The following is a 144179-nucleotide window of genomic DNA, read 5'->3' as shown; positions in this document are numbered from 1 at the left end:
CTGAAGATGCTGCCTTCTATTTTTCCCTCAAATAGTGAGCTGTTAGCATTCTTTCTGCTGCTAACATATTGAATTCTGCTGCCATTCTCTCTTCTGTTGTCTCAGTGTTAAATCACAAAATACATTCTTGGTTGGCTGAGATGGGGTAGATGCAACAGTCCAAACAAAGAAGAGAAAAATATTAACTGAAACATGAAAAGATTCCCTTTTGCAGCATTGCTGCCCCCCAACAAATGCTCTCTCTACTAAAGGAGAGGTTGCTGGAAATATCTTCAGCAACTAAGGAGCAAAAAAGGATAGTTAGTGGAAAACACATATAACAGGCTTAGGAAGGGATGTTTGGTTCTATATTTTGTTACTGTCAAAGCTAATTGGAAATTGAAACCTGTTTTCCAAAAGGACATACAGATGAACTTCAGTGATCCTTGGGGGTCACTTCCAAAGCAGGATTTTCTGTAATTCTATGATCTCTCTCCCAGATACCACAGAAGGAGCATGCATAACATTGTATTTTTACCATTGAAATGATGTTCTTGAGGTGTTCAAGGAGGAACATCTTAGCTGTGTGTCAGAACCCACTATCAGACAAGCAATGATGCAGATCACCTTGGCCCCAATTACACTATCACTCTGCTAGAAAAGCTTAATAAACAGAATTCACCAGCAAAGCAAGACTGAAAAACAAATGCTGAAACTGTGCTCTCAACTTCGCTGGCCCAAATGAAATGTTTGTGTGCCTGTCTTGAAAATTTCCTTCATAGATGACAGCTATATTTTGAATTAAGTATTATTATCTATAGGAATGAAGGTGGAGCCACCACTGACACCAAAGATTTTAAACACCTGCTGCCCTTTATTGCTCTTCAGTGCAACCTTTTATCCCCTCCTGCTGATGCACTGCACCTGTGTGCCTGCTCAGCACACCTGGGCACTCCAGGGCTGTTACCTTTAATTTTATTCACCTGTCCTGCACAGCTGAACACAGCCCCCTCCCAATCACCACAAACTGTGTGCCTACAACAATTCTCCTTTTTTTTTTCCTTTAAATAAATGCCATGTCTACCATCCCCTACAGGGCCCTTGCAGAAGAAACAGCAAATACAGTATAAGTATCCCTTGTGTAGGCTCCACTAACTCTGCAATGTGTACTGACCTTGAGCCACTCCCCAGACTTACACTTCATACCATCAAAATCCTTATAGCTACACTTCCAGAGTATTGACAATATCAACAGCTGTATAAGGCAACACACAAGAATAACAGTTATAGAACTTCACCAACAGCCACACAAGTTCATAAAGTAACACACAAAAATGACAGTTATAGAACTCCACCAACAGCCACACAAGTTCATAAAGTAACACACAAAAATAACAGTTCTAGAACTCCATGGACAGCCACACAAGTTCATAAAGTAACACACAAAAATGACAGTTATAGAATTCCATGGACAGCCACACAAGTTCATAAAGTGACACACAAGAATAAGATAGAATCTACATGTTCCCATCCTAACAGCTTGCAATTCACAAGCACAATACACATATTTTACCAGCAAGTGAGCACATGGCACTCAACAGAGCCACTCTGTCTCTAGCTCCTACTGCTGCTTTAACAACTTCTCTTGTTCCTTTTACAGTTTTTGTTGCATTAGGTGGGCCTAAGTTATTTCCCATTGTGTTCCCAGCAGCTCACCTGTACCCCAGGTGTCAATTCCAGTCTGGTCCATCAGGCAGAGTCCCCCCACTGCTCTCAAGGCTATGCTGGGCTCCATCTCCACCTCGTCCTAGAGCAAAATCCCAAATCACATTTGGGTCACCATGACAAGGGAACAACACTGGACCCACCACCGACACCAGAGAAAGCTTTGAGCAGCTGCTTACCACCTTTTATCCCCTCCTGCTGATGCACTGCACCTGCGTGCCTCTGCTGCCTGTGTGGTTGTTCAGCACACCTGGGCACTCCATGGCTCACTGCTGTCAGTGCTGCTCACCTGCTGCTCACAGCTGCACCCCCTGGGGATGAGGCTGGGGCAGCCCCACTCCCAATCACCACACAGAGTGCCTACAACAATTATCTGTGTTAGTTTTCATTTTTGCTGAGCAGTGATTACACAGAGTCAAGGCATTTCCTGCCTCCCATGCCATCAGCAAGGGGTGCACAAGAAGTTGGGAGGGGACAGAGCCAGGACAGCTGACCCTAGCTTACCTTGATGCCTTGTGCAGGCTGGCCTGGAGCAGAGGCTGGGCAGAGCTAAAGAACAAAGCAGGGGTTGATTCAAAGGATCTCCTGCATGGATCCACCTTGGGCAGCACCAGAGCCCAGCCAGGGCTGCAGCCAAGAGGAACCAAAATGGTCCCAAAATGCACGAGCGCTCCCGGGGGCTCTCACTGGGATCAGCTCTGCTCCATTTGCACCTTGCAGTTCATTGTCCCATTCCAGCTTTAGCCCAGGCACTCCCATCCTGCTTGTTTTTCTCTCTCCAGCCCACGCTGTTTGTGCTCCTGGGCCTGAGCTTTGGATCATTTGTCCTTGGTGCCCAGCTGGAGCAGGAATTGTTTTGTCTCCCTGCTCTGTGCACAGAGCTCCCCATCCCCTCATGTGAAGCTCAGAAGTGCACACTGAAGCAGCCCAGAATGTGAAAATGTAAAAGCTACAAACCTGAGGCATCAACCTGAGGAATATTCCAGACCTTACCTGCCTCATGCTCAGCAGAGAGGGCTGGGGAAAAAGGAGGAAAGGGGAGGCATTCAGTGATGCCATTTGTCTTCTCAAGTCACAGGTTATGGAGCTCTTTCCTGGGGATGGCTGAGCTCCTACTTGCCCATGGGAAATGAGGGATGAATTCCTTAGGTGTTTTTTGCTTACACATGCAGCTTTTGCTTTACCTATTAAAGTGTCTCAGCCTACAAGTTTTCTCATTTTCCCCATTCTGCCTCTCTCCCTCACCCCACTGTTGCAGGGAGCAGCTGTGCTGGGCCTGGTTGCCATCCGAGGTTAAACCACAACAGTTTGTTTCCAAAAGTCTGTGAATTTGACACACTAACTTTATCACACTAAGCTGTTCAGAACCATGCTGTATTGCTTTCACTAGGATTTGCCATACTGATCTTTACAAAGCAGAGAAATATTTGCTAGGAGAAATATCCCTGCTTGTAGAATATGCCAGGCAATGATTACATGGGGGAAAAAAAAGGCAGCTTCTCTGTTTTGTAGAGCTTTGGCAAAACTGTACAGTGATACTGCAATCAGTGCTGGGAATTTTGAATGATAAAGCTAAAGAAAGATACAGTGAACTCAGAGCAGAGTGAGGAGCTGGCAGAGAAAAGGGAAAAAAATTTAAAACTCAACGAGCTGTTTGGTGAACAACGGAGGGAGTTCTAAAGACATGGGTTATGTGCTAAGCTTCTTCTGATGTTTGAGTGGTATAGCTAACAGGCAGGACAATTTAACATTGAACATTACATAATTCAAAGTAATTTAATGAACTTTATGAATCCCAAGAGAGGCAAGAGATTAGAGAAGAAAATAATCTCCTAATGAAAACCTTGAGGGGTATCTTACTCTAATGCAAAAACCTATTTCTAGGTAACGCACAAGGCTAGAATGCAGCAGATGTGAAGTCACTTACCAGGTCTGTTATATATGTTATCAGCAAGCCAAGGAGAAGCTCACCTCTCTTTGCTTCAGTTGTGCTTGGCTAAAATGGGGATATTGGGGGATAGATGGGCACTTTCTCAATCTTTGTTTTATCTATTCAGACTGCAAACCCCTCAGGGGAACAATTACTTCACTCAGTGTGTTCAGAGAATACCTTGCACAGTGAGATTCTAATTTCAGTTGATCTCTCCAATTGCTGCCCTAATACAAATAATAAATGATAACATATTAAGACCACCAAAGAACAGCCCTCCAGTTTAATAAATGTAAATCCTCACCAGAGATAGTTAAATCTGCTCTGGACTTAGAAATAGAAAATATATTTCAGGGAATAATCCTGAACCAGTAGGGGCACAGCTGACCTATTTTTATCTCTAGCTCCATGAATCACGGAAGTTAAAATGGACATATTACAGTATCAAATCTCTATTTTGAATGATATAATAGAAGTGGAAATCTTTTGAAGCTCCTTTTCTTTCAGGCACAGCACTCTACATATTAAACCCAATGTAAGGTGCTTATCTTAGAGATATGGAATAAAAGCTGTTGACCTTTTAAACATAAAATCTTGGTGAGCTTTGGTATGGCTTGATCTAATTATACTATAATGGACAGAAGGTAATCTCTTATGTACTCTGTCTAGACACATCATCTCTTATCAGAAACCTCAGGGAGAGAATGGAACCTACAGCAGAGCAGTGATGTAGCAATCTTTGTTGAAAGACCAGGATGCCATGGCTTCACAACAGACAGCAAGAGATGCATGACATTGCTAAGCAACGCTACGAGCTGGTGAGGTTTTCCCTGGCTTCGTATGGTGTGGTAGTCAAGGAAGTAAGAGCAAGGGAAGAAAGACAAAAAACAACCAAATCAACTGAAGTGCGTAAGAGAGAAGGCGTGTGAGCAAATGGGAAAGCAGGAGAAAGAAGTGGGAATTAACAAAGCAGTTGTAGGATGTCTAAACTGCCAGTCCAGGAAAGCAAAAATGTTATCATTTTGTAATTAAAAAGTAATAGAAATCAATGTGTTTATCTGTGTATTTCTCCAGCTAAACTTTCATCATCCTATATTCCTTTAAAATTTGTAATCACATAGGGATTGGAAAGTGCCTCTTAAAGTAAACTGTGCTTTAAAGGAAATCACCATTTGTTAAAGCTCTTCTCTTGCAGTCAGGCTAGAGAATGTTTGAAAAACCACACAAGTGGGTTCAAATGTGATTGACAGAATGTTTAAGCATTTCAAAGGATAGAACAATCTGATAAATGGTAAAAACATTCCCTTTGACAGCTTGACAAGTTATTTACACTCTAGAAAGCAGAGATGTTTATTTGTCTCCATCTTTTCTCTCTACAACATTAGTTCTCAGATGATAAATAGATTTGTCTCCATGAGTAGACGCTCCCATGTTTTCTTCCTTTTTAACAGAGGTTCTCACTACTGCTCATTTAATCTCCACACAGCCACTGTTGTTAAGAGCCTTCCCAGCAAAAGAACCTCAGCAGATAACATTTCAAAGTACAGCTCAGGTTGTCTCTGGATACAGCCAAATCCATGCTCATGTGCCAGCAGACCCAGTCTAGAACAAAGCTATCGCAGCAGCCTGCTTCCAATCTCATCACAAAAGGGCATCAGCTGCACTTTCTAAACAAAGCCTTCCAGTTCCCTCCTTCCACTGACATTGTTCCTCAGCTCTCTGGCTCTCGTGCAGCTTTTGTCTTCTGTCAGAGAAATGCCACTTGGGGAAAGATCCCTGCACAACCCCAATCCATCTCTCACTCAGCAGAGAGGGGGTGTACCTCACCTTGTCTGCACGGAGTGATTCCTTCCAGGGAATACCTCCTGGCCTTGGTTTTTCCTGGAGTGCTTCCCAGATCAACTAAAGCTATCACACAGATGGCAGCAAGACTGCTGTCTCCTAGCTCCTCCAGGAGAGATCCTGGGCAGCTCTTTATCAAGTGATGCAAAGGTTGATGCTCAGTGTTTCTCTGTAATCTGAAATAGTTAAAAGGACCATCCAAAACAAAGCACTGAAGATGTCGTTCCAGCAGCCTTTAGGTGTGCATAATCACTGCAGCAGTCAGAACAGAATCTGCCTTGCCACTCGTCCCCATCTGACAGAGAGTTTTCTAAAAATAAACAACTTAGTTATTGAAAAATTAAGATCACAGATAAGAAAACAATGTAACTAATTGAGACAGGAGTCTGTATCTTTGTAGGTAATTTGGAATCAAGTAAGTGTATTGTTTTGGAAACTTACAGCAAGGACCATATGAAATTAACACCCTTGAAAAAGAGCATTAATTACACACAAAAGAAGCCACAATTTCAGTGCCTTTAAGCTGTTTCCTATCTGATTCATCAGCAAGAACACAAGTAATCTTGATAAAAAACCAAAACCACTGTACTACACAAGGAGGAGTTATAAGCAGACTCTTGGGGTGAAATAAACCAGTAAAATAGTACTGCTGATGGAGCTGTCGCTTCCTGAATTATTTTTTTTGTGAGAAGATTCTTTTTCCACACGGTTTTCTAAGAATTTTTCAGTCTTTAAGTGCCTGTAATGAGTGTCTTACCTTGCAATGTCTGTCATTGCAGAAGCTGTAAAATTATTCTTCACATCTTATTGAGAACATGCTTCTTACTTCTGATAGCTAAAAAATATGTTCTATTAGACTAAAAACTCTCTACTTGCATATCTGGTTTTATTATTCAGCACTTTAAACATGATGTATTTAGAGAGGCTTTTACTTTCTTGTTAGAATGCCCCTAGCCCTATCTTTTTTTTTTTTTTTTTATGTTACTGTGCCATGCTTTTAAATGCCTCAATAATAGTGTTACATCACAGATTTATCCTTTAATGAAGTCCACGAATTCCCAAGAAACTTGAAATATTTTCACTGCTTTGTTCAGGGTCCTCTTGGTTCAGCTGGGGAAAGGAGAAGGTTTTTTGGATCACAAGAGGGAGCTCATATTTTTCTGCTATGTGCGATGTGCAGAGGCAGAGTGGAGAACTCACTATAAATCCACCTGGTATAGAAATGAGAAAAAACAGATCTGTCTTAATAACCAAGTTGGATACAGATGCAAGTTTGAATTCAAATCAGTCTCAGCTAAAGACTTTTTCACTGAAACCAGGATTGTCCCAGATTTTGTTCATGAACAGATAACGTCACATTTCAAATTGTGTTTTGATAGTAAAACCACGTAACGTGTATGCTGATCCTCTTCTGTGAATAACTTCCATGGTTTCAGTGGAACCATTTATGGGATGGCAGATGTCTGCCATGAAGAATGATGGCTGCAAAATCCACCCTCCCTCTCTACACAACAGTAACATAGAAAAACTAATGCTCCTAAATAAATCTGGCATTCCCCATCAAGCCCCACCATGCACAGATTGCAGTAGTAGCAAGAGAGTTCTCTGGAGTTTTGGAATGCTCCTGAGCCATTTACAGCCCAAAAGCAAGAGTTACCAAAAGAGCAATGGGAAGGAAGAGAATGAGCTTGCTCTGCAGACTTTGGTCCCTGAGCCTGCACCAAACAAAGCCCAGAGAAGAATGCTCCAGAGAGCTGTGCAGGGTGCTGGAAACACAGCAAGTCAATTCCATGATCAAAATCTCTCCTCCTTCTCCTCCTCCTCCACAGCTGAACTATTTCCTGAAAACCATTTTCTAATCTTTAGTCCTGTTGAAGCCTAAATGTCTGGAACGAAGAGTTTTTCAGGTTTTTATCAGTTCCCATGTTCTCCAAATTTCACACTTAAATAACTTTCAGATGTTTTCTGGCACTGAGCCAACTCTTTTCATCTCATTCCTCACAGGTCTGCACATCTTCCCAAGTCATCCTGCTCCCTTTGTATTGTTTTCACCTCTCTGAAAGAGCCAGGTCTTCCTCATTTATCCACAGACAAATACATCCCTGTGCCTGAAGGGCCCTGGAGGTGTGCATGACACAAGATGAAGAGCATAACTGTGAAACACCAAGAAACTGTTTCAATCTCAAAATTAAGTAGAGTTTTTTTTTAAATTTTTTTGGGGGAAATAATTTCATGCATAGTTTGAGAAGAAAGCTTAAAAAGTTCTTCTGTAATCTCAAGCATCGTTTAAGCTTTCCTGTCAATATTTCACCACACAGTTTCATCAACTGCATGTATGTCCAGAAAAAAAGAGCACAGGTGTGCCTCCTCTAGATCAGTGTATTTTGGATATTTGCCTGTAAGTGCCCCTTTTCATGGGCCTTTCAGTCATTGTTAAAGATTTCAATGGGGATTATTTCTGGAGAACAAAAAAAATCTGAAAGGTATTGTTTTCTGTGCAGATCTGTTTCAATGTTATTTAAACATTGATATGTTGGTGGATGCTCTGCTTTTAAAAACAGGAAAAGTACAAGACTGTGGTCTGCTGTGCTGACTGGCTTAGCCACAAGCTGTTCCAACATCTGACTAAAACATAACAAAACTGTAATACCCAAAACAGGTATGTAGGTCATTAGCAGTTTAAACTAAGTGACATTTATTAATTTTAAAAGGTTGCTCCTTTCTGCATCTAACATTTGGCAGGTCCACCCATAATCCATTCTATCCCAAATAACTTCCCTGAAAACAAAGTGGACCACCTCCAAATTCACCCTATTATCATTAATAGATTCAAAAAGAATAAAAATGGAAGGCTTGCAGATCCATGCAGTTGGCCCTGAATGCATCATAGATATGTGTGGAATGTTTTGCTCATTTGCAAATCTATTCATATTATTCAGTTTTATTGTAATATAAATGCCATTAAACGCCTCATCATATTTCTCAGCATTGTGTGATAATTTACATTTCAATTCTGTTCATATGCCCTCAGTAAACTGCATAAAATCAGATTTTCCTTAAATACAATGTAAAATACCATTTGTGGCTTAATAAAAGTCATGCACACATTTGAAGAAAAAATAACAGAACAGAGTAAAAGAGCGTAAAATTTTCTAATCTCTCATTACCGCAAGTTAAAAGAGCAGCTGAGAAAAAAGAAAACAGAAGAATTTTATGAAGGGTTATGCTATATATATTCAGGTAATAAATGTATGTCTGACCTTTTTGCAGTACCCAAAATTGCCAGCTGCTGGAAGGCTTTGTAATACCCAAAACACGTATGTAGATCATGAGCAGTTCAAACTAAGTGACATTTATAAATTCTAAATGTTGTAATGCTGGTAATATTGGTAATATCAATAAAACAATGACACCAGCATTTCTATTACAACACAAACTGCCTACCAAGCTGACAAAAAGCACTGGGCACCTTCCCATAGCTCACACTTGAGTCCAGTTTGTGCCCAGTAAGCACAACCTAAACCACGGAGGATGTTTGACTCGTGCCAGGCTGCACCATCGTTTCCAAAGGGAAAGCCACTTTACCATGGGAAAGCAAAAGAAACAGGTGACCACGAGTCTTGATAAGGAATGTCTTGCTAGTAACAGATCACTTGAGGACAGAGCTTTCTTCTCCATATTTAAGGCAGTTAAGCCACTTCACTGTGTCTGACCCAAACTTTTCCACGTTGGAGGGGAAGTGCCATCTCTAGTTTTGCACTGTCCAGAGGCCTGGAGCCCAGTCTAAACCTGGCAAACACTGGCAAGGCTTGGTGGCACTGTTAATGAGCCCCTAAAGACACCAGCAAACCACAGCATGAGCTGGCAAAAGCAGCAGCCTTTCCTTTCCCCCAAGGAAGGGAAAAACACTACAGCAATCTGTACTAGAGCCTGGACTCTGCAATCTGTGTGTGTTTGTGTGTCATAATGTGATATTCTAAATGCTTTTGTGTTAGCTCTCCAGACCTTTTCCTGTAGCAGCTAAGGAACAGCTCAACTCGTGCTCTGAGGCTGACATGATGTTCTGATACTCCTCATTTCCTCTTGGACACAGCTTTGACCATCACCACCGAGTTTTGTGTCCTCTCAATTCTCAGTTCAAACCTGAGCAGTGTGCTGGCTCCCCAGTCATCAGCACACCTACAATTAAATGGGATGCTGGGATCTTGTGCAAGTGAAAATGCTTGCTGAGTTTTGGTAACTGCTGACTCAGAACTAGGAACTTATAGAATGCAAATTTTCTATATGTGATCCTAAACCCCCCACAAAGCAAAGGGAGTCATGCGAAAATGTTTAAGGTATTGATATTTTACCTCGTGAACTTAACCACTGTTATTGCTACAAACACCAAATTTACCCTAAAATGTTCCCCAAATCTAGCACAATGGCCAAAGATAAAATGCAAATAGCAATAGTACAAACCTACAGGTGGATCAGCACTGCAAAGCACAGGCTCTTGAATGGTTTGCATGGCAATATGCTACCTGGTGTTTCCTAAGGCCAAAATTGCCAACAGCTGTCAATTATATTTAGACAGAAAGAGTAAATCAGTTGGAAAAACCCCAATCCAGAAGCTTTTACCTCCTGCATTCCAGAGACATGCCATTCTGTACCATGTGTATTGTCGAGCCTCCTCTCACACATCTCTTCAGCAAAGCAAGAAAATTGGACTCCTACTCTTGGGTCTCCTCTGCCACCTGCAGGGATGGGCAAAACCAAACAGAACAAAAAAGAATTAGTGACTTTCACTTGTGGCATAATGAGCAAAGTGTGAGAAATCACTACTTTCTGAAACATGCACTTCTTTTTTCCATTTACTAAACGGAATAATTTACAGTTGCTGCTCCTTTTCAGTGGCTAGACACCACTATCAATGCCAGTGTTTAAATAACAGTACCAAGCTTAAAGCTGATTGTAAGAATTAGTCTTCTAAATTTTTAGCAAAGTGGTTGAAATATATAAGGTGCAACTACATTAAACATACAAACACAAAATCAAACCAACACAAGTCTATCTTGAGACCAGTCTGGAAGCCTGAAACCCTTGAAAGACTTCTTTCAGTATAATTCCTAGCCTTTTATTCATAAAACCAGAATGGCATTCATCCAGTTCTTGATACACATTCTTAGATGACACAAAAACAATGAATGCCAAAGCACTGAATTACAAATAAATTAAGGGTAGCTCTTTTCAATGGAAAGTAACAGTATTTTCTAGTCAATTCCACTGGAAAACAATTCCAACATGAATATGTTTGTAAACAAGGGATGGAGTCAAAGCAAAGTAGTGACAACAAACTTAATACAGTATCCAAGAGGTCAGACATGAGGAGATGGCCACGCACCTAAAGAAAGGGAAGAGAACAGCCACAGTTATTTCTTCAGTTAAGCAAATACAGCTATTTTCCAGATTATATTTCTTTACTAGAACGATCCTGTTCCTATAATAAAACTAATATTCTGTCTGGGAAATTCGAATCAGCCTGCATTTTCTGTGAGCTTCAGAAAGGCTGGAACACCAAACTCTTTGAATGCCAGCTCTTGTCCTCTCGGTGGCACGTCTCTGCACACCCTTCTTCTCTTCCAGGCCTCAGGCACAAAAACTCCAAGTGAGCTCATTTCTGGCTCAGTGATTTTAGCCTGGACTTGGGGGACATTTGAGGCTCTTTGCTTTGTCTGGCTGGGGGAGCTTATCCTCTCCAAAGAAAAAGCTGCTGTCAAATAATAACCAGTTTAAGATTTCACAAAAGCAGTTGGGTCAAAGAAAAAAAAAATTCATTTCATGTCGATTATTGTCATCTCCTTCAGCTGACTCTAAGATCTTATAAGACACTCCAGACTCAAATATTTGGCACAGAAGGACAAAGAAAGAATTACATTTGACCTACCAACATTTTCCAGACTCAGTCCTGTCCTTACTTTTGAATAATTGTTCTCATATTCCAGTATTCTCATCTAGTTTCCACAAAACCTGCTGCACTGACTGCACCTGGAAGCTGGTCAGCAAGGAATTTAGAAAGCCACAGAAAAGGAGCCCAGTGCCAACATCTGTGATAGCTTTTAAAAGGGCAGGTTGCTATGTTAGGCAGAAAAGCAGGTAAGTCTCACTGGAGTGCTTGACAAATATTAACCCTGGTGAATTGGACTGCAGACATGTACATTTTAAGATGCTGATGGTTGTTTTACTGGAGATTTGCACTTATAATATGGATACCTGGTAATACATAACAGTTCATTCCTAACCCAACGAAATAATTAGCAATGATACGACCAATAAATAAAAGCATAAACTTGCAGCGACTCCTGGCATGTGAACAAACCATGCAAAAGAAGCTTGCTAGGCTGGCACAGCAGAAACAGCAGCTCTGGCTCCTCAGCACAGCCAGCACCTGTGCTCTGGAGCTTTTTGTTCTCGGTATGGGACAGGCTCTGCCTTTGCATCCCCTCACGCTGCAGTCCTCTGCAATTTCCCTTTGAACTATCTGCCATGTCAGCTGAATTTATACTAATGAGGAGAGCAGCAGCACTTCATGGCTCAGGCTAGCAGGGAAATCAGTTAGCTTGATCATAAATAGTTCCAAGCAAACTGGGAAGCAAATCAGCCTCACCCTGAAATAAATAAAATACAGCCTTCCCTAACACATATTCAATTGACAAACTTCAAAGCAATTTAGATGTCTTTACCTTAAAGTCTACTTTGTAAGTGATCACTATGCTTACATTTTAAATTTTCATCAGATCTCTTTTTTTTTTCCAGTTTAGCAAACCCCAGCTGAACTTGGAATTCAGATTTTGCCCGATTTTGTCTGTCCTTTAAAACAGCTGCTAAGGCATTACACACAGCTGGCACCAACTGTCTGCTCTGTCATTGCTGGGGCTTTCTCAGGTCCATACTAATAAACACTATACTCATTTTTCCTGATCGTCAGGTGTTTTATGTGGACCTACTACAGACCACTGAAAGGCTGACAAAAACATCTTTTTTTCTTTTTTTTTTCCTCATTTCCCTCTGTAAACTAGAGCGCTCAAAATTGGGATTGCAAAGATGTCTGCTCAGTGAATTCAATCCTCTTCCTATGATAACCTGAAGGATTATTTGTAAAGCTTCATTTCATCCCCTTCTGATAGTGATAACTTGCTGCTTAAACTGGGTAAAATACCTCACTTCATAAAGATAGCACTCCTATTGATTTTCTGCCTCTCACTCATTTCACATCTTGTTTTCAAGCTCATGATGTGGGCATATAATTTTTTGTTAGCCTACATTAGAAATAACCCACATCAGTAAAACACAAGGATGCTGTTCTGTCAGTAGCTCCTTCCCCTTATTTCAATTTCTTCCAAGATGGACAATGAAGCAGTTCCTGCTACACTTCAACTGGATTTGGCCTTCTCCATCTTTTTGAATGTGTTTCCAGGCTTACAGCTGCTCAGAATTTTTACAGGCAGGAAAACACACTGTAATCAAGGTGCCAGGGTCAGAAATCAGTATTAAGAATTTGGATTAAGACCGTGATGTGGGTGTTGTTCCCATCACCTGTAGTTTTATCCCTGTCTCTTAGCTGGGTCACTCCAGTCGCTGCTCCCCAGCCACAGCCACAGCCAGCTTACAGCTTTGTCACAACCTTAGTTTCAAAAGGTTATGACTTCAAGAAAAAGAATGCTACTACCTCAGCTCTTTCAAATTTGCATTGTTTAGGTCAACTAAAACAGAAAAGTGTTAATTCCAGGAAAGAGTGTAGACCATACAGACAGCTCTCAAACTAGCACAAATTCATAATGAACAAAACCTCCCCCCCCATCCAGACCTCCTCACAGTAATCTCCAGAGCCAGGCCCAGAAAAAACTTTCAAATGCAAATGTTCTCCAACAGGAAATCCAAAAAAAGAAAAAAATGAATATATCCATTTGCAGAACAGACTTTTACATCACCCATCTAAATACCAAGGAGAAAGGCCTAATGCTGTTTTCAGCTCCTCCTCCAAGCAACCTATTTCTTTTGGTCACTTGAAAGTTTTAGAAATATTTTTGATATCATCAGAACTATTTTTGAAGCGTAGTGTGTTTCAGCAGGCCTTTTTCCAGCTTCAAAAGGTGTCTGCACTTCAATAGTCTGTTATGTAGATGCATCCAAAGTTTGAATTTGGTTGCTGTTGCTTCACAGTCTGTCAGAAGCTCAGCACAGGAAGCATTGTCTCCAGCCAATTAATCCACTTCCCATATCATTTTGTGTAATATCCTGCAGCAGAAATTACAGACACTGGTCCAGCTCCCTCACTGCTCTTTCAGATACCTGTCAGGAGAGATATTTCTTAACCAGTAAAGCATACCCATTCTGAAAAACTATGATGCACTGTCCCGTGGGGATTTTTTGCCAAGAGCTCAATTCTTTCCTCTTTTAATTCGAGCAGTTCTTATCACTAGACATGCAGTGTTGCACCCAAAGGAGTACAAACAGAAGCCAGATATAGGAAGAATGTATAAGAAGCCAGATAAGATTTTTTTGATAAGCACTGGATGTTTAGTTACACCCTTGGTCCTGCGTTACTCTGCTGTGTAACCGTAGACGCAGAGCTGGAGTAACCGCTGTGTAAAACAGAACAACACATCCCTGTCCCAGCACGTGGCACACGCCTGCTCACTTCAAGGAGGGAACTCTTCTGTGCAAAGTCCTCTCCTCAGCGAGTTCGTCTTGAACTCACTCCTAAAGCCAGCATGTCAGCAGCACTCCCCAGGCACACGGCGCCGCACAGCGCCGGAGCGGGACCCAGGCCTCAATGCCGAGTGCACACGTGGCTTTAAGGAGCTTTCCTCAGGGCAGAAATATTGCTCTCGTGTCACGGGAGGAAAACCAAGCTGAAGAAAGGAAATATCATCTCCTTTAGAAGGTCACTCAATGTGTCCCTGGCAAGCTTGGGCAGCAATTGGGCAGCAGTCACTGCTGTGCTGCAGGCAGTACTGATCACGATCGCATGGAGAGCAGCCTTCACCAAGCTCACCAAACTGAAAACTCTCTGCTTCCCCAACACAAAAGTCCAGCAAGGAGCAGCTTACATCACAGGATAGGAGTGACTAATAATGAAAATACTGAAATGACAAAAATAGGCTTTGCAGCAATAGAGGAAGTCCATCTGTATTTTAACATTCGTACATTCTACTTGAGACATTTCTAAAAATAACCATACTGTTGTCACTGCTGCTCTTGACTCACGGGGTGCCAAGATAGAAATACAGATAACTAAAGCTTCAGCTCGGATGGTGCCTTTAGCTAATGATTGAGCATGATTTAATATTGAGTATGACTTCACTATTGATGTACGTTTGTTACTTCCCAAAGCTCATGGCCAGGACAGGACATATCCTGCAGACAAAGTGCAGGAATGCCACTAGTTCATCAGGATCCCTTCAGAGCCACAAGGGTCCAACTCAAAATGCTTAACATTAAGGAATTTACAGTCACAATATTTGTTTGTTTGTGGGTAGTCCTTTTACAGATGAGAATATTCATGATTTCCTCATTCCACCATCAAATGCTTTGCAGAGACCTTGGACTATAACTTTGTGTGGGAGTAAATGGAAGAGTTACTTAAATAGCAGTAGCAAACTTAACAGCTCAGCAACCTGTGAACATTCTTTAATCTTGATCCAATAGTTAACTCATGGCCCAGATAATAGCACCACGGGTATATTTGGTATTCATTTAGGGTTTTACACCAGTACTGGAACTAAGCCACTCACAGTGCTCTATCATCAGCACATTCTTTCTCTCTTGGTCTCAATGTTCACCTCTCCCAGCTCCCTAAATTTCCAGACACAAAGGCAGAACTTTCATTAGATGTCAAGGGTGAGGCCCCAAAGATCTCCATGTGGTCCAGTGTGAAAGCCAAAGCGATGCTGTGGCTGTAAATAGAAATGCTAAAAGAGCTGATCCACAGACCATAATGTGTTGAGAAGGAGAGCAAGGCAAAAACAAAAGGAAAACAAAAAACAAAAACAAACAAACAAACAAAAAACCCAAATAAAAAAAAAAAAAAAAAAAAAAGCCCCTAAGCCTCACCTCCACAAAAAAAGAAATCCAAACCAAACCAAAATAAAAGGTGCTCACTGTCTTAGTCTGCAAACAGCCAGGACAGCTTTTCTTGCTAGTCAAGCTTGCCTCTTTTTTGTGGCTGCTCATGAACTGTCATTTCACAGCAGGACCCCAGGCACACAACCACTGGGCACGTGGTAAATGCTAAACATGGATTTGTTTATCCCAGCCGTGGGGGCACAAAGGGGGACTGGGAGCACTCAGCAGAACACTGACACTGCTTTTCTCAGGAGAAAATGGTGAAAATGCCAGGCCCTAAAAATATTCCAAATGGTTTCACTTTTCTTGCATTCATAAGGCAGCACTATCCTATTACATAACAGTTTCTTTTAATAGCATCCTTTTGTCCAGCCCCATGAGAAAGGAAACACATTCCTTTATAGGACAGTGGAATGCCAGTGGTTAGCTCACATCAACACCAAAAGATGAGCAGTTGGCAAAAAGCACGTGCTTTTGCATTGCACCTATACAAGGACACAGTAAATTCAAGAAAAGGCTCCATTTGTTGCAGAAGCTCTACCCTAGCCCTGTTTAATGAATTAGTGATTCTAAATTCTTAGCTAAACTGCAGTGCTATGTTTTACTGTTTCAGGCCAGATAATCAATATTTCAGAGGATGCACAAGTCAAGATGCAATATTACAATACAAACATCTTGAACATCAAGTAAGAAATATACATTTATGTTTATATTACCTGTTTCCATTTCTTCATATGATTTTTTACACATTATTTGAATAGTATTAGACCTATATTCAAGCTTTTCTTACAAAAAATGTATTCATTAATGGGATCTGATTCTTCCAATGGCAATGAACTTTCATGTGAGAGATGAGGAACGTGTGACCTTAATACAGGTGGATATTCACAGAAAATGTCAATGGTGTTGAGACAGAGAGGATGGTCTAAATCTGCCTAGCTCCTAATCAAGCACTGTCACTGAATTCTGTAAAACAATGGCTTTGTTAAACAGAGAAATAGAAGTTCCTTTTCTCACCTTCATTGTTCATACAGCAGTAAGTTAAAGCACGACACACAAACCCAGAAAGCATTCCCCAGTTCACATAAAGAACATAAAGAAACTTGACATCCCATACACTTTTGTGTACTGTCCTTTTAGCCAGCACTAAAAACCAGCTCTCCCATAAAGGCACGCTACACCAGTGCAAGCCACATCAGGGTTTCAGGTGAAGCTGCATCTGTGCACAGCCCACCAACACCTCCTGGGCCAAGCTGCTAACAGGGAAAATTGGGCTATTCCAGCTCTTTCCGAAGCCCACTCTTCTTTTTTGCTCAGCTTTCTTTATCCAGGGCCTGCCTATGCCAACAGGAGAAGGAGAGTGCAAATCCCAGGCACTGCCAAGCCCACCTTAAGCACAAGGGAACTCCTCCAAAAGAGCAGTACCTACGAACTGAAATAAATATTAGTATATTTCAGCTACAAACTGAAATAAACCTGTGGAAAGCTGCTAAGTCAGGACTCTGAGGAGACAGATGCATAAAATATTGATATATAGTCAATAAATAGAAAGGTGAGTGCTAAACTGATAAACATTTGGAGAAACTCACCTGGAAAAGAGAAGGCTGCAGGGAGCCTTTAGCACCTTTCAGTACCAAAGGGGGTCTGCAGGAAAACTGGAGACTTCTGACAAGGGCATGTGATGGCAGGACAAGGGGTGATGCTTTAAACTGCCAGAGGGGAGGTTTGTATCAGACATCAGGAATAAATCCTTTACTGCGAGGCTGGTGAGGCACTCGGGGCTGCCAGGAGAGCTGTGGATGCCTCACAACTGAAAATGTGCAAGATCAAGTTGGGTGAGGCTGTGGGGGGATCTCTGCATCCCCCTGGATCTCCCCATGGGCTGTGGGTGGATCTCTGCATCCCCTGTGGATCCCCAGGGCTGTGGGTGGATCTCTGCATCCCCCTGGATCCCCAGGGGCTGTGGGTGGATCTCTGCATCCCCCTGGATCCCCAGGGGCTGTGGGTGGATCTCTGCATCCCCCTGGATCCCCAGGGGCTGTGGGTGGATCTCTGCATCCCCGTGAATCCCATGGGCTGTGAGTGGATCTCTGCATCCCCCCATGATCCCCAGGGGCTGTGGGAGGATCTCTGCATCCCTGTGGATCCCCAGGGGCTGCAGGGGCTCAGCTGTCTCACCATGATCATCACCAGGGCCTGCAGAGGAATCTCAGCTCTGGCCCCCAGAGCAGCTCCTGCCCCTCCTTCCCCACTGCCCTTGGTGTTTCCATTGTTGTTTCCCTCACATGTTCTCACCTCCTCCTCCTCTCTGGCTGGAATGAAAACTGCCCCCACCTTTGTCTGGATTTCTCCTTTAAGCTCTTATCCCAGAGGTGTTCCCACCATCCCTACTTGTCCCAGCCTTGGCCAGCAGCAGCTCCATCCTCTGAGCCACCAGGGACTGCCTCTGCTGGACATGGTGGAGGCTTCCAGCAGCTTCTCACAGGAGCCACCTTTGTGCCCCCACTACCAAAAACCAGGGCATGCAAACCAACACGACCAATGAAGAGCATATTTACCTGTAGGACCATGTAATTGTTGAAAAGAAATATTATTTTAACCATTTTCTTTTTTTCAAGGGCTGTATTTTGAGCTGAATGCATGTGTCCTTGTTCTTTGCAATGGAGTGGAAACCAAACAAGCCCTGACAAACAGCCCCAGCCTCAGCTCAGATGGTAACAGTGCCCTGCCACCAGCCCAGGCCCTAGACATTGAACTGTCTTACAAGAAACTGAGAGAATTTCAACTTAATTCCCCAGCACCTTGGTTTAGTAAAGATTAAATTTCCAAAAGCCTGGATTGACCTAACTCAAATCTGACATTGGACAGTATCAACTATTAGGGATTGTGAAGCTGTGCCACAAAGCTGTTGCAAAACATTCATGAAATTTGCCCAAACATACTAATTTTACTTCAAAAGCATTCATTTTCCCTAATGCATGAGGGGGAAAATAACTTACAATCATTCTCTTTACAAACTTATAATCATTCCCTTTAAATAAGCAACCAAACTCTGAAAGGAAACCACCGTTTTCCTCCTTTATTTTCTGTGTAATCCTGGGCACAGCTATCAACACTTTTCATCACACAGAAGATGAAGAGGATAAAAATACGGAGAAATTCAAATTAAGAGTTTTCAAAATTTTTTGTTTTAGAATTTTGCTCCTCTCATGCCTGTAGAAGGTGAAAATAAAAGCTATGTAAAAGAAAGAAGCTGTTTAGCATCCTCCCCCACAATATGGGAAAATGATCTGTTTCTTCTGAGAGCAGTGTTTTAGCACAGTAGGATGTTCTTGTGTTGTGACAAGATAATGTGTGTGTAAAGCACTCCTGTAATTTAGCTGTCACACAGGCACAGCTACTCCAGTGCATGTGTGTCGAGGGAGAATTAGCTTTGATCTGAAAAATGCATCAGATGGTTTCCATTCCTAACACTGAGTCAATTCTGTTTGGTAAGAAATTAATCTGGCCATCTCACACACAGCCCCTGTCAGAGTGTTTAATGATGCTGTGACTGCATGGAGCTGTTTACATGGGAAAAAACTGATGTCAGTACAGATAAAAACCACTTTTTAAGGGTTTTTATCTGAGTACTTCCACTTTGGAGCATCCTAGATATTTAAGGGCCATCAGGGTAACAATCTATCCAGCAAATTTTTCTGTGAAGGAAAAAACTGGACTACTTCATCTTGAATAGACACTAAACCTGGGAACTGAGAAACACATTTTCTGTAGCTTTTGTAACTTCAATATTAGAGATACAGATGTGAAAACAGAATTATTTTCACAATTATGCCTGCCAACATTATGAAGACTGACTGCAACTTGCTGTAGTTTCAACTGTTAAACAGCACAGCTGGTACTAGGTTTTTTCACTAAAATAACTCTCCCAAAAACTATTTAACTTCAGCCTCTGAGTTTTTCAGCACATGCTTCTTCAGACGAAGAGAAAGCAAAAGTAATTCCAATTTCACCTCCTGCACGTGCTCACTTGAGTGCACAAAGCATTTCTAAGAAATTCCAGAGCTCTTTCTACACCGAGAATGCTTCAGTCTCTCAAGTTTGGCTGCTGCTACAATTCACCTGTAACTCTTCCTTTGTCACGTGGGGAAAAAGGGCTAAACACCAGATCAGAAAAAACCCACCAGCTTAAATAAGGCCTCGCTGTCCAGCATTCCCTTCAGCCACATCACAGCTCCCCAGAGCCTCAGCTCCAGGCACAGCCAAGGCTTTCATGGAGAGCTAGGGGCAGAGACTGCCCGCAGCCATTCAGTGCAGCACAAACGGAACAAGTGAAAACTGCACCCATACTTGTGCCTCACCAAGTACAAGCCTGGCTCTTCCACTTTCTGACTGGCTTCTGTTCCCAAAGACTGCTCTGATGCAGTGAAAACATCTATCTTGAGCAACGTAGCCTTTACTGCCAGTACTCCACTTCTATAAATAAGCATCCCTCACTTTCTTTCCGTAGTAAATGAAAATAAACAAGAGAGTATGTGCACACAGATGGGCTATTTCAGGATTCAGTGCAACCCAGGCAGCAGGGCAGACAAAGGGGAAGCTGTGGTATTTTTTTAACTTTGAAGCTGATGGAGTAGGAGTGTAGAAAAGAATGAGGACTGTGGTGAGCAGCCCAAACCAAATAATTTTTGAGAATTTTACATCTCTTCTCAGGGAAGAGAACCATGTCATCTCTCACCATCTCTGACTGTATACATATATTTGTGGTTATTAGCTGTACTACTGAACAAATTACACCTCTGAGCACTGAGATTCCCATATTCACACTGCCTTCTAAGCATTATTCTTGGATGTGAAGAGAAGACACATTAATTGGGCAGTTACACACACATTACCTGTGTTTGTCCTTTTGGCCAGACCAGGGAAGGCAGAGCCATATTTCACAATCCAGCCCATAATGTTATTTTTCCAAGCCACAAGAATTAACAGCTTTGCCACCAGCCCTCCTCTCAGAGAATCAGCTCTTTGCTGGTGTTCTCTAGGCAGATGCCTTTTATTTTCCCCAGTGATACCATTTTCTATTTACTTATCTGCTTTCCCTCAGGTACCTGCCTTCTTTCTTCCTCACTCTGCAGTAAGAACAACCTCTTTCTCTGACAGAAAAAAATATAAAATAAAATAAAATACCACCTCTTTGGCCTCTTTCAAGTACCCCTTTGCCATGAAGTCCCACCTGGAGGTCAGCTCGTGGTGATCAGGCAGCTGGCAAATTGCAGAGGCTGTTGGTTGATTTTTCCTCCTTCCTCAGAGGAAACATCCATTTCACTTCCCTCTCTTCTCTTCCCCTGTAATCTCCATCCCCTTGCCCTGCAAACATGGGGGATGAAATAACAAATAAAATTAAAATAAATATTAATATAATAAAAATACTTATTTAAGAATAAAAATCCGGACCCAGTCTATTTTCCCCCCAATTACAGAGAAATTATTCCTCCCTTGCTGAAATATTTGAGCGGGTTTTTTGGGTTTTGCTCTTGATGATTGTGTATTTATTTTTCAATATCATCATGCTTCAGTGGTCTATCTTCGCTGCCTTCTCAAACGATTCTTTTGAGGAATACTGTGATTTTACTATAATCTCATTTAAAATACAGTAGGTGGGATTTTGTCTTGATCTGTATTCTTGGCTGCAATTGTCGGGCTGCAAAAGGACAAGTAGTAACAGGTGTACATAGAACTATGGGAGAAACAGCTTTTTCTTTCTTCTTTTTTTTTTTCCTTTTTTAATCTCTGAATAGCAGAAGAAAAGGAATTTTTAAAAATCTGTGTATGCAGTTTTGGGCCAGTTAAAAAATGTATCATTCGTGTCTCTAAAAGTTTATTATATATAAGCTGAAAACCAGAAAACGACAAAGTCAGGATCTGAGTAGGCAGAAAAACCTCAACAGGTCTGGCCACGTTAGACACCCAGAAGCTGACTTGCTTGCCTTGTTGTACAAAGAGTTTAATGGCTTCCAGACACACAGCACTGCCCGGTAATCCAAGAGAATTAAAGTGCAATTAGTTACACCCTTTGAAATGAATATATCAGCTGCTCAATGGTACCTTTTCTGTCCCTAGCAGGCTGTGAGCTGGGTAGCTGAAACAGGAATTGTAACCACAGCACAGCTTGGTCTGTGCACAGTGACCATTAGCTGCCTTTAATGGTTTGCTCACCGAGAATTCGCACGACAAAGGAAGGGCTGCAAGTATTCAAATAACACACCACGCCTGCAAACAGGCATTCCCTGCTCCCTGGTGGAAAGGCAACTGCAGGACCAGGAGAAAAACAACTTACAGGACAAGAAAACCTGGGCTAACTCACTGAGTATGCACAACATCCAATAACCAGTGCTTATTTGGTGAATGTTAGAAGTGACCAGCCACAAAAGGAACCAGTCATTATTTGCTCTAGAATGCAAAGTCTGTTCATTTATTTTTTGTTGTTTTAAGTAAAATAACACAAACACACACACACACAAGGATGGCTCTTCTAGAGTCAGTAGCGAGTAAAGGATTGTGCTGAAATTCCCAAATGATAATTCTTATATTAGCAATGTTATTAATGATATTCTAAAGCACCTGTCCAAACAACAATTTCAGAAGCAGCACTGATTCTTCCTTGCAAAGAAAGCTCTACCAGCACTTTTCAGTCTAACACAGCACAGCAAAAATAAGTTATTGCTCAACAGTGAGGGCTCGATGTTCATTTGGGAGAACACTGCATATTTACAGCTCTCTGGAACCACCCTAGGGGATTCTGGGAAGCTCATCACATAGAGCATCTCATTTAAACAAGCACCTAAGGAATTCCCATCTCCTGCCCTAGGCAGCTCATGGCAGTGGTGTCCTGCTGAAAGCATCCACCAGGTAGGAATGGAGCTGGGTTTTTTACAACATGCCGACAAACCTCACCAAAAATCCCCACCTTTCCTGATTGCCTGTCTTTTGACCTTAAAAAGCCTTCCCCTAAAGGGGCTGTGGCTATGATTTTGTTATCCACGTTACAAAGGAGGAAGAATTTTCAGTGCTTTTCCCTCCGCCTTTTCAGAGGCTCCCAAAATGCTTGAGCTGATGCCTCATGTTGAAACCTCACATCCTGAAAAGCTTTGTTTTGTATCTATAAGCTAGGAGAGTCCATTTTTAAATTTCTTCCTTCCTAGCATTTATGTTCCCTTCCCACTTGTTACAATGATATTTCAGTGTGTACAGCAATATATTAATTTAATCTTAGTGCCTTTTCCATGGCATGATCAGTAAAACTTTGCAGCCCTGTACTTTGCAAACACTATTCTAGAACACTTGCATTTCCTAACTGACAGAATTGTCCAATTCCAGGAAGAGCTAAGAGCATACCACTTAAAAGGGGGACTTTTATAAAAGGTTTCCACAACTAAACTAAATATTATCTGGGCTTGTTGTCTCCTCCCCATGGCCACTGAAAAAGTCTTCCTGCTTTTGTACTATTAAACTTTCTTTTTCTGAAACAGTTGGGAGCAATCCCTTAGCTAAGCCAGCTACTTTCTCTCCCAGGAACTACCAGGGGAAACATTGTCTGACCAGGCCAAATAAAAGAGGCCAGGAATACTTCAGCAGGAAATGCCTTAGGCAATTGAGGCAATTGAAATTCCAGTTTTGGGACAGGATTTACATCTTGGCACTGCTTGTAAACCATAAACCCCCATTTTGTGCACAATCACTTTCTGCAAAATTTTTGAGGCCCAGATAAGAATTTTTGTGGAACTGACACATAAAATGCTTCTCCTGTCATTAACACTGCAATAAATTAATATACAGGAAAAATTATTATTGCTTTCTTTTAAATGGACTTTTCTCTTGATCTAGAACTCATGAGATTTCTGAAATAGCTTCAGATGTGCTGTTTGCAGCCTTACATTTATCTCCATTATATAGCAGAGCAGCTTGTTCCAGCTCATTCTTCAATTACAGCTCTTCAAAAGGACCCAAAAATTTGGATGGAACCGTGGGGGACCGAATGGCAACCAGACCCTTCAATATAGTAGCAGTGTGATTTTCTTTGACTAAAGCTATAAAAGACACACATGCACACAGATATATAAAAGATGCAAACACATCATGCAAAGCAATATCTCGGCACCCATGAGAACTTTCTTAACACACTGAGCAGGCATGCACCTGGTTGAGAGGCCCACACCACACGTTCAGCATTTGGGATCTCCATTACACCAGCATATAACCTAATGCCAATTTTGTTTATAAAACCCCTAATAAAAAGCCAGGAGATTTCTCCTCAGAGTCTGCTGTTCCACCTTTTATCCTTTCCTTATTCCTCTCACCGTAATCCAAATAAAGAGCCATGATTTCATACCTGCCTGCCCCTGGTGGGTTACCACCTGTTTTGCAGCTGGTGGGCCTCTTTCTTTACATGAAACAGTTTTCAAACCAGCCCTTCCTTCTGGCACCACGAGACAAATTTTAGTCCCACTAAAACTTAGCGTCCAATTGCCTTCACATAATCACAGCCACGACCCCAAGCACTCCTGTAATTATTCCAAAAAGACAAAAAAACAAAAAAACTGCAGCAGTTTGAAAACCTGCCTTTTTCATCCAAGATTTAAGGGTCTGTTTGCTCCTTCCGGAGACTACATATTGTGACATTTTGCTCAGTCTAACAGATGCTACAAACTACTCTTCTTAAAGCTGTGACCCTTATTCTTGTTTACTGCTTTTGCATAATGTGAAAAGACATATTAACGGTCTCTCCAGTAACTGGGAATTACTGCAATGGATTTATTCTTTAAGTATTGTTCCACATACAGAAATTTCCAATGAAACTCAGCCCTATTGTAATGAAAACTCAAGACTTATGCCCTCGTATTCCTCCTGATTGTTGTATGATTTCACTCTTATTTTTATTACAGTCCTCTAACAGCAGATGTATTTTATTTAAGAACCTGAGAAGGAAGCAAGTGTCTTTTCAGGACAAAGGAATAAGGGCATTTCAGAGCAGATTTTACTGAAGAAACTGTTGTTACCATGATTAAACCTTCATTTAGAATTAACTGGTATGCCAGCAGACAAGTTCAGATATCATGACATACACTGAGATACTCGATTTCACTGTATTAAGAGAATCTATATAATTCAGATTTATTGTCAGTATGTTCAAGTATGGAGGTCATTTAAACATATTTTTATACATGATTTCTGAAGTTTGCTGTTAAGATTATCTTCTTTAAAACAAAACACATGAGCACCTTTTGGATTTCAAAGACATTTTTAAAATTAAGACGACAATTTAATTTTTTTTAGATTAAGATGGCAAACCTTGTTCCTTGCACAAATGCACTAAATGATGATGTGCAACTTGGACTTGTCAAAAGCACTTTGTAACAATTATCACATTCAGCCATGCTCACCATATTTTGCACTTGCTGCAGCTGAGGTGCTTGAACAGGTGTCTGCAGTTTTGTTGTGATGAAGGCACGCTGATAAAGGAGGAGAGATGCTGACACAACCTGCTTAGCTGATCATCCTCTCTGCACTGCACCTGCACTCACCCCAGCTGCACTGCCTTTATGCAACAAGAAACACCAGACTGGACAGAGGCAGGGAAGTGAGAAGAGTTCAATCCACTGAACTCTTGGGAGAGCAGAGCAAACAACAAAACCCAGCACCAGGATGCTCTCTGTACCTATAAATGTGCCCCTTTCCCCTCTTCATCTCTCAGTTTCTTTCCTCTGACAGGGCTATTGCTAAAAAGCATTGTTTTGGAGTGCAATCTGCGTGAAAAGGTGCATTGTGCCCGGAGAATAGATCCCTGACCCACAAAAGCCTTCTGGAGTCACCACTCTGCCTCCTGCACGCACTCAGGGATTCTCCAAAGTTATCCAGGCTGAGGAGGTCTTAGCAAAGTCTTTTGTATTATACCAACTGCAGGAGCTTCATGGGGATTTTTATGCTAATGATTCTCTTTAATCTCCATATAATTCAGGCCAGCTAAAAATAGCTCTTTTACAAACAGTGAATCATCATGACTTTAAGTGGATGCAGTTCTGCCACAATAAAGTTGAAATCTCTGTTCCAGAGCACCATTCTTTACTCTCCGCACGTAACAGCCACCCAACAAGCCACTGACAAAAATCAATAGGGCTGATTTTTCTTCTCCCCTCTTACTTCAGCTGCCAGTACTACGACCAGGGACAAATAAAGAAACAACTCCAAGTACCATACTAATTTGAAGGATAATTCCAGTAACTAAAGAGGACTTAAAAATTTCTTTTAAATTAAGACAATTAGTCACGAGATTGTCAAATCTCACAACAGTAGCCATGGTAATTTCTTTTTTGAAAGAAAAGAAAAAAGCATCTAGCCCCAAAGCAGGCTGTAGGCCCAGTTTTGCTGCTGTTTAACCCTCCTGGAATGTGTGAGAACTCTGAGACACACGCAGCAGCTGAGCTGATTACCTATGATTAATTAGCATCCATCTCACATTAATTAGATCTCACTCACAAGTTTTTTCACAGTGTAAATACACATGTATTCCATGTGCAGAGATATCTCCCAGTGTCTCACTACCAGGAGACAAACAGCTTTGCAAATCTGTCTCCAAAGGTCAAGCAGGCCTTGCAGGAAAGGGTTAGTTTTGTATCTGTTGTCCATAGCCCATTTTAACCTCAAAATACTGTCACCAAAGGAAGCAGAAACAGGCATGTTGAAATCCTAAACAGTAATTCAAATGGAAATTAAAAAAAAAAAAAAAGACAATCTAATTGGTTGCCTTACACAACTCTTTGTAGGCTCTTTGAGTTTTGCCAACACCCTTAAGGAATTCCCTTAAGACAAGTACGTAAGATAAAGGATTGTATGCACTTTTCTTAGAAAGAAGGTGGAATAAATGAACAACTGCAGAGCAAAGGCCAACTATTAATATCAGAGGTTTAAGGCTAAGGGAGATCCAGGCGTTGGCTGATGAAAAGTAAGCATAAAATAAGCTGAAAGATTGTTCCCTGCACTTTTAAAAGCCTTCATGCATGAGCTTCTCTGACATTTGCTTTTGGATCTTATTATGTTTTATTTTGCTCTTTTTCAATGGAAGTTAACAGTGTGATCCCTGGGCTGCCTTATGTACCTTACCAGCAGTGAGACATATCTCTCAACTTACCCAAATCTCAGCCTTCATGGCTCTGCTGTGCTGGGGTCCTGTAAAAGGATGCCAGTGTCAGTTTTGGGCAGCAGGATGGAAACAAATCCCCAGCAGTGTCCTGCAGCCTCTCTTACACAGTCACACAGGGTTCTGACACAGCAGTCTGAGCTGAAAGAACCCACAAGGACCATCAAGTCCAGCTGTTCAGGGAGTGGCCCATTTGGAGACTGAACCCCCAGCTGGGTGGTGTCAGCACCATGCTCTGACCAGCTGAGCTCATCTCAGGGTCAGTGCACAATGAGCAATTACAGACATTTTAAGCCCACTCTGTTTTAATTTTTTTTTTTTTTAATTATTGCAATTAAACCAATGGCTACAGATGAAAATCACCAACCAGGAGACAGATGTCACAGCTGTGATACCTCAAACTAACCTGACAATCCAGGCAAAGAAACAGATCCTGAAGGACACCGGGAACAGTGAACCCCCCAAACAGAGGGCCAAACAGATTATTTTCCATAATCCTCCCTAGTGAAACCAGAGGAGGAGAGATTTACATTAGATGTTAGGAAAACATTCTTCACTGTGGGGTGGTGGGGCTCTGGTGCAGGTTGCCCAGAGAAGTTGTGGATGCCCCAATCTCTGGAACAGCAAGCTGCTGTGGTGGGTGGCACCCCTGCCCAAGGCAGGAGGGTGGAACGGGGTGATCTTAAGGCTGCTTCTAACACAAACCTTTTGATGATGCTGTGATTTCTGGGCAGCAGAAGAGACTTCCTGTCAAAAGGAGCCCTTTCTCTGGTCAGCCATTTTTCCCAGTCCAGAGAGGAGAGGTCAGGGAGAGGTGTTGAGATCCAGTTGTTACAATTGTCTCTGCCCAAATTAAGGTGCAAACAAAAGTGATATGCTGAAGTCAATACTAAAGATTTATATCTAACAGTGAATGTGGGGTGGGGAGGGAGAGATAGAAAAAAAAAAAAGAGGGGGGAAGAGAAAGAAAGTGACAGAGAGATAGTCAGTGGGTCCTGACAGCAACCCACTGTTCTGGTTCTCAGTGTGAGGGTGGAAGGGATGGTCACAGTGATCCACCTGGGCTCAGGGAAGCATGAAAACACAGAGTGCCCTGGGTTTACACTCACACAGGTTCACGTGGGAGCACCCAGCCACTTCCCCTGGAGAGGCAAGCTCTTCACTGATGATTTAATGCTTCGGATCAGGGGACACTTGGGGAGCCTCTGATGGAATATGACACCACATAAAACATTGCAGCTGCCTCTTACAGCATCTTACAGAGGAGGTAAAATAACCCAACTTGCACACAAAATATTCCAAAGCCCTTACCCGCCTTTCCTCTTTATAGCTATTTTGGCTTTCAGCTTTAGTTTCTTCCTCTTTCCACTTCTTCTAGTTTTTCCTTTCTCCTTATAGTTTCTTTCTTTTCTTCTTACTACCAAACACTGTTCCCTCTCCAAGCCAACAATTACCAAACTGTTACATTCACAGAAGAACGGACATTAAAGTTTGACTCCAATTGTTTGAGTTACCCCAGAAATCCAAGGAAGTACAGTCACATAACATACCCTGAAGGCCTGAAGTAATCTGGCCTGGAGGAGACCCACTAAAGAACACTTGTTGCACCTCACTAAGCCTTGGCACAGCCCCTCTGGAAAGGTTGTTCTTACATGAATACACACATATGTACATACATATTAAGATCAAGTTTCAACTGCAGGAAAAGAAGGGTAACAGTGAGTTCCTTCTGCATTTCTGAAGGAGCAAAGACACCAGGGGCTCACTTTGCTCACCAGCAACTGAAACCAGTATTCTGTGAAATGTGAAAGAATTTAAGGGCCATCTAGTGCTTAGATGCACCTCCCCACTTACAATTTTGTTTGCAATTTCTGAGGGTCAAGAAACCCTCGGAAGGGTAGATATTCTGATGATTTCTTGTTGTGTAAGAAATAGGAATAACCATTTACATAGTATGACCATAGGAATGGCTCTCTAGACTCCCTTGGCTCAGATTAAGATTGATATTTTTAAAATGTTCAGTTCTTATTGTCACAATGAGTCAGAAAAAGCCTGTGTGGGGTGGGCTAAGTTACTTTGTGTGTGTTGCACCTCAAGCACATCAGCACAGGAACTTAGCTTAGCAAATTCTGGTGAGCTGCCATATGCCTTTACCTCAGGCTCCTTGATTTCTACATATTGTTATTCCTTTGAGTTTTCTCAGCATTACACATATTATTCCCTTACATCACTTAAACCTGCTTACAAATTTAAACTCATGCCAGCAAAGTCTTTCCTTACACTTTGCCAAAAACTTTCCAGCTTTGTGTACTTACTATATACACACCATGCTGTCCACTTTAATTGCAAAGATGAGTGGTTTGTATTACTTTCTAGAAAAATGAACACTATCCTCATTATAGCCCTTTAGTAAGTGATGTTCCATGGGTTTTTTCAGCAGCATACATATCCCAGAAAAATACTAGAACACCAAAGATGTCAATTTCTTTCTCACCTTGCATTCTACTTTCCTTTCATGCATTTCTACAGTGCTGTAGAAAACAAGCTGCATTTTCAAGATTAAAAACTGTTTTTCAATTGTGTCACCAGTGAATGTTCCACTGTGCAATGTGCCACATACAATCTTACAAGTATCCCGAGAGAGAGAGCATGTGTGGGGAAATTCTACAGTACCTTTGTCTAGATTAGATTATTTGTAATGGTGACATCTGTGTATAAACTACCTTAGGAAATATTAAAAATTGATCTACTTTGGTAAATTACTAATAGTGCTTTCATCTACATTTAATTAAAGAAAACTCTCATACATTGCTTGCCTGATCAACATCCTGACTTTGTTGTCATCTCCATTTTTCAGTTGCTGCAGCCACTCCATTCTAAACGAATAAAATGCAAAAGAAAAAGGATTAGCCTGCCCTGCAGTGCTTTGATTCATCTCTGCTTTGCCCTGTTGTTCTCTATTGCTACCTAAACTGGATAAAGCTCCTTAAATTGAAGGAAGAGCAGGTTCCTTTCCCTCCCTCTCCAGAGGGACAGCACAGTAACTGTGATGAGGAAAGGACCATCTCATGTGTGTCATCATCATCACACAGGTCTCTTGTAACTTCCTCTGAACCAGCTGAAGTGCCTGTGGAAGTTCCTTTGTATTTTTAAGCAACTGGCCCTGGTACTTAACACTTTGGAAATTATTCGCCAATAAATGTTTCCATTTATACATTTCTCAGAACAGGAATGCTAACAAACTGAAAACAGCTCTTCCCATAGAAATTTTTGCTAGACATTGCCATGGATTCCTTGTTTTGTAGCAAACTGTGGTACCAAAATAAATCATATTAAATCTGCTATTAAGGCACTTTCACTAGGAGTGCTGTGAATCTGCCAGTACACGGGCTGTAAAGAATAAACTCTAACAAAGATTTCCTAGAGCTGACCAGCAAAAAGGGATGTAATCACTCTGTGACAGCACAAGTTGTATCCATCAGCATAAGAGCACCAACATATTAAAGATGCCTGAAATACCACTGGTTTGCATCCATGGAGACAATAGCTATGTGAAGTTATCAAGTTTTTCCTTTTTCCCTCAAAAGTATATTCCCAATTTTTTGTTACATAGGAATAACATTTTTAAGCAATCAGATAGCAATACTTAAAATTGCAGGCTTCAGAAATCTGTATTACAAAACCAACTCACATAATGTGAACGGAGTTTTTAAGCACCTAATGAAAATTTCATAACTTGATTCTCTTTTGGAGGTGTTCTCACTATGTGCACAAATGAATATTGACAGTTTGATTAAAAATCAGAATAACCTTTTTCAAAGCATTCTGATCTTAGCAACGGTGCATATATTCCTGGAGAAGATGGTCTAAAAGCCACCTTCTTCCTTCTTTTCCACCCAAAATAAATCCAGCTTGTCCATTCGGAGTTTATTTTAATAATACACTCAGAAGCACACTGGTGTGGGGAGCAGAGGCACGGTTACCAGTGTTATTTCATACCAAGGTACTACTGGTGGCTGTTTCAGATGGCCCCGTTGAGAGCTCCATACACCAGAGCATCTTTATCTGGTTGGCCTGCTAGAACAATGCTATTTTTGGGGGGGAAGGTGGGGGGAGGAAGAAATCTATTTTTCAAGTAACAGATGGATAAACAGATGGGTGGAAAAGTCCACTGAACAGTGTGTTGGCTGCCTGTCACTGCCTGTAGGACAGCCAATAAATATCATATGGATTAAACCTGTAAACTAACATGTCCCTGTTTAATGAGTTCTTGCAGAACAGTAGGTGTTCTCTTGCCAATGCCCATAGAAATGAAATGCCACTTTGGATAAGGTACATTTTTGCAAGGAGACCAAACACCTAAGCACAGTTTGTTCTAAGATTAATAACCAAAAGCAAACAGGGAAGGAAGCCACGTGGTGAAGTGAGTACATTTTTACAGACTGGCTGCGAGGTGGTCCTTTTGCACATCTGGAACAGATTCCTGCAAATAACTTCACTTTCAGGACAGAGTTTACACTTAGGATAATGTTTTCATACTCCTCACACCTCTTCTTGGGAGGATTTTACACTTTTTCCCTCAGGCCTGCATAAAGTGCTTAAATCAGTAGCCAGCCATGGAGACACCACCGCAGGCCAACAGCAGAACACATACTTCATCCTCTTCTGGGAGACTCTCTCTATTTTGGGCTAACACAAAATTAGTGGGAAAAAATGCTGACACGACATGAAATTCCGTGTTTCCTGGCACTTGGGCTCCCCAGTGGCACCTGCATCTTGCATTGCAGATGATGACAATTTGCCTGTGTGCCAAAGGTGCCGTGCCTGTGAGGAATGGGTGGCTCCAGCTCACCTTAGAAGGCTCATCAGCACACGCACCATTATGCATGAGAGCAGTGCCTTTGCTTTCCTTCCAGCCCGCTGTCTAATCACTGAGCAATTTCTAGGTCTTCTGAGACAGAGTCGATAATTTTTTCCTCATTCCATGAACCATCACTGATTTTCCTAAGAGAGGCAAGGCTCTTCCAGGCTCAGCTCCACAGGCTGCAAAATGAGACCGAGAGAAAAACGCTGCGCTGGCAAATCTGCCTTGGGCAGGAGTTCAGTGCTCCCGAGCAATGCCCCAGTGCCTCCACCACACGGGAACCTGCTTCCTGAAGTTTCTGAGAAAATACAAAAGCAAATATTCAGGTACAATAATCACAGGTGAGTTTAAGCGTTAACATCACTTTCGGTAATCTTTCACAGGTAGTAGAAATCGATTTGCTGGCTTTCAAAAAATTCCTTGAAGACAGTGTTCCTGAAGGGAGAGTGCAGGACTTGTTGATGCCACAAAACATAAAATATTTAGTTGTGCCTAGATGGAAAAACATAGAAAAAGAAAATGCAAAATATTTTTGTTATGAAAATATAAGCTAAAAACTCACTACCAATAGGTGGGGTGAATGTCATTAAAAATCTCTAAAAATGTATAGACAGTTAAAAAATGCTGAGAAAAGATATTCTGCACCACTATCAGACATAAAACTCTGGATGCATCCAACAGATCGTGGCATGACAACAGGAAACTGATTATTATTGGAAAAGGGAATTAAAAATGAGTACAAAATCCTGAATTGGTGAGAAAAAAAACTGACCTAAGGTAGACATGGTGAAGCTTTGAAATTTGAACCTTTGAAATTCAATAGTACATTTTGCCATATGAAAGTGTCAGCATGAAGGCTTCTTTGCCTTTACACAACACCTTTTCCTTGAGGAGCTCCAAATCCTGTAAAGAGGTTAACAGCTTCATGACAGTAATTAGTTTAATATTACTCTGTTTGTGTGAAATGCAATTAATGTGACATAAGAGGAAAGAAGAGAAGCCTGTGAATTCCCTTCTTAGCTCCAGAGCCTTTCCAAGGCTCCAGCACACCCAGCAAGACCACGGAGCTGAGCAGCCCTCACTCCACGCTGACACTGCTCCGGTGTACCCATCAACAGATAACTCCAGTTTTTAAAACGACAGCTCTCATTTTTCCTGCCTCTTTGGGTGTATGAGGCACATGCTGGTGCAGACATTGCTTGGATCCACTCTTGCCTAGGGCAGGAGAGCTCCTGAGTAGCTGGTTAGATTTTCTTAGGCACTACAGCAGCCCTTTGAGTGACTGCACACCTCTAGATCTGATTGAAGGGGTGAATTAAAAGTAGAATATTCTCTTTTAATGTAATGTAGCATGTAACCATGCATCTTGCTGTACACTTAGTCATCCCTCTATGTGTGAATAAGCCCTCCTGTGAAAGAGCTGCTCTACTCTGGGCATATTATTATGATTGACAGAATCTGTCAGAAACCACAGTGAGGTTTTTGGCCTCTTTTCCTTAACTTACATGTAGCAGAAAATGATTTAAGTAGTAGGAAAGTTAATAAAACCACTAGAAAGATAGCTGACATAAAGAAACACGGGCACTGTATTTTTACCTCTCAGGGCTGGAGAGTTTCAAATTTTGCCAAGCAAATCTTTGTCCAACTCTTTCTTTTTTAAACACAGAAGCCTTACACCCCTGAAATAACTAAATAATTCCACAGAAGCTTAGATGAAAATTAAATGAGGTTTAGATGTGTTTCTGAACTAATTTTTTCTCCTTATCTGGTCAGTCTCTGGAATCTTAGAAATGCCTATGTCCCAGTTCCTGAAGGCACCTCAAAGTCCCCAAAGTTTGACAGCATCCAAGATTTCAAAATACAATTGTAGAGTATGAATCCATTGTACTGAATAAGAGCAACGTGAAACAATCAAGTGTTCTCAGCCTGCTGGATACATACAGATTTAAAGCTACTTCTGTATTTTTGCACCCCAGCAAGGATGGGTTATTCCACAGAGCATCAGCCGAAGCAGGGCATGAAGTAATTGCTCACACAAAAGCACACGCAGTGAAGATTATTGCTAGCCTTTCCATAGTCTTCTCCTTCTTTTTCATTGTTTTTTTTCTCAAGATCCATGTCACAAGCAGACTTTGTTTTCTCAGCTAACAAGAGGATTTTTGTCACTTGGCTACTTCAGGCTTACCTTTTCAACACGCAGTGCAGTTAGGTGCATCCAGTTTCTCCAGCTTTCAGCCCAATGCCTGCCTCCAGCAGTCGAGGCTGAGATGCCCAGCAACTCAGCTAACAGCTGATTAGATTCTTGTACAGGTTGATGCCATCTGCAGCTGAGTCCACCTGTGAAATTATTTCACCAGACACATAAGGAACTCTGAAACTCAGCCACAGAAAACATAGCTACAGCACAACTCACAGAACTACAGAATATCCTGAGCTGGAAGGGACTCAAAGGGAGTCCAACTCCTGGCCCAGTTCAGGACACCCCAGGAATCACCACACGTGCCCAAAGCCTTGGCACTGTGCAGACACTGCCTGAGCTCTGTGGTGCTGGTGCTGTGGCCATCCCTGGGGAGCTGTTCCAGTGCCCAAACACCCTCTGGGGGAAGAACCTTTTCCTGCTCTCCAGCCTGAAGCTCCCTGACTCAGCTCCAGGCCATTCCCCGAGGGCTGTCCCTGTCACCCAGAGCAGGGATCAGTGCCTGCCCTCCTGCTCCCCTCAGCAGGAATTTGTAACTGCCCTGAGGCCTCCCCTCAGCCTCCTCCAGGCTGAGCAGCCCCAGCGCCCTCAGCCCCTGCTCACACCTTCCCCAAAGCCCTTCCCCTTCCCCTTGGCCTCCTTTGGATGTTCTCTAATGGCCTCATGCCTTTTTTACATTGTGGCACCCCAAACTGCCCCAGCCCTCGAGGCGAGGCCAGCCCAGCCCAGAGCAGAGCAGGACAATCCCTCCCTTGCCGGGCTGGCGATGCTGTGCCCGGTGTCCCCAGGGCAGGGCAGGCCCTGCTGGCTGCCAGGGCACTGCTGACCCGTGCCCAGCGTGCCATGGAGCCGGACCCCAGGTCCCTTTCCATGAGGCTGCTCCTGGCTGCACATCCAGCCAGGGCTGCCCCATCCCAGCTGCAGGAATTGGCACTGCCGTTGCTGAACTCCACGTGGTTTGTGACTGCCCGTTGTATTCCTCTGGGAAATGGGTTTCCCCCACACCCCCAGAGACCCCTGTAGCTGTAACCATGTTAGTTTAACCCTTCCTTCCTTTCTTGACCTAACTGGCCGAGAGCCAATTATCTTTTCCTGAGCAGGAGATTAGATAAGGCCCTGGTCTTCCTTGTTCACTCTCTTTCTCCCCTGGAAACCTTTGAGAATAAACATCTTGGACCACATCAGGGGTTAGAGCCTCCTTTGGAATCTTCTGCCTTGACCCTGAAATATTTCCCCAAGGCCCTCTCAGATCTGGGCTAGTCCAGTAACTCCGGGGGCCTGCGGGGGTAATTATTTGAACTGCCCATCTCTTCAACGTGTTGAGGTCTCTCTGCAGGCCTCCCTGCTTTTGGGGGAGTCAGCAGCTCCTTCCCATCTTGTATCATCTGCACACTCACCCAGTATCCCTCCAGGCCTGTGTGCAGCTCTGCCCAGCACTGCCAGCAGCGGCTCAGGCCCCGCGCATCATCGCTGCCCGCGGATCCTCTTCACACACACCTGCCACGCTCTGGAAGCGGTCTGGAGGACACCCAGCAGGATTTGTGTGTCTGTGGTCACACTGCTGTCACACACAGCGCCCACCTGAACCTGCCAGTGGCGTCCAGGAAGGATCTGGGCCAGCTCCCGTGGAGACACATGCAGGGAGGCTCCAAAGCAGCAGCCTGACCATGCACAGCCCCATCACAGCCATGCTTCTGCTGTCAAAAGAGAATCTGTTCATGTGTTTGACCCTGAAACGTCAAAGCTGCATTGCTGCAGAGGCGATCTTGACCAGGATCCGGGTTGCAATACCTGGAATATTTGGTTTTTAAGGTCTACTTTAAACACAATATATGCTAGTGCTATCAGTTCCTTGCAAAGGTGTGCAAGAGACTTATAATTTGAATGATCATAACAAATACTTTCACAAGTGTGTGTTTTCATATCAGAAAATTAAAACAAAACAAAAAGACACAGAAGAATGAGGTTGTCTGTATATTATTACTCAAGTTGCAACATTAATGTTGGGTTTAGACCCTGAACCTCTTACCACTGGATGAAATAAAAGACCTGATCAGGATTCTTTGCAAAACACTTTGCTAAAAGGTTTGGCATTTAAAGTGACAGTAACACCCAACACTGCTGGTTTTAATTCCTCCATTTTTTTTTCCTCTCCTTATGTTGAAGCCATTGCAAATTTGTAGGACAAGATGGGAAGGACCTGCAGGAAAATAGTTTGTAACATATGAGCAATGCAGGCTATGTAGGCTGACACAAATTTCACGTATCTTATTTAAAAGTCTTAGTGATTCACATTAGATTACTTTCTAAATTTATTTGTTGATAGAAGAAAAGCTAAAAAATCTCCAGAAAACAGCCTGCCATTCAAACACCTAAAAATGAAGATATGAGCAAGTGTGGATTATCAGGGTATTTAATTCTTAGTTCTTACCAAACTTTTGCCAATAAAATTTTTTACATTCCAGCTCTTCCATTATTTCACTTTAGGTTATTTAATGCTGAAAAGTCATGAAGGGAAGGTTTCATGTATAGTGTTTCTGAAGTCACTCAAATCAGCTAATGAGAAAAACATCCCATCGAAGTCTAAAACTCATTTCGGGTTACAAGAGGTTCAACAGAAATTTTGAACTTCTGTGGCTCGTGTAAAGCTGAGCCCCTGAACATTTCCAGACTACGTTTTCCATGTATTAATGACAAATGTGTTTAAAGAAAAGTGCCATTTTAAGAATTGCACCTATTATTACAAGGACGGCGCAATGTGGTCTCCCTCAAGCATCGCCCCTACCGCGTCCTTCCCTTTTCCACATCTTTCCTGAATCCAAGCTGTGATTCAGAAAGAGAAGAATAGTTCAGGGGCAAAGGCAAGCCCTGAGTCATGCACGCTCTGTGGAAAGAGTTGGTGTATCATTAAGCAATAGAGGAGGAAAGAATAATTGATACAGCCATGGGAGGACAGAGCCCACATCTGTGCTCGGTGACTCAGCGCGCTCCTCAGCAGCAGCACTGCAGACAAACAGCTCCAAAAGAAGTGGGGTCTTTCCAGAGGAGATCTGGCAATTTGCTACAGCCCAGAACATCTCTGCAGCATCACTCACATGTCAGTGGAAGTTATGCACTACAGGAGAGGGTTTAAGAAAGCATAGGGCCTCCTTGTGACTTCTGCTGCGCGACACAGACTACAAAATTAGCACTACATAAACACAAATCACCTCACAAAGGTGGAAGAAACACATTTTAAGCATCACAGACGAAGAATCTGGAGTTTAGTAATGACATCTGCCACCTCAGTTGTGTAATTTTAGTTGCATTAGTTCCATTATTTTCTTGTACCCCTGTTCACACACGGCTCTTTCAAACAACGGCCACGTCACACTGCAGCAGAAACACAGACATTGACTCATCTTGTTTTTAAATAAACATTGACTGAACATGGACAGGAAACATACCATAAACTCCTTGGCCTACTGGGAAGAAAATGGGTGTGCTGGTTCCCACTATTGTCAAAAGAAAACCCCAACAGAACACAGCTGGGAAAAAGTAGGTGACTCCACCAACATTTTCCATTTCCAGCTACTGAGGTATCAAACATAAATACCAGAGGTCAACACAATCTAGTGACCTAGAATGAGAAATGGTGTTCTGTTATTCCGCTCCCCTGTAGTACAGAATAAATCTTTACATGATAGTTGCCATTTCTTCATCAAGCCTGATTGGGAAAACCACCTATGCATTGCCTTTGGGCAGTGACATAAAGCTTTCTGTAAAATTCACCCTTACATCTATTTATTCTATCTTTTTTTTGCCTTCAAACCACCCCAGAGTTTCTCCCATTTCTCTTTCCACATTCCAATTATTTACACTCCAACAACCCAGTTCTTTGGAATTGCTCTCTTTGTGAGCCAGTCTCTCAGCTGTCACATGGGTACAGGTGCAAGACAATATTGCAATAAATGGATTAACAAGCACAGTCCATTACTGTTGTTCACATTTAAGGGCTTACAAGCCACTAACATAGGAACTTGCCTTCATTAGCCTGGCTTCTTCCTCTTGAAGTAAGAGGCTTTATCTGCTCAAATACCCTAAGGATGGCCATGGTAATTAATGACAAAATATTCCTTTATGGCACGTATATGTATGCACATATGTCTGTTTGCATACCACACCTGCATAAACATACAATTTGGTTAAAACAGCACAGATACATGAACTTTGTGCTCAGGTAAACAAAAAGTGCAGAATTTATCCAGAATCCTCCTCTCTTGTGAGATCTCTGATGTAAACAAATTCACAGGCTTTAGAAGGTATTTGCAGCACTCTTTATGTTGTCACAGTTATCTCTGTAAAATGGAAATTTGATATAAAACACCCGCAGAGCTTCTCTGAAACGTAAAGAAAAGTGAAAGAGAGATGGAGGAATGGCCAAAACCTCCTCCACTTATTTTTCCTGTATCTGCATTTTGGGGTCCAGAAAAAAGAGCAGAATTTTCTTTGCTTCTACTTGAAATCTGAAAAGAACCCTATGCTTGTTTTCAGATACATAGGCAACTCTATTTCCTTCAGCATTTTGACTGAAAGTAATTTGCATTTTCCGATGGTCATAATTTGGAAGAGGTGTCATATTCTCATCAGCAACAAGCTAAGACTTTCCAACAACCTCTGCCTTATTTCAGTAAAACGAAGAGAAGGGAGAAATAGGATTTATGCAGGGAAAAGAGAGAATTTGACAAAAAAATGGCTCTTGGGAAGCAGCAACTAAATGGTACAACCACGTGAAAGCTTCTCTGTGTAAGACAAAGTGTTTATCCCCTCAGTTTGCACCTTAAGACCTTAGCATCAATAAAGACCTTAAGAGCGGTAATTAGCATAATTTCAAACGAGTTACTTGAGTTTGCATCTCATTGCCTAAGTGATGCTTTACTCAACAGAAGGTGTTCCATACACACACAAACCAGACTTTTATTAGAAACGTGGCGGATGTTTTATTTTATAGGCAAGTAACATGCCAATGAAGATGGAGTTGGAGCAATAACACCATTTTGAGGCTGTGCTGGTGCCACGACAGCTCTGCAGCAGAAGCTATAGTGTAACTATCTTAATAACAGCTCTGCTGTCAGTTAGTTCTCTACATGCATGCCATTTGCAAATAGCTACAGAGATGTCTAAGTCTACCCACATTTATGATCACTACATATTTATGCTACTTACCCTTCTTCCTCATCAGAAATGACTAAAAGGTTAAGGAGATAAAGAGCACCAGAAGTTTCCTCGTCCCCCTGACAAACACTGGAAGGTGAGGGAATTTAAAAATGCTCTATTTGCTATTTCAGATAACTCCAGCCCTGTGGAATAATCAGTACCGCTTTTAGCAGTGCCTCTCTACAGATTTTTTCCTCAATCTGACAACTTGACTTCCCCTGTGAGAAGAGGACCAGCCCCATTACAGAGCACTGGAAATATCTACAGCAGATGGATTGTTATTAATGGGAAGACCAGAATTCGTTTATACAGGCAGAGGTGCCACAACACTATTTTTAAATACAAATTTAATTCATTTAGAAAAGAATACCTGAAAGTTTAAAGAAAGTAGACTGCTGAAGCAGGTGATAGCACTGTTAGTTTTAAGACCTGGAAGAGTTTAAATAAAGAAAGATATAATTACTGAAACTCTGCCAAGATTATAAAAGAAAACAATCATAAATTTCTGCAAGAACATATTAAACCCACACATGAACTATATTTCAAGGAAAGGAATCTTTCCCAAAACAGCCACTTAGGTTAAATGGGAGGAAATTATGAAACTGAATCACAAAGCTGTAGGCCTCACGTTCATATTAAAAAGAAAAATAGTAGGAACAAATCACCCACTCTTTGCTGTCTGTGATTGCTACTGCTTATTTATTTAAAAAAAACCAAAAACTAAGCAGGCAAAATTAAATTTTTCTGCTAATGAGTATGTGTTGACTCCTGTGAAACCCTAGTGAGGACTTCTCCACAAGTGCTCACCACAGCTATTTTTAATTTATTGCGTAGGCTCCAACATCCTGAATGACCGCCTGAATGGCCAATGAAAACACTCATTCTGAAAATACTTTTTAACAGTTGCAGCTTCTGTGCATCCTTAATTCTCAGATAAGTGAAGCTTGCTGAGAAGCTTCCAATTTACTCTTGACAAAACGCATTGCTGTGGGTTGAGTGAATTACTGCTACATTAAAGGCACCTGCAGTGTTGGGCTGTACTTGAATAACAGCACCTACTTACCCTGGCTGTTAACACCACTGAATAGAACAATAATACTCTTGGGAATATCCCTCTTTAACCTAATTGATTAATCAGAGAGAGAGATGAGGACTTCTCCACAAGCCCCTTTCACAAGGACCCGTGCTCATCCCAGTGAAGTTTTTCAATTGATTCCCTGCAGATAAGCCAAATAAGGAACAACCACAGGCAAAACACTCACCAGAGTCCAACTTGCATTTTGCAAGCAGAACTGGTTACTTCTAGTAGAATGTGGCTTTGTTCTCAAGGGACACAAAGTTGGGTCAGCAAAGGTCCTGATGGACAAGGAGAAGGAGAGGATGCCTGGGTGAGCAAAACAGGCACAGGCAGCCTGCAGTGCAGAAAAGAGAGGCCATAAAAATAAAACCTGGCAAAACACATTAAATAATGTGTTAAAATATTAAATAATATGCTCATTTCTGCATGCAGACACACATTTCATAAACTGCTGGTTGAGCATCAGATAGAATCTCCCATGGGCATTGAATTAGATTCTGAATATTTTTCCCTACACATCCTGGTAATCTGGAACATTTCCAAAATCTTTGGATTTTTATTAAGTATATATATTTCAAAATATATATATATATGGATATTTTTGAAACAGGATTTTCATCTCATGTTTTCTGCATGAGGGGCCTTGCCATGGGCCCACTGGTGCAGAGATATACCCTTCATTTATTATTGCAACTTGTGCAGCTCATTGTGACAATAAAAACCAGCACAGCTGAGGGCTTTCATCCATCCATAACTCTGGGTGGATTTCTCCAGGCCAGTGGTTAATTTTTTTACTGAGACTTTGATACATCTTAAGGATCTGTACTTTGTCCCTTAGAAACAGCTTTTTAATTAACTTATTTATTTATTGATGAGTGCAGATGAGAGGAAAGAAGCAAGGGTAATAAGGAAAGCACACACTCCCAGCCTATTAACCTCTGCTATTCAAAAATGCTCCAAAACCCCCTTAACTTTCATCTTTTCTCTCTCTGGATAGAAAAAGCAATGTTTTACATTCAGTATGGGGGAGAACAAACATCTTTGCCAGCTAATCTCTACATAAAATGAACCCTAGCTCAATAGGGTTTTCTATTTACAGACATCTGTCACAGATCACCGATCCCCCAGCAGATTTAAACTCGGGAGAGATGAGAAATGGTTGTTGAGATGCTGCTGGAGAGGGGCTCCATGGCCATTTCACATGAAAGACTACAGTGTTCTAACAGTCCTTAGCCTTCCTGGACCAAACCAACCCACTACTGGACCAAAGCCCAAACTATTGCATTTGCCAAAACTGTGCCTGTCAGCCTCCTTCTGATTTATTTTAAGGTGGTGTGCTGCTCATCACATACTACTTTAAATCATTCTAAATGGAAGGATAGCTGCTCTGATTGCTATAGAGAGACAATTGCAGGCTTTGCAAAGAAAGCAGGTGAAGATAAAGCATGAATTGCTATTTAATGGCAGTCTGACATACCTGCAAGTCAGCTGATGAGCTAGGAAGGAGAACATCACTGCTGGAAACCCAGGCTGCTCCAGACAGGTTAGCCTGTTCAGGAAAAAAGGTTGTGAGAGAGAAATGGTTTCTTTGCCCCAACTGCAACATAGGCTCTGCCAAGCTAATAAATTTGTGTTGAACAAGGATTAATAGCTCTGCTTTAACTAAATTGCTTTCATTTCCAGGAGTAACATTCATCTGCACAGTTTTTACTAAATGAGTTATTAAAACAAATTCACATCAAGTAATTACAGACTGTGTGGATTTAAGATCATTATTTTAAGTGAAATCACAGCTTTTTGTGTCACTTTCAGGCATCTCAAAACCCTTCAGGCCAGCCTAAACTTTACCTCTGCATTTTGCTGCAATAAGGAAGATGTTATTTTTGTGCCATTGCCCCTTTCTGCCATGAAAAGTTGTCAGGGCATGCAGTGGGCTGCAGCTCCCCTCTCCTTGGACTTTGGAAAGGAAGCAGTGGCTGCAGTGAATGCAAGTGGAGCTAATAATACTAATTATTAAAGCCAACTGGATAGCAGTCACACACCTGCTAACATTTCTCAACTTTTCTCCCAACAATGCTTTAAAGCCTTAGAGCATTTCAAGCTGCTGGATTTAACACAGGGACAGATCCCATATAATTGCTAACTGCCCACCAGCGTGGCATAATTTGGGGAAAATATGGAAGCATGACTCAGGCAATTTGAATTATATCTCGACTTTAATCACTGGAAGAGATATTCCCAAAGAACCATCTTTCAAATGAAACACTTCTCTCCACTGCAGAAGACAGAGCCCTTCAATTTACCCTGCCCAGGAAAAGCCGTGTGCATTACTCTTTCTGAGAATGATGAAATGATCCTCCTTATCCAACAACAACGCTCAGTCTTTATGGCCACCCGAGGCAACTTTAAACTGCACAATCACCAGTTACACCAGTACTGCCAGAGGCATCCTCCAGCCCTCAGCACCACTGAGCAGTCCCTGCAGGCTGCAGCTGACAGCCAGAGCCAGCCACACCCAGACATCTTCCTGCTTTGTCACCGGGATTGCTTGAGGGACACGATGAGGGGCTGGTAAACTGTGGACCCCAAATCTCCAGCTCCCCCAGAGCTGTCCCCAGGGTCAGTCTGGTTCTGGCAAAGTGCCTCCTGTCACTCAGCAACCTCCTCTGGAAATGGACTGACCTGGCATTCGAGGCTAAGGAAATTGCTCATTGGCAAAAACTGTGATTACAAAGCTGGATTTATAAACATTCTCATGCAGTCATTTAAATTCAACAAGAGCCTTACTGGGATATTGGTGGAATCTGAAACCCAGGGAACTCTCAGGACTTTGGGCCTGTGAGCCAAAGCTTAGAATTAAACCCAGGATTTGATCTGGGACCTTGGGAAAGGCTCCCAAACCAAGGTGCTAGAAGTGAGAATGTGGATTTATACTTTAAAGCAGAGACACATCAAGCTGAGTAAAGGAAAGTTTGGAGTTTCAGAGTTTAAAATATAGAAAAAACAAAAGTAGTTCCAGAGGTAAACAAGGAGTTTAGAATGCAGCACTGTAGTTTGTGTGTCATAACAGGATTGGCTAAGAAAGCTTGCACTGCAGCATGGGTCCATAAGATGAAATATTTAAGGATGGGGTCAAAAACATAAATATCCTCGTTGGCAGTGTTTTGTTGGTCAATAAATCCTTAAAAGGTCTTGTGGCCTTCTGAGCCATGCAGTGAAGATGTGAGCCCAACTCACCCTTCCTGCTTGTGTAGAAGATAAGAAAAATAAATTCCATCATCTAAAAAACTCAGAGGTCCCACCTCGAATTCTTTCAAAATTCCTCACAGGATATAAAGTGTAAGAAATACTTTCAAGGATGCATTTGTAAAGGTTCATGGTTAAGAGAGACCTTTATTCTTCAGAGAGCAAAAATTAGTGTGTTGATGTTGACCTGATTAGCTGATAAATCACACATAAGCAGGACGTAGCAAGAGCCTTTTTTCCTCCAGTTCCAACCTTTGCATACACCTTCTTACACCTTCTGGAGTGGCAAACAGAGGGCAGGGGAGGATGGAAAGAGCTGCAGTTCCTGAAAATCAGAAGCAAGGGGCCAAAAATGACATGGCTATCCTGAGGGAAGCGAGAGGGGATGGAGGGTGGAAAGGAGTAAAGTAAAACTTAAAAGGAGGGAAAGAGAGAAAATGGAAAAGGGAAATACAGAAGGATTATACTTTACTGTCATACATAGTTCTGGGAAGGATAAAGGGCTTCCATTTGCATTGTTTTCTCTGCTGCCATGAAGGCTGGAATTCAGCTTTAGTGTTTCAGGAAAATTGATATTTTCATGCCCATGGGAAAACGTGGAGCACCATTAACAACAGAGGTAATGAGCGTTGTCAGCACTGAGTCTGACACAGTGACTTGAACACAGCAACACCTCATAACTTTACGTGCAAGAATAAGCAGAATTACAGGTGAGGCTTTTGCTTAGAGAGAAGAAAACCCAGGCTCAGCACAGTTACTGCACAGCCTCACTACTAAATGAAGAGGAACAAACTGAATGCCTGCTGAGGAATGCCTGATATTCTGGAGGCTACAGGGGGTGCCTGGGAGTAATGCCACAGGTGGCACCCTGTGTAAGGGGAACATGAATGATAGTCATTAGTTCTGTTTAGCAGACAACATTAATTCTGCCTCCCTAATACAAAATTATTTCAAAGGAGAAACTACGGCAGAAATTCTTACATCTTTATTTCCTCATCAAAATTAGAAAACAAACAAAGCCCCCAAACAAACAAACAAAAAAAACCAAACAAAAACCCCCAAACACTAAACAAAGAAGTGCAAAGTTCTCTTTGCTCAAGACTGTATTTGAAAAAAAGAATGAATTGCCCTTTCTCTGGAAACCCAACCACTTTGTAACATTTTTTTTCTGTACAGAGAGTACTCAAATGAAACAGAATCCTGAAAGCAGCTAAAACGTGACTAGGTCAAGTAAAATATTTGCCAACTGTAACTATGGGAGTGTATAAACTGTGAAAGAGTATTTTAAATATGCTCCTGAATTACTGAACTATTGGGAAATGTGGTATTTATGGAGGGCTGTGCTGCCTTTGGTATACAACTGGATCTAATGGTCATTGCAATTAGATTCATTAATTATTTTTGTCTCAGAGACAAATGCTGACTGCTGCTGCTGTTTCACTTAATTTTAAAAGAACAATAGCCAGCTTGCCTGGAGGAGCAAAAGTTACCAAGTCCAAACAGCAACCAGAAAATACTCTCTACACTGAGCCTGTGATATGCTCTTTCCCAAATAACTAGAGATTTATTCATAAAGCCTCAAGTCAGTGCTCTAAAAAGTAAGATACTGGCACACTAGGGGGAGGCTGAGATTTTAATCTCCCTGTCAGTCAGTCAGCACACTGTTGGCTCCAGCAGTGCTCTGCCCAGCTGTGCAGGCTGCAGCCCAGTGCTGCTGTGTTTACTCCAGACACAGACATGAAACACGGGCAGGGTCCTGGTGGAAAGGCTGGTGTGACAAATGCCCAGCCACCCCTTAATCACCTTTGCTTTACAAAGTGCAGTACAAACACATGGCAGGGCATTTGCCAAGCCCACTTAATTAATCTTCTACTTTGTAATTTCACATCACCTGTTAGCTTGTAACAGCCTGAGTAGCAGTGAGAACTACAGCATGTGTGCTGTTTAGGCACAGAGCTCATATTTTTTCAAGCAGTGGAAACTTCTTGTATCTGTAATAGGTGCAACAGCACTAGAGACTAAATACCCTTTTGTCTCAAATAATTTTTCCGTCATCCTCCTGCCCTCCCAAAGAGAGGCAGTTAAAAGAAATACACAAGCTTCAATTCCAAGGAATTTTTAGTTATAATTTTCCTAACTTTAGTTTTCTAAAACCCACTAAGCCACCCTGGAATGCAGTATAGTATCCACCAGTGAACCTGCCTCCACACCGAGAACTGGTTAAATTCAGCATCATCACATTTAGTCACTAGCACACAAGTGCTGGCAGTCAGCCTGCACTGCCCCATACTCAGTGCACCTCGTTTTGCAGAGTTTCAAGTCCTTTCTGCTTCCAAAGAACCCCCGATCAGCCTACTGACCTTAACCCCTGCTCTGCCAGCTCTCACTGCTTACCAAATTTCAGTTTCCATTTGGGCCACTCTAGAAACAAGGCATGCATGTTGTCAGCACTGGAGCAGGCTGCCCAAAGCAGTGCCTGGGTCACCATCCCTGCAGGGATTTGGAGCCATGTCACGCCTGCTGTGGCACCGGGGGACGTGCTTTAGGGATGGGCTGGGCAGTGCTGGGATGGCTGAAAGGCCTTTTCCAACCTCCACCACTCCATGATTGCAGAGCAAGGCCGGAGGCACAGCTGCAGGACCAGGCTTGCAGGCTGTGCAGGCATTAACAGGCATGCACGTGTCATTTCTCCTGAGAATGTGACTCCTGCACTGCATTGCAACACAGCTTCACGGTATCTCCATTTTCACATCAGCCAAGACTGTCAGTACCTCTTATTTCAGTTCTTAGCAACGTCTACAAGAGATGTTCTCCCGTGTGAAACTACTTGATTAAAAAAAAAAAAATTAATTTACAAGAAACATGTGGAGGGATGAGTTTAAAATAATGCTCAAATTAAAAAAGAAGCTTTCCTAGCCTGAATTGTTGATGACTAAGTGATTACTAAGCCTCCACACATTTTAGTGTACAAGTTATCATGATGCTTCAGGTTTTTTTTTTACAGTTACTAACTTGTGCTATGACCTTGTTGATGCTATGTTAATATCATTAGTATAATTACAGCTAATATAAAGTTCTAACAACATTGTAAGTCTAGCAGAAACCTACTCTGAGCTCTAGTGTACCTTCAGTACAAACAGAAACCACACAGACTGTATTTTCTATATTGTCTTTGCCAGAATCACATCCACAGACTGGAACTGAAGAGAGGACAACAGAGTACCTAAAACCTAAGTTTTTATTTAGGTATTCCAGCATGTATAAATTTTAAGATGTGATTTATATAGTGTCATTTATTTTCATTCCAGTTTCTGTCATACTCACTAATGTTTCACAGTTTAGGCATCTTTTTTTAAAAGAATGGTCAAAAACACCAAGTGTATTTGCCACTGTTATGTCTGCAAAAATTGTATGGGCACTAAAGAATAGACAGAACTTTTATACATACATGTTTCATTCTAATAATAATCCAATTGTAAGTTTTGAGAAACTGCACGAGTTTGTTTTTCTGTGTTTTGAATTAGGCATCTCCACTGAAGTATTTTCAGCTAAGAACATGACCTCTGTTCTTTTAAAATTCCAGCTAAGGGAACTTAAAGCAACTGCTGACCTGTAAAACAAGTTATCCCCACGTTTTCTTCCTTCACCTTCCTGTTGGCAATAAAGATGCTCTTCCTGTGATGATTTGCAGGTGCTCTCCAAAGACACCAGAGGTACTCCCAGGACAGACAGAGGGTGCTGTATCTCCAGTTTTCTCCTTTAAAAAGACATCTATAACACAAGCTGTCAAGTTTAAACTTGCAACCATAGAAACAAATTTAAAAAAACCCCTCCGGCTTGTTTTTCACCATTACAGCCAATCAAATTAAACTTGCAAAAGCAACAGGAAGAATAGGATTTGCCTGAAGATGAAGGCACAATGAAGAAATTTTTAGTTTTTATAAATATAGCTATGTCAGTAAGAAATTTAGACAGCTGACGGCTTGCTCTGTTTTTTTAGCTTTGATTTCCCATGAACAGATATTTGCCCCTTCTCCTGATTTGGTGATGTAATAGCAATACTGAAACACACATGGCATGCCATCAGTGAAATATGTCAAGCAGAAAAGTATTACACAGTATTACTTTTAATCAACTTCGAAGGACAGGTTTTACGGTTCACCAAAAAACAGAAAAGCCCTTCCCTCTCATTCACCTGAAATCAGCTTAAAGAGGATCCAGAAAGGTAAACACAATCCTAACTGCAGAGGAGACAGAGGAAAAACCACAGAGATCATACTTAGAAACATATTTACCTCCCCACTATCAGCTCTTTGTGCATGAGAAACCATGCTCAGCATCCACGTGCAGGCACTGAGCTCTGCCACTGCTGCTGTTCCTCCCCAAAGAGGCCAAACCCAGCAGTGAACAGAACAAGTAACAAAACTGCATACGTGAAATTATGTTAAAATTGGAGATCAACCTCATCAAGAAATGTTTTAAAGACTTTTCAGCTTTACTGCCTGTATCTTTAAAACACAACATATTTTACTATTTTATCTTCTGCAGGGTCTGGGTGAAGGGAAAAAGCTGCTCTACATTCATTTAAATTATTTGCAAGATTTACTTGCAGCAATGAAGTCTTAATTAATCCACAAAATCCTGCTTTAATTGCAGTATAACTCCAGTGTAAAATGGCCTCTGCATTTGATTATATTTCTGAAAGACTTATAAACTTAATTTCATATTATTTTAACTCACGGATAAGCTTTAAGCAGGTGCTTTACGAAAAAGTAAATGTATGGATATAAAGACTGACTCCTATCCTCCACTGACAGCTCTTCCAAATCCTGCTGTAGATGGTACTACACCTGCTGAAGGGCTCTTTCTTGAGAAGAGCACAAGGAAACCAGGCCTGAGCCCCTTTCTTACTGTTGCTAAAGATGTTAAGCAAGATGGACAGCAAAAAACCAACTTATGAGTTCATTACTTCTCTGTTTATTCAAATTTGTCTCATTTTTCACCAGCACTTTTGCAGAGTGATACTAAAACCAGTGAGTCACGACTGATTACTTAAAGCAACTAAGTTATTTTAAAATTTAAATTAATCAAATCACCAACAGTCTGTGTCTTACTGGCACGCTCCCTCCCCTGCCCATCACCTTTCCTGAGGGCACAGCTCTCCTCGCTGCTGTGACACTGCTCAGGAGCACCAGCTCTCCAATTAACACCATGCCTTCCCCTGTGCAGAAAGTAATCTTGGAGCAATTATATGAATCATTAATAATCATAGAAATGCTACTCTGGAAAGCAGAATGCAAAACATCTGACGCAACACTTGCTGCTGGAAGAGCCAAGAGTGTCCACTGATGTCAGCATTTTCCCATTTGCACCTCATTTGTACCCCTGTCCTTCCAGCTTCCATCTCTCAAATGCCTCCACACATCTTCACAGAAACTCACGTTTCAGACTGGGATTTTGTTCAAGTCAAGTGGCAATCTTGGCAGATGTGACTGTAAAAGACTACTGATAAAATACTCAACTGTGAAAGCTAAAAAAAAAAACCCCAAACAACCAAAACTGAAGAGATATTAATTCCTTATATTAATATTACATGCATTATGAAACAGTGAAACTGATTCTTTCTCTTCAGGAAGCAATAATTGTCAGTAGGCCCTCACTGGCTGTAAATGCAGACAATTGTGTTTGTTTATACTGTTAAATTACGTTTTAAATGTACAGATTTTTTATTATAAATATTGTAGTCACAGGATAAGTGTGTCTACTTTTCAAATAATTATTCTATGCAGATTTCTTTACCAGGCAGGTACTTCTGACAGCATACCAACTTCTATAATAATTTGGATTAACTAATTAAATCCCATTGTCTAGTAAATTCAATAGAAAGCATGTTTGCAACGCATACAAATAATTACAGCTGGGTTTTATCCTTCTGCATTTTTTCCCACTCTTGTAAAGTACTAACATGAAAAAATACACTCTTCAGCAACGTGCTCTGCCTGCACATATTGCATGGCACCAGAACTACCACAGGATGTTCTCCAGAATGATTGCCTCTATTGGATGTTTCTACCCTTCCTGCTGCTTACAGGACCACATCCTTGTCATGTTCCCTGAAAACACAGCACACAATGTTTTTTCTTTCCTGACAGACAGGTGACCTTGCGTTTGGCTGTATTAAAATGTGCGTTGCTTAGGCTCAGTGGAAAGTTTAAAAGTGGTCCCTGGTACCTTGACAGCAAGCCTTGGTTTGCAGCGAGATGTTTGCCACCGGACGCCGTCTCCTCCTTAAATAGAATTTTCAGCTGTGGCAAAACAGCAGTTAATTTCAGTGACACGTCACACACACCACGTTGGAAAGACTTCAGGTGTGCTCTGCAGACTTGTGCTCGGCTAGCAAGACCAACACCCTTCACATCATTTAACGTCTCACAACATCACCAAGTCCCACAACCTCAGAGCGGCGTGGGTTGGAAGGGACCTTCAGGACCATCCATTCCCTGTCCCCTGCCATGGCAGGGACACCTTCCACTGTCCCAGGCTGCTCAGAGCCCCACCCAGCCTGGCCCTGGACACCTGCAGGGGTGGCACAGCCACAGCTCCCCTGGGCAGCCTGTTCTAGAGCCTCACCACCTTCCGAGTAAAGAACTCCTTTCTAACACCCAGTTTAAATCTCTCCTCTTCTAGTTAACTCCTCTTTTGTTACATCTTTTAACTAAAACCATTTCCCTTTTTTTCTATCGCTGCATATCTGTGCAAAAAGTGCCCATTTTTTAATGAAATGAATGAAGAGAGATGCTTACAGGTACAAGAAGGCTTTAAGCAAACATATCCAGAGGTGTTTCTGGGACACCAGGAGGTGTTTTCTTCAGGCAAGCAGAGGTTAAAATTCTAGGACTCTCCATATGTCAGGTTTAAAGCTGAAAGTGAGGAGATGCTGAGACAGCAGAAACCCTAGACACTTCTAAAGGAAAAAAAAAAAAAAAAAAATCAACAAATTATGCATTGTCCTGGCTGCACAACTCCAACCTAAAGGCAAATAAAAGCCTCTTTTCCTAAATGAGGGAGTGTATTTAAACAACCCTGTATGCAGTAGTTCAGTTATCCTAAGAAACTGTGCCTTTGAATTTAGGTGTGAGAAGTGTGGAGTTTAAACACTTTTAAGCATAAGGAATTTTAGTGCTTTCAGATAATTTCAGAGGTACCAATTCTGCTGTAATGACTGGATGGTCTTTCCCTGAAGTGTGTCCTGAACAAGGCACAGCATGGCACTACAACTCTTCTGAGCCTATGCTGGAGGCACAATTTTTCAGATCTACAACTGAAATACATTTCAGTATGAAATCTCAGCTAAAAATAACCTTAGCTATTTATATTTAATGTTTGCACCAAAAAAAAAAGTCTATTTAGGGTACAGTCTGTTGTCTCAACAACAGCTGAGACATGACAAGAGTAAGCAATATTATTTGAAGTGGAATGTTTTATTTAAGCAGCATGTATAATGAAGCTAGTGGAAAAATATTGAAATTTCAGAAAAGAATGAAATGCCCGTCATAATTTAACTTATTTCAGATTAGTGATAGATGTTATCACCTGCACCTAAGAACACATTGTATGACTTACCTTTACCAAGGAATTAAACAATATCCAGCTATTTGACTACACTGTACATTAGACAGTGAACCTAAATATCAACTGTATGACCCCAAAACTACCAGGAAGTAATCATTTACATCAACACAGAGAGGATGCTGGATGAAAGTCCAGTTCAGGATGATCCAGTCACTTGCTCAGAAGCCAGTCTAGTAGTCATTTAGCTGAGTCAGAAATTGCATGTTTTTTTATTCTACCAACCAAGTTTCAGACATCACAAATGAAATCCTGGTACCAACTGATTATCTAATTAAGACTTTTTTCCTGAAGAAAAAAAGAGAGATGAGTCAGAGGTCCTGAAGAGATGAGTCAGAGGTCAAAGAAGTTGAAACTCGTACTATTTTCCATTCATTTGTGGCAAATAAAACTAGAAAACCAGTGGTCTTTTAAGATAAAATATCAACCCAAAACTAAATTTAATTGATAGTAACTAAACAAGAAATTATATTAAATGTTCTACAACAAAGTATAGCAACCAAACAAAAAGCAAGTTAAGAGTGGGCTCTTAACCTGTCCACTAAATTAAAATAATTTAATACTTAAATTAAATTAGCTAATTAAAAATTAAAATAATTATTTAATTAATCTTTAATAATTAAAACAAGTATAATAATTATTATTAATATGTATTAAATAGTTATCAAATAATTATTAAAATAATTATTAAAATAATTATTAAAGAGTAATTAATATTTATTTAATTATTTAATTAAAATAATTTAATACTTACCTCTTAATAAACAATCACCAGCAAAGGAGAATACTTCATGAGACCCACAACACTGCTTTTTTGATGGGCTAATTATAATTCCATCGACACCTACAAGTTGTAGTGGATCTGTGCACAGAAGTTGTGATTGCAGGAAGAAATTCAGATGGTCAAATACAAATCTGACTGCTTCACTGAAACGTCCAAGTGCCACCAGTGTTTTTTTAAGAACTCCTTTTCTCCCCAGAATACATGTATTATTCACAAATATTAATCATTAAACAGCCAGGTGATCACTCAGACATAAATACTTGTTTTAAAAAAGCTAAGAGTCCATTTACAAATTCCTGGACAGAACATGGCATGCTGATGTCACTTGGTTTAAGAATTAGCTCTTGTCCCATAGGCATTCATGCCACAAATCAGCTGGGATAGAGAGACAGATATAGCAAGAACTCTTAGGTTAGTTTAAACTTACTCTAGACTAAGCCAGACATCCGAATTAGGTGTGTGAAATCCACCCCCACAAAAATATGTCTCAATTAGCTACTGAATGTAGACTGTCAATGCCAGGATTTTGAAATTAATCTAAAGGGAATACTACAAACACATCAAACCTGCAATTTTTATAAACTTGGTGTTTGATACTCTTTTAAAAAAATATAATTAGTGTATTGTATAATTAGTGCCACCCACTTACATGCATTTAGCTTGCATTTTCATGCTCTGTACTACTTCCTAACCAAAAAGAAGCACAAAGGTAAGAAAGCAACGTTTTCTAACAGCCTTCATTTTATTTTTTCAGTTTGACAATATCTGTCCAGTCAGCATTCTGGCAAGTTGAATGGAAGGAAATGATACAATCATGCAATCATATGTTTTGGTTTAGAGTTTAATAGCAGCTCTTAGCTTGGCTGACCTTCCTCTTGGGTTTGTTTGAATATCCTTGGCCTGGGGTGTGAGAACTTTTTTCTGTATAGAAATCCACTTTGAGTTGGATTTTCCACAGGGAGATCCTTGTGTGTCTTCTCCTTTGGAGGCATTTTTCAGAGCCTGTCTTATCTTCTGCTTTGAGCCAAGGTTGTACTTTTCTGTCATGTCAATGCCATGAAGGAAACGTTTGATTATACGATCTTCCAGGGAATGAAAGGACAGGGCTACGAGGCGACCTCCAGGCCTCAGAAACTTCTCAGCTGTCTTCAGCCCTATCAGGAGTTCATGGAGCTCATCATTCACAAATATCCTCAGGCCTTGGAAAGTTTTAGTAGCAACGTGCACAGGTCTCTGAAGCAAGTCCTTCCGTGCGTAGAGCGCTGATGCTGGAAAAGCACCTGTCACACATTTTAAAATATGAGTGTTAATAACTTAGTATTTCTACATCTTGCCAGCCACTCATGCAAGATGACTTTAAAGGAAAGCATAGTCAAAACTGAACCTTGAGTAGTGAGCTTCCTTCTTTGAAACATACCTTTATTTTATGTTTTGAATTCACATCTCTGAACGTAAAGCCTATTAAACTAAGATGCTTCGTGGTGAAGTGTTGGGTTTTTTCCCCTAGAACCTTTTAGAGAAGTTCCTTCTCCAAAAGCATCACCAATTTAAACTAAAAAAATAATGGCTGAAATCAATATAAAGAAAAAAAAAAAAAAGATAGGACAGAGAAGTCTCACCTTACAGCTCAGTGTAATCAATGTCAGTTTGGTATTTGTGGTTGTGTTATGCTTTTAAAGAAAAAAAAATTAATGTACAGTGGACACAATCTTACCTGTTTCCTCCCAGATAACTGCATTTCTTCACAGGCAGAGATAACTGAAGAGAGTGTCTACCTGGTAATCACTATCTTTCAGTGAGTTACCTGAAGTTTAAGAGAGGTATCCTTGTTTGGGAATAGCAATTGTTGAACACTACGCCTGTGTTTCTCCAAATGTTCGCAAAAATACCTTGAGAAATTTAGAAAATGCAGCTGACACTGCTGAGTTTTCACGTGCCTACACAGCAGAATGTATCAAGGTTTGTCAGACCTAAAACCACCAGATTAAATATTTTTTTATTAGATGCACAAAACTGCCTCTTCCTTTCCCCAGAATTCTTATGAGTCAAACAAGTTTTTGCAGAGACCGAAATTTGGATAGAAATTTTGATATACCAATAGTCAATGTATTTTAAGCTCGAACTTTCATTACATGGGTACAGAACAAAAAGCTAGAGAAGGCTGATTTGATGGGTCAGAGGGACTAAAGTGCAAGAATCCTGTAAGACCTGTGAAACCTGAGTAAGTTTATAATCTATTACGTACGTGACCACAGGAGTCTGGCAGAGATGAATAAATAATGCTAGCACAAAAGTGGACAGTTAGTTTTCTTAACAAGAGGCAGTACAATTAGGATGTGTTAGAATGCCCTAATTTCCTGTCAGTGCTAAGCTACAACATAAGGAAGAGAAGAGTTTGAAGTAAACACAGCTCACAATCAAGTAACTGATATTCTACACAGTGAAGTGAAAGAGGGGGATGCTGTACCTCTGAAACTACTTGTCTAAATTCAAATTTGCACGGGTGATTGAAAATAAATAATAGAGATATCATTACCCATAACAGGCTTGCACAGAAGCATTTATTAGTGTAATTCTTGAGACTTTTAAAGGTAAGATTTTACTTACCTAAGTAAGCCTGAGATTTTATTTACCTAAGAAAGCCTAAGTGTTCACAAAGAGTATCACAAACACAAAAGCAATCTCAGTGTTCAGCAAAGACAGAGGAAAATAATGGGATTTTAAAAGTCAATCCTTATTAACAAAGCTGTTATAATGTATGCTATGTCCCTAAGATAGGAAAATTAGTTTTGCAGAAACCTACCTACCTTCCTCCTCTGATCTCCAAAGCTAACAGCTCCTAAATTCACTGAAGAGACCCCATTGTAGCTGTGGCTGCTTCCAGTCCTTAAAGTCTGAATCCCTCGAGACAGAGAGTGGCAACAGGATTGACTTCTCCCAGCAAACGAGTGCATGTGGATTTGTGGCCTGAAGCTGTCTCACCAAACAGAGTAAACAGATGGAGCCTGCAGGAGCGAGCCTTCTCCAGCACTCACAGACTCCAGAGAAAGCTACACTAGCTAGTCAATGTCATTTCTGTCCTTGAGAATATAACCTTCTCTGTTGGCCATGAATCATAAAAAGAACGTGTACTCCCACTGTAGAAGTCACAAAGCTCTTTTTGATGAGAGACCTCAATGAAAAGGAGAGCTAGAAACCACAGAGCACGAGGAATCCCAAGAAACCAACACCAAGCCCATGCTTACTGGCACGGTGTCTGCTCCCATGTCTCTTTGCACACCCATAAATGGGTTCTTTGAAAATGGAACCCTTGGAACAGCCACTGAGTGTGATGAGAACTGTCTCTTAGAGCACAGCAGAAAGGAACGTCGTGCTGGGCAAAACAAACACAACTTTGTTTGAAGGTCAAGTAACAGCCAGCAGCACTGGCAGGATGCTCAGAACTGTGGGATCAATCACACCAGAGGTTAGAAGAAATTCTTCCCTTTGTGGGTGGGGAGGCACTGGAAGAGGTTGCTCTGTAGATTCCCCATTCCTGCAAAAGTCCAAGGCCAGGCTGGACAAGGCTTTGAGCAACTTGGTCTAGAGGAAGGTGTCCCTGTCCATGGCAGGGCAGCTGGAACTGGATGGGCTTTAAGGCTCCCTCCAACCCAAACCATCCTATGAATCTAAATTCAGCTCCAAAAGGCTTTGTAAAAATTGTAAATGGACATAGCATGCTGCTAACTGGGCAGGTTTTCATTGGTCTGCTCATCAACACTGATACTTTGCAACTCCAATACTGAACAGATAAATAAAAGAACAATGACATTATTAGCATGACTAGGACACTAACAGCTCTTTGCAAAGTTCTTCCACTCATCCTGCCATGGCTGTTGAGTGCAGTTTCCATCTACAATAAGCTTCAATGACAATTGACTCTGATATTAATTTGTTACTACGAATAATTTATCACACACTGAAGAAAAATTAATTAAGGCCCAGATATATTCTGTAAGTACAATACAACCTTACATGCCTCAGCTGAACATGCACAAAGAGAACTGCAGGTCCTATAATAAAGTACAGAATACTAATATTCAGGAAATTGGTAAAGAAGTGCAGCCACTTTGCAATTTTATGCAACCAAGCCCTCCCAGACTAAAAACAAAATCAAACTGTTTACATGCTCAAAGACTTACTGGTCTACTGTCAAAGACTGGGATTAACTAATAAATGTAATCTCTGGTTGTTCTAATCTAGTTATTATTATATATAAAGTGTAATTTCTGTCACGCTGGCCTTCAGCTTTTTAGCAAAGGCAATAGATTCTGATCTATGTTCCATGGGTGAAAAACTCCCCTATCACTCTTACTCCTCCAGTTAAATGAAAATCTATTTGTGCTTTCTGCTCAGGCACATCACTTCTCACCCAGGCCTCTCCAGTTACCAGGACACTTAAAGAAAATCCTTCCTGGTAACTGGCTGTTCAACATACAAAAACATTAAAAAAAATAATTTGTATGGGAAGCTTGTAAAATGAATTTCATTCATAAAAACACCACGCTTCTGGCTAGATGACTGGTTTGAAATCCCAGTGAGAGAAATAACCATTTTTAGTTTTAGGACGCCCTGATGATAGTTACACTTTAAAAAAATCTAATAGATTCTCCTGTTGAAACGTACTGAAATTTTAATGGAATTAGCAGTGTGCTGTGCCTGTCAATACGAACTCTTAAAAGTCCCCAGAGTGTAGGAGAGTGGGAGAGTGTAAAAATTAATTCAGAGCGAGCACCTGTTTGCAGGAATTTGTCTGTTGAAGTGGCACTGCATTTAATAAGTTTCTGTGACACAACCAATGTCCTATTGTCTAGGCTCCCTCAGTACAGTGCTAATTCTCACCCATCTGAAATGCAGGCAATATCACAAATTACAAAGTCCAAACTGATAATTAGAGTCTGTAAAAGTGAGCCAGTCTGAATGAAATTGACTTTACCAATTCAAGTCTTTTTTAAACTTCTAAAATGTCTTTAACATGCCATGATAAACTCCTTTCAAGTTAAGGCCAAATGATTACATGATCTCAAAATTGTCTGTTAATAGATTATGCATCTGAATAATGCTCAGAAAAAGAAAATGAACAAAAATTTACAGATAAAAAGGTATATTGCCCCCTGAAAAGAAATCAAAATACACCATTAGTTGTACAGAAAAAGCATATGAAAAAATTGTCAGCATTTTTAATGAGTCTTCCTGCACATGCAGTCAGACCTAGTGTTTCCAAACCACCCAATGAGGTACAACAGAAGACATGAGAAAGTACTTCTGAAATACAGACACTACACAAATTCTCAGATGCTGACACCCAGCTTCATTGGCTGGATTGTTTTGCTTGTGTCCTGGTTCCTATACCAGCCAAAATAATGACTCTGCTCTAGAAGATAATCAGGCTTACAAAGAAACTGCAAAATCTAAAATGCAAGATTTTATTATTCTAGTTAATATTTTATTTTTTAAAGGATGTAACATTTAACTAATAGGTCATAAGTTTTACTTTGGTCAAGGCCTGAATTAGTCAGTGTTTTTTTGGGCTGTACCATCAAGAGATTCCTGTAGCTGTGGTCCCTGGCACTTTAGCTCTGGCTTATCCCAATAACTTCACCAATATAATTTCATGTAAGAATATATATTAATTACAGATGATAAAAGAATCAAAATATATCACAGTTATGAAGAATTTCCTTAACATTTTCCTAATCAGTTCAAAAACTGATAGGATCCACCATAGTGCTTCCTTACTGGATGAACCAAATTAAAACTGGAGGAAGTTTTATGCAAGCAGGGATCAGTGTAAGAGCTCTAAAATCCTTACAGTTACTTGTGTACTCCCAGAAAAGCACACCACACATACCTATTTCTTGTCCTGGCAGATGTGTGCTGGCCTCATTGTTTTTGGCACACACACTACCTGATGCACACCTGACTTGTGGATCAAGAAGCTCTTCAAATATAGCAGGGAATTTAGAGTGAGGACAGGAGAACCCTTCCCGTGGTCACAGAAAGTGAGCATCAACTGCTGACTCGCATGCAGCACATTAAACATGAAGGGATCTCCCATTGCTGTCTTTCATACACCTGTATTTTCACTCCCTGAGCCTCAGCCATGGCACAAAATTGTTTCAGAATTACTGAGTTGCTTGCCTTTAACATGCTATATCTTTAACACAGTGAGATGGTGGCTTCCAACTCAGTAGTAGTACACTGTCCTAATAAACACTTCTTCAAAAAGCATGGAATATATGGGACAAAGCTCAAAATTGTTATTTCAGGATATTGCTAATGAGGACATTAAAAATGTAAGGTTTATAAAAGCCTCGTAGTGATTTATCTCTTTGGTTTGTTTTTTTTTTTAAGATTGATTATATTCACTATATTTTCAGCAGGGGCTTACAACAGCAAGGAATGTCTTCAGGTCCTTTCATTGTACCAGCTAAACTTTGAGCCTTGGTTGACTGGACATTTTGCTAAAGTATCCTGACTTCTACAAATCCAGACCTTTTAATTTCTCCATCATTAAATTCAAGTGCCTTAGACTTCCAGTTTAAGTAACACAAATTTTTAAGAATGCCGTGAAATTTTTAATACTCTTCAGGATACCAGTAAAATATTTTACAGTGTTCTTTAGCAAATGTTAAATTTGGATGAGAATTTTAAAGGTCTATATTCAAAGTCAGCAGTTTAAACTTATTCGTGATAAGATGCAGTGATTTCCATCATTTGGTTAAAAAAAATAAAAACATCCTGATGCTACATATTATGTTAATGAACAGGATTCCTGTCTTATATTTTTCCTTGAAAATTTTTCCTTGAGGACACAAACGTAAAGGTTCTTGATGCAAGCACTGCTCCTGCCTAACTGCACTTTCTTCAAGTTGTTTACAGTGAGGAGCAAGGAAGATGAAGTGTTTCAATAGTCTCTTCAGGCTGATCTAGTTGGCATGCACAAGGTGAAGCAAGCCATGCATTGCTTTGGGCTTCCTGATTCTTTAAAAAGACAGAAATTACCTGACTTTACTCGTAATTGGAAACTGCCATGGTACCTCCCCTTAAAATATTAAAATACAGAAATTTAAAACTAAGACAGATATGACATATCTGATATTTGACAGGATCAATAGCCAGGATAAAGAATACCCAAGGCTGCTGTCATTCTGTGGTTCACCTTGGTCGAGGAAATGATAAATCACTTCATGTTAAATCTATTATTGAACTAATTGTCAAACTACAATGCAAGGAAAAAAAAAATAAAAAAGAAAGAAAAGGAAAAGGGAGCTGACATGAGAGCAGAAGGGGCAGGATTAGATCCCGCACCACTGCGAGTACAAATAGATCCCTCTGGGACTCTGCGGGGATTAATATTTCCTTTCCTCCTGTGCAGAATTAATGAGGGTACCTGCAACAATGCTTGCCAGCTGCCTGGTCCTGGTGATGGGGTAGATGCTGCGTGCCTGCACGATGGCAGAGGCGATCCTCCTGGCGTGCCTCTCCTCGCCGTACGCGCTGAGCACCGACGCCAGCGCCCGCGGCTCCAGGGCGTTCACCACATCGGCAGCGGTGGCCATGCCAGGGCACCTACACACAGAGCAGCCACTTATCCTCTGAGGCCAGCTGCCAGCCAGAGGTGAGCTGCCACAGAGCCACACACACCCTGCACGCCGCCTCTGAGCCGGGCAATCGGAGGTGGCAGCGCTGGGAAAACACCTTGTGCCTTTTAACTCCCCTTCTCTCGCTGCTCTAGGTGCAGTTTGCCCCCTAACTTCAGTTAGAACAGTTTTAACTTCCAGTGTTCTTACAAACCATGCTTGCTCCTTTTAACTCCCCTTCTCTCACTGCTCTAGGTGCAGTTTGCCCCCTAACTTCAGTTAGAACAATTTTAGCTTCCAGTGTTCTCACAAACCATGCTTGCTCCTTTAAAATCCCCTTTTCTCACTGTTCTAGGTGGAGTTTGCTCCCTAACTTAAACTAGAACAGTTTTAGCTTCCAGTGTTCTCATAAACCATGCTTGAAGCTTTTAACTCCCCTTCTCTCACTGCTCTAGGTGGATTTTCCCCCCTAACTTAAACTAGAACAGTTTTAACTTCCAAGTGTTCTCATAAACCATGCTTAATAGTTTAGGATAAAGAATTTATTAGGTAGCTTGTATGTTTTCTCTGATCAGTAAACTCATAGATAATGTACCCTGAACTATTTCAGTAGCCAAGTGACAGAGATACAGATACATGGATTGAAGGCTTACACTGTTTAAATTGTAGTAAGTCCTGTAGTTTATATGACTAGGTCATTTCTATTATCTCAGGAGAGTATTTCTATGTAGAGTCTTATGCCTTTTAGTGAAAAGTAATGTTAAATTAAGAATAAATATATTCCAGTATCGTGCTAGGATGGAAATTGTGTGACCTTTCTCTTTAGCCAGCTTTAGAATATAAACTTACCTCATATGGGTTCATTTTAGTCACCTTGCATCATATGTTGTTTTCTAGCCAGAAATGATTTCAGAGATCTTTTCTTTCACATCTCCTGCTATGAAAACGATTGCTAAAGAAGATAATTTCACATTACTTTCCACTAAAAGGCATAAGACTCTACATAGAAATACTCTCCTGAGATAAGAGAAGTGACCTAGTCACATAAACTACAGGACTTACTACAATTTAAACAGTGTAAGCCTTCAATCCATCTATCTGTATCTCTGTCACTTGGCTACTGAAATAGTTCAGGGTATTTTATGAACATCATCTATGAGTTTACTAAACAGAGAAAACATACAAGCTACCTAATAAATTCTCTTCTTCGCTTTCAGGCATTTTTCACTCCCCTGCAGTATCTTACAAAGATAAAAAAGCTTAGGGACAAGTAGTATCATAGCAACAACCATAGTGTAAGGCTTTTGTTATGCCTCAGGTGCCCTTTGTTCTTGGGCTCCTGTTCTGTGCTTGTTTTCTCAGGATGCATCCAACTTATATCTAAGCCTGGAGTTCAGATTCTTGAAATCTGAGGACTGAATCCCAGGAGAACCATGGAAGCATTTTGCACAAGACCAGAAAAGCTAAGTATCCTGAAATTCGCTGTGTTAAGACTTAACATTAATGTGGTAGGCTAATTCCTTAGAAATTGAGGCTTCCCATTGGCTCCTGTGAGCAATGAAAGAACAAATGGCATTTCTTAAGACGCCACACTCATCAAAACACCAAGAAAAAACTGCCATTCTCTCTCATGTAACGTGCCATGCAACCACAACCATCACCCATGCAAGACAGATCTTTGGTTGCCCATGCAAAAAACAAAGTGCTGCAGAAATACATCAGGTTGTCTGAGGATGAGAAACGCTGCCTAAGTGGAAATTATCACTCCACGACTGATTTTCATGCTCTTGAAAGTACTAAACACCAATCCAAATCTAAACACAGCTGATTTACTCAGTAACCATTAATTTGGCAATTTAGTGAGCCTGATGTGCCTCCCACACAAAGAGAAAGGAAGGTCATAATTTTGCTAAGCAGAACTCACAACAAATACGTGGGCATGGAAGGCAACGTCACACCAGCACGTTAAGAGCAACGTGGCTGTCTGATTTCAGCTAGCAGATATAATGAATGGGATTTCATTTCTTTATTTTTATCATGTTCCTTTCACAGAGAAGCAACATGGTCGTTGCACACAAGAGGGATGCTGCTCCTTTCCTGAGGGAGCAACTGAACCTGCTCGAGTGAAGTTCCCACAAATAGCAGGCGTGGCAGAAAAGGAAAGGGACTGCAGCAAGAGGTTGTGAGCCTGCAGATCAAGTACAGGCAAGCTGTGGAAATAACAGGCCTCTGAAGGAGAGATGTTCCTGTGGCTGTATACCACACTCCAAAAATGTTACAACTTAAAGGTGCAGCTAATAAAACAATACTGGTCCAATCACTCACCACTGGAACCTTCCTCCCATTTCCAAGAAGGCAAAGACAAAAACCAGGGCTGAGCACCGAGACAGAAAAAAGCTTTTTGGCAAAAGAAAGACAGGATACTCATGCAGTATTAGATGTGGTTTGAGGAAAAGAATTCTCCATTTTAAGAGTAAAGGAAATGCACAGGGGGTGCAGAGCAGACAGTTTTTGAGGTTCAAGAAGAAATGCTCTATGATGATGTACCTGTCATGATCCATCCTCATGTCCAAGGGTCCATCCTTCTGCAGGGAAAAGCCCCTTTCAGGTGTGTCTAACTGCATGGAAGAACAGCCAGCATCCAGGAGAACGCCGTCCAGAGTCCCTGGCTCAACCCCAGACGAGATTAACAAAGCCTCTGACTCGCTGAACCGTCCTAGAAGAGGCTGAAGCTGCTTCCTGTAAGAAAGGAACAAATGAACAGCCCCAAGGTTAATTATAACAATGCCACCTCTCCCCCTTGCACAGCAGGAATTGGATAATAGCACTCAACTCGTCTCAGAAGCAATAGGGCAATTCCCAAAGTAATAGTTTATGTCTTTTCATATGTCAACACTGAAAACCGGTCCAGACCACCCCTCAGTGGCTACTTCTTGAACCCTTTACTCTCTTCCTGCTTCATCTTAAAGAAATGGAAAACTGACTAAAATTTTATTTTTTCAGTGTGCAGGAACTCAAGAGGACACCTTCAGCAGGAATGTCCTGACTTCTGAAGTACCTGCCCTGCTTAGCAGGGCCCTTAGTCAAGCAAGGCCAAGGTGCAGAAAAGAAAGAATAGATCTGGGACCTAAAGAAGCAGACAAAATAGAACAAGAATGCACAACCTTGTGCTTAATATTTACCCAGCAGGAAAACAATTCCAAGCTCCTGCCATGGGACCAAACATGTTTTTAGTGGCATTTGTCATTTTAAAAATAACTGTGAGAATGAGGTGCACTGAATCACAAGCAGGTAAAACATTTAGTGCATTTTGGATTTAGGCACCTGATCACTGCAGAGAGCAGTTTAACACACACTCTTGTGCTTACTGCTCTTCCCTAGATTTAAAGTGCTTGTTTCTCAATATTCCCGTGCTGGTAAGGAAAAGAGGAGTGGCAGGGGAGAAGAGAACACATCTTGGTCACACACGTGTGTCCATCCACACAGAGCTCAGGAAGGGTCTGGACAATGCTCTCAGGCACAGGATGGAATTCCTGGGTTGTCCTGCCAGGAGCTGCACTCAGTGATCCTGATGGCTCTGCTCCAGCTCGGGCTACCCTATGATTCTGTGACCTCTGAGGTTTCCAATGCTCTCCTGGGTATCTAATCCCAAACTTCTGGGTTTTGCCTGTGTATAAGCTGACTTACAATTACACCATTTATTTTATCTGCCTCTCAAAATCTAGATGGATTTCACAGACTCGGAAAGATTAATCAACATGTTGCTGCACTTTTAAGCAGTACCTGCAGAGCAGAACACATTTCTGCCCATTCCAGGGAGCCACTGCCTCCGTGTGGAGAGAAAAAGCTCCATTAAAAGGAAGACACTCAGGAATCCAACCACATGGAAGAACACTCAGCTACACAGTGCTCTCCTCATTAGAGCAGAGCAAATCCACCCACCAAACACAGCACAGAACCTGGGAAGCAGTGTGAAGGGACAACTTCCAGGAGGGATATCATGATGGCACACACAATTTGGAATTGATTTCTGTGCAGCCCATAACTGAACACAGCTACTCAGCATAATAGCAACTGACAGCTCCTGAAAAGCACAATGAGCCACTTCAGACACTTAAACCAATTTAAGCCACGTAGTTATAGAGTTTTGAGATTGGATTTCCTCCTCACTATAACGAGGGGGATTTTCTCAAAAATACACACCACTTTTTCCAGCTGGGCAGTGTTTCTACCTTCATGACTCATGCAAATGAATGAACTTTAAAATTCCATATGTGGGAGATGACAATAAATGAGACCTGGATAAAACTGCAAATTGCCATAGTCCAGTTCCCCAGCAGACAGTAATCCACATCAGTGGCTCTGAAGCAGTGCTCCACCAACCTGCCTGAAAAATTACTCTGAACACTATTTATTTATTGCTAGAGATTTACTTACATTTCTTTAAACAAGTCATAAATATGTGGATAGCGAAGGTGTTTGTGACAGCTTTTGATTTGTGATCTGCCAAACTTTTGTGATTAAAAAAGATTAATTAGAAAATAATTAAATTTTGTGTAAGTAGAAATTTACTCTTTGGTAGAGAGATGCTTCGGCTGAAAAATTTCTGGAGTTTGTAAATAAAAAAAAAAAGATTGAAGAATGATTAGGCTGACATTTGATGTCAGTCCTTCAGCTGTGTGAAATTACAGCTTCTGTACAGAACGTGGTTGTTATGCACTGCCGTGTGTGCACCAGTGGTGGACACAGGCATCTTGTTGATTATAAATTCTCACTAAAACCAGATGCTTTTCATGAGGTCATAAGGATTATATTGCAGTGCTCAGGCCAGCTCTCTGCATTCCTGTGCTCTGTGGAACAGAAGACACACTTTTAAGCACCTTGGCTATCTCACACACTTCAATTAATCAAACCAGGTACAGAGTGAAGAAAGATTTATTACCTTATGAAACACAAATATCAACTCTTTTTTTGATCACACAGTAACAATGATAGTGGTGAAAAGGACTAATCTATTAGATTATCAGCATGACACATTTATTTGAAATAAAATATTTTACCAAGGATTCAGAACATTTGTTAGAAGATATTCTCCCCTAGTCTACCATTCCTTATGTCTCTATTCAAATTAAAACTGCCTGTTACACACAGGATTTATCAAAATATTCTTAATTTCCCCTCAACTTCCTTTTGACTTCAGGTTTTTATTTACCATATATACTATATATAGTAAATATATATATAAAAATATATATAAATATACTATATATACTATATATATTGATCTATAAATCCACCTTCCTGAAAAATCTCAAATAAATAATAAGTAATGAACAGTTAAATAATAAACTATGTTAAAAAAACCTTATTTCCTACAGTCACATGCCTTCTGCTCTTCCTAGGTATGCAGAATTCTTTCCACTTTCTTTTTTCAGTCTTCCAATGTTTTCTTTGGTCAGTAGAGGATTTATGTTCGATGACATACTCACTAGTGTGAAAATCCATTACCCTTTCTGTCCTAATATATTGCAAAACCAGCGCTTATGGAAAAAGCAGGCAAGGTAAACCAGGGAACAGCCACAAATACCAAGAAGAACAGCCAAGCTTACAGTTCTGAGAAGCCCGAGATGAGCGAGCACATCAAAACCTCACGGAGCAAGACTGAAAGGGCCCTTTCATCCCGTCCTGGGGACACCTTGCAACGCTGCTGGGACTACAAAGGGTCACTCCAATCACTTCAGGCAGTCCTAGAAGGTTAAAATCTGACTAGACCAAGCTGCCTTGCTTAAGAGAAAATATTTAAGCTTAGCGCTTGAGCAGCATTTTAGATATTCAGAGTATTTTAGAAACATAAAAAAAACTACGAAGAGCTTTTAGCTCCTCTCGTATAAATGGAGAAACAAGACTCATAGGGTTTAATATTTAACAACTTGGAGATGCCATGCAGAAAGCTAAGACAATTTCAGAAACGATGGTCTGAGGATGTAAAAGAGCAGAAAATACCTGTCATGTGAGCTCTCATTTCAGGGGGTGTCTATGAGGCAATAGCATGGCAATTTTGCAGCCAATTCCCAACTGCTACAGACAAGCAATCTCTAACTTCCCAAAATACTCAACATGTTCACTCCCTCTTCAGTAATCTTGACATTCTATACAAAAAATGTACATAAGATTTCAAAAGAACAATGGGAATATGGACAATCTAGCCTACTTTAAAAAGAATAAAAAGTTATTTACAGCGACTAAGGTTGTAGGGCCTTAATAAATTTTCCTGTTCAACAACTTCAGAATTCTTGGGAAATAACACAGTTGGAAAATAATACAGAGCTGTGGGTTCAGGTCCTTTGTTCAGGTCATAACACAGTATTTTATTATATTATGACACATAGCGTGGTAATTCTGCTAGACAGGACTTGATCCACACTTCTCAACCACAGCAAAGAGCAGAATGAGAAAGGGTTCAATGCCTCCTAAAGTATTTCAGTTCATCTCTAGTATTCTGCAAAGCTTTATAAAAATATTTATTTTTTCATTTTACTCAGTTGAGAGGGATCCACACAAGAAAAAAATAAAAAGTAAAGCATTAACACTGCTTCAATGAAATAAATGGAATCTTTTCTCTCATCTAATTTCTCTTGACTGTCACAGACATTGACATGACATCAATCACTGAAGTAATTTCACATTTTCTTATGTATACACACTAACACTTGCTCTTGACGTTTCACGACGGCTCCACTTAAAAACTCTGTGTACAAACACACGACGATCCCCTGTCAGCGGTGAAAACCACATTTCACCCAAGCAGAACAAATGGCTTCCTCAGGAGAACAGAAAGCAAAAGTTTTTCAGCTAACTCTTGGCACTGCACACCAAACAAGCAGGCCAAGGAGGTGCAGTAACTGCAGGGGCACTGCCAGCACCCAGGGGTGTCACCCAGGGGCTGCCAAGCAGCTCCAGCTGTAACGAGGAGCCCGGTCCAGCCCTGTTGTGGCACTGCCTCACCTGGCTGAGGTCACCCACGGCTGGCAGACTGCTGCAATTCTCACTCACTGCTCCAGGCACACCTGGAAGCAAAACTGGGAAGTGTTCCAGCCGTAAATCCCAGGAACTTCCAGTACCCTGCCTGGGAACTGTCGTGTGTTACTGCGCCCCAGTGCAGCATCCCTCTCAAAACTTAATTTAGAGGTTTGATGTTAGAAGTTTCTAACAACCTCTCAAGCACACCTGCTCAATACAGACTGCTCACTATTTAAATGCTCATTTGTATTTCTCTATCAACTACAAATTGTGCTCCATTATTCTGTCCACTAACACAATTTCAGCAAAAACTACTGCAGAAGACACCGTTCTAACTAAAGGGAAAGGCAAAATGTGTAAACCAAAAGCACAAACATCAAAGATGGTTTCCATTGAGTATAAATCCAAAATCTTGCCATATTAGACATCTTCCACAGCAGGTAAACTCAATCTCATTGAAATAAGAGATAATTTACTCATTTTAATAAGAGATAATAACACTGTTCATAATGAACAGTGTTTCCTGCTACATTACAGATTAAGGAAGCAATTATTTTCCTTTTTCTGGCAAAAAAAATGACTAGCAGAAAAAGGCAATCGAGGCAAATTTCAAAATTACATGTCTCACCAAAATTTGAAAAAAATGTATTTTTAAATTTCCTAAGTAACACAAGGTTTTGCTGCGTAATAAGAGCAATATTATGCAATTGCATCTAGCCATTAAAGCCTTTGCTATAAAATATATAACACCATTATGAGTGACACCTCTATTACATAATACACGTAGCATAGCTAATATGCTGTCATCATTCAGATGTGCAAAGGAAAACAAGCTGTCAGAATGGTTTGCTTGTCACTTCTAAGCCACAAGAGTTCAGAAAAGTCACGGATTCTCTGACTTTGCACTGGGGGTTTCAGCAGGATCAGCTGAGTGATCACCATCAGCAGCAGCACCTCAGGACTGCCAAGCCCCCCCGAGCCCCCTCAGCTTTATTCCAGCTTTCTAAAGGAGCATCCAACTCACCACTCAAGTTCTAAGATCATTTTTTCAGTGTAAGAAAACACAGCAAAGCAAGTTTTCTGAGTTGATAAACCTTAATAGTTACATTCTTCTTCTGCTGGCATCTTAAAAGACAGCTTGATAAAATCTGCCTCTCCAGTCCACAACAACCCACGGATCAATTCAGGCTTTCATTAAAGACACTAGGAACTTAATTGAGCTCAAAAGGAATGTTGCTACTGGCCACAGAAGGAAGAAAAGTTCTGTTTAAATCAGTTGCCAAAAGCCAGTAGAATACAGAAAGAAAACCTGGATGTACACCAGCAGGTTGAAAGGTATAAATTAACATCAGGAACATAAAAGCTGTATATGAACACGTTTCAGTCCCTGAATATAAGAACACTAAAATCTGTAGCAACAAGCATTGTAGACAATCTTTTCCAACACACAGGAAAGGGGCAGATCTCTTTTTTCCAGTGTTAACACACAGTCTCAGAGGAACCTGAAATTGTATTGGATATTGCAGACTGGAGACAAGGCACAAAAGCAGATTTATCACTCAATCAGCTTTACTGATCAATTACTGATTAATTGTGATCAGGTATGTACAATGACCAAAATACCACATATTACAGTTTAAAAAGACAAGAACTTACCTCAGTTTTGTCTCATTTGTTAAAGGAACAAAAACAAAAAAGTGTATTTCTCTAGTTCCTGCTTTCCCCCACCACAACATTTCAGTTTCTGAATATGTTTCTGTCTTACTCAAATCAGTAATTAACTATTCTTTCTTTGACAAACCATTTCCTTGTTTGAAACAGTACTTAAACCTCAGAACACCGAGGATAACATTTAGCATCAAGAATTTATTACATCTGGCATCAAGAATTTATTACAGATGATACAAGTAACTTTTTCTTCCTTCCTGTTCTTCTTTTCTAAGCTATGCCACAGAAGAACACGTCTCCAATTTGAATTGGCTCTCAGCTCAAGCATTAAACTCTCTGCCTGTCACTATGCTCCTGACTGTGGGGAGGACAAACAAGAGCAGCAGAACACAAGAGGAAAGCAAATAAGGACAGAAGGGAAATGGGGGCATCGCTCAGCCACAAGTCACAGTTTGCTCTTTGCCATTGCTCATACCAGGGCTTACCCTTTTCCAGACAAGGCAGCATGAACCCTTCATAAAATTAAAAACTCAGTCACATCATGGGTTTAAAAGACAGGCCAATAGTGAGTATTTTGGTCTCTTTTTCTTTCCCAGGAGCTTTTAGCATGCTTTTCTACCCAGCAGTGAACACCAGCACGCATTGAGATTTCCAGAGCAAGCCCAGTATTTCAGCTGCCACTGCCAGCTCCCAGCCCTCAGGAGTAAACCTGGAGCAGCCATGCTTTGCCACACCACTTAACTCCACGTCTTCTCACCTGCTGCCTTGGGAGGTTCTGCAGTTCTCCAGAAAAAAGATTCCTTTTTTGCTGTATTAGGTGACACATCCTAAAACCAACCATCAGAAACCAACAGCAATCATGCCACCAGTCATACTGGATTATGTGGATTATTTGTGAATAACTGAGTTGCATGCTCCATGCACATTTCCTCGTGGCACTGCACTGGTGAGCTCATTTGCAATGAGATCAGAGTGACCCCCATACCCAGGCAGAAAATCCACACAGAAGATTGCTTTGCCTCTGCTACTCACCCTCTACACAACTTTACCTTGTTACACTGCACCTGTTACTTCTGTATTTACCAACTCTGAAAATTGCCCCAAATTATGAAACACTTAACATCAAAATTAAATCTCTATTTGTTTCTCAGAGCACTGCAATCCCATCTTGGGAAGAAAGTGATGTGCTTAATCCTACTGCAGATTATAACATGTGTCTGCATAGCTCAAAGGTGGTATTTCACTTGTTCATCAAATCAAAACCAAATCATGATTTCCAAATACTGCACATGCAAAGTCAGGTGTATCCCTTAAGATAACCTTAGTTACATCAGTAAGCATTAAATTTTGGAAAACAACCGAGGTTCCACAAAAGAACACAACATTACCGAGCCCAAGAATGCTTTTGATTGAAAATGCTGTCTTAAAACACAAGTTGGCAGCCATTCACTTCCCCAGTGACCCTGACCTTTTTCCTAGTTTAAAAATGTCAATTTCAGAAAGCAATCATAAAAACAAAACTAGTTTTTTCAAGAGCCATAAGCATCTTGCTGCTCTTTAGACACCGCCAGTTAGCATCCACATGGAATTATACAGAAAATTCTTGATCAAAGTCTCATTCTGTTATTTCATTTATTAAGTGCCTTGTAATAAGAGCAGGGGAATTTAAATGCACGTCACCAGTGACAATCTGTCCTGACATTCAGGGTTTCCTGTACTGGCATTTTTACTTCATACAAGTCATGAAATGCTGCATTCAAATGAACTTCCCTCCTATAAAATGAACATCCAAAAATTGTGCAAATTCTCTTTTAAGTCAATATCAGAAAAAATATTTGTTTTCTTACTGAAATTCCCTAGTCTCAACAAGGTTATTTTTTTTATGCACAGAGACTACATGCAGTCTAACTACTTCCACTGCAGATTACAACATAAAGTCTGAAGTCGTAAATATTCGGAGAAGTAAGAGAACTTTCAATTTAATAATGTTTGCTCCTGAAAGTACACACACAGTTTTAAATTACTGCTCTGTTTCTCTCTACTGGGGAAAATATATTCAATTGAGATACACTGAAAAAAAAAAAAAAAGAACAGAAGAGCACCCCATTTGTGAAATAAGACAACATCCAGAGGTTAAAAAAAAAAATCAAAAAAAAAAACAACAACTGTGAGTCAGCTCTACCAAATATGCAAGTTAAGGAAACAGGTACATAATCAACAGTGAAAGAGATACCACACAGAAGAAGGAATATGGAAGTATAAAATGTGGCAGACTATGAGAACAGAAGCTGTTGCATAACCCACCCAAAGTATCACGAGACATGACCCTTACAACTCCATAAACAAAAAAATCTTTGCAGCAGGTTTCTGACCTAGAAGGGGAAGTGCCAGTCTAGCTAAATTTGTTGCACATCCCCCAGTAAAGGATGGCAAAGTTCCCAAAAATATTACCAAAGAGAAATGTGACGAGCTCAAAGCAGCACGTGTGGAAATATGCACTAAGTATGTGCTGGAGAAAACCCCTGCCCGAGCTGGAAGCTCATCAGCTGGGCAGAGCCATGAGGAGAAGGAGCAGCAAGCTTCATTTGGCCATTTCAACAGTAAACAGCTGGGAAAAGGGAAACAAAACCCTACAGTATGCAAGCCAGAAGTCTTAACTGGAACAGAAAAGTATTTAAAATGGAATAGTAAGACTTCACATCCAGGGTTTGGTATGCCATTACAGGAGCCTTGTCCAAAACAGAACAACTCCAAGTGGAACAGGACGAGCAGAAGTGAGAGATTATGAGAGAATAACAAAAATCCCAGACTTGTTTTGCACACAAAAAAGAAGGGCAAGAATAGATGACAATATTCTACAGTGAGTATTTTAAATGCCAAGGAGAGAAAAGAGCTAAGAGATATTAATCAACTATTAGTTGATTATAAATAAATTAGGTAACTGCCTTAACTGGAGATTTAAAAAAAAGTTTCATAGAATGAAAAATTAGACTCTGGAATAGCTGGAGCACTGCATATAGAACTCCTAATTACTTTTAAGAGAGAGCACAGTGAAGGAGATTAAATTATGCAGTGGCTTATAATACCCAGCAATTGGATTCAGTGATGTGGCAGTCTCTTACAGCATGTTTATATCTGAACAGCTATTGTAATTCTCCGTTGAAAAGTTCACCCTGAAAATGTTTATGTGAACTTATCAGGACAGATACACACTACACATTTTACACGTGTATAAACACACTTCAACCTAAGAATAACTTACCCCTCAGGTATAAAGGATTCCTTTTATTTTTAGAAACCCCTTAGCTGAATGCATAAATACAACATTGGCATTTGAAAGTCTTCTTTCTCCTAATTTTTCCCAAAGCAGTTACTGGGGAACTTTTAACCAAGCAAAACATTGATATTGACTGGAAACTGCTATTTTCTGATGGAAAACAAAAAATACACTGCTCTCAGATAGAATTCTTCTTAGCTTTTTTTTTTTTTGATCTTTTAATTCAGCAGGTGAGAAAGGAACTTCCGTTTGCTGCCACAAAAGGATAATTCAGACCCCAAGATCAACAAATTTTGATTGTTATTGAAGGAAAAGTTCAAGAGTTCAAAAGTTGAGGTGTCTGCTTTTCCATAGGGTGCAACAAAATAGTCCAAAGGCTTTAACTTAATGTGATATAAAAGGAGATAAAAAAGAAACTCCCAAACAAAGTCCCAGCTTACTTTAGTGCTATTTTTAAGTATAATTCTACCCAACTAGAACAAAGAAGAATGGGCACCTCTAAGAACATTTTAACCTTCTGCTCCACGGCCTGGGACTCTGCAGGCTGTAGTTCTCTATGTTTATCAGCAGGTTTCCATCTGTTTTGTAAAGTAGCTGATTCCTCAGTCAGACAACTACTTTCTATCATGATACTAAAGGTTAAGATCTTATAACTAAAATAATTACAGGCGATTTTCACATCAAGATGAACGCCCTTCCAGGTGCTAGAAAACACACAACATGATTTGATAGCCTTCAGAAAACTATAGTCTACTTCAGCATTTGTTTAAAACCAAGTGTTCCAAACCTGGAATCCATTTGATCCACAAATGCTCAGACTGTTATAGAGATTTTTTTTTTTTTTAAGTGCCATCTTTTTACCTAGGAATCCCAGAACTAGGTAACAATTTGCAAAAGAGACCTCCAGAGGTCTTCTAGGCCAAAGCTCAGCCCTAACTAGATGGGCTCCCCAAGGCCAGGTCCAGTTGAACACCCCCAAAGGTACTCCCCAAGCTCTCCAGAAAACCTCTTCCAGCACGACAGCCCTTGTGGCCATCGCATTCCCTGCCACACCTCACTGGCATTTCCTGCCTTTGACCTCCTGTCTCAGCAACTCCAACAGACTCCAGCTCTGTGGCAGCCCTGCAGGCAGGGGAAAAGCTTCTGTGCAAGCTGTTCACAAAGTTTTGGCAAAGGGGTTTCAGTTATTTAAGTCTTTAAAAATACTACAGATCACTAATCGTGTTTTTAAGTTTTTTTTCCCTAGAATTACCAAGACAAACTTAAAATTACAATGTAGCAACTGTGTATTTAATCAAAATCAATTAATAAATTAAATTAATCAAACTAGATTAATAAAAAATCAATCAAAAATAAATTAATCAAATAAAATAAATCAAATTAACAAAAAAAATTATAAAACAAGAGCAGTTTGGCATTCCCCTGGAAGATTCATTCTTAGTTGTGTTCTGTCACATAGAAAGCTAAACAGTTACTCCTGAATCATTTACTTATTTACTACAAGCAGACTTGTTTTCCATATCAGGCTACTAATTCATGACTTAAGAGTTTTTGATGTTGGATTCTTGGCAGGATATAAAATAATTGCTTACCTGATGACATGAAAAATTTAAGAATCGAGCTCTAAACACAAGCTGGTTTACATCTCAGTATTCTTGCATGTTCTCAAAATAGCTGATTTTTCAGTTCTATTAAGGTTTTCTTTGGAAGTGCCAGTAAATTGAATTTCATTGCTCTCCATTTGCTACAATACTTTTTAGTAAAAAAAAAAACAACTCGTTATTGAGCAGAATAACTCTCAGTGGAAGAAAGTCTCATTTTTGTTACTACACAAATACATTTCTGTTCCCATTCACAAGCTGAACTACTGAAATCATTATCAATACCAAGAGCAGCCCTTCAAGTGGAAAAAATAACCTTTCATTTGGAATAAATGCCTCTTTGCCAATGCAAAACCACGGGTAATCCATTAAATTCTTCAGAATACTGGAGATGGCTCCACTGGCGCTCCCGCAACGTGCTCGGGTAACATTTCAAATCACCCATGGGAGATACTAAAGAAGCATTTTACTATTTCATTTTGGCAGTATTATGATGCCTTACCTGCAGCATCTCTTCCCTAAGGTGGCATACCGGAAGAGTAAGTGTAACTCCATTTGAGAAACTCCTTTGAAAGAACCTGAAAATGTAGACACCACGTTTCCAGGAACAAAACACCAAATGAAATCAAGCAGAACTCAATAGAGCCACCCACAGGAAGTGGTTGATGTCAGGACAAGCCAACCCCCGGCTCCCTTCTGCCAAGCACTGCCACGAGCCTGGTGCAGCAAAGTTCATCCCCACACAGCACCTGCATCACCAGTGCCTGCTGAGCTAAATCCAGTGTGGTCCTGGATTTGGTACAAAGGGTATAGCTCCATTTGCTTCCTAAAAGTCATCCTCAAGTGATGCCAGAGCTATTGCTCTGTCTCAGGAAAGAACCCAGAAACCTTCCACTGTGAGTCTGACTGCTCTACACTCCTGCATTTGTCTGACTTCACCTGCAGCAGTCCTGACATCGCAGTCCCCGTGACCACGAGACGTGAATTATCTGATGCACGGATTATTAACACCTTGTGGGAGACACTGTCTGCCAAGAAGACTCTCAGAGAGCTCTGGCACCATTAGATGGGGGGACACAAGGCAGGTTCACTTTGTTATGGCTGCCTGGCATCAACCATCTCACAAAGGAGGAGCTGAGCCAAACAATCCAGGCAAAGGTTTAAGTCCTGGCAAAACCACATCGGGGTCTCCTCAAAACATGCAGATCACTCTGACAAATAATAGGGTCTGTCTGAAATGAAGAAAAGAGTACAATCACATTCTGCACAATAAGGGTGTGGAATGGCTTCTTTATAAATGCATCTGCTAGGAAGAAATGCAGACACTTGCACAGCATAATTAGCAAGAGTCTGATAATCAAAATTAAGAGTCAAGTAGCCAAGGAGTCACAGAACTAATCAGTTCTGGCCCACCTGAAGTACTGGGCCAAATTCACAGCAAGTGATTTAAAACAAGGAGTCAGTCAGCTGAAAGAGATCCAGAGACCAACAATGAAGCAGGTAGAAAAGAGGAGTCATGTGGAAACACGGGAAGTTGGGCTTTGTTCTGTTTTTCTTTGTGAGTAAGAAGGCTGGAGGGGATCTGATGGTTATCTCTGTACCCAGTTATTAAAAAGGCATCAGTGTTCAGCCACTCTGCATGCCAAGCCACAGCAAGTCAAGGAATGCTTGACTCAAGTGGCAGAAAAGGAGCTCTGAGCTGGACACTGGGAAGATTTCTTTATGTACACATAAACCACAAGAAATCACCAAGACACATTAATTATGCAATTCCTGTTATTATGGAATGTTTCTAGGAAGAGGAAAGGCAAACAGTGTTTAAGAATTCCAAAAGTACATTAGATTTTGTTTTAATTTTACAATTTAGTGACAGTGCTTAACCCCCTTGTTTGCAATGTCCGTGATTTGTTTTATTTAAATCTTCTTTTGGAAATCATTCGGGGTTTAAGATGTTTCACTGCTAAGTTTGATCAGGAATTCTGCAGTTAAATTTCAAGTTGGCAAGTTAAATTTCAAGCTGGCAACATCTGATTTCATGTCATTGGAAAAGTGACTGATTAAATTTTTGCCTGTGTCACTCTGTTCTTTCTTCTGTCTCATCTCCTGATACTCCTGTAACTGCATCAGGGGTTTCTTTACCTTACCAGTATTTAATTTCTTTGTATTACAAGAAGGACATGGATAGTTGGCATCCTTGCCCATGGAGCAGGGGTTGGAACCAGACAATCTTTAAGGTTCTCTTCCAACCAAAACTATTTTTGAGTTATTATTTGGGGTATTTTTAAATACAGAACCCATATTTCTTTTCTAAAATAGAAAATTTCAGGTCAAAGCTGAGCATATGAACAGAGATGTTACAAAACAAATAAACAAAACAAAGTGGGTCATTTCCAGTCACGTCTGAAGGGACCAGAGTACACCAAGAAGCATTTTCACTGACTGATTTCACTGAAGTGGACAGAGGTGCAAAGCCATGGTACTTTCCATGGCAACTGTAAGACATGCCACGTATGCTTTTGTGGAGTAGAAGCAGCTAGGCTGAAATGCACAACCATGCACAATTTTCAGTTTTTTTCCCCTCTAAACAAAAGACCAAAACCTGTCTTTCACTCAATACCCTGAACTGCATATCCTGAAGATGTACCCTGAAGCTCACATAAAGCTTTTTTGGCTATCCCTGACTCTACCATAAATTTTAACTGCTGCTGTCAAATGGCCAACTGATATTTAATTTCTGTTCTTTGTATTTTGCCTGTCACATTCCATATTTGCATCTCTTCCATTCACTTTATCTCTGTCTCATCATATTCCCTTCAATCATGAATTATTCAGACCACTTGTCATTTTGGAATTTTTCTGATGCTGGATTTTTTTTCTCATCAGAACTTACACACAGCACTTGTCCTCTAGACTTGCTTCCTACCCTTCAGTTGCTATAATTTTCCATTCTCCACATGTTCATTCATTTCCTGCTCTCTTCCATATTCTTACCCACTGCTTTTCTACATCTATCCAGGCAATCCCACAGGTATTCTTGCAACATAATAATTGCCATGGTCTGTGAACAGTGAAGAGGTGTTAAGCACAGAAAGCATCACATAGAAAACCTTTCCTGCTTCCTAGGAATAAGAGATGTTGTCTTTACTTAGGATGCTCATTTCTTGGTATTGTATTTAATTTCCTTCCCAATGTGTAACACAAAGAGTTATGAGACAAGCTTCTTCTCCAGTATGACACAGAGTGATCAAATGGAACATATTCATTACAAATAAATCCCACTTCAATGATATGAAATCACTGAAATGTTACAGTTCTGCACAAATGAAAATTAGCCTCCTTGGCTCATTACACTTAAACCAAGTTTTACCACCCAACCACTGGAGCTGGAGGGCTGAAACACTGACTTGTAGGTATGATTCACTTCTTCCCAAAAAGCCTTGCACTACCTCACAAACTGGACTTGAAAAAATCACTTGTGAACCTTGCATGTTCAACCTCATTTCTCATGGAATGGCAAACGTTAAGAAAATACAATCTATCTGAAATTAATTTGTGTATTATCACTGTCATTCTTCTGTTACACACTTTGTTCATTGCTGTGACCATGAGAAGAGAGGGTGGCTGAATTACAGATATTCTCTGAGAAAGGGTAATGCAGTGCATTGAAGGAGATTAATATTGCCAAGCAGATTAATCTAAAAAGCTAGCATTTGTGATACAAGTACCTCTTTGGGAGTGTGGGGGGAAAGGGGTAAGCAATGAAGGAATGCAGGGAAAATGCAGGAATTAAAACCGCAGTGAAACTGTGCAACTCTTGCCTGTATTATGACATACAAGAACCTTAGGTCATGATTTTAAAAAAAAATTGCCTATTAGGATATCCACATTGCAGCTATCTAGATTTTTTTGCAGGTTGTGACAGCCTAAACACAAATTCATTTTGAACAGTTACTTCAGAACTTTACCAATCATGACTCTAATTTCCTTTTTTACAGAATCTTCTCCAATAGGTATTTTCTTCAATTTCTGCATGTGTAGTAGCAGGAGAAAGTCTACTATCACTATTCAGATACCCAGAAATTACTGTTCCAAATATTGCCTGAATATCTGCAAGCACCCAGGAAAGCGCAGCTAAAATATTCAATTGGAATTTTAGAGCTGGATTAACATTAGAGTGCAATTCTTAAATCTAAGATTTAAAGTAGCTTTTCATCTTTCAGAAGCAGTCAGCCTTGTACTCACATTCCCAGTGAGGCACCACAGGCCAACAGAGAGCTGCAAAAGGTGCCTGTTCCAAGAGGAAAAGGCTGTTCATGATCCCCTCCACGAAACCCAAAAGCATAAACAAGCTGTCTCTCCCCCAGAAAACCTGTTTAAAGAAAATATTGGAAGGATCACTCAGAAAGACAACTGAGTTTTTTGATGTGACAAACTTTCTCATGCCAGGGCAATCAATCAGTGCACGGCCCTGAGAGGAGATTCAGACAGGGGCAGAACAAATGTGCACACAGGAGGAACCAACAAGGCTTTCTGGAAGACTTCATGTCTCCTTCATAAAATTACTAGGCAATTAAACCCTTTCCCCCTCTCTAATTGCCTTCCTGTTTTCCCCAAAGAATCTGGAAACACTTCCTGCAGTTTTCCTTCTCTTCTGGAATCTTTTCTCCTTTTTGCTTCAATGGTCTCCAAATTCTGCCACCTCCTGGGCAGTCTCTCCACTCAAACAACCCCTTCTTTCTCAGGCCTCACAACTACTTTTTTCTACCTTTAACAATTTTCTCGGCCACTACTCTGCAAAAGAAGATGTTTGTCTCCATCAGCTTGGTAAGGACACTAAAACGAGCTGGCAAAAGACAGCACAAGTCAGGTAAAGAAAAAAAGGACAGGTAAGAGTCTCTGATGTGCTGCACCCAGAATATCCAAATTACAGGAGATACCAGGGAGAGATGTCACAGCACAGGTGTGAAATACAAGAACCAAAACCAGAACATCCAAATTACAGGAGATACCAGGGAGAGATGTCACAGCACAGGTGTGAAATACAAGAACCAAAACCAGAACATCCAAATTACAGGAGATAGCAGCGAGGGATGTCAAAGCACACACATGAAATATAAGAACCAAAACCAGAACATCCAAATTACAGGAGATAGCAGCAAGGGATGTCAAAGCACACGTGTGAAATACAAGAACCAAAACCAGAAACATCCAAAAAGTTTCCCTCTCGTGGCTGCTCAAAAAACGATTGTTTGCCTGGAAATCATATTACGACTGAATTACCCGTAAATGCAGATAGCTGATACTTTAAGTTCAAGCAGCTTCTATTTACTTGGAAAATCAGGATGTAGCTGCCAAATTTAGATTGCAGCCACAACCTTTTACGCAACACGTTAAAGCTGTCCTGTTACAATAAAGACCAGAGCCTTAAAGAGAAGCATTTTTTGCAGGAAACAACCTGTGACAAAAGCTGGTGGTACTTTCACTACTGATTTAAAGAACACAGTATCATTAATAAAGTGCAGGAATGGAATAATAACCTTATATAAAAGAGCATTCCCTTCTAGACAAACCTAGAGCACAGAGCAAACCAACATGTACGAACAAGCATTTTGTAACTTCAGTCAGCAGGCATCTCTGAATTCATTCCTGAACACACAGTGCACATCAGCCAGCCCTCAGGAGAAGATCACTGAACACCACACAGAAGGAAAACACATCTGCTGTAGGTCCTGCTTGCACACACTGGCATTCTTATGGCCAGAACACAGAACCAACAAGGAGGAATCACATCCCACAGCAGCTTCTCAGGCAGCTGCTCCATCCCACCTGGGATGTAGGGTCTGCAGGTATGCACTCGTGAGCCTTGCTTCAGTTCAGCTTTTTGAGGCAACGGGCAGCACCAGAAAGCTCCAGTGAAACTGCTCTCCATATGTTTGTGACCAGCCTCCTGTATCCCTCCACACCTCCTGTATCCCCCCAGCTCTCTCCACCTTAAGCCCCTCCGACAGCCTGCTGGAGCTCCCAGGCTGACCTGAGAGGATGGCTCAGCTGTAATTACATTAAATCCTAATAAAGGCTCCTGCATTGGACAGGGCAGCCCAGCTGCACCCCTGCCTCCCAAACACACGTGTACAGCCAGCAGGCCAGCCCAGGCGTGGCTCCGCAGAGTTCTCTGTGACTGCAATCATCCACATTCCTCATTATGCTGTTTCTGGAAAGCCACATTTAGTAAGTTATAAAAAAGATCCCTTCCCTTATTTCTGTCCTGAGAAAGAATCCTAATTGGCTAGAGCCAGTCATAAAAATTTAACCATGTTTCTGAAAACACGAGTGCCAAAGGGTAATGCATCGCTAATGGCTGCCAGTGGAATAAATAGCAGTTCTGACGTCAAAACTTTGTTACACTCCAATAACTGGCTCACTTGGGGTTTCAGGTACAGCAAGTTACATGCCAGTTTTAAATAAAGTTATAAAAATAGAACACACACTGAACCATATTGCCACCATGCAGCCTGAAACTACATGATTTATGCCTAATAAAATGTTAACAAAGGTGACAGAGGGTATAAAAATAGTATTTTCTACCTCATAATATCCTCTTACTTGGATTTGATAGGGCAAAATGAGGCAGATATAATTTTCCTTTTATTTTTCAAGACATATGGCCAAAATCAGAGTAAACAATTTTGAGTGGAAGTGACATTTAAAAAGTATTTATAATACCTTTAACCTGAAGATAGTATAGTAAAACCCAAGTTGTAAAAATCTGCATTACAATGCATCTCTGAGTCCTGCTTGAATAAACACATTAAGTAGCGAGGAACTTTGTCTTTCCACTCCTTCTGTGGTGCAGCTATTGAACAAAATACCCTTTAATTGTGTAAAAGATGCAACCTTGGGCTGTGCCTGTACAACTAACAGTTTAATGGTTCAGGGATTCAGCACCCAGATCATGAACAAAACCACGGTGCATGGATGGAGCTGAATATTCCAATTCAGGAACTTGCTTGAACACATAATGCTTAACACTTGAATTGAGGGACCTGGCAGTGCTGGGTTAACAGTGGCACTTTTCCAACCTAAGCAATCCTACAATCCCTCCTCTGCACAAAAAAAAACAAGTTTTAGATGTGCAAACATGGCTGCACTCACGGGGAAGGGAAAGGACAACACCCTGAAGGTAACACAGAAGGCTAGAAAGAAGTTTGAAGAAACAACATTCACTTCAGAGCAGTGTAGGAATAGGGACAATTGTCATTTCTGACCTGTGGGCTCTCCAACGTTCAGTTCAAGAACATTAAGACACTTACACCACTCCACACAGCTTCCAAGGCAGAGGGAACTCAAAGAGCTCCCACTGCAGAGCAGAGATCACACACATGAAATCCCACCCTCGCAGAGGGCTGCTGACAGACTTACCAGTTACCTGCACTGTCCCTTGTGTCACTTGGAGCAGGAAGGATACAGGTGTTCCAAGAGCCTCTAGAAGAACAGGAGTGAGGCGTGGCACCAGCTGCAACAATCTGCATTTGTAATCAAATTACCCAAGTATTAGTGTAGGAAATCCACGGTGGAAATTTTGGAGGGAGAAAGGAAACTTTGCCACAACTCCTGCTCAAAAAAACCCAAGATTTGCCTACATAGAAGTGAATGCAGTCAAGTAACCTGGAGGGGAGTGTGGCAAAAACAAAACAAAAAATCCCCCTGTTTCACATACAACAAAACTTGGCATCTTTCAAAGGCACCAGCTATCATTACTTAAATGTTTGCTAAATATTTACTCTTATTTGAAAGGATCATGAGGTTTAAGAGAGACACTGTGGTCAGAAACCTTCAGTAGGTCATAGAAAAGGATGTGCTCTTCTAGTCCTGAAATATTTGAAATATTCACTGGCTTCCTGCTGTAATGGCCATCTCCAGAGAGACTTAGAAATAAGAGAAAAAAAGAAAAATAAATTACATAATACTGACATCCATTTGTGTGAAAGTTCTTAAGCAAAAGCAATGCAGCAACATTTGATAAATTGAATAATCATTGCACTAAATATAAAGAGGAAGGTTTAGGTTCTACATAAAACTACAACAACAAAAAATCTTTATTTGAATTGGTTCTTGGTATTCCATACATTGTATTTCATACAAACACTTATTGAAATTGGCATTTAAGATTAAAATATCCCAAGATGAAAATGCTTAGAAGTTGTTAAACTTACAACAAGTTGTCACGGGGTTGAGCATTGCAGATGAACTGTGTTGACTTAGGGTGTGAGCTAAACCAGTAAATCATAATTCCCTTTTCTGCTGAAATCATTTAACTCTAGAATAAAGTCAAATGTAAGCATCAAATCCTCTCTCAGCTCAGGTAAGAGCACAGTCCAAGACACTTTCAGAGAGGGCTCCACTTCCCCACAGAGCAGTGCTTGCTAAGAACCCTGAACCACAACTCTTTTTTTTCCAAACCTTATCACAGGCAGTAAAGAAACAAAATTTTAAGATGCCATTCACTCCCTGCTTTACTTTTACACAGGAACCTTCCAAAAATCCCCCCAGTGATTCAAAGGAAAAAAATCTTATTTAAATCTTATAATCTTTTTTGAAAAAATTACTTTCAACTTATCATGAAGTTGCTTATTATTTACAGTACAGGTTTTGCTTTTCTTTGGTTTGTTGTTTTTTTTTTTTTTCTTTAAAAGGCACATTCAACAGCTTCAGGTCAGTCCAAATTATTAGAGGGTTTGCCACAGCTGACTTAAATTAATATTAAGAGATCATTTTTGTACTTTATGTGTTATGCAAGTAACATTTCTCCTCTGCAGCATCTTTCAAAGACAAACAAATGAATTACAACTTCTATTTCTCAGAAGCAATTGAAACTTTACAGTACTAAGAGAATCAGAAACTATATTCATTTTATAACTTAAAAATGGAATTGAACGCTTCATGAAATTAATCAGTAAGGAAGTGCTGGGCCAGTTCAACACAGAAAAGAGGGAATACTTGTAGTGAACTACACAATACCAAAAATAAGGAATTGGTAAAAACCTCCTGGTACAAGAAACGAGTATTCCACAAATATTTGACACCTCAGGTGTCACAGCTCCTGCCACAGCCACAAAGAGATTTTGGAGGAATAACAGTGAAGGGTGCACGAACAGATTATTTTTCATGGAAGTAATGCAAGTGTCCAATAGCACTTTTGGCCACTGGTCCCAGATCTAAGCTACAGTGGCACCTGCAATCCAAGTCTTCAGGCAAAACTGGTGATGGCAGCAAAGGATGCAGCAAAGCAGAAATCAGAGGATTCAGGAGACCTCAGCCTTCTGAGGGAAGGGGTAACCAGGAGGTGGCTCCTGGCACGAGAAGGAGCTCAGGACAACAGGTCAAACCCCATGAGCAACTTCTGCCAAAAGTGCAGGGAATCCACACCCCTGTGAAAACAGAAAGCCACAGCAAGATGCCAGCTTGGCTGGACAGGGAAACACTGACCAGGCAGGACAAACTACCAGAGGAATCCTGAGCTGGATTTAAGAACACCTCAATCTGTCTGAAGCAAAAACTGGAAAGGGAAATGCCAGGATGATATGGAAAGCTGAAGAATGGCACAGGCGACCCAGGAATTAATTTCACTAAAAAGGCTGAGGCAATTAAAGCCTTTGCCTAAGTATTTACTGGCAAAATCTGCCCCAGGTGCCCACTGTCCTAGACCAGGAGGGAAATTGCTAACACCACAGCACAGGAGGACAAGTGAGGTGTCACAGGGAGCAGCTGGGCACAGACACGAGACCAGAACGTGTCAGGAGAGCTGGCTGATGTCAAAGCCCTGCCAGCTTTAAGGCAAATCCCTGATAACTGTGACAAAGGCAGTGCCATGATAACTTCAAAAAAACCTCACGAAGGATTTTCCAGAGAACCACAGGCTGGCAAACCTTCCCTCATCATTACATGTGAAGTCTGCATGAAAACCCAGAACTCAAAGAGCAAGATGAGAACAGACAACATAGAAATAAATGAGGCTGATCCAGGAGTGTTTTACCTTAAATAAATCTAAAACAAAGTACCTGGCTCTGTAGGCAATAGGTCAACAGTATATTTAATTCCATTTTAATACAGCTTTTGGTTTTTCTCCTCTATTACTTTGGCAGGCAACCAAACAATGAGAGCCACAAAGATTAAAATTAGAGCCACAAAGAATATATAGGTGAAAAGCTGGATTCAAGGGCTGTTGGTGCCATGGATCAAGGTGTCACTTGCACCTGAAAGTCCAGCAGGAGGAGAGAGCTTCCTTCCAGAGACAAAAACCAGCCCGACCTGCCAGGGTGAGCCAACTTTCAAAAGTTCAAAAGCAAGATTCAGTAATTAAAGGGTTTACACTGCATCTCTGAATGTAGAATTAATGCATAAACGTTTTTATGCACCATAATTTTATTATATATTTACCTATTTCTATTAAATGTGCATTGAGAAGCTTCCAGATTGGCACCCAAATACTGACATTTCTTCCTGTAGCAATGATTAGAGATAGGGAGAGACAGACATCTTTAGTTCTGTGCACTTCTATTTTTCAATGTTTAGTATCATATTAATTATGATAATTAAAAATGGAAACACATTCCTTTGAAAGCAAGAAATTCCCCTGATTATACAATGAGATTCAGTTCTTGTTTTAAGCCATGAAGTCATTGCACAAAAGGAGTATTGAATTTCAAGTTTTTAAAATTCAATAACGTTTTTTATTCACAGTTCTTGCTACGATAGATCTGAATTTATAATAAACTAGTATCTCAACTAAAGAGCAATGAAAAAAGACATCAAATTAACATCAAAAGCCTACAGAGATTTCTTTTTCAGTCCATTTTTTTTTAATCTCCAAAATATGCAAGGAAACAGAACTCCAGGTTTCCTTCAGACATAGTTTTGGTACCCTGTCCATCAAGTATGCGACCATGCAAAACAAAGAAACAGATGAGACCAAGAAGACCATGCCTGCTGCTCTACTCTGCTAAATTCCCTATAAAACCATGACAGTCCAAATAGCTGGGAATAGCAACATGGAAATAAGCAGTGGATATTGTCTGGCTGGGCTGGAGGAGCAGCCACCTCAGGGACTGAGAAGTGCCTGCCCAGCAGCTCCCAAGGGCTGTGCCTCAGGGTCTGGCCCTGCTGGTGTCCCCAGGGCTCCATACTGGTCCCAGTATGGTTTAACTAACTCAGCAATGACTTGGACAAAGGGGCAGATGTCCCCTCAGCAAGTTTGCTGATGACACAAAGATGGGAGAAATGGTCCCAGAGTGCTGTGCATCCCTTCCGAGGCACCTCAACAGGCTGGAGAGATGGACAGAGAAGAACTGTGCCAGATTCAACAGTGGGAAATGCAGGGTCCAGCACCTGGGGAGGAACAGCCCCATGCACCAGCACGGGCTGAGGACTGACCTGCTGGAAAGCAGCTCTGTGGAAATGCAGCTGGGGGTCCTGGTGGATGACAAATTGTCCATGGGCCAGCAGCGTGCCCTGTGGGCAATGAGGCCAATGGGATCCTGGGGTGCATTAGGGAGAACGTTGCCAGCAGGTTGAGGTTGGAGATCCTGCCCCTCTGTCAGCCCTGGTGAGGCACACCTGGAGCACTGTGTCCTGCTCTGGGCTCCTCATTTCAAGAAAGACAAGGAGCTCCTGGAGTGGTTGCAGTGGTGGGCTATGAAGAAGATTGAGGGACTGGAGAATCTTTCTTAACAGGAAAGGCTGAGGGAACTGGGCCTGTTCTCCCCCAGAAGAGAAGACAGAGGGCAGGACCCTGTCAGGGTGTGACAGTGCCAGGGAGGGGTCAGGATGGAGCAGGCTCTGCTCTGTGATGTGGAGCAGCAGGACACAATGGCACAGGCAGAAACTGCTGCACAGCAAGTTACACCACAACGTCACCAAGAACTTCTTCCCTGTGCAGGTGGCCATGCCCTGGAACAGATTGTCCAGAGAGGAGTGGAGTCTCCTCACCAGAGATATTTATTTGAGAACATTTTGGCACAACCCTGTGCAATGTGAATGACCCTGCATGAGCAGGGAGGTTGGACAAAACCTGCTGTGGTGCCTTCCAACCTGACCCATTCTGTGATTCTGTGGAATTTTCTGTCACAAGAATAACTTGAGAGGTCTCATCTACTTTGTTCTGTACAGCAAATATTACAACCAGCTCAAAGCCTGGCTTTATGACAGGTCATGTATCTTCTCACCATCACCAGCCATTTTAGCTAATATTATTGTTAATCTATTTGAACATTTATAATGGGTTATTTTGAAGGCAAAAGAGAAAACTATTATAATTATGCATCGTATTTTGCCAAATCTAGATATTTTTCATGGCATGGAATGCTTTCCAAACAGGCAGAAATAAGATCATTTCAACCACATAAGTCCTATATCACAACACCACAACCATATACACCACAAAAACCCTACCTGAAGCATACTGTAAAAGTAAACCTATTTGTGATGTTCCCCCTCATTACCATGATAATTAATTCCCCCTCATTGCCACACTAGAATTAACCTTTGTATTCAGCCTTTCATTAGCTGCTGGTATTGACACATAGACCAGATTAACCTGAAGGACATAAATTTCTGCTTAAGAAAATTTCACCCAAATTTTGTTAGCTTGAAGAAGTTGCCCTGTCTACTCTCAGAGCAGTGTCCAAGATGGTCAGTGAAATAAGCTTTGTTGCAGCACGAAGTTTAACCAAGTGGCAGTACAGATTATTCAAAGTATTCACACAATATTCAGTATTCACACACTTCTGGTCCTGCTGCTTGGAAAAGTGACAAACCACACATTTCAATTCTGCCATGACACGTAATTTTTACTTAACTATAGAAAATTAATTTTACTTATTTATTTTTAGAACACGAAAACGTACTAGCATAATCTCATGCATCACCAGCTTTTGGCTGCAACTCCACTAAATGCCAGAAGGTATTTAATTTTAATGCTGTACTCACTGGGTGCTAACATCCAGCCAGAGGCAGACTGCAGAAGGGGTTGAATCCACTCACATGCTGCAAGTCCCACATCACTCCAGACTGCAGTGCAAGGAACCAAAACTCAGGCTGAACTCAGGTGAATGAGATTTTTTGCCTTGTCTTTTGCTGCTAATTGCCCTGCTCCTTAGGAAGGGCCAGCAGTGATGGAGGAGCTGGGGATAAAGCACCACCTTACCCTGACAGGAGATAAAATACTGCAGCTCATCTGAAAGGGTGGGCAGCCACGATGCAGCAGGGGGTTCAGCACAGAAAACCTGGGGGGTTTAGCAGCTGCTCTCCAAGCCTTGCAGAACAACTTCCTAGGGTTTTTTTTTTTTTGAGAGGCAAAGATGCTGGTTTTCAGGAATAAAAAAAAAAAAACAAAACCAAAAAAAGGTGCTTTCCCAGAGAAGGCTTGCTGATTATTCAAAGTGTTCACACAATATTCAATATTCACACACTTCTGGTCCTGCTGAAAGGGAAAGGAGTGCTCCTCACCTTCCTCTTCCCTCTCCCAGCCAGGCAGGTGGCACAGATCCTCTCGCAGGTGACTGGCCAGTCTGGACATCATTGCCAGAAAGAACTGGGTTCTGGTTTTCCCATGGATACTGAAGTGTTTAGATTGCAGCAGCCTCGAGCCTGTCGTGAGCACAGTGGGGCTGACAGCACTCAGAGTGCCAGTACCACAGACTGTCTGTGCTGCTGCTGTCTCTTACCAGCCTGTGTGAGCCAAGGCCACCCAGCAGCCAGCCCTGGCCTCCAGCACCTGCACCAGCCAGGGCTGACAAGGCCAGGCAGCTTCCATTCCACCTTACTGAGCCTTGACACAGAGATGCTCTGAAATCTCTCTACCCTGACCTTTGCTTCTTGATCAAGCTCAGCTGATGGATTTTTCAGGCATCCAAATCCAAAGCAGCAGTTAACTGCCTGATTTTCCTTTCAGTCCTTTCAATGTTCTGTCCAATGCTTAGCACAGCTGAGTCACAAAGAATAAAATCAAATTAAAATTCAAATTATGTTTATTATCACGACAAGAAAAAAACAGAATTATGTAGTCAAAGTAATTCATTTTTATGGTCTATGTCACCTATATGCATAATCCTAATGCATCTAAGAATAAGAGTATCTGAAGCCCAATGACTCAATCAGAAAAATAACCTGAATTTCTCTATACATTTTTATATTTCATAGTTAAGTGTGAAGCTCAGTTCTGATCCAAAAATCTGTTTACAAATTTTCATTTAGTTACTTGTTTTCCCTTTTATCAAAGTAGAAGAAATAAGATTATGAATCAGAGACTATCAGCTTTTTTTTTTTGGTTAATTTAGCCACTTAGTAAATCATGTGTTTATTTTAAATACCAGCATGTCTCAACCTTCTCCCAGTAAGTGACAAGCATCCTTTTGTCTACACATTCATATAATTTCCACCTTCACAGCAAACTGCTGCTGTCTTCTAGCCTCAACAATCATCATCTATCTACTGATGAAATAAACTTTTGTCTGAGTTGTTTGATACAAGAAGGAGTGTTTTAAAACAGTTTATGTCCCCTTGATTTGTGCAGAGTGCCTTAATGCCTCCTTGTTGTGAACAAAAATAAGCTAAATATGCAGCCTGGTACAAACTTGCTAAGGAATATGAAAATAATTATCTTCTTATCAAGACAAAAAGATCTGTAAACAACCAGGCACAAAAACCTTCTGATTGGAAATTATTACCTTCCTCTCTGCCTTCTCATCAGAAAGAGTTTTGCTATTATGAGAAACTAAATTTTAGAAAATATGGAAGCAGTACTGTATCGGTGTCCTTTATGAAACAATGATTATTTTTGTTAAAAAAATCAAACTGTAAACCCTTGTTACTGTAATGAAAATATACCCAGAACTCAACTGTTCATCTGGAAAAAAAATGCTTAAACTGTTTATAAGATATTTCTAAATATTTTTGAAGCATACATTATAAAATGTTAATAATTAGAATTGAAGTTCTACAATCATTCACATGCATTTTAGCAATGAGATGGTTACAAAGGCAATATAAAAGTCCTTAAGTCATCCAAACACCTATAAGAAACTTGATCATCAAAACCAAGGAGGAGGAAAATTGGCTGAAAGAAAAATCTGATGTCTGCTTTAGAGATCAAAAAAGTTCAAAGATTATTTCAGTGGCACCAGGATTACAAGTGTGGAGTTGGTTACAAGTGCATAGTATCACAAAGTAAAAAACTGAAAGTTTAGGGGTTTAGAGTATAGTAATAAATAGGAAGTAAAATAGAGGTTTTAAAACGGAAACAAATTGTTCTTCTTTACAAGTTTAAATAATGTTTTATAGTTAAACAAAAAAGTCCGCATTGGGGACTTCAACCAATCAATTAAGTTAGAAAATAATTTAAATATAATTTCTTAATTTAATAATTTAACCTTAAAAAACCTTATAACATATTGAAGCTAACCCACTTATATTTGTTTGCCTGTGTTTGAGAGACAGCAGGATGTTGACACACATGGAAAATTCTTTATAAAGAAATAACCTTCTAAGTATCTAATTAAGTATACTTATATGCAGTCAAGGCACCATTGTAATGAATATGCCTTGATTGCACATTAATTTCTTATGCAACTACAGTTAAAAGCTAAATAAAAATAATATATAGCAAGAAAAGCACCAATATATAATACTCAGCTACAACTCATAAGCACATTAAAAAAAGCTTATCAAAACTGGAAAAAAAAAGAGCTATTTTTTATAGAACTGGGGAAAAAAAAAATCTATTTTCCCCAGAGCATACAACGCACAGCTGATCTATCACTTTTCTTCTGCAAACTTTGAGTAACTCTGCAAGCAAAATCCACAAGCACCCTCACACCTCAAAATCACTTTAAAACTCTCTTTAAATGGTATTTCAATTGCATGAGGAATTCTGTACTATTTAGCCATACTTTTGGGGTACAATTTCTTAATCTGCTCAGAGAATTTCAAAGCACATATTTTTTTTCCCCCCCTCTGCACTGGCTTTGCATGGGTTTCTCCTACTTAAAAACGTTCCATGCTGTTGGTTAATTGCCAGATTTCAGCCACCTCTCCAGCCTCTTCCTTTCAGTGGGCGTGCAAGGGTTTTCTTGTACTATCTACTGACTGAATTTTATTGCTACTGACTGCATTTTATCTGGTTCTCCTGCATCCTCAGCAGCAATTCCCAAGTTGGTGGCTTCCCCAGAAAGCACGTCAAAGGATTCCCACCCACACACTGAATATCTAACAGACCCTGACCCATTTTCGCCTTATTAAAGCAGCACTACATATTTAAAAAAAAAAATAAAAATAATAAGCAGCACCACTAAACGAATGTGAGAGCTGCAGCTGGAACTCCTCCACCCTCTTCAGATTTCAGCTCTGACAAAATCGCCATCAAAAAACAGTGACGCGTTTAAAGTGCAAACATCAAATGCATTTTTCCTCAGTTTTCTCCTCCAGTGATTTATTACTCCAGCTGTCTTTCAGTTAAATATAGGGAGGATTTCATTTACGACTTCTGAATATAGAAAAACCCCTTAATTGAGGCACCTTTATCTCCTCTTGCCACATTAGCTTTGGGTGTATTTCACAGAAATGCTGAGGTTGGAGGCACCTCTGGAGATCACCCAGTCCAAGTGGCCTGCAGGAGAGGGTCACCTGGAGCAGGTGTGCACCCTTCATGCACACAAGTTCCTCCTCAGTTGAGGTGGCACTCCTTGGGTTTTAGTCCATGGCCATCAACAAACAAAGCCACACAGCGAACAACAATCGGGACTACGTGACTTTACCAAGATTATTGCCTTCTAACCAGAACAAGCAGTAACACATGCAGCATTCTGCTTTCAGCAGGGAAAAAATGGCAACAGAAAATTCACCCGGAGCATGGCTTTGAGCCTGCCCGTTGCACTCACAGTTTCAGCCAGGGGGAATCAGATTTTACCAGTGCTGGTTACTCAGCAGCCTCTCCCCCAGCTTGGTGCTGTCAGCCCCAAGGCACTGGAACCACCTCGGGGAGTCAAACAGCCTCTCCCTAAACAGGAATGCCAAAGAGAGGAGGGGAGAGCAGCCCAGAGCAGGCAGAAGTGGAGATGTTCACAGCCCCGTGTTGAGGCTGTCCAGTGAGGTGCACCGAGGGCTGTGCCTTTCTCACAGGGACAGCCCCACATCTCTCTCAGGCTGCAGCTGCCACTTCTGAGGCAGCACAACTATTTCTGTGGCTCCCTGGTGAGCCAGGCAGCTATTTCATCTGAGAACACACCTGACCACATACAGATGTCAGCTGGATGAACTCCCCAGGCTTTTGATGCCCACACGGATTTGAATTGAACTGATGCAAGGTTTATTTCTGACACGGTGCAGAAAATGGACAATAAAATCCCATCATGTTAAACCAGCTGTCTTTTAATGAACACTGAAAAAAATCCATTTATTGCAGCTCCATATCTCAGAAACAAATCCTTTATACTCAACTAATTAGTAAGCAAACACTGGCTTTACCTGTTTATAAATTACATCCTTATACCTCCTTTCAATTTGACAACGGTTTATGCAACTGACTTCCCAGGGAAAGCAGATTTATAGTTAGCACATATAGAACATTCTTTTTCCATAAATTTTAACACAAACTATTATAAGAAAAGATAATATTTACCTTATGAAAAAGGACTCACCTGTTCTTTCTAATAGGAAGGACAGAAAATGAGGGAAAAAGACCAGAGCAAATAAGAATATGGCTCTGTATCCTACAATACATACCCAGTCATCTTTCAATGATTAAGACTTTTCACCAACAACACCATGTTATTTAAGGATCCACTTCATTCTGAGCATAGCTTGCATCCATAGAGGTAGACACCAGCATCAAAAATAAGAACTAGGAGACCTCCTTTGTCTATTAAACCATAGTAAGTTACATCAACTGCTGTACAAAGTTCATCTTTTCAAAGCAAGCAGAAAAATACTGAGGTCAATTATTGGCAGAAGAGCACCCAACACTTGTAAAATCTCTCCATCTATCTGGAAAATGAACTTTTCACATCCAGGTTTGCAGAGGATACTTTCAAATAAACTTATACTGAGTCAGAGGATTGCTCACTGTTGTTTTATGTTGTGTGTTTCTAAAAGACTGGTTTTTTTCCATGACAGAAAGAACAGAAGACTTTACAACTCCCATGACATTTGGCACAACATGTTTGCAAGGCTTAGTTCGAAAGAAAATGGACTTTCCTTGACAATATTCTCCACAACATTCTGTCAAAAAAGAGCATTCTCTGGAGAAAGGACAGCGGAGAGAGGCATCCCACAGATTTGCAGATATACACTGCATGCCACTGCAGCCCAAAGAGAACTGCAAATTTAGAGAAATATATCTAAGTGGTCTTAGAGAGTCTGCAGTGTTATTAATATTTAATATTGCTGCTATTTAATATTAATTTAAATATTACTGCTGCCTTAGAACTTCTTTCTATGTGGGACAACACGACTGAAGAACCAGGTGGTTTCTTATCCACCTCTTCCAGATTTCTTCTTACTGGAAATATTTACTTCTCTCCATGTTAAAGCTCTTTCTGAAATAATGTTTTCAGCCTGACAGTGAGTATTCTCTCCTTACTACCTCACCTACATTTCTGAAGTCTTTTCTACTTCATATTATTTAATTTTGTGTTTATGTATTTTTACTTCTTGGTCAGATTGAAAATGTGATTTTCTGAAAAGCTCACATTCAGCTCCATATATTGCACACTTGTGCACCAATGCACTGATGCTCTGACTGCGTCCGTTCCTGAATTAAATAAAGGAGCAAGAACTTGGCAGAACTAAAAATGATGTGAAAATTTGCACTTAGCAATTGTTCATTTAGCAAATTCAGCACTCTTATTTAAAAAGAAAATTGAAGCACAAGCTATACACAGAAATTGTAGCTTATTAAATTGTTCAGTAGCTTCTGAAGCCAGTGGCAAAATACTTAGCAAACCCAATACCGAATTACAATTATTTTGGGGTTTTTAAAATTAAAATATTCATAATCCATATTTAAATGACCTAATTATTTTAAAACATATTATTCCACCATTTTTGTGAAATATGTACCACAAAGGTATGCTTTTGTGCTAGTTTGCACTCCGAATCATCTCAAGGCAAGCAGAACACATGAATCTTTTTAAAATCTCTTTTTAAAGATAAAATTAGCTACTTGATGCCTGCTTAAAATTAAAACTGCAAAATACACATTTACTCCAAAAAACCTAAGAAGAAGCTGCATGCAAACACTCCTAAGGAAATTGAACTGATTCTCCTGTTGAACAGGGTGCACACAGCACAGAACGCCATTCCACAATTAGATATTAGAACTAAAAAAATACATCAAATTGAGGCTAAAACCCCAAAGTACCAACCACGTTTGTAGCAGAGGAGGAGACAACTTACGGGTAGGCTTGTGCCATCTGCTGAGCCATTCTGTGAGCTGTGGGGTCCCTGTCCAGGGCAAACACACTGATGCCACTGGCTCTCGCCAAGAGAGCTGCTGTGTGACCTCCAGCTCCAAAAGTCATATCCAGGAAACGCTGTGGAGGGAAAGCACACACACCTTTCACCTCAGAGCAGGGACAGTGTGATGGCTGATACACAGCTTAGCTGGAAAATCTCCCTCGTGTACTAGAGGAAAATACCCCGTTGCCTTTTTGGAAGTGTGTTTTTTTTTTTTGTGCAGAACTGAAATTGTGGCAGAATAGTTCACCAAAACAAAACTAAAAATGAAAAAAAGAAAACCAAACACCCACAAACAAACAAATAAAAACACCAAATCCAAACCACCAAAAAAAAAAAAAAAAAAAAAAAAAGACCTTAATGCTGTGTTTCGCCTTCTTTCCCCTAAAAAAGAGCAGAAGAGCAGCAGTGTTTTCAGAAGCTGCCCCATGCCCCCTGGAAGCTGACTGCTGAAAAGGCAGGAATTATTTCTGCTGACAGAAATAACTGGCTCTTCACTCAGCACTTGTACGACTGCAGCTCCACTTTGGAAATATTTTCTTTCCAAATTACCAAGTAACTGTCTGTAACTCTATAGCCTAGGGAATGCACACTGGAGCACAGAAAGAAAAGGATTTTTATTGTTTTTATGACTTTGTATCTAAACCAAAGTACAAGTGTGACTGACTCTCTGCACCTTGGTGTTCCCATAAGTTTTTTCTCTCACTTGGTTGAGCTGACCTCTGCTGTCTGGGGGAACTCAGGCTAGACTTGAAAAACAAATTCTCCATGTACTTCAATATTCATCTCTGCATGGGGTTTTTCTCCCCACTTCTCAGATTATTTTTTTTAAGTGAAACAGGTGGTTCATTTTATTTTGAAGACTACTTATCAGCTACAATCATATTAAATAGAAATTAACATGAACTAAACTTACTCGCACAAATTACACAGCCCAAGGGTAAAAGCACCTTTTCAGTGAAATTTTCCAATTTAACTCTTGAAAGAATTAAGATTCACCCACAAATTCCTTTGGATAGGAACAGAAATTCAAAGGCAACCAAGAATTAAATTCACCCACAAATTCCTTCGGATAAGAACAGAAATTCAAAGGCAACAAAGACCCAAACATTTTTCTGGAAACACTTTTTAGAAAACATAAAGACTTTTATATGAAATTTCCCCCCCCCCCCCCAAAATAAAAAATATACTTATGAGACTAATAACAGAACTCTACTGAGGCTGGAAGTAAGGACAAATTATGATATTTTAAGATCCTTAGACTGCATTATTTAACACAGTTCCCTAAGCTTATGCTCTAGAAGCAAAAGTTTCCTACAGTATTTTACAAAGCTAATGAAGAAACAAAATTTAGCTGGGTGATCACCCAATATTAAATTGCACCACTCACATGGAAAAATGAAGAACTGACCCAGAATTTTTTTGTAAGCAGTATTTATAAGACAAAACTACATTACAGTCTACACAAATGCTGCCACAATCTATTTAAGCATTCTGATTTATCTTCTGCCATAACAAAACCAGAAGTATACTCCTTGAGGCCAATTTAAAAACACAGAACTGAAACAGTTAAAAAATGTGGTTGCTTCTTTAACACAACTGAAGAATTTAGCTAGATTTTAAAGATACTTTCAGATGCTAAAAATTCCAAGCATATTCTCTGTAAGTTCTCACATACCACTAAGATTCAGAGAAGCTTTCTTATTAAAGATTCCAATCACTTTGGGTTTTCTTTGCATTGTACTGTTATTTGTACTACACCCATAAAAATCCAACACTGGCTATTGAGTGGGATATTAAACTAACTAGCTACTTTTTTATTATCTCCCTTCAATGAAAATTATTAATATAAAAATGTCATTTTTCACTCTGCATTTAGCTTAGAAAATTGCAAAAATGAACATGAATTGTAGAAAACACACAAATCCTGCTAAATTACTTTTAAAATGTCCAGGGTATATCTGTTACGCTTTGATTTCCACTCAAGTTATTTCCATTTAATCCTTACCAGAACTAATGTACATAAGCAATGAACAGACCTCTAGCTTTTATATTCTAGTTCTGTAGGGAAATCCATTTAGCAAATCCCTTTAGAAATATGTGGAGGAGCAACAGAAAATTAAAACCTTTTTTTTTTTTTTTTTGCATAAGATTAACCCACTCAGAAATGCACTCAAAAAACTTAATCACAGCAGTCCCAGGTGTCATTTAGGATTGCACTTATTCTGCAGCAACACATAACAATCAAAATCAACCTATATTACATCATGATTCCTCTTGGAAAAAAAAAAACAAGGTTAATCAGCATGAGTCACGCCTTCATGGTTTTGTTTTGCTCAAAAAAAAACCCAAACAAATGCTCTTATTCTCCATCTTCATGGAAAACCAGGACAAAAACTTGCAAAAACATCACGATTGTCTGTCCTAAAACAGACCTACAGCCTTGGCAGGAAGAGTCATGGAAGGGACAGGAGTGTCAGAAGAGCTACCTTTAAAACATAAAATACTCTGAAATAATCATTTTATTCCACTTCAACTCACTAGTAACTTGAATTTCCAGAAAACAGTCTTTTCCCACTAATATGTTTAACTACTTGTTTATTTCCTGCATGTCTGTTTGTCTTCTAAGCATCTGACTCTTCTCAGTCATCTCTACAAAGTACTGAACACATCTGATCCTCCTTTCACCACCACTTCTACCAAGTTCTCAGTTCCATCACGTTTGAACAGCAGAACACAAAAAAAAAATAAATTAAAGAAATACTAAAAAACTAAATTGGCCTTTTTGGCCAAACCTCCAGACAGGTTTTCTTTGTTAAGCAACATGCAACACTGAGATTTTTATTGCAACATGTAACACTGAGATTTTTATTGCCGGATGAATTTTTGAAGATGCTCTAGCTCATTCAAGAACACTTATATTTTGTTTAACAGTCTTACTGCTGCTGCTTTCATTCATTTTAAATTTGATCAACTTTAAGCTTGACATACAAGCTGCTTATTAATGACCACTCAGAAGATGTTGAAAATAAACCAAAGTAAACATGGGTAGAGAGGAAGGGGGTGAATGGGTGAATGTACCATGACCCAGTGACAAGCTCCCCATGTTGTGACAGCACTGAAAAGCTCCAGTGAAGAGCCCAAAGCACCTGGAATGAACACAAGCTCACTGAATTCCACTTTCTGAAAGAACCAACACACACCAGCCAAACCTTTAAGGAGCACCAGGCATGGTCCTTAACCTGAGAGCACCAGAGTCAATCCACATTCAGCTCCTCATAATCCAGCTGTTCCACTCAAAAGCCACACCCTGCATCTAGAACCTGAAAAAAAAATAACTATCACCTTAAGCTATCAAATGGAATAATTAAGATATTAACGTGACCATTTTGGAGCATTGATCAGATTAGAAATTAATCACTGTAATGTCCTGCTTCATAAAATGCTTCTCACCCATTCCTTCCATCTTTCACACCTGAAATAAAAGATGCATCATCTTTTTCTTCCTCTTTCTCTCTTGCCTACTAGTTTTTAATCAAATGAAATTAAATGACATTTTATCCTCCTGGTCCTATAAATACTGGAAAAGATTATGACATGAATTTCTCCTGCAGTGAGTCACCATTCCATTGTTAAGTTATGATAGTCCCATCAGAGTCCCCCGGGAATTTCATAATCAGTTTGTGACTGCAGGTTTTAGAAAGCATTTGGCTCTTTCATGACACACAGACAGCAACAAACAAAAATTTCACAGCTTTCATTTTACAGCTAGCTCTAGCGTAGTTAGAGAGACACAAAGAGCTGGAGATCACCACTTAAGTGAACGAGACTTTTTACTGAAAAGCTCTCATAATAAATACCTTTTAAGCATTTCATTTTACCATGGCTGATCTGCAATTCCTCTAATGATGTTCCACATGCAATAAAGTTTACTCCACAACGCTTCATAGCCTTTGTGATTGTTTTTCCTTTGCTGTGTAACAAAATGGGACTGCAGAACTTGCACAAAACTGAAACTCAAAGGTGACACATGAATTGAAACATCATAATGCTTGTTTTTAACAGCTCACAATTCCTCTCCTCTTTCTTTTTTAAGGACAAGAACTTTATACTCTTCTTTAAAGTCATTTGATCCTTTAGATGTACGACTAACCCTAATCACTTCAAGCACTCCATCAGATCTTTCTAAAAGTGTTTTTTCTTCCTCTCACAACCCTGACATTGTCTGAAAGAGGACTTCACCATGCTGGACGAGATCTCCAAAGGACTTTGGCAAACTGTACAAAATTCCTTGACATGCTGAGCTGGGATGCAGGACGTGCCAAACACCCTCCTGTCCTGGTGTCAGTGCTCCACGAGCAGCCTCTCCCTCCTCCCTTCCATGCCACAAGCTCCTGCCAGCCACCTTTCTGCCCAGACAAGCTCTCACCTTGCTCACACTTACAGGGCACCAAAAGATCATTAATCCACTGTCATAAGCAAGCACACATAAGGCATCTGCCATGGCTCTTTCCAATACATAAAATTAATTTCTTCTGAAACCAGAAAGGCTGTTATTCCCCAAAAAGTGACCTTGCAATGCGTAATTATTTAATTCTATTAATTAATAGAATTTATTTAATTCTATTAATAATTTAATTATATCGTCCTTTAATTCTATTTATATTATTCAATCCCCAGTCCTGTTTGTCCACTTTTTCTATTAAATAAAAATTAAAAACCTATATTGACAACGACCATCTCGGGTGCCTTCAGCAAGTGTAAAACACCTAACACACCTTACCCTCCAAGCTCTCTGATTAAAAATAAAATAAATAAAAATCAGCCTTCCTAGAAAATGCTGTTGCTTCCTGCAGTCCTGTTTTGCCCTTCGTCCAGTGATTTAATACAGAACCACAGAAGAGACAACCCCACAATTACTCCCCTCTGAAACTCCTGTGTCCTGCTGCTGGCATTTGTCCCCTTCTTGCCTGAAAGAAAGGTTCCAGTGAATGGCAGCCATTCGAGTGCAGTGAGTGGAACACTTTGCAGTCCTCCTCCCAAATTAAATGCTCAGAAGAATCATCGAACAATAGAGATGTCAAATTTAAAATACGAGCAGAAGAAAAATTGGCTTGCAAGAATCACACCCTTAGCCAGTACCATAAAAAAAAATAAAATATATATATATATATATATACACACCATATATAGCACATCAATACCACGTGTAACATTTTTACAGTGATGCATGCCTAATGGAGGACTTCCACCCAAAACTGGGCTTCACAAGTGATAACCTGGAATCACAGAACTCTCCCGTGAGAGAAAGGAAATAGGGCCACAAAGCCTGCTGCAGCAGCTGAGAACACAGCCCCAGCACCTCACCCTTCATGTGTCACCTTCCAGAACAGCTACAAAGAACAGCAATTATTAAACTAGTATATTTTCAGTTTTATCAATGATGAAATTAGCATATTTTCAAGACACTTGCAGAACATACTTGTTTTGAAAATGGCACTTTTCCCGCTTTTTACAGGATTGGAAAAATAAAACCAACCAGAACACTGATTTATTTAAAATATGCTACAAAGAAAAAGCTGAAGAACAGCTAGCCAGCATCCAAGCTATGCTGCCTAACTTTTTAGCTCACTAGAAGAAAAGGAAACACCTGGAAATTGCTGCCTGAAGAAAGAAAAACAAAATGGAGACTCTTTCATGCAATTGACATTCATGCAAATGCCAAGGTAACAATATTTTTTCTTGGAGTGTTATTATAATACTGAATACTCTAATGAAGGTAAATTCACAAAAACAAATGGTTGCATGATGAGAGAAACAGGTTCTGTAGTATTTCTGTACTATTACACCCAGCTTCAGCCAGTGCATCCCAAGCAATCCAAGTGAGATCACAGTGCTTCTCCCTGTTTTTACTGATCTTTCTCAGGGGGATGACAAGCCCACATTTTTCACAGTAATAGACATTTCATACTTGAAATGAGAGCTAGTGTTTGCTTGAAAATGCAAAGAAGGTCAAAATACTAGGATGTTTGGTAAGGCTAACAATAAATATTTATTACTGCGTTGCCAGCCACTGTTGGTCTGTATCAAAGTATTTCTTCTTGTTTTATTTGTATCTATTCCATCTCTTTGTGGAAAAAAAAAAAAATCCTGAGAACAGAAAAGCAATATAAACAAAATAATCAAGACATTGCAAGATGCTTTTTGCTACTTCATTCTTCTGGTGCTCCTATGATGAGTCATGTTCTCTAAACTTGCTGCCTGAATTTCCTTGTTATTCACAACAGAAATTGTTCATTGTCACAACACAACTTGTTTTCCACTCGGCTTCATTTTTCAAATATCAACTCTGAGTGCAATAAAAGACATCTGACCTCTTGTTCAAACACCTTGGGTTTTCTACAGCTTACTATTTTAAGACACTCAAGTATTTAATATACACTAAGCAGAACAAACAAGCTGAATTCAAGTGGGGAGCACTGACAACAAATTCTATAGGAACTTTTTCTAGCAGTGATTTTTTTTTTTCCCCAAGAAATAGCTGATCTGCTTTATCCTTTTATTACCACATCTTTCACAAATAATCACTGCAAAGGTATGAATAGAGACATTTTAAAAATAGCTACTGTTGTGTTTCTTGAATAAAGTACACAGACTATTGTCTGGGCACATATTTAAAGTCCACTGGGAGAAAAGGCCATCTCTTCTCAGTCCCTCAGGATTTTATTTTCCTTCTGCAAAGCTCAAAATTGAGAATTAATGTTTAGTGCTGGCCTTTGTCAAAACCAACCTCACTGAACCTATAGTTTCAATAAGCACAGGGAGAAAATTAATCCTAAGGACAAATGAAATCCACAATCTTTTCCTTCTAAGAGCAAGGGAAAATACATCCAAACTTCAACGTGTTTTCTTCCAATTTCAGGACCAATTTCAGCTTCAGTGGATGAGCAAAGATTTTTCATGCTAAAGTGCATCTGGTCTATATGGCAGAAGACAGGAACAAAAGTTCTGTTGCTTTGAAATCCATAATATTTACCCAAATTGAGTCACTCACATTTCATTCAGGCCTTTCCAACAGCTATCCTGGCATTCTTTGAGACACGGCCAAAAGGCACAAACATTTGTATATCATTGAGGTTTTCCTTTAATTCCATTTCTTAAGTCATCAAAATGCTTTGAATTGACCATGATGCACCTTAAAAAGCAGGAATCTGTGGAGATATTGAAGTGCTTTCATTTTAAGATAATTATCCAAGTGGACAGAGAAGCAAAAATTTTTTTCAGAAAAATCTTCCCATGTCGCTGCATGCAGCAACATCCTACATGACAATCCTAGGAACAGAAAAACGTGATTATTTTCTTTTTTAGTACTATTTGTAATGCACAAGGAGATTATATACCTATAGAGAGTTCTGTTCAGTACATGCCTACCAGCAATCACCAAAACCATCCTGTTCACAACTCTAGGTACCACATCATGATACAATTGGCTTTCTGTACCAATGAAGAGAAAGCAGACAAAACCATTTGGTCCAAATTCCCTCACAATCTCCAAAAACCCAAGCGAATGCTTTTCACCAACACTGACCTGTGCACATGTGCATCATGGGCTGCACAACCAGAATCAACTCAGGCTGCAGGAGCTGGACCACCAAGTACCACGGAGCTCACCTCAGGCAATGCCTTCATGGGATCATTAAGGTGCCAATAATCCTGCTGTTCCACAGGACAGCAGAAATGGGTGCTCCTGTCACAAATGCCTCCACCTGACAGGACCTGGGGGGCCCTGGAAGAGCAGCTGTGGGCTCCTTATGGCCATCAAGCCAAGCAGGTTTGTGGCAGGGGCCAGCACACTGAATGTCTGAGCTCTGGGGCAAAGGCAGGTTCCACAGGGTGACTTCCATGTGATGAATATTAAACTTCTCTGCCCAGGGAGGGCTGAAAGCTCCTTTTAATGGTGCAGGACGTGGGCAGGAGGATGCAAGGTGCTCAAGGGGGAATAGCTGGCAGACTGGGACCTTCCCAGTCCCTCAGCCAGCAGGGAAAGGGGAGGGCAGCACGCAGCCAGGAGCTCAGGATAAAAGGAGGCTGCATCCCCCAAAACCTCGAGAGACACCCCTCAGGGCGATGGCTTAGCAGACTCCTGCTTTATTCAAATAAATTTGGTTCTTGCAGGCCTCCTCTGTGGGCACTGTCCTCTCACAGTGTGACTTTCCACACACACATAAGCCAGTTAAGCTGTTTCTGGGACCAAGCATCCTCACACTACCAAAACCACATACCTGCTACAGAAAATGCTTTTTAATTAACAGAAAATATATTCTCCCAGGACGTTATGCTCTAATGCAGATGTTTTCACAGAAAACACGAATGGAAGGAAAAAAACCTGTTCCATAGCCAAGTATTTTAAAAGAAAGCACAAGTGTCAGGTTTATGTATTTGCACCCGAGTATCTAAAGCTCATCTGCTGCTGAAGTTGTTCACCAACAAAATAAACCCTACGTTTCTCCACCCTCTTTTCCCAGGTCACCTCCAAGGCATGCACAACTCAAGCCTTCAATCAAGATTTCCACAAACTGCTGATTCTGAATCAACTCATGTCAGCACTGATAATCCCCTGGAGCTCTCTAACATGACAAACACATTAAAAGTATTGTTTAGATACGCTGAAAACAGTAATTGAAGGGGCAAAATTTTTACATTAAAGGAAAAAAAAATTCTCCTAAACACCATGTATTCAACATTTGCATTTCTTACAGCACTACACAAAATTCTGTCTTTCTGTCACTACACAAAATTTCACACTAATCACACAGTCACCATTTCATCTTCTTTCCTACATGGGCTGTGAGCTGTTTCTCAGAAATCTTACTATCAGTTTTTGCAAAGTACTGCAAAACATGTGAGTGTAAAATTATTATGTGAGATATATGCAGAAAATCTTGGTTCTGCAGCTCATCACTTTTGAAGCCACATGTCTTGGAGCAGTTTGGACAGATGATGACCAAATAGACAAGAAAAAAAAAAAATAGGACTATCTTTTCTTAACACATGTTCTGAACAACAAGTCCAGAAAATTATAATAACTAACAGGAAGATGAATTTTAATTGTGTAATAATTTTAAAGGCATTTTTAAGGTACAGTTTTGTCAGCGATAAAAAGGAAATCATTCCAAATCTCCTTACACAGACTATTTCAGGCACCATTTTGCATTTTAAGTTGCTTACAATTAGTTCTGAACAACCTGTGTGTGCAGCAAATCAAAGAACATAGCACAAAAGGAACTTTGAACCACTCTCCTTAGGTCACTGTCAGCGTATTCATGTACAAATAAAAATAAAAACCAAAAAGCACTTCTTTACAAACGTGGGTAAATGAACATTTACAAACCCAAAAAGCCCCAGAGCCAGGGACTGCAGTGCCAGTGCAAAGTCACAGCCAGGTGAAGTCGCTCAGGGCAGCTCAGTTACACAGAGCAGTCCAACAGGCAGGTGTGGCCTTTGCAGCATCTCATTCTGGAAGCAAACACTCCGTGTGGAACAACCACAGCTGGGATCACCTTTCCTCTGAAAGACACACGGAGTCTTTTTTCTGCCAACTCCAGTTCATGGCTGGACTCAGCTTACAGCTCTGATCAGAGCAGCAGCCTTAAAACCCCACAGCGTGAGGAAACCTCACAAATGTTCTCCTGCCAGTAGCTCAAAAGTGTCTTTAGTCTAAATAATTATTATAAAAATGAATTATTTTATTATTATTTTCATCATTATTATTATTTCTTTTAATTTATTTTGCATGTCACAGAGTAATAAAATAAAACCCCAACCAATTAAAAAAAATCACAAGCAAACACACAAAAAAACCCAACCAACACCCACAGGAGAATACAATCTCCTTGAAAAATTATCTATTTTTACTGTTCATCTTGGGCTGAAGTGTAAATCCAAGATCATAAGTTGCACAAAGTTACAAATTCAATTGTACTATGAATCAAAGTTGCTGTTAAGAGTAATTAGCCCTCAACATCAAAAACTACTCATCCACACATTTTAGATGGTTTTCTCTTAGTAATATTATTTCACTTAACATTCCCTACTGATTAAGTAATGGCTATTAAAAAAAAAAAAAAAAAAAAACACCACAAAACAACCTCAACAGATTTTAAAATAAATTTCAAATACAATACTCTCCTCCAAGAGAAAGTCAAAAGGCATTCATTTGGGAATAATTCCCAATTTGGTTTTCACATCATTCATGCAGTAAGTTTGTTCACTGTTTTTCCAGAAACCAACTCAGCGAATTCTCTCCTCTCTCTACTTATTTCCCTTCTTTGTATCTCGTGTAAGAACATGTTAAAAAAAGGCTCCTGACTTTCACCATCCAAAGGTGGAAGTTCTCATTCCACCTGCAGAAATGGGACGTGTCATCTTTCTGGAAACACTGGCCCCCAAACAAGGTGAAGCATGTCATGTTTTCTTTGAGGTATGCAACAGAAATCCCTTCTCATAACAAAGTCATCGTGGAATTGACATCTTCCTCACAGGATGAACTCAGAAAAGACAAGTGTTTTTCCTTGGCAAGAGAGGGAAGAAGAGATGTTGCTACCAAGAATGCAGGTTACATTAGTCAAAAACAGAATATTTTTGGACCATGGTAGAATTCAGCCATATATTCATGAATTACCAAAAAATATTTTCAAAGGCTTTACTTTTTTATTTTACATTGAAATATCTCAAAATAATTTACAATGACATGAAAAGAATTTTTTTTTTTGCAATTTTATAGTCTATTTTACAGCAATTGCTTGCCATATTGTAAAAAAAAAACCCTATAACCTTACTGATAAAGTAACTAATTGTAGCTGAACACCGTCACACTAAAACAAGTGGCAGCACAGCTCATTTTTCAGTATTTAGAAATGCAGAGCTACTAAAACTTCACCCAACAGGGAAGATTTAATGACCTCCAATACACTGTAACTGGAGATGCTCATATTCTCCTCCAGCATGCAGATACTATACACCAATACATAATTAAAGAACAGGCAGTTAGTGATTTATATTTATGTGAGATCAGTTTTACAAAAAGGAACATACTTCAGGCTCACAGGCAATTAAAGCCAGATTAATTTCCGACCACAAACATGAGTTCAATCTCCTAGTGAGAACAGCATGACTTGTAATGTACTTTTATACCCTTTATTACATTAATGCAGCAATCAAAACAAAAACTGTCAATCACCCCTGACAAAAAATACTGAGCATAGAAACCTCGTAGAACTATGCAGTTTTCATATAATCTATTGATTGGAGAAGTAATCTATTGATTACTCGGCCCTTCAGAGCACGAAATCCAAGACCAGGAATTCCCAGCCCCTTGTGCAAGGTGGTTCAATAGCAGCATAAGAAGTCTCAGCAGCGGGCAATTATAGTAATAAAATATCTTTAAAGTGTTGGTCTAAGCCAGTGGCAAAGTGGCAAAGTGGCATGCAGAACCTGCCACCTGAACCCGGGTCCCTTTATTTCCATTTCAAGGCAAAAACAATTAACAATTCCAGCACCCCTGTATGGCAATCTCGAGTGCCCTGGTGGGGACCCCGGAGCTCAAGGGCACAGCCAAATCACGGTTCTGGAGCAGGGGGTTTATTTTTTCAAAAACCAAGACGTTCAGCTGCGAGTTACAAAAGGAATAAACAAGCAGATGAAGAACATAACAGATCACACTTCAGACTAAAGCTGTTGAACTAACTGGTTGCATTTCAAGGCGACAGCAGAGATGCTATCGTAACCCAGAGGCTGGGGAGAGGCAGCACTTCGCTTTCTGCCAACACTGTTTTACCAGCAAAGCACTGCCTGTGGCAGCTTGCTGCACAAGGAGGAGCTGCCCTGGCTCACATCTGTGAGCTCGCAGTGGCTGCAACGAGAATTACATCTCATTACACAACTTAGATAGAGACAGTTTTTAATCAGCTGGTTCTACCACAGCCGTGCTTGAAAACACAACAATGACACCTAACATTCTACTGCAAAAAGCTGCTTTAAAAATCCCCACAAGCACACAGAGAACAAGACAGCTTTCACCACAAGAAGAAAGAGGATAAATACAGTAAACTTGCTCCCCTTTGTCTGTTATTTGTTGCCTGCAAACAAGATGTTTTACTCGGGTTTTTATGGTGATGCTTGTATGCCGTGATCCCTTATTAGAGACCAAAGGAATTACCATTAGCAAAACCAACTTGCTTTATGATCTGCACACACATAGAATACAGCTCTTTTCAAGCAAACCTGTTATCTAACTCGAGATCAAACAAATGAATATGAGAGAGTAGGGAAGACCATACAGATAACAGTACCAATCCCATGTAATTACAGATAAGCAGCATCTCCCTCAGCACAAAGCAATTAAACGTGTTTATTGAGCTATCTTGGAACCAACACCCACAGCTAGATGGGTCTGTCAGTTTTGGAACTGCTACCTTTACCCTGTATTTTCATCCAAAAGTTAGTTGCACAAGAAAAGAAAAATTAGAAAGCAATTATAGTTTTAAATCATCTCTTTGACGGGCAGAACCTGAGCCACCAAGTGTGCTCTAATCCATGTTAGACATTTAACAGCTCAAACAGGACACAGGATTAAAGTTTATCTTAGTGGTATATGTTTTTTCCTATTGAACATCTCATAAAATCTCTTGTGCTATTAAGCTTATTTTAAGGTGGGAGCATTCTTCTGCTTTGAATCCACGCCACACACAGAGCATCCTCATCCAGGTGGATGCACCCAGCCACTCTGCCCAAACAAACACCACACAAATGAGGGCACACAAGGGCTGCTGCTCACCCTTGGAATTGTCTTCCACCTTCTTTCCATGAGGGGAATCACTCAAGAATAGTCATGTCTACTCTATATACCACAGGTATGTCAACATCCTAAAAATCAGGGTATGGAAAAGTCAAATGCCTTAGTGCAAACCCTAGCACTGTTATTTCTTTTCTGCCCATGGTAAATCATTCACTATCCTGCAGATGTTATTCAGCAGCAAGTAATAAAAAGACAACATACCAGAGTTACAGAGGAGGGCAACAGCACAACCCACCAATAGCTCAGAAAATGTACCAAAATTCATTTTAAAAAATGGCAAAGTCAACTACTACTGATAAAACAGAGAGGAGGGGCAGGCAGGTCACAAAAATCACCCAAGTGCAGCTGGACAATTCTAAAGGCAAATCAGAACTGTAAATAAAAGTTCATTGAACAAAAAAACAACCAAATCCTAACAGATCAGTTTAAGCTTTCCTAAAAGCAACACACAAGACAATCATGTTTGCCACTACAGCAGTCAGGACCCACAATTCATACATGGAACTTATTTTCCATAAAAATAACATATACCTTGTCCACTCTTCCTGGTAGCAGAGTATTTTATATAGTTTTTTATCCACATACATATCACAGAGGAATGGAATTATGTCCACAAGAATCTGAAGTGTTTGCTTCACTGAGTCCACTTGGACAAGCTCTTACATTACTGAGACTTCAGCTGACCCTGTTATTCAGCATTTTCTGTCACAAGCATTTGGAAAAAAAAAAATACTAAGACTCTTGAATTCCATTAAAAAAAAAACCTACTTAAAAACCAGAAGTTTTTTCCATATGCTCCAATCCCATTCTGCTTCCTAAAAAAAAGCTGAAGTACAACTTTAACAACAGAAAATAGTTTGAAGGTTAATATAAATATGATACCCGCACTACAGACATTTTCTCCAGAAACCATTAAATAACATTTTATTCAAAAATTGGCATAAAGACCAGAGGACTGGTTTCCTGTTGCTACGTTCCAGTTGCCCAGGTGTAAAATGAAACAAACCAGAGGATATCAGATATGAAAATTGGATCAAGTCTCACTGCCAGCATTCTTTCCAGGATGGGAGGTAAGCTTGTCAGTGTCACACACACACCTACACCACAAGGAATTGTCACTGGCAATTCTTCTGAAGTGGTCACATCCCACTACCAAAAAGTCTCTATGTCTTATCACCCCAGACTCTGGAAACTACTTTTGACAGCATCAGTGATCACAAATTTTGTTCTCAAGGATCAGCATGAAAACAGCTCAGCAAAAACAGGAGAGAGAAAATTTCACCCTACTCTATCCAACAAACACTGTACTTCTGCTAAAAGAAGTAACATGTCAGATTATGAACCTACAAAGATCCTCTAGAAAATCCAAGTGATTTGATAGAGCTTCTGGTGAGGAAACCAGGGAAATTAACTGATTTTGAAACTTGTATAAGAACAAAGACTGCAAAAGTCCACGCTACAGCTACACAGAAACCATGCCTCACTTTGATGAGGAGACAGCATTGCAAAATTGAATCTCATGTGGGGAACAGAGCAGGAGGTCCCTTAACCAACAGACAAGCACAAACATTCTTCAGTTCATGTGGTAGTGCCGAGGCAAGGGCAGGGAGCAGCACTGCACACACATCCCAAACACCTTCACTGCCCTTGCTGCCACCAGCTCATGAACTGATATTCCACAGCACAGCAATCCTGGTCCCTCTCCCTGCTTGGACAAGGAGCACCGTGGTGGGCACAGAGTGCAAGCATGGAAAGGTGCACGGGGTCAGGGCCACGGCCACACGCACAGACCAAGCACACAGTGAGCAGGGGCACCAGACCCAGCACAGCAAATGCTCCAGTCAAGCTTGTTTCCAGCCTGCTCTGGGCAGCTCTGCTGTCACCTCAACCCTTCCTGCTGTGGTTTAGGAATGGCACTGCCATGTTCAGCACCCACACCGAGATTCCCCACATCACGGCTCGCCCCCTCTGCAGCAGGATGGAAGGATGCAGGGATGCAGGATGGAGCTGAGAACTGAGGGCACACGAGGGAAAGAGGAACTGAAGGCACAAGATCACAGGTCAAGGTAACAACAATTGACTGGAAACAGCAACAAAATAAGAAAACAAACATTAACAGCAACAACATTAACAACAATATTAATGCCTTTTATTAATAACAAAAGGCATAAAGAAAAGAAATTATTGACATGGACAAACATCCCTGATAACAGAGAATAGCAGACAGCTCCCTCCAGCACACTTTCTGAACCCAAACCTTCTTCCCAGGAGAGAGTGAGGCCCTTCTGCCTTCTCCCAACAGTGACTCGATGTGAAAAACACCAATCACTTGTTTTTTAAATTCTTAAAAGTTTATTAGTAACAAAATAATTATAAAAAATAGTAATAAAATTAGAGTAATAAAAATTTGGACAATGAGGATTAGGACACTCTGAGACAATAAAAAGCAAAGCATTACGGACGTCCGGATGTTTTTGGGCACTGAGCTGCCAAAACCACGCCTTGTGAACAAAGGAACAGCCCTTAAAAGCCACAGCCTGTTGCATATTCATACATCTCATACATGGTGCATAAATTCCTTGCAAATTAAGAGTTTTTCTGCTTTTTTTCAACTTCTTCCCCTTAACCCTGGTGGTTCCATAAAGACAGAGAAGGTGGAAGGATGTTTGTCTTTTCTGATAAGGAGGCTGGAACTCTTCAGGTTTCCTGTTGCTGTTATCTCTGTGCAAAGAGTTTCTTGTTTATCTTATCCCTTTCTTGAGCTAGTAAAAAATATCTTACATTGCATAGTTTCTATTTTAACATTATGTTGTAACCTAAAACTATATTTAACACACTACTTAAAAAGGATTAATACAGTATTACAAAATGACCCTCCATAACACATACAGTATTCAATTTAATATTTGCGAAAAAATAATTTTGTTGTTGTGTTTGATAACTTGGCCCTTGTATTCCACTCTTTTGCTTTCAGCATGTAAGTACTTTAATATACTAAATACTATATATTTTAATATACTGAAACAGAAAACTAGCAACCTGACTTGCTGAGCAAAAATAATGACATTCCTGAACTGTATAGGAAAATGCTTTACAGAACCATAAAAACCACAGGACTAAGAATATGTTTCCAAGTGTACTTACTAGACTGTTTGCTAAATTATTTTAACTATTATATAGTCTTTGAAACTATTCTGAAGTTGGTACCTTAATTGCCTCATGCCCTAGTAGGTGTTAAAATTTATCCTCTGGATTTTCCAAATGCCAGCTCCAACAGGTTCTGAGCACTAATTCGTGCCCACTCAGAGAGAGGTCAACAAGGCAGAATTTTTTATAACCTTTGCTGAAATAAAGTCTTGAGTCTCTAATTATTCTCTCTACCAGCAGATAAAAGACTAACAAATACTTCCAGGACTGGTGCTACTGATGCCACTTTGTGATTTTAATTTTTTCCTTTCCTGCCTAGCAGAGCAAACTGATCCACTAAAATTTTTGTGCAACATTTGTAAAAGCAATCCATCCACCACAGCAAGCAAAACCATGGGCTGTGACGTGCAGCATGTCCGTGCACACAGAGCAGAACCTCTGAACACCTGAGTGGTCCATCCAGTGCATCACCACCATTAATTTGCTGCTGTTATGAGGAAAGCCTCGTCCCATGCAATTCAAAAAAGCATGATTTATTAATTAGTGTATGTAAATGCTCCTGAGATACAAAAATCCCATTAACAGATGAACAATCTTGTTTCTTTATCTTCAGTACTCCAACTTAGACTGATTCTGCCAAGCCACAACCTAATCCAAAGGATTTTGAAGCGCTAAACCCCCAAAAAAATCTATGTGCTAATGGTGTGTGGGAAATGGGATGAGAACAAATAGGGAACTATCACCACTTTTAACTCTGTAACCAGGATTACATGAGTAATATTTTACAAAGTAATCAACTTTATCACCAAAACTACTGCTGTAGCTTGAACTACTGTACAAACCACAACACAACAGTTCCCTAATTACTAAGTTTAAAATCCAAGTTACAACTTTTCATCACAGAAATCTTTTCTTAAATCTCCTACGCAAAGCAAGGGGAAAAAAAAAATCTTCCATTTCAGCTAAACTTTTCTGATTTTACCTTGAAACAGAATACTTCCAAGTAGAGTTTTATTCTCTTCAGTGACTGTAAGGCAAGTGAATGCTTTAATTTAAATCTTTACTGCTTTCTTTCAAATTGAAAAAGATGCTTTGAAATATGCTGCATGTTACTCTTCAAGAACAAATTCTGTTGCTAGTCTCTAGGACAAATATGATTTTGGTAGCCATATTCAAAACGTCTAAGCATCTTCACAACTGATGAAATAGAGCAGATACCTACATGACAGAGCTACAGCCATAAGCCTACTTAAAAATGTAGTTTTTAAAATTTAGATAACACGCAAAACCAAAATAATAAACACTTTGCTGGAGAATAAAAGCAAATTGGGGAAACAAAAAACTGTTAGGAAAGGAGCAAAACCAGATAAAACCAAGCTGAAGACAAGAAAGGGAAAATGCACGAAGAAGGAAGTCCTTTAGAAAGGAAGGAGGCTGGGAAAGAACTGCAGCAGTAAGCCTCACACTCCTAGGAGAAATTTGGTATGAGGGAAATCTACAGTCCACAAAAACAATAAAACCACATTCAAAGAACAAATTTCAGAGCCAACTGATTGTTTCAGGAGAGAACAGAACACCTTCCATCACTGCTGCTTTATATGAAACCAGGCTTAGATGAGGACAAGAAAATAGGAAATGTGGAAAAGAATTCCCTTAGGACACATCTCTCTGGTCCAATAAAACATCCAAAGGCTCCAGCAGTTTTCTGTGGAGGACTATTAAAATTGTTTTTATACAGCTGCAGCAGATGGTATGATTCACTTATCTCAAAATAAAAGAGCTCAGGGAACTTGATGATATTATCAAGCATCAAGTTAGAACAAATAAAAAAGTGCCTTTCATGCAAATATTGAAACCATGAATAACACAGGGAGAAGCCTGGTATTTAACACACTTTGTAGAGAGATGGAACTTGAAACAACACTGTGCCAATGACTGCCACAGTTGAGAGGGCCATGATGCACAGATAGCATCACACAACAGCAGAAAACTTCAACCAGAGTGACACCAGACAACTTCAGAAAGCTCCAACCCATACAAATAACACCTTACCTCTTCAGAAGGCTTCAGGCTTCTGCCCACACAGAGCAACACCAGGGCACTCCAGGAGGCTGCAAGTGGCTGATCTTTTTGTCCTCCAGCCCACCCTTTTATCTCCTCCTGCTGATGCACTGCACCTGTGTGCCTCTGCTCCCTGTGTGGTTGTTCAGCACACCTGGGCACTCCATGGCTCCTTACCTTCAATTGTATTCACCTGTCCTGCACAGCTGCACCCACTGGGGATGAGGCTCTGTGTGCCTACAAATGGTACTGTACAAATACAGCCCCCAATTTCCCCCTGCAAGAACTCCTTCAATTACTCTTGTCAGGTACCACAAGGCAGAAAATCATTCTCTCCCTTCCCCTTCTTTCAGGCTTCCAGTAGCAGCTGCAGCAATGAAATTTTCAAGTGCCAGGGACTGGACACCTGGCCAGGTACACTCCTGATGTGAACTAGTGCTGTGTCACTGATGCTCTTGTGACTCAGCAGTGTCCTTCGAGCTAAAGAGCTTCAGTGGGAACAGAAACTGTTCAAGAGAAAAGGAATATACCATCAAACCACCTTCTACCTCCTCCAGTCTCTAAAAAGGCATTTGTTCACCATCCCAGCTTCAGTATTCGTCACATACACAAGTAGTACAGGCCTTTCTTAAAGTTCAAAATTACTGTCTCAGTAGTTTTCAGAAATAAGAAACTCGGCTGCAACCATCCAACCATTCATGTTCTCACTCCTCTGTTCTCAGTGGGAACAAGCAGGAGTCCTGCACAAAGCTTTGTTTTCTCTATGAATGCAAATGACCAAAAAAAAAAAAAATCAAACCTCGCTTTTCTCCCAGTGTTTTAAGGTTGTATTATTTTCCTTAATGAAAGAGACAGCTTCAAGACATGTCCTGTTGTCCCACGTCCTCCATACAGCCCTTTGCCTCAAGCTGCATGATGGTAAGAAAAACACACACAGAGGAACTGAAGAACAGGAGAAAGAAAGGCTCCAATGCCACTGGAAAACACTGCTCATTACCTGGGGATGGTGGGCACACACGTGGACCAAAAAAAGCCATTTATTACTATAAACCAGGGCACAATACAAGATGAACATCAGACATGGAAACTACCAAAACTGAAAACGTAATCTGCAAGACAACACAAAAAACACATTTGATTTTTCAAAAGCTTTGAATGATGCTTTAAAGAGTTTAGGAATAGTGAAAAAACATGAATCAGCACTAATAGGACAGCTCTTAATGACGAAAACTTTAAAAAGTCCTCAAAGGACTCTAAACATGTGCAAATGCACAGGCATGGTAAAAAGCATTATTACTGAATATGTGACCCAACAGAGGGAAAAAATTCAAACTGAGCACTATAAAAATCAGAGAGGATAGTAAAAGATAATGGCAGTGGCAGGTCTATTCAACAGAAACAACATCTTAAACCACACCAATTTTAACAGCAAAACCAATTCATCTATGTGGCTAAAAACAAAATACTTCAGTGGGATGTCAGTCAGTAACACAGAGCTGACAACTGTGCTTTAATTACATTTGAGACTGTTACCAATTAGTTAGTCTACAGCACTACAGGCTGCATGCTATGACTCAGTGCACTGACTCATTCAGGAAAACTTTTCCTACAGAACTACCCAGGCACCCACAAGGATGCAAGATCAAAAGGAAAGCAGTTACACTGACCTTCTTAGCAAAAGTCTTGTTTTAAATTTAGATGACCAAAAGTGGATACTGACACAACTGCTCAAGTAGGCCTTTTGAAGGGGAGACTTTCAGGAGCACTGCTTTAACTCCATTGCAGATAAACATCTCAAAAAATCAAAGTACAAATAATGCTTTGTGCAGTTTGAAGCTCAAGAACCACATTTTAAATATTTTTTTTGTTTTGTTTTTACAAGCTGCTCAAATAGCGTTATTTATTATTAATGAAAATATCTACCATCAAAAAAAATCCTGTTTTCTGTCACTTAAGAGTCCTGGCTGATTTGAACAATTGAAGGCTGAAATTTTTTCTGTGTCAGAAGTAAAGTTACCAGCTGATGGAAAGGGGTGGGAAAGAGTGACAAAATGTCTTCAGCCATCTCGTTTTGGGGAAAAAAAATACCTTTGCTTAGATTTTTGAGTAATAACAACTCTACCATTGCACTAAGCAGCAATGGGATTTTCAAGTTTGGCAGTGAAAACAACAGGAAGATAATCCTGGGTGAAAGATTCTTCTACTGATATTCTCCAAAAACGTGTTAAGATTTCCAAAAGACTTCTGTGCCAGTTGTTCTTCCTGAATGCTCAGGCCACGATGCCAAAGCTGCAAGTGCAGGATCCTGGAAAAGGAAAGTTGTGTTACTTGTTCTCACCTTCTGCTCCGACAGAAGAACTTAGGAGTTTTATTTTAGGCCTGGAGGAAATGGGAGGAACAGGTAAGGCTCTTGAGGGTTAAAACGAGCATGAATGTTGCAATTAAGGAATATTTTTTAATTAAAGCACGTTTTCTCCAGAACTGTACTAGAACCTACCAATGTCAGTATTTGACATGAGCTTTTAGCAGGTGAAAAAGCCAATCAGTTAGACTACCAAGCTGCACAAGATGTTAAGTGGTAGGTGTAGGAGTAATTAGGCATTATTTTCTCATGTGTGTTTTGCCTCTTGTAGTTAATTTCTCTCAGCACAGGTGTTTACTGTGTACTTCCACAAGCCAATTAAACGCAGCAACACGGCGCAGAAAAGTGAAACAGAAGGAAAAGCTGCATTTATTTCTGACGTGTTAGCGTGTTTAGCTGATGTGCCCAAGTCAGGGAGGGACAGGAGCTGAGGGAGGCGGTGACACGGGGGGAGCAGGCACGCTGGACCTGTCCCCTTCAGCGGCATCACGACACTCCACTGCCTTCGTGCTCAGCCTGGCTCCTCCAGCAAACCCTCAGGAACAATCCACCACCTCCACTCCAGTCTTCTTTCCCAAAGTGAAGTGACACTGCAAATGGCAATATCCAAGGCAGTAACTGAGGAATGCACTCAGCTGGCAGAGAGACACCAGAACTTTGGCCACGCAGCCCCTGTGGCTCTCAGGAGTCACCACACCAAGCAGGCAGGTCACCCTGTTCCTCATTTTTCTCTCTGTAAAACTCAAGAGACTCTGGATCTGCTTCCCAGACACCCTGTGACCTCCACAGCTGCACGTGGATGTCCCTCCAGTGTGCTGCAAAGCTCTACACCAAAATGCTAACCTTGTGGAAAAAACAGGGCAAGAGGCACTTCTGCTCGGGCTTCCAAAGCAGGATTGCAGCACTGCTGCCCCTAAATTCTGCCAAGTAGAAGCAGTGCTACTGTTCAACTTTACAAGAGAGCTGTAAACATAAATTCTGTGTAATGAATTTGAATTAATGAGTCTATAAAGGTAATCTGTGGATGATTCAAAGGTTGTAGGGATATAATTCAAGAGACAAAAGTCTAAATTCAAAGCAGAGTTTGAACAGTAAACAGCATATGAGACATGTCCATGAACAAGATATCGAGTTTATTTCCCCAGCACTGCGTGGCTGTATCTACCTGAACAGGCCAGTGGAAGGAGAGTCTCAAAGGACAGAACCACCATTTTCTCTGGGCCCCTGCACAAAGGCCAGCAGGTTTTACTCCACATCATTTCCAAGGTCACTTTCTTTTTTTAATATTGTCCCTAGATTACAGTTTGTTTATAAATTCAATGCCAGCCGAGGTCAGCATTCAATCCTGCTGAACAAATACCCATGTAACAAATTCTTCATCAAAAAAGAGAGAAGTCCTTTCTCTTCAAACAAAATATACACTGTGTATGCTCACTCCCAAACTCACAACAGCAATACTGCTGGTTTTAAATAATGGCATCTACCAAACCTTAAACTATTTAATCATGTTTCTAGAACTATTCTAAATCTAGAACTACTTTTGCTAAAGTGAAAATACTGATTAGAAGATTGAGCAATTGGAGATCTTCCTTGAAATACTCTCCCCCCTTCTGCTCTGCTGGAAGTCCCCTGTGGTGAATGACTGTGACCCATATAAGCTGAAATACCTGCAGCTTCTCAAAGCCATTTAACAAGGAGTTCAGACTAAATCTCAAAAGTCAAGGTCTGCCTACCCCTGATCAAGTCCAAATCCTGTATCTCCAAACTTCCATTACGTTTCTCCATTCCAAGCACTGGTTCTTTGGTTGACTCGAGATGTGGCTTAAAATGGCTAAGTATCCTGTGTCCTCCCAATTATCTCAAAATTATTTATTGCACCTACCACTACGTCCTACCTAATGCATGTATAAATCAACCATGTAGAGAAAGGTCTGTATTTTAATTTTTGCATAACAACCCAAGAATTTGTCCTCAATTCCCATTCAATAGACAAGAATTAAAACAGCATACACGTGTTTTATATGTCTGACAACAGGCGGGGTTTTTAAATTTACATGAAATAAACCAGATTGTGAAAAACCATTGGCATTCATGAGACAAGATATCTAAGTTACTTGTGAGATAGCAACAAAGATTTGTTAGTAGAGAAATGTACTTTTAGAGAAATGCTGGAAGAGCTCTACTGTTTTTCTAAGAAACTACACACATTCAAAGTCTCAGAAGAAAACATTATTAAAACATACCTTGCTGCTATTCACATACAAATAGGAAAAACTATCCTGGAACTAAGAAAATAAGAGGTCAATGAGACCAAGTTATTATTGCATTTTTATACTATTTTATTTATATTTAGTAAGAAACAGTATTTAGGCTTCAGCATGCTAATAACCTTTGCTTTCTCTTATGAGAATTCAAAATATTTTGCAAGTAAGTTCTGTAAAGTAAATCAGACATAGCTGTTTTTAAGCTAGAGCACTTTGATTTTTAATCACCTGTTCAAAATCAGAAGGGAAAATAATATTACAAATCCAGTGAATCACACACGGTCCACAGACACCCAGCTATGCTTTACTCGCCTCCTGAAAAGTCACAATTTTTTCATTTGCATTCTGTAACTTCTGTAAGGACTCTAAAAATGACAGGTGACTTACTGAACGGCTCAGTGTTCTGATGTCATCTCCACGTCAATCAGTAACAACACACTGCCATGTTGCAACCTAGAATTCCTCATCAATAACAAGGAACAGAAAAGGAACTCCTGGAAAATGCAAACAAGCTTTATACAAATCTGTAGACCCAGTACCAACAAGATGCTACTGGTGACACCGCTATGAAAATTGTGTATTTATCTATACAGGCGTAATTCCCAGCCAAAGCTTGCTCAAGTGTACAAGAGCTGAACTTGTCAGTGAAAATATTATAAAGGGATTAAAAGGTATTATGCAGGATAACACGGCCTGCCAGAAAATAAAGTTGACCAAAAAAGTGAAATTTACATTTCTGTATTTTTTCTTAGGGCAATACATTACACCATAAAACCTGGGTTTTTTTTCTGGCACCTAGGAAAAGATCAAATTAAGCACATAGCAAAGAAGAAGTTTGATTGCAAGCAAAAGATATCTATCAGTTCTATACAGTACACGTCTTTCACCCATGTAAAAAGTTATCCCTTGTAATTTCAAAAAATAAGGACCGATAGGTAAAACATAACTGGACTAATTTTTCTCCACAAGTACTTTTTGACAGGCTGTGAAATGATAAAAAAGTTGTTTACACACCAAGTCTAACATCACCACTGATGAGAATATAAATGAACAGCTGGCATTTAGTAGGAAAAGAACCTTCTCAGATCACACATCAAGTACAACACAGAACGATTCTCCAGTATTGGCCTATTCACCAATTCAATGTAATTCAACCATCACTTCCCATTTTCCCAGTCATGCCACTGGAACACTAACAGAGGATGCTGCTAGAGTGTTCTAGTGTACAGCTGAAATATCTGTAACACCACTAAGTTTGCATATCCAAGAATTTCAGGAACTTGCACCATCAACCATCTCTTCATCGTTTCACAGAGAGGAGAAAAAAGATGGCTGTGAACACATTTTGCAGCACCCATCAATCACAACCACGTAATGCCTCAAAATAATTTCCAATGTATTTTCTTCACAAAGGTTCAATTTTCTGATTACAGCTAAATACAAAACAGCATATGAACAAAAATGAACAGGCTTTGTATGAAAACATATAAAAAGGCATTTTACCTCTGCTCTGCTTTGTTTTGCACTCCTTACTTATTTTCTAGAGCCCCTTTCCCCTTGCACAAGAGGTAAGAGAAGCAAACAAAACCCACCACCTGCCTCTGCCACCTGCTTTTAGACAGCACTGGCAGAACTTGCCTCACTATGCATTATTTACTTCACTCATTTTCCTAAGAGTAATGTTGTCTGGAATTAGATTTAATGACGTTATGACTCAATCACACCATTATTAACATTTCCATAGGAAATTAAAATTTCAGTGTCTGAATGACTTCAGCTAATCATCAGACTTAACAAGAAAAAGCTGACTTCCTCTGCTACCTCACAAGAAACTTCTTTCCTCAATTATGACCGAGGAGATATTTAAGATGCAATGAAAATTTTACAAAGGCTCAAGTAAAAATCTAATTCTTTATTATTAATGGTTAGCCAATCCCAAAAAAAGCCATGGATGTGTTTTTGATAAGCCATGGCTGCCAGGTTCCTACAGCAATTTTGACATTAAATAATACCATTTTGATACAGAGTCAGCCTGAAACAATATTCATTTATTTCAGGGACATTATTAAAACAGAAGAATTTGTCATTTATTAAAACACAGTTATTAGAAAAGTATTTTCCCAAGATGCTGAGCATCAGCAAACATCACTGGAATGAAGATAACATGCTCCAAAAGCCTGGGAAAAAGAAAAAATATTTTAAAAAATATCAGACCATACGTGTGCATGACACCTGTTTAACCTTCAGATACCTCTTTAAACAACAAATTTAGTAGCTTAACCTCTTAATCATCTCTTTACCCAGATCAATTCTGTGCAAAACTACTGCCAACTGTATAAAACACAAAATAAGAAAACAAAACCTGCAGATATCTCCCATACTCCACCTGTGATCTTCAATTGTTAGTAATATTTTGTGTGATCGAAAAAAAGTCTGCATTTCTGTTTGCAAACTCAACTTCAAATATTTAATAAGAAAGCTTAGCCAAAAGGCTGACTAAAGACACACAGTACTAGATGAGGAGGAAATGAGTAGCTACATATATTAATTATCACCCTTTCTGAGAACACAGGCTCACTCAAGTTAAAATTTAAAGGGCTTAGATTACTTTCTGGTGAATTTTATTAGTTTTCCCCAAGAGGTGCAAAGACTAATGCTGTCACAACAGCCAAGGAGAGCACACACAGCGTCACTGCAAGCTGAGTCACCCCAAAGCACTGCATCTTGCTTTATTGTAACACAGCATCCTAGGCAGCCTCCTGAAGCGCCGTCGTTTGTTATGTGCTCCAGCGGCACCATAAAACCAGACCTGCACATCTGCAGGGCTGCTGGCAGCCCCTGCTGCCTTGCTGGTCTCTCTGGATACAGCAGCTGCAGCCCTTCCTTCCTCCACTGCCACAGAGAAAGATGCAGAACCAAGCTGGTGAGAGGTCTCCTACTTGTGCTGCTGGTAACACTTAGATATGCCTCCAGAGAGCCAGGATGCAGCTGGGAACATGAGGAGGTCAGGCAGATGGGCAGGAACTACAACCTGAACATTCTTCCCTGTGCAGCTGTAGCCAGCAGCTAATTCTTCCTCTCATCCAAGTATTCTAGTTCTTCTAAAGACCCTAATTCTTGAAGGATAAAAAAAGTAAAATCTGGAGGGGCTTCTTCAGCATGCCTCATTCGTATCCTGCCATCACTCAGATCCAAACCCACGGATATTTTTCATTTCCTGGTACCACAGGCTAACCACTCAGCAGTACCAGCTTCAAAACAGAGAACAGGTATGCAGTGCTGCCAAATTAATGGCACGTGCTTTCAGTCACCTGTCAGCATGGAATTTAAGATCCCTGTACTTTTGGAGGGCCCACTACAGAAGTCAGTAAAACAAGCAGACCACTGAAGAGCGTGACTTTCTCTGCCTCCTCAGCTGGCAAGCAGTTCATGAATATCACCTCCTGTTCTGTTCTCTTCCCAGGCCCTTCTGTCCTCTCTCATCTTGGGATGGCACTCACACAGATGTAGGTGCCTGTAAAACACAGATGACATGTGTTGGCATTGCACTGTTAAATAACACTCCTTCTACCTTACTGCATTTTATTTTGCCTGCATGGCACAGCAGAGAGCAAGTGGTTGTAAGTCAAGGAACGTAAGCAAATGGGGTCTGCTTTTCCAAATCTGCATGTGTACACTGCCATTGTAGAACCAGACAATATTAGTATTTTAAGTACTTGAAGGACTATCTTTTGCATATCTTAGTCAAAACTATTTTGAGAATGTTTTCCACTTTCATGCACTAACTTCAAAAGCTAACTTCACTAAAAACATCCCTCTTAAAGTATGATTTTAGGCAAGTATTTCAAACAGTGCTAGCTGATGAGAATCCATTTAACTAGTTCCCTAGTAGATACATCCAAAAATACTTTGCACATATACACGTTCTATTGCATGGACACTTTAATACACACTTCCACACAGAGCTGTGACCTGAAGCCTGGCTAGCCTCTTGTGTAAATTTACAATACGTGCAGCCAGGCCATCAGGCAAGGTAAGAGTGACAGAAAAAACCCACAGGAACTACATGATCAACTGAAACAACTCTCAATATGCCCCAGTAACACTCAAGTACCACGGGAAAAAAACGTGTTCTGGAATTCCCAGAGTATTTTCAGAATTACTCTGTTAATTTATTGACTCTTGCAAGTTTCTGTACCTTCCTTCCTTTTTTACACCAATCACTACAAAGCTCACTGTGCTGCTGACAGAGAAAAATCAGCCATAAAATTTGCATATAGAAAGATATTTTCAGCATGCTTCTCACAAAAAAATAGTTGTTTCTACAATAAAGAACATCATGCAATTTGATTGCTTCAGGTGACCTTACTCATTTTACAAGTCCAGTGAAAAACAGGATAAACAAAAAAAACTTTTACTATTATCTCCATGTGTGTGTAGTGCTTTTCCAAAACAAGTATTTCATCATTTACCTCATGATGCAACTCATATTCCCTTCAAAACTTGGCATTTTGGCTGCATTTTACCAAAATACTCATACAACTTGAGAACTCAGAATTAATTTTTCCAGATCCCTTTTCAATTCCCCTTTACTTTGGGCACCTTGCAGAAAAGTTCAGTTTTGAGAACCTATAGCACAAACAGGTCGTTCCAGTTAGAAATGATTTGCAGATGGCTTTGGAGGTGCTGTGATGAGAACCCTGGTCACCAGCACCACCGTGTAACTATTTATACACCACAACACTTGGAAAGCTCTGCCACAGAACAGAAGTCCCCTCTGCAGGGTGCTGTTCTGAGAAAGGTTATTTCTGCCTTCAAGCATTTCTGCTCGGTACAAGGCAGAAATATGGACAAGAACACACAGAAACTGAGACAACAATTTCAGAACTGACTCTGCTTTCTCACACCAGCAGTCTCCCTCAGCCTCCTCCAAGTGTGTCCTATTACCTGACTAACTAGCTCTGCAGAAAAGGAAGGAAACAACCATGCTCCACATCAACATCCAAGAGTAGCAACAGAACCTCCAGGAGGTGAAAAGCTGTCTTCAAACCTGAATCCCAGAGCTCAAGCAGCACTTCACTCACAGCAAAACCATGTCTGGCTGTCAGCAATATCTTACGCTTCCTTCCTGTTATTTTACAAGTCCGTGCTCACACTTCTTCTGAAAAAGAATCACGTGATGTTTGGATGTGTGAAAATAGCAACTATCCTGAAAAAAAAAACAGTATGTACCTGAAAGAGTGAAAGGAGAGCTCATGGCAAAGCTGCATGTTCTCAGGAAATACCTGTCTCTTTCTAGAAACCAACACATGATTTCCAAGTAAAAGAAATAACACATGAAACATAACACATGATTTTCAAGACAAAGAGGATACCTCCTTCAACGAATGCCAAGTAGCAAAAACAATCCGAGTAACATCACGGAGAATCAAAAGGGAAATACCCACAGTGAGTCCTGGCTAACTTAAGATGATGCCAGATGAGAGTTCTTTGGGGAAACCTAACTGCCTTTTTTTTAATATAAATTAACATAATGAGGTAAAAAAAAAATCATCTACTATTAACAGCTTCTGATGAACCCCTTAAACACTGGAGAAAATGGAAAGGTCTGATTGGTTATTTCTCACCTCAAGTTTGACCACCTACCATTTAATTTACAGATACTAAAAAAAAAAACACCTTCTAGAACTATCACAAACCAAATAATACTAGCAGAGCTTATAGTATCTCCATTATAGTCTCTTCCAGATCATACTCAACCATAGATAAAACCAGTCACATAGAACCATGGATGTCATCAGCTTACAGGCTTCCCCAAATAATCTGAGTAGTGCATAATATTTGCTTCTCTTCTAGTTGGAGTTTAAATATTATATATAGAAGTATTTCTTGGTGCTGGAGCACTACCATTTCCTAGAGCTTCACAACTCAAAAACCTTGAAGATTCTCATAAGAACAGTTGAAATTTCAGAGTTTCATCCTCTGGCATTCATACTAGAACTCACTGCTATTGAAATTCTTATACTTAATGTTATAGCCACAGTATGTGGAAAAGATCCACATCTCTAGTTAAAAAGAAATCTGAGCATTGCAAAAGAAAAAAATAGGAAAAAGTAGGCTGAAAACTGGGAAAACATGCTTCTGGATGTCCAAACATTGATTCAAAATAGGTTTGGTTCTTTAAGAGAACAGAGAATTGTCCAGAAACTGCAAAAACATTGGTCAGGTATTTGCAAACAACATGCATGGACTGAGAAGATTAAAATGTAGTGTAATCAATACAGTAAACCTAAAGAGGAAATTACTTATGTGTGGACTTACTGCAAGAGACTTTTCATTGAGCAGTGAGGTAGATTGGTAAAATCTAGTTTGTAGTCTTTGCTTCAAAGACAGGAGTACTACAGGGACTTTGCAAAACAAGGCAATAAAGGAAAATTCAAAGATAAATGGAAGTATTATTGCTCCAGCTCCTGACAAACAGATTCCCCAAAGGAGACAGTCAACAAGAATATTCAGTGGGAGGGCACTAACATCTTTATCTCAGCGGTGACTCACTCTTAAGTAACATTTCCTTTCGCAAGAACCTCTATAAGTAAAATGAAAATCCCATTCAGTGACCATAACTATAGAGAGAACATCATCTTTCTAATTAGATTTTTTAATATCGGTAGCTCCTTGTCTTAAGACACAAGAAGAAATAGAGGCCCAAATCAGCTATTTTATAACAAAGAATATAACTCCATCAAAGCCGAGCAAAGGAAATCGTTATGTGCAAGGAGAGAATAAAGCAGAAAAACTAAATTCAAGATAGGAGCAGTGCCTTTCCTGCCCACAAAACAAAGTGTTCATAGACTTCCTGTCAAGACTATAATCTTAAAAATCTAAATTTATGTGACACTCCCAAGTTGACATCCATGTTAGCACAAACTGATTAGCACCACTCGTGTGAGTTAGTGAGAAATTGTCTAACCTGTGTTCAGGCTTCCACTCACACTAGCAAAACTCAGGTGACACACTGCATCCTTTTGCACAATACTTATTTTTCAGGGCTTCAGAAAGTGCTGTGAATACAAACAGAAAAAGAAAAGCAGAAGTGCTGAACAGTTTCCAGTTTCAGCCATGCTGAACAGCTTGGCAGCATTATAAATGCTTCAGTTTGAGATAAACACACTTGGGCTCTCTTATAGCAGTCACCAGTGGTTCACTGCTAGCTTAGGAATCTGAAAAACCATGTACACACAGGCTTGAAAAAATCCTACCCCAATAATAAGCTATTTTACAAATATTTAAATTAGAAAAAAATATTTAAATTAGATAAAATTTTCAGGGGCAGTAATAGTTGCTCTCCACAGTTCATTACCTTGAATATTTACAAGTCCTGTTGCCAAGTAAGATTTTCTACCTCAACAAAGAGAGTCTAAGGGACACTGATTCATCAGGCTCTTCTTATCTAAGCAAAAACTTACACAACTGGAAAAAATATTTCACCTAGTGTATCACAGTTTATATGTTCATTTAATGTGTGAAAATGTCATCACAGTTCTGACATCAAAATAAAATCTGAACTCAAAGTTCCTTATGTATTTCTCTAATTTAGATACCTTCAACAGTAGAACACATGCCAGAGCAATTTGTATGCTAAGGTGTATCGACACTATTTGCATTTTCACTGCTTCTTCAAAGACTTAAAATGATACACATGGAAACACAACAAGAATTGATTGCAAATTTCTGACCATTGAATCCACCTCTAACTTGTTATATCACTTTGCCACTGTTGGATCCTGCTGTTCTCGTTGCCACTGTTGGATCATGCTGTTCTCAAATAAAAATAAAAATAAAAATATACACACACTTTGACTCTTCTGCTTCTTTACCTGTTGTTTCAGTCGTTGTAGCAAAACAACACATTGATAAGCCTGAACTTGTAAGATTCTATGAGGCTAACATGAGCACCAAAATCACAGATGAAAGTACCTGAAATGTGAACATTATTTAAGAACTTACATTATTCAAAAAATCTTGTTAAATGGATACTGAGACCACCCAGACAAAAACCATTTCCCTGTGTATCATTTTTTTCAAGGACACCTGTAACCATTTACTACCCCAGACTCCAAAAGCAAACCACTTACACAGTACCATACCCAAACAAGAAGGCTTGAACCAGCTCTCCATGCTAATGGGGCTAAACAATGTTTAAAACCTACCTACTTACTGCTCTCATACAAGAGCAAGAGGGCTCTTCACAAACTGATGAGATAACCACACATGAAAACTCCCCTCTGAGTCATTAACATAACCTTACAAATACACAAGTGCAACTCAGAAAGACAAGCACAAAAGCAACAGAATAGTCAAATATGACAGTTTTAATAAATACCACCTACCTGGGGATTCAGGCACACAGACACCAGAATTTTATTAGTTTGAATACAGAGTTTTAATTTAAACTTCAAAACAATTGAGGACCTTTGAAAGGTAAAACTGATTGTTTAGGAGCATCCCTTTATTCCTCTAAACGAAAGTCATCCCTACTCTCCAAATTTTTCTGCTGGACTGTTAATGGATCACAAATGTCAATTAATCATTTAACTCACCTGACCTGGCTGAGGGGATAAAAAATTAACAACCTCCTCCAGCATCACTGGTATGTGCAATCTTCCAGAATTACTGTTTTCTGCATTTTGAGGCAGCTCTTCAGCTTCACATCTCTGGACAGTTTGTTCCTCTGACTCACAAAGCTTTTCTGATGAAGACTGGATCCTTCTGGCCAAACCAGCCACATTTACTGAATTCAGTTTCAAGTTACGCAGAAACAAACATCTGCAAACTTGGCACAGATTTTGAGGGAACATTTTGGAGTTGATCAACCTAGAAGAGCAGTAGATGTTGGGAATTACTTTGAAACAAATACTTGAAATGGTGTATTTGTTTAAATAACATAGGGGAAATGCTATAGGCAAAGCTACGCACATTCCAAGTTGGGCAGCTTTACAGATACATCAAGTCAGCAAAATGTTTTCAGAACATTCAAGATTATCTACAAATCAATTGTGCTCAAGCTGTAAGCATATTCTTTGCACTATGAGCTTTTAATATCTGCTTTTGTTGAATTTAGCTTGCCAGAGGCTACCAATATTTTGCCTGCATAAGGATATGCTGACAAAGTTACTCTCCTGATCACTTAGGCTTCAACTGGGCCGCAATTCCCCCAGTTTAAATTTGCAAGTGCGCGTGGCTCCAGCTGTGGGCAGGCTCACAGATGTGTTTTACCACAAGCCATAGCGTGCCTACAGCAAACACCTCTATCACCGCGGTGTGCTCCGCTGGTTTCCCCGGCCTGGAGTTCATTTTCTCCCCAGGGGCTGAGCTGGGGCTGGTTTGGATTCCCGCTGGGCACAGCAGGGAGCAGACGCAGCTGGGCAGGTGACCCAGGCGCGCCCAGGGGACATCGCAGCCCAAAGGCCGCGGTGCTCCGTTCAGCAGGGGGGAGAGGGCGATCGGGGCGCTGGCACCGCTGCTCCCGGTGACCGCCGTTCCCTGCGACGGGCCCCGCTCCCCTGGATTCGGCCGGCCCCAGGGGAAGGCGTTCCTGGCCCTGCCCTGCCTGTCCGCACGGCTTCGGGCTGCCCCGCTGACCCCGCTCCGCCTCAGCCGCCCTTTCTGCCCCTCCGGCCTTCCCCTCCCGCCCCGGCCCCGCCGTGAGGCGAGGAGCGGCCGAACGGGACAGGCCCGCCCTGCCCTGGGGCTGCCGGAGGGCCTCTGCTCGCGGCCACCGCCTGCTGCGCTCGGAGAGCTTCTCTCAGGCGAGCGCAGTCCGTGTTTTATGGCATTTCTGTGACAGCGCTCGCCTGCAGGGCAGCGGGCCCCGCCGCGGGCTGCGCCTCGGGCTCGGCCCCGCGCTGAGCGGCGCAAAGGCAGCGAGGGCCGAGCCCCCGCCCCGCAGCGCTTCTGCTCGGAGGCCGCCGGAGCGGCGGCAGCGGCCCGCTCCGCGCCGGGCCCGAGCGGGACAGAGGCCGGGGCCGGCCCCGCCCGAGCCGGGCTGGCCGCACACGCGGAGCAGAGGCCGCCCGCTCGCCCGGCAGCGCCTCCCTTCCCTCCGTGCCTCCCGTACCCCCTTCCCTCTGTGCTTCCCGTCCCTCAGTCCCGGCCCCCCTTCCCTCCCGTCCCTCATGCCCGGTCCCCCTTCCCTCCGTGCCTCCCGTCCCTCATTCCCTCCCGGCCTTCCCCTCGCGCCCCGCGGACCCCGCGCACGGCGCCGCGCGCCCGGCCCCACGCACTTACCGCTGTCGCCGGCGCTGTGGTGACGTCCCGGGGCGCAGCCAATGGGAAGGCGAGGAGCGCGGCCTGGCCGTGTTTGAATCCCGCGGATGGCGGTTGGTGCGGCCGCGGCCCGCGGGGAGAGCGGGAGCGAGCCCGGAACGGCCGCGGCACGGCCCGGGTGAGACACAGACACAGAGAGAGAGAGAGAGAGAGAGACCGGGAACGGCCGCGGCACGGCCCGGGTGAGACACAGACACAGAGAGAGAGAGAGAGAGAGACCGGGAACGGCCGCGGCACGGCCCGGGTGAGACACAGAGAGAGAGAGAGAGAGAGAGAGACCGGGAACGGCCGCGGCACGGCCCGGGTGAGACACAGACACAGAGAGAGAGAGAGAGAGAGAGAGACCGGGAACGGCCGCGGCACGGCCGGGCTCACAGAGCGGGCAGTGCCCGGGCTCACCGAGGGAGGCCCGGGCCGCCGGCGGGCAGCGCCTCTCGGCCGGCCCGGGGGAACGCTGCGGCCGCAGGGCCCGGGCCGGCGGCGGGCCCCGGGGCAGAGCGGCCCGCGCCGGGTGAGGAGGGCCCGGAGAGCCGAGCGGGCTCGGCCGGAGCGGCGAGCTGGCCCCGGGAGCCCGCACCGTGTCCGCTCCGGGCCGGGCCGGCAGCCGGCGGCAGCAGCAGAAGCGGCTGTGGAGAGGAAATCCCGCTTTGGGATTGCTCGGGCACTGCAGCCCGTGCGGGGCACGTTACCCCAAATCCGCTTCTGCTCCCTTTGGCTCTTCCTGCGGCGTGGCTGTGGCGATCCGGGCAGGGCGACACGGGCAGCTCCTCCTGCTGAAGAGCAAAAACACGGCTCGCTTTAGCGCACAGAAATGGGGTGTCTCGCCCGAAAGCTCGGTCTGCTCCAGAGGGAAGCCCGCAGGGCACCGAGTGTTTAAATTGAGACAGGAATTCCGAACTCCCCGGGGCCGTGCCGAGTTCAGTCGCCCTTTGGGGCGGCCGCAGAGCTTCCCAAGGGCTCGCTGCCCCGGGGCAGGGCCCTGGCGAGCGCTGGGCCAGCACAGGGCCCTGCCCGAGCGTGTGAGCTGCTGCAAGGAGCGAGTTCAGGCTACACTGGAACAAAGCCTGTCTGTCATTGCAGAAAGGAGCCGGGTGCCGGGTCTGACCGAGTGCTGGCGGCGGGGCTGGGCAGCAGGAGGGATGACTCCTGCCAGGGAAGAAGATGTGTGCAGCCACGTCAAGGTGGTGGTCCGTGTGCGGCCGGAGAGCCAGAAGGAAAAGCAGGGCAGCTGCAGCAGGGTGGTGCGGGTCATTGACCAGCACGTGCTGGTCTTCGACCCAAAGGAGGAGGAGGTTGGCTTCTTCAGCAGGAGGAGAGTGACCCACAGGGACACCACCTTCAGCATGATTACACCCTTACACATTAAGACCTGAAAGCAGCATCCAGTTCCTTTCTCCTAAACGTCTCCAAAAAGGCAGGTTCTGTAGGAGACAATCTCCATAACATGCAGCTCATTTTAAGGCTGTGCTGGCAAAATAAAACCGTATTTTTTTATACTTTGTTTTACAGCCATAGTGATAGGGCAAACTACAGTCAAAGCAGAAATAACAAATGGAACATTTGGTATTTCTTTGCTTTACTATGAATTCTTTACATTCCTACAGCCTGACAGTCACAGCCTGGCTTCACATGTCTTCAAAAGTACAATTTTGTGAAACCCCAACATGTGAACTTGGTGTCTCCTACATACTTCCAAGGCCTTTCATATCTACCTCCTTTATATATCTATCTCATCCATCCATCTCCTTTTCTTCAGAAGAAAAAGTTCATTTTTTCTATTCAAATTATAGGAGCCAACACTCTACATTCAGAAATATAAGAGAAGCCATAACAGAACTAAATAAATGCAGACAGATTTCAAAGTATTTGAAATTTATAAGGTGATGAAATACTATACCTTTTTCATGATAATGATATAAATCATTACAAAATGTAAAAATTAAAGTTGTAATTCTCTTTGACCGCATAGAAATCAGAATCACATAATTTGTTGAGGCTTCACAACTCTTAAAGCTGCCTTATTTTACAAGCAAAAGTGATGAATTTACCACAAGGAAATCACATTTAATGGAAATAGAGACTGACTCCTAATTGCCTGTTGCAAGTGAGCACTAGAAATTTTTTTTATTTATTTTTATTTTTGCATATATCAATCTAAATACTGTACTTCTGTATTACTTTTGATACATTTTATATATTATATATTGTTTATTATATATTTTGATAATTATAGTATTTATTTTTCTAATAAAAATATTAGAAAGCATGGAAGAAGACTATTTTTTCATACTATTTTAGTAGTATTATAGTATTAACATTTATGTTGTTTTTTGTCCAAGAATGTTAGAATGTTTTAAATAAATACTGAAGCAAATAAAATTGTTTTATCAAAGGAACTACTAGCTCCATTAAATTAACCTATACTTGAAAGAACATTCCATTCTCTGTAAGTGAACAGTTTTAAGTGCTCAGGAAGCTCCTAGTGATAAAAAGCTTTTACATGATATGAATACTTTGAAACTAAACAGTGTTGACTTTGATTTTTAGCAACCCAGATAAATGTTGTTTTCGTTGTACAAGTTGAAAGGATGAGGAACACATTTTGCTGCAGAAATTTTCTAATACTCCTTTACACTGTTTCTAGTAGGAATAGAGAATTCCTACTAGATCCTTCCTATTCCACGAGTCAAATATTGTAGATTTGCTGGGATGCAATGGGCATCTTGTCATCTTTGATCCTTATGACTCTTTCTAAAAATAAAACCATTTTGTCATGTTGAAGAAGCTGCTTAGGAAGTAAAGAATCTCTCACTTAGCAATTTTTATTTCTAAAAAGTAATAATAATAATAGAATCCTTATTTTTGAGGGAAGCATGGAAAGGATTGAAAAAGAGCATGAAGAGTGTTTCTCAAAGCACAGCAACATGGTATTTTTAGAAAATAAACCCAGACAGAAAACTGAAAAAAGCACATAAGCAATGGGTTTAAACGTGGGCATCTAAATTCTCATTTATATCCCAGACAGCTAAGGCCTTTGCCAAATTTGCCCTAAATACCTGGATGATGTGTGTAAAGTTTGGGTTGAACAGGGCTGGGAGGCAGGGCAGAGGAAAACAAACAGAAATTGATTCCAGTGGCAGGGTCAGGAAGCATCAGGGGCAGGGCAGACTGCGCCAAGAGCTTTCCTGATAAAACAAAACACTACTGTATTCAAGCCAAAACATATGGAGCAAGGAAGGGGAGGTGCTTTTTGCAAGCCAAGTATGAAGAGGCACTGCTCCTGAATTTAAGGAGCAGCAGTAGATGGGATAAGAACTAAAATGACTTTTGCTCTGACAATTTAACACATACTTACTATGATCTTTCTCAGAGCAGAATGGTTTGTTGGAAGAACACAGTGCTCAATGTTTCCTAAAGAATATTTTTCCTATTCTGACCACGAGCTTGATGCTGTTTTGGCATAAAGGCAGGTATAGCTCGTGTTCAAAAGTCTGTAATTTTTGGTGAACAGAGCTGTCAATCTTGTGACAGCAGCAGCAGAACTGCCCAAATGAGAGTTCCTATCACTCATTCAACATCCTGAATTAGCTGCACTAGGGGCTGCCAGCAGCACCACAGCACGTGAGTGAACCTGAAGTAGGAGAGCAGAGGTTTATCTCAGGAGCTGGGCTGAAACAGCCACACTGTCCTCTCCAATCTGCTTTCTGTTACATTTTATTGTGCTTCGCCTTGCACCAGATGGGTTTTGCTGACATCCTAAGGAACACAAGTTTATTTTTAGGTAGATGGTCAGGTAGCTTCATTGATGGTTGGATGTTTTGAAATTAAGGTGGTCTCAAAGATTTTCACAAGATCTAATGCGTGTTATTTTTCTGGAATGTAGAAAATCAAAACAGCCTTTACCTGAAATACCTCCACGATCTCGGCGTTGTGTTAAAAATGTTCACTTTATGAATAAAAATGTAACAGTTGCTTTTTATTTTCAGTACATCTAAATTAGCATATATAAAAGATAAGATGACTTACATGAGGTTTTGACTTCTTTGACTGCATATTGCTGCGGTGCCACTTGGGAAGGAATGTAAGTTCTGAGAAAACATCTGCCAAGCACACACCTCAAAATCGTGGTACCATTTCACTTGCGGATGCAGGATCACGGAGGAGCAGCACGCCAGGAAAATCACATCCCTCCTAGAAAGGACCAAATGCATTGCTCAGTCATGGTGGGAAAGTTTGCAATTCACTGTACCACTACTCACACTCAACACAGGATTGACCTGCTGTTAGAGTTTTGCATTCAATCATCACATTCAATCTCTTCCTTGTGTTCTCTTCTGTTATTCTCTATTACTCTGGTTTTTCTTCCAAAAGACCTTTAGCAGTAGATTGAATGCTTTCAGTACCTCAGATATGATAAAGTTGTAGGAATTTCCTGAGCTGAGCCCCTGTTTGGTCACCTCTTGGCAGCTGGGGTTGGGACAGGAGTCAGCAGAGTTCTCCGCGAGCGAGGAGGGAGCAAAAACTCCAATTCCTTGGGATGACTTTTCCCTGCAGCGCCCCTTGGGAGAAGTCAGACTTTTCATTTCCAGCTCTGGTAAACGCAGCCATGACGTGAGTGTTTGAAGAGAGAAGCCCTGCAGTGATGCAGGCAGAGCACAGGAAGGGCAAAGAGCTCGGAGACAGGGCTGGGAGAAAGTTCTGGTGTCATCCCCTGTGCAGCCAGGAGGTACGGGGCAAAAAAAGGCAAATTTCTGTCAGTGTATGCACGTGGAGAAATTGCCAGCTCCCAGAGTGCCATATTAGAGCAAGTTCTACACCCACAATGGGGAATAAAAGCCACAAGGTAGTGATTTCTGCATCTTAATTTTTAGTATTTTTAGTGGATTATGTGGTTTTTTTTTTTTTCCTTTGGTTGAAGCTTTTTTTTTTTTATTTACTGCATATGTACTGAAATATGTGTGTACTATCTAATATGCTGCTTCTCTCAAAACAGTAATTTAACATGAATCTCATTAAAGCCCTTCTTCCTGAGCAGATAAACAAAGTGCTAATGTATTTTTAATGAGGTAAGGTGATTTCTTGCTGTGAAAATGGGCCTAGACCTGTAAAAACACCATTTTCTTTCTACCCAATGAGGATAATGATGAGTTTTTATCAATGCATCATTGTCCTATTTGCTGCTAAGACTGACCTAGTGAGCTACATAGAAGAACTAGGGACTCCTCTGCCAATAAAAAATTCATTATTGCCCTTCTGAAATTGAATTGTTTCACTGTTTGAATTGCTATAAAGCCATTATCATAAATTTCCACAAGCTTGTTTGAATTACAGATTACAGTTTTGACTTTTTTCTTTTTTTTTTTTTTTAAATTCAGGTTTCCCAGCTATTGTTGCTGGTCCCATTTAAAGTGATTCCCACAGAACTGGGGGGCATTTATTTTTGGGGGGTTTGCTGTGCCCTCAATAACTTCTCATGGTTGGTCTGACTCTTTCTTTCTAAAAAAAATTCATTTTACCATGTTGAAGAAGCCTCTCAGGAAATACAGAATCTCTCACTTAACAATTTTGTTTTTAAAAGGCAGTAATAAAATAATTTTTTTAAATTCTTGGTTTTGAGGGAATCATTGTTTTTTTGTTCCCCCTTGAGGGAAGCATGGAAAGGAGTGAAAAAGAGCATGAAGAGTGTTTCTCAAAGGACAGCATCTCAGAGTTTTTAGAAAATAAACCCAGAAAGAAAAGTGAAAAAATATGTGAAATGCAATTTCTGAAATACAGACATTTCCTTGATGAGTAAAAGCAAATTAAAACGGATTAAAAACTGATTAAAGACAAAACAAACAAACAAACAAACAAAAAGACAGGAAGTAAATTTTACACTTTATCCAAACCCTTCATAACCTCTTTGGTGCCACTTAACACAGCACTGGGTACCTTGGGAAATTTCTGCTATCTTTGTATATTTGACACTTGAGATTGTATTAAAATAAGACAATGACAAAAACATGCATGATTTTGTCTATTTTTACATTATGCTGAGGTATTTGAAGTTGTATTCCCTGAATTAATTAAATTACTCTCTGACATTTGTATATTATTATTACAAAGATCCTTAACCTTTTGGGTTTGGCTTTTGTTTGCTTTTTACATTTTAGTCATGCTAACAGGTATGACAGACCTGTTGCAAGTTTGTTTGAAATTTGTCTGTGGGGACTATAGTCTTTTATACTAAGTTAATTCCATGTGTTTCTCATTGCCTTCCTAATTTTTAATTTATGATAATCATTGGATTATTGCTTATACCTAAATTTAGCAAAGCTCTGAAGTACAGAAATGTCTAATTTTATACAAGGCATGGGGGAAGTTCAAATTTATGTAAAATCTCTGCTTTTGGTCAAAATGTAAGCAGCAATTTTTGAGGAAAAGATATACTTTTACCAATAGGCAGTTAATATCTAAATGGTTAATGTATGTTGCATACAAAAAAAATACATCTGGGACAACCTTGGAAGCTATTTTCCTTTCGTTTCCTAATTGTAGAAAAACTGCATCCATAAAATAATTATTGACTCCAAATTGAACTTCAGCGAGTTGCAAGAGTAATTTGTGAATTATTGGCACTTAGTTTTATTCCATGTGGGACTTCTCGTGGAAACAGATATTTTTAGAAATATCTGAGGCCAATTTATTACTACATTGGTAATAAATTCTGATCTAAGTGTGCAGATCCTAGACAAAGACAGGGGAACTTTCTTAGGAGCATTTCATTTCAAGGGCTGGAGATTAGTTTGGAAGAAAATTGAGCAGTGCCATCTTTTGCTGGAAGAGACTAACTGCAACACTCGAGTGAGAATATTCGGACCAGTTCTGATTTGTGCACCCAAATTTCAGTCAGTTCTGTTCATCACTAATAGGACAGACCTTTTTTTATTGCTAAACACAGGAAAGAACGTTTGCTGCATTTGGTGAATTTTTGCTGAGAAGAATTGAAGAACAAACACTGTCACAAACAAAAGTCAAGACCTGCCATTATACTGGACAGATGTCCTCCTGTAAATGAAAACATTCAGGTCACATCCATAAGAATAGGTTATGTGTTTTTTACAATAAAGGCAATGCATTCGAGTTTGCTGCAGCTGATGTTTTTAACAAAGGGAAATAAAAGCACCTACCTGTAGCACTGCTGCTGAACCACACTTTTCTGAGAGGAGAAATCAAGTCAAGGGTGGGCAGAAGGTCTTGGCTTTCTGTTGGGTAGCTCTGGGAGGAAAGAGTAAAATGGAAAAGAGCAGGTGAAGAACATAAAACCACAGAAAATTTTTCATCTCTGGTTTTACCCATTGTGTGTGATGGTGACTTAGCAGGGACTGGTGCTTTATGAGCAAAGCAGTTTTTAACAAGTAGCTCTGTGAAATTCCATAGTGCCTTTCAAAACTGGGAGTTCTGTTTTTTTATCAGTTCTTCATTTCCTTAAGCGTGAAGACATGTCAAATCCATACCTATTATTATTTATCTATTTTTGGGGATTTTTACTCTTTTATAATACTCCTGGGAGTTCCTTCTGTAACTTTTGTAGCTGGTCAAACCAGGACTCCTAAATCTGGATTTAGGACGTCAGTCTTTTGCTGGAGATGAACAGTACATTACCTACAGGCCTCTGCAGTTTGATGTCAGTACCTCAGCAGGAGAAGAAGAATAGAAGAAGAATACTTTTCAAAAAGGAGAATAGATGAAGAATACTCTTCAGAAAGGAGAATAGCTGAAGAATACTCTTCAAAAAGGAGAATAGAAAAAATGTGCAGATTTACATGATGCATGAAATGGATTCATAGGACATACCCTGCACTACAGGAAATTCCTTCCTTCCCACCACACAGGAAATTCCCACATGGAAGTGCAAGATGATGGAAAATGCTTGTGGGAGAGGGAAAGAAGTGAACATGCCAGATTAGGGGAGAACCCCCTTAATGAAACCCTCCTTTCACACGAACATCCCCTATCCCAGCAGAGACAATGACTCCAGTAACACAGAGATTTTTCCTGAGCTGGTAGAACTGCCACCAGCCATCACCAGCTGCAGGAGGAAGCACAAACCCTGGATCATCCTCTGCCTCTGGGGCTGTAAAAACTCCTCTACCTTCTCCATGCAGATGCTACCTGAGCTTGAACACTGCACGTATCTGAAACGACAGCCACAACACTCCTGCTCTACCCAAGCCCCAGATGACCTAATTTCTTAGATTTTTTTTTTTTCTCCATGGGAACATCCAAATCTTTGCTAGAAATGTGTCACTTCTTTACAAACAAAATTGTTTCACAAACCACTATCGATACTTTAATATAAAGTGTATTTTTTCTTGGTGACTCTAAGTTTACTTTCTAACTTCCAGTTCTTGACAAACATGGTTGAAACTGATTTATTTAGTCCTTTAGAAATGGTCTACTTCCTTTAAAATAGATGGAATCAAGCCATTATTTTGATTTATATTTACACATATAAATATACGTGCATATATACACATATATGTATAGATACACATATGATATACACAAATACAATATTTAATATATATATGTATTTATACATATATATGTATGATATGTATGTAATTATCCATCATTATAAGGAAGATTATTCATCATTTATAAGACTAATAACTAACACTATAAGATATGAATCTTTTTATCTGTCAAAGCCCCAAATTTAGTTATATTACAGTAGCTTGTATGAAGGAGATTAGGAAAATGCATTATTTGCCACACAGCTCATCTTGCAAAAAATATATATCAGAGATATAATATTATCATAGCTCTGATAAATATAATATATCTAATCAATACATTTATTAGATAACAAAGATTCTCATGAGACCTAGACATATTATTCTTGCTTATTTCAAAATCCAAAATGTACTTTATGGAATAAAAAATTCTCCCTCCAATTCATTTTGATAAGAAATAATTTAATCCAATGTATTAATAATTAACCATTAATATGTTCCACCAGTGAAATTATCACATCGATTTTATTCTTGGTTTTGCCAGCAGGCTTTGCTAATGACTGCTTCAAAATGTCAAGAAATGAACTGCAAAAGATTTCCTTTGGTTGTAGGAGTAAAAAACTTCAACAACAAAATGTTGATGAGCACACCCCTCTCAATCCCCCTGTCTCTTGTGGCCACAACTTGCTCACAAAGTTCCACATGAAAATTATTCAGCAGCTTCATTCTGTGTCCTTAGTTCCTGGGTTATATGAGCACTGAATTTGGAAAGACCTGAATGCCACTTATTTAAATTTTCTTTAAATAACATCTCTTAGGGGTTTGGCCACGTCAGTGCTTTCATCAATATTGGTACAACTCCACAGCAACAGAACACCCTGATTTTTTTTTTTTTTTTTTACCAAAATAAACTTATGGGAGGTAGAGTTCAATGCATTCAGACTTTCCAAGCAATTTCTGCATTAAATAGGGTGGTGGTGTTGGTGGTCTTTAATAACATAAACACATCTGAGTGATATAAGAAAAGTATTTTTGTCCACAGTCAATGGTCAGCTAAAACCAGAACAAAACAAACAAGATAAAAACAAAAAAAAAAGCAAGTTTGTGCACTGAATGTTCTTTTGTGGAGCAGGAAGAGTTATTTTCCTCTTCTATAAAAGAATAAATGTTCCATGGGGAGAAAAGAAAAAAAAAGAGCATGGCAAGAGCAAGAACCCCCCAAAAGTCCTGCACAGTTTTGGGGTAAAAATGAGAATGGTGATGCCTTTCCTGCTGAAGTGAGTGACAGTGGGCACTGCCCTCTTGGCCTTGGTGGCTCTCAGATCAGATTTGCATGCAACAAAATTCACATTACAGCTCCCAGCTGTAGTTTGTTAAAGGTTCCCAGAGTAAAATCTTAAACTGAGGGGACATTTTGGGAATTTTTTCCCTTTTTTTTTTTTTTAAGAACTAAAATCCCATTGTTTTTGACACTGAATATGCTGAGATGTTTCTGCACAATGCAAAACCCTCCTTATAATAGCAGGTACATTAAAAAAAGCAGTAAAATCAACAACAACAACAAAAAAAAAACCAAAAAAAAACCAAAAAAAACCAAACCCAAACATAAATCTCTTTTTCAACAATTCTAATGCATTCCCTTCCAGGAGTGGGATTTCCAAGCTATTCCTCCATATATTCTGTTTTGAGAAGCCAAGCAAATCCTACAGGGCTTCCAGATCATTCATGGTCTTGCTCTTTCCTCACTAAGTTCTTTTTCCCAAGTAATTAGGTGGCACCTACTTACATGCAGTAGACTAACCTCTGTCTCACACATCCATGCCTCATTTCCTCATGTAATGCTCTTTTCAGTCTTGTTATTTATTTTCTTTAATATTACACTTCCAGCTCTGTAGCCAGATGAGTCACACTCATTGCCATCCACAGCAGCACTCTCCAAGGCCTCTGAAACAATAAAGTCATTTATAAAAGCTTTTCCACCAAAGTTATATACAGAGGATCTAACCTTTATTTTAGTGGCACTTGAATTATGACAAAGCTCCGTTCAACAGAGATTATTCATAATAAGAAATAGAAGAACATAATGTATGTTATATTATTAAAAAAAAAAAATTAAAAAGGAAAGAAATGAACCCACAACACCACAACCTAATGGTGTGAGACACAGAAGCTTACAACCACAAACTCTTCTTCATTCAAAAACAGAAAAAAAATAGACTGAAATTTCAGAGCATTTTCCTTCCTTGCCATAGAATAGGGGAGATGTAATTCTTAGAAATTTCTTCACTAAATACAGAATGACTGACTTATTTCATTGCAGCAGGAGAGCATTTTAAAATATTGTCTCCCTGTATGCTCTTCCCTGTTCAGCTAGCATTATTCCACCTACATTTATTGCATTTTGCAATTAGAATTTGGGATAAGAAAGTAATTGTTCTTGTTACTTCCTGAAAGTGACATCAACAGAGACACAAAAAAAAATGTGTGTGGGATAAAAGAGAGGGGTTCTCTCCAACACTGCTTCTAGCACACAAAAAATGTTTTTAGCCAAGAACGAAGAGATGCAGAACTCAAAGAAAGAAGAAAATATCTACCTGTACGAAAGGGAACGTCCTGTACTTTTTCCATGAAGGAAGTACCATTGCTTCAACATAGAAACACGACTTGTGGAAGCACAATACATCCCTTTTTCTGTCATTTTAACCACAAGTTCCAGCACATTCAGAACAAAAGGCATACACTGAATGAGGAGATGAAGAACTGTCATTTATTTATATTCATTTATGTTTATTTATATTCATATTAATTGTGGCCTGGCATGTTTACCTCTCCCAGTCTATCAAACAGAAGATGAGCTGTCCTGGTTATATGTGCTTATGTGAGAATGACACAAATGCTCAACAGCATTCCCATATTGAGGAAGGTATCTCTTAACTTGCCAGGAAAATAAAAGTTGCTTAACAACAAAGTAAAATTTCCTTAATTCAGAATTCAAAGTCTAATGTTGTGTAGTTAATGAATTCTGTCAACTTAGGTTGAAAATAAGAACCTGAACAGACCAGTACTGCAGAAATGGAAAAAATACTAATCTATGGTTTAATTAAAAAAAAAAAAACAAATGAATATATAAAACTTCCTTTATGTGGTATAAAAGCTGGAAATGAAATTCAGGAACTAGACTCCTACACTTCTAATCTGAAGTTTAGAACACATTTAAAGTGAGTATCTTGTCAGAGCAAAAAGATGACCAGTCAAGCAACACAAAACCACTAAGAATTACCAACTGCAGTTTTGTCCATGGGAAGATCATACCATTCACATTTAAGGAATACTTGTTTTCTTCCAAATTAAACTAGTGTTACATACAAATTTAAATACCATAAATTTTCACTAGTTAAAAAAAAAGAACCTAAACACAACAAAACATTAAAAGTATCATTTTAGTACCACTGCAATGCTATTAAGAATCAGAGCACATTTCATGCTTACAGAGGATGAAGAGGAACACAATTTATACCACCTCAAAAATCTACTTATCTTATAAATTATGTCATGAGAATTGCATAATATACTTCCATTAAATTTGTTTTCATACCTGCATATTTCTGGAGATCATGGCATGTTCCAGGCCTGTGTAAATGTCACATATGCAATTTTCAGTCCTGTAATATCCTATAAAAAGAGAATTGTCTTTGGCTGTGCACTGGTGCTGTAAACAACGTCCACATTTTGTGTTTTTCTCCAGAGCTGCAAACTCCATGAAATGCTCAGGAGCCAGGCAGCACTCCGGGGAAGGATGCTGTGAGGGTTCAGCACTGGGGACGTTCCCACGGAGCGCAGCGAGTGCCAGGTGCAACCTCACCTGGCTGAGGCACCTGGCAGATGGAGCAGAGCTGGGCAGAGCTAAAGAACAAAGCAGGGATTGATTCAAAGGATCTCCTCCATGGATCCACCTTGGGCAGCACCAGAGCCCAGCCAGGGCTGCAGCCAAGAGGAACCAAAATGGTCCCAAAATGCACGAGCGCTCCCGGGGGCTCTCACTGGGATCAGCTCTGCTCCATTTGCACCTTGCAGTTCATTGTCCCATTCCAGCTTTAGCCCAGGCACTCCCATCCTGCTTGTTTTTCTCTCTCCAGCCCACGCTGTTTGTGCTCCTGGGCCTGAGCTTTGGATCATTTGTCCTTGGTGCCCAGCTGGAGCAGGAATTGTTTTGTCTCCCTGCTCTGTGCACAGAGCTCACCATCCCATAATATGAAGCCCAGACCCTCACACTAAAGCAGCCCAGAATGTGAAAATATAAAAGCTGAAACCTGGGGCCTCAGTGGGACAGTGATGCTGTCACCTTGCTGAGGCACCTGTGGAATGGTGATGTTTTCAAAGACATTGCTCTTGTCTTGCCAGCTTTGAAGAGAAGCAGCTCTTTAGATTGGCCAATGAAGCAAGGGCTGCAAAAACCACATGGGTGAAACTGATAGGGCCCCACTCAGTGATTTAAAAATGGATCCAAGGCTTATTTGCTCTCTTCCATCCAAGATAGTTTTATATTAAATATTGCTAATTCAAAATCAAACACCAACCTGTTTACTGGAGAAGCACCAACAATAAACAGCTTTATTTCAGCACTTGGGTGACAATTCTGCAACCTCTGTAAGCTTAAAGACGTGTACTCAGCTCTTCCCCCTTTGAGGAGCTTCACTACTGTAATTTTACCCTGTTTTTGGAAATCTAACCATGTGATAGGACTCATGGTAACTTCAGTAATTAAACTCTTATCAGAAGCAGGAGAGAGCACAAGGGGTCAATGGAAAAAATTAAATAAATCTCAATTCAACATAAATCATTTACTTCTTTCTTCAAATATTACCATCCTTCAGGGAAGTTTTCTCTGTATTGATGGTGCTGCCATTGTTGCTTCTTTCAATTCAGGCTTCATTATAGGGGTAGATGCTGTCTCAGATTTCTGATGGTTTTGCCAGTTTGTGTCAAGATTGAGCTTTGTTAAAAAAAGAAAAAGAAAAAAAGCTGTACAGTAATATTTTCCAAATTCTCGTGTTGGAAACAAGCATTAAGACTATTAAGAGTATTTCATAGAAAGAAACTTGAGGATACATGCAATGCTCACAGAAGGGGTGAAGATAAAGAGTCCATTTTTTTTGGTAACAAACATTCCAAGTAACTGTTCTTATAGGACTTGATACAAAGCTGGGTTTTTTTCCAAAATTGTGCATGGTTCCATTTTCAAACTCTCCAGTCCTGTATGTCCCTGTGCTTCTGTAGTGCTCCAGAGAGTTTAATGAATGATACACCAGGAGCTGTTAGGACGCTGTGCTGAAGGGAAAGACTCTTCTGAGTCACCAGCAGTGCCCAACTGCAGACTCGTTAATTTGATTAAAAGCTTGTTACAGGCTGCCTGGTTATGCAATTTTCAAGTATTACATAGCCTGAGACCTCATTAACTGAACTTTTACTATTTTCATGACTTTTTGATTTAAGCTGTTGCATTATTATATTTGCATCATCAGATGTGCCACTGGTCACGTGTGTAACACCTGCACCTCTGCAAAATAATCCTTCTAGTGCCTACGAGGAATTTATTTCATTTTTCAGCTCTTTGGCAGGGTTTGGAATTATGGAGCATTCAATACATGCATGTGTTACACAGCTTTGGTGCTGGGCCCATGTCATAGGTTTGAAAAACTCTATTCTACTTTGAAAAACTCTGCACAGAGTTTCATAACATTAAAAAAATCTTCTCTCCCTAAATAAACTAAAAGACTATTTTGAAAATAATTAACTAACTAAAAATTCTACATTTTATTTCTTTACATTATCAATAAAAATTATAAAAAATTCTAAAAAAATACTTTAATTCTCACTACTTTTTTTTTTTCTTTTAATTACTATTAATAAAACTTTCTTTATACCCTTTTTAAATTTTAAGCCTACTTGACATTTCTCCTGATCCTACTTCACAACAAAAAATAAATACACTGGTAATTAACAAACACCAAACCCACCACACTGATTAATACATTAACCAAAACATCTCGAAATTAATAACATCTCAAATTAACAAAACAAAACCACTACAGCCCATCTCTGCATCCAGTTTGAAAAGTAGTTATCCAACCCAAAAGTACTGCTAATAAAGAAGCTTGTAAGAGAATTGAAACAATAATTTGAAACAAACTTCATTTCTCTTTTTCAGAAAGTAAATTCAAATAGGTTGCGGGTAAAAAGAAAAACAATCTGAACAATTAGTTCCATAGCTGCTTTCCTGAATGCACTTCTTTCCCTGGTGGACAAAGTTATTAAGGTCACAGTGCTAAGATTATTCTTTCTATGAATTACTCAGTATTACAAACCACAAGGCAATCAGCAATAAATAAAATATTATTCTGAATCATCTCAATAGATGCCACGTCAGTAGGTAGCAGATAGGCCATTACAGCTGAACAAAACCCAAAAACCATTAGCAAAGCCAACTCAGTTAAAAGTTTCAGCTTGCATTACCCTTACATCAACTACTAGCACCATTTTTAGAAGGAAAATGAAATTATTTGGGTCACGTCCAACCTGCTCTCTGTGGTGGCTGCAGAAAGTTCACGTGTGTCATCAAAGATGCAGAAATCAGCTGAGATTTGTTCCTGGTGGAGCCCTTGGTGACAGGCCTGTGCCTGGCACGGCTGCAAAGCCTGTAATTAATTACCTGGCTCTCTCATCAGCTGCTCCAGCTCTGCAGGCAGTGCTCCCTAACCCACACTTCACTGGGAATGTAGTGCTCACTGATTAGGACATGTGAATGGCAGGCAAATTCTCAGCACCACACCCTTTTTTATCTCAATTTCATCTAACTCTCTCTCACAGACAAAAGCACCTGCTTTAGACACCGCAAATGCTCTTTCAAAGCTTGACACTTTTCCCAGTCACTGCACAGTTGCATCCTGAAGGTAAAATAGGAAAAGAATTTTCCACTCACTGGAGGTATCTTTTAAACAAATTCTGAAAATTTAGAGACACAAGCGTTCCACTAGTGTTGAAAAGGAAAATATAAAGTTTAAAAATCCCATATTAACCAAGACCAAAGGAGCTAAAATAGAAAGCTGGTAAGGTTTTATTCTGAACACTGAGCTTAGCTCAGTGGATTCATCTGAAATATGCCACATGGGACTTAACCAAAGGGAAATCACTTTTCTGGGAAGTGACTATTACACTAGCTAAGAAGTCATCAGAGCTGTGAGCAGAATGGTTTACCTGGGATTTTGTTGTGAAATGTGATGAAGTCCTGTTTTTAAACCTGGGCCATCCATCCCCCATCCAGGTAATCAGCTGCCAAGAAAGAACAGCACATGGAGGAGCCAGTGAATGCATCTTTCTGGAGCTGAGGCACTTCACATTTTCTAGTACACACACACATTCTTCTACCTGAGCACTGCTCAACTTACACAAAGAGCAAAAAAAATATATCAAATAGTGCACGAGAAATTTGGCAAATGCCACGTTAAGGCAAGGTTCTTACTGAGATGCATCTGAAAAAAGCAGCACAGTCATACAGCAACAGAAATGTCTAAATCATAGAGCTGAAAATCATTTTGAACAAATGACACAAATTAACGAGTGCAGTTCAACAGAGTGATATTACTCCTCTGTCCTGGCTCAGAACACGTTGTTGCACCTTCATCCAAATTAACTTGCTCCTTTCTTTGACACTGTGATGGACCTTTCATCTGCAGTTTCTCTGCATTTCAACAAGACACAATCTTGCCTTTAAATGAGGGCGAGTGGAGCAGACAAGGTTTGAGAGATTCATCCTCATGGATCCTCGAGCTGAGCAGCATGCAAAGTCATGCACAGTGCTGACCAAGTAATTAGTATTTGAAATTGTTAGTGGTTTAGAAGTATTTTATCAACTGTTTCAATATACAACTACAAAATATTGTCTTTCACAGGATTAAAAAATAAAAAAGCAACAGTTCATTAAGCACAGCATCTCCAGCTGGGCAAGGGAGGGATTGTCCTGCTCTGCCCTGAGCTGGGGTGGCCTCACCTCGAGGGCTGAGGCAGTTTGGGGTGCCACAATGTAAAAAAGGCATGAGGCCAATGGTTGTTAAATGGATAATCTTAACATTATATATTGCTTTTATTTTAAACAGACTTTGTCCATGGAATCGTGAACAATAAATCCATGGACTGTGGAACAATTCCAGCAGGAGGCCCCTCACCTGTACAGTCACTGTGATTTTGCACCTGTAAATCATTGTGAGTTATGTAGCATGCTTATTATGAACTGCTCAGAGTTTACAAGGAGTTCTAGTTTACAAGGAGTTCTAAGTTTGCTCCAGAGAGCTCAGCTGAGATAGCTACCAAGCTGTCTGACAGCTTCCTTTTGATTCCACTAGGCAGGTTTTAATGATTCTTTTTTTTTTTCCCCCTATTGCTGCTACAACTCTTAGGGAAGCATAGAGTTCACTTTTTCCACCCAAAAAAACCCTAGAAATTCACCTGCTCACCACTGCTTGCAGCTGGACTACAACTGGATTGTTGAAGGTCCCTTCCGACTGGAGCTATTGAATTCTATTCTCTCCCATCCTGTTCTTTAAAAAAAAACTTATGGAGTTGTAGGAAATAACTGACAGGCCCATATCTAAAAGATGACTTGTAAAGTCTAAAAGTAAAAACTGTCTAAAAAAGTACCTAAAAGCTGTCTGGGCTGGTTTCATTGGGACTACAGTTAAGAAGCTTTCCTGCCTAGCAGCTGTACATCGATTTACCAGCTCCAAGCACAACTTCTCTGCATTCCTCTCCACCACTGAGGGCTTCCCGTGCAGCAACACAGAAACTGCCTTTGGATGTCCTGGAAGAACAATCCCAAAGTGAATGAAGGGCCTGTTGAGTTTACAGGACATCTAACATCCCTATGAAATCCAAGCCCTGTCATTGTGCATTTTACCCCTCACTCAAATTGACAAAGAATTCACCCCAGAAAAACTAATAAACAAACCCCAAGATGAATAATTTAACAACAAATTCCCAATATTGCACAGGAAACAGCAGGAAGAGGAAGGGTTTATTGCTTGGTAAAGAACTAGTCCTTTCAAAACCAATTTCTAGAAGGCAGCAATTCTGTCATCAAAAGCTGGAGTGGTGAGTTAATGAACCAAAGATAATCACTTCTCACTGGCTCTGGCTGCTCTGTTTCTCGAAAGAAGCTTGGATGGCTTCTTTTTCCTGGAAAGCAGTGGAAATGTGAAGTGGAAATCAGAAAGCAGAGGTTTAAATTTCTAGATTTTTTTTTTTTTTTAAGTGAATCAAAGAACCTGTTTGGGGAAATAAAAAGGCTAATTGAACCTACTTTTTAGCAAAATTTGCATGCCAAGGGAAAAAAAGTGTCCTCAGTTCATTTGGCATGAAAACTGGACCATCCAAGCAAAAAAAAAAAAAAAAAAAATCCCAAGATAAAAGTCTCAATAATGAAGAATACTGTAGGAAGACATTTATCTATTGATCTACGGCTCAGTATTTTTATTTACTTATATTTTATTAGAATGAGCCTTGGCAAGGTTGTGTTTAGCACAGTTACATCCTTCTGGGCAAATTGCTGTACAAACTACATCTTGGAAGAGAGAGATAATTATTTTTTAAAGACACAGATGGCCCTGACTGCCTGAGTTCAAGAAGTGTTTGGACAATGCCCTCAGACACAGAATTTGTCTCATGGTCTTTAAGCATAATTCCACCAATAATGTTGAACTTTTATAGAAGACATCAATTCACGAACATTCAGAATTGTGAAGAAAGAGTTATCTTTCCTAAAGAAAATACAAATTAATTAATATTCACGTATTATTAAATGAGACATACAAACTTTTGGGAAGATTATAAGCTTTGGACAGTTTATGTACATAAAACATAAACTAAGATCACAAAACTATGGAAATCAGATATTTGTTTTCACTGTAGCACTGTTCCTTCCAGAGTATCTCTGATCTTCTCAATGTTGTAAGACTTGGCTTTTGGGTGAAAGAAGGAGCCTGTAACCAAAGACACCAGGGAATTCTTGAATTCTTACTTTTTTGGTGCATGCAAAGCCTCTATTTAAAGTCTCATACAAAAGGTTTCTATAGAAACCTGAAGGACTCAGCCAAGTGGTGCTGAAAAGCTGGACCCTGAGGCCTACACAAAACCCACAAAAACATTCCT

General features: G+C 40.5%; 1 protein-coding gene and 3 long non-coding RNA genes across 7 annotated transcripts; all 4 read right to left on the bottom strand.

Annotated features, from left to right (window-relative positions):
• Positions 1–4968: 4968 nt before the first annotated feature.
• On the bottom strand, positions 4969–27252 carry LOC128808924 (uncharacterized). Of its 2 annotated transcripts, XR_008437570.1 has the most exons (5): positions 27184–27252; positions 26769–26806; positions 20817–20950; positions 10097–10212; positions 4969–6687 (listed from the first exon to the last, which is right to left on the bottom strand). It is a non-coding gene; the product is annotated as an uncharacterized LOC128808924 (long non-coding RNA). The 2 variants fall into 2 exon arrangements; XR_008437571.1 differs by lacking the exons at positions 26769–26806; positions 27184–27252 and adding an exon at positions 21800–21873.
• A 237-nt stretch (positions 27253–27489) lies between these two features.
• Positions 27490–31801, bottom strand: LOC128809405 (uncharacterized). Its single transcript, XR_008437710.1, has 3 exons — positions 31630–31801; positions 29585–29653; positions 27490–27620 (listed from the first exon to the last, which is right to left on the bottom strand). It is a non-coding gene; the product is annotated as an uncharacterized LOC128809405 (long non-coding RNA).
• A 20690-nt stretch (positions 31802–52491) lies between these two features.
• Positions 52492–125845, bottom strand: METTL15 (methyltransferase like 15). 3 transcript variants are annotated; one of them, XM_053979940.1, is made up of 6 exons: positions 125443–125845; positions 123756–124029; positions 92406–92542; positions 61941–62132; positions 59204–59382; positions 52492–53051 (listed from the first exon to the last, which is right to left on the bottom strand). In XM_053979940.1, the coding sequence occupies exons 2-6, from the start codon at positions 124011–124013 to the stop codon at positions 52606–52608; spliced, it is 1212 nt and encodes a 403-aa protein (XP_053835915.1). In that variant the 5' UTR covers positions 124014–124029; positions 125443–125845; the 3' UTR covers positions 52492–52605. The 3 variants fall into 3 exon arrangements, with proteins under 3 accessions (XP_053835915.1, XP_053835914.1, XP_053835913.1); XM_053979939.1 differs by lacking the exon at positions 125443–125845 and adding an exon at positions 124462–124544; XM_053979938.1 differs by lacking the exon at positions 125443–125845 and having other exon boundaries at positions 123756–125037.
• On the bottom strand, positions 115207–119791 carry LOC128808619 (uncharacterized). The gene is made up of 2 exons (XR_008437505.1): positions 118467–119791; positions 115207–117332 (listed from the first exon to the last, which is right to left on the bottom strand). It is a non-coding gene; the product is annotated as an uncharacterized LOC128808619 (long non-coding RNA).
• Positions 125846–144179: the final 18334 nt, after the last annotated feature.

The sequence above is a fragment of the Vidua macroura genome, chromosome 6 (genome assembly GCF_024509145.1).
Source record: "Vidua macroura isolate BioBank_ID:100142 chromosome 6, ASM2450914v1, whole genome shotgun sequence".
In the NCBI taxonomy this organism is placed as follows: domain Eukaryota; kingdom Metazoa; phylum Chordata; class Aves; order Passeriformes; family Viduidae; genus Vidua; species Vidua macroura.
The sequence above is the reverse complement of the archived record's forward strand: the minus strand, read 5'-3'. Positions and strand labels throughout refer to the sequence as shown.

Excerpts from the sequence above, each read along its gene's own strand:
- METTL15 (XM_053979938.1), bottom strand. The coding sequence starts at position 124,133 with ATGTGCGTAGCTTTGCCTATAGCATTTCCCCTATGTTATTTAAACAAA. Across the intron at positions 92,543-123,755 it reads TATCCCCTCAGCCAGGTCAG|CGTTTCCTGGATATGACTTT; the intron begins GTGAGTTAAATG and ends TTCCCTCCACAG. Across the intron at positions 59,383-61,940 it reads ATGAGGATGGATCATGACAG|GTGCCCTGGCATGGCCACCG; the intron begins GTACATCATCAT and ends CTCTGTGTGTAG.